At 42.3% G+C, this 108,282-nt stretch overlaps 3 protein-coding genes and 1 long non-coding RNA gene across 10 annotated transcripts; 1 reads left to right on the top strand and 3 right to left on the bottom strand.

The window, feature by feature from the left end:
* Positions 1-20,427: 20,427 nt before the first annotated feature.
* Positions 20,428-24,742, bottom strand: LOC114801210 (uncharacterized). The gene is made up of 5 exons (XR_003751468.1): positions 24,564-24,742; positions 23,873-24,129; positions 22,820-23,155; positions 22,573-22,746; positions 20,428-20,537 (listed from the first exon to the last, which is right to left on the bottom strand). It is a non-coding gene; the product is annotated as an uncharacterized LOC114801210 (long non-coding RNA).
* A 15,973-nt stretch (positions 24,743-40,715) lies between these two features.
* Positions 40,716-57,578, bottom strand: mst1ra (macrophage stimulating 1 receptor a). 4 transcript variants are annotated; one of them, XM_028997535.1, is made up of 21 exons: positions 57,365-57,578; positions 55,371-56,650; positions 52,845-53,021; positions 50,580-50,702; positions 50,162-50,332; positions 49,917-50,071; positions 49,604-49,739; positions 48,995-49,131; positions 48,735-48,908; positions 48,501-48,594; positions 47,796-48,005; positions 47,243-47,389; positions 46,940-47,111; positions 46,040-46,126; positions 45,728-45,916; positions 45,557-45,637; positions 44,881-45,062; positions 44,092-44,201; positions 43,721-43,886; positions 42,632-42,768; positions 40,716-42,148 (listed from the first exon to the last, which is right to left on the bottom strand). In XM_028997535.1, exons 2-21 carry the CDS (start codon positions 56,556-56,558, stop codon positions 41,941-41,943), a joined length of 4,044 nt encoding a protein of 1,347 aa, XP_028853368.1. In that variant the 5' UTR covers positions 56,559-56,650; positions 57,365-57,578; the 3' UTR covers positions 40,716-41,940. The 4 variants fall into 4 exon arrangements, with proteins under 4 accessions (XP_028853368.1, XP_028853365.1, XP_028853366.1 ...); XM_028997532.1 differs by having other exon boundaries at positions 45,728-45,940; positions 57,365-57,577; XM_028997533.1 differs by having other exon boundaries at positions 45,728-45,940; positions 55,371-56,606; positions 57,365-57,577.
* On the top strand, positions 57,339-103,337 carry uba7 (ubiquitin-like modifier activating enzyme 7). 4 transcript variants are annotated; one of them, XM_028997536.1, is made up of 26 exons: positions 57,339-57,544; positions 63,028-63,140; positions 63,215-63,383; positions 65,204-65,338; positions 65,506-65,612; positions 65,781-65,871; positions 66,505-66,631; positions 66,706-66,803; positions 67,231-67,392; positions 67,550-67,714; positions 67,860-67,970; positions 68,243-68,323; positions 68,528-68,683; positions 69,729-69,894; positions 70,238-70,434; positions 70,820-70,884; positions 71,495-71,690; positions 73,714-73,788; positions 75,033-75,225; positions 75,979-76,064; positions 79,264-79,356; positions 80,557-80,748; positions 99,936-100,037; positions 100,916-101,007; positions 102,457-102,583; positions 102,782-103,337. In XM_028997536.1, the coding sequence occupies exons 2-26, from the start codon at positions 63,103-63,105 to the stop codon at positions 102,788-102,790; spliced, it is 3,033 nt and encodes a 1,010-aa protein (XP_028853369.1). In that variant the 5' UTR covers positions 57,339-57,544; positions 63,028-63,102; the 3' UTR covers positions 102,791-103,337. The 4 variants fall into 4 exon arrangements, with proteins under 4 accessions (XP_028853369.1, XP_028853371.1, XP_028853370.1 ...); XM_028997538.1 differs by lacking the exons at positions 65,204-65,338; positions 65,506-65,612; positions 65,781-65,871; XM_028997537.1 differs by lacking the exons at positions 99,936-100,037; positions 100,916-101,007; positions 102,782-103,337 and having other exon boundaries at positions 102,457-102,534.
* Positions 103,338-103,995: 658 nt separating this feature from the next.
* On the bottom strand, positions 103,996-105,703 carry inka1b (inka box actin regulator 1b). Its single transcript, XM_028999019.1, has 3 exons — positions 105,652-105,703; positions 105,504-105,546; positions 103,996-104,958 (listed from the first exon to the last, which is right to left on the bottom strand). The coding sequence occupies exons 2-3, from the start codon at positions 105,504-105,506 to the stop codon at positions 104,089-104,091; spliced, it is 873 nt and encodes a 290-aa protein (XP_028854852.1). The 5' UTR covers positions 105,507-105,546; positions 105,652-105,703; the 3' UTR covers positions 103,996-104,088.
* Between the last annotated feature and the right edge of the window lie 2,579 nt (positions 105,704-108,282).

Raw genomic sequence — 108,282 nt, 5'->3', positions numbered from 1 at the left:
AAAGTATTGAGAGTATCACACCCATTACTAATTGAATTCTGACTTGTAATTAATTGAACAATTTTGCAAAGACATACAAATTATACCAAGCAGTCAACACCTTCCCAATGGATATAATAAAATCACTTATTGTAAATGAATGTCATATAATTTATTTTCTATATGAATACATCTGAAATATAAAACGCTACCTATTGGGAGAAAAATTGTCTTTTGTAACATTAACAAAAATGTCAATTTATCATTATTCAGACAAAATTGAATTTCTATGTATAAATCTATAGAACTAATGTTAGTGGACAAGACAGTGGTATCAGAGGGTGACTATAACGAACAATGCATGATAATATTATAATCAAACGATTAAAAAAAACTAAAATATATGCATAATTTCATTGTTATGGAGGTGGAACAAACAATAGTTTGGTTTATTTTTATGCGGGTGGCTAGTGCAGGAACTTGGCAGATCTGCATGTCGGAATACACGCATTTTCTGGTGACAGCAGATGTGAAGAGGATCCCTGATGCACCCTGAGCACCATCTCTCAATGTCCATGACAGCAGCCCTATTGCATGCCTGGTAGCTTTAGTCACACAGGTAACTTTAGAACACAACACAGGTATGAGCACATTATAAAAAGATTTTTTTATACATAAAAAGACTTTTGCAAATACAATTTAATGAACTGTCAACATTTGGATTCATAATTTTTTGTGTTGATTTTAACATGAACTGTCTTGCCATGGTTGAAGTACATTGAAATTTGTTGGATTGTCATTGAAACAGTAGCCTCACTGAGTACTCATTTGTACTCCTTTTAAAGACCCATTTAAAAAGATACACATTTATAACACATTTTTTATTTAATGTACTTTTATTTAATTAAACATGTTTAAAGGTATGTTTAAAAATAGCTGGAGACCAAAGCATGTATGTTTCTTTTTCTTCTTGGTAATTTTTTGTTGCACATAGCTACATATACAGTCCCTGACAAAAATCTTGTCACTTGTGTAGAAATTGACCTCAAGTGCTGCTGAAATATATTTTGTAATCAAGTTTAAATATAGTTCTAATCAAGAAATGGCTCATTTTATTCCCAACAGCTTTTGTAATAATGTTTCAGTGCAAAATGAAACTGTCAATAAGTATTCAAAGCTTGGTAAAGCCCATTGAGTCATTTTTGCAAACGCAAAATAGATAAGCGACAAGACTTTTGTCATCGACTGTATGTGTCACTTTAGGCCTATTTATAGGTTCTGTGAAGTGCAAAATTTTGCACTAGTGAGTTTGTTGAGCTGTTATGGAAAGAAGCAAACTGCTACTGAAAGGTGACAGACCAATAGCGAACTGAATATGTTCCCCCACAGTATGTTTGGTTAAAATAATTTTACTTCAACATTATATTCTGATATTCACATTGGTATTCAATGGGACATTGTTTGCTGAATCAGATGAGCAATAGCAAATCACCTTTGCAGATTAGGAGTGCTTTTTGTATTTTTTCCAGTTAGATTTAATCAGATTAACTACATATATTTTTATTTGCTTATTTTTGTGAATGTATTGCATGTTACTTGAGCTTTTGTTAGCAGACTAAAAGTGGGATCTCTTCTATCATCTCACACCTATGCCCCATTCATTTCTCCCAATGTTGTAGAAGTAACGGCTTGACGGCGCGATCAACCTTTGAATAGCTGAAAATAATTGAAGATAACTGTTAAAAACCCACTATAATACCATAAAATCAATTTGAATAAGGGATTAGACTTATTTATATAAAGAAATGCATCAGCGTGTTAACATTTCTTTTACACGGACAGCACATCCTGTTCTTCTGCGCTGCTTTTTGTACTTGTAAACTGCCTGGATCATTTTTAAGATTTCACAGGACATCTGCAGGTGAGCCAGCTGCTTGGTACAGCCTGGGGAAGATGGGCCACGTCTCGCATGATCCACAGCATGCAGTGTTATTCCAATGTCAATAAACGAGTTGTGCTGCTGAATACGGAAAGTACGAGGTCAGTTGAGGATCAATCACTTTGTGTACCTTCTATTTTCATAGTGTTCATATCCAATGTCTGGAAGATAAGTATATTCTATATGAATACCAAGTACAATTGCACCTCTTGGTTTGTGGCAACATTTGAGGCGACTGTGGACAGGTTTCTAGCCCAAGAGTGTGAAAGCACACATAAGGAGCAGTCTCGCTCTAAGCCATTACGCAACAGTGCAGCAAATGAAAATAAACCACACATTATAGACATATGAATGTGTACTAAAATTGACTGATCATTAATCTCAGTATGATTTTTCTGATTCACCGTGAGGATTTAGCAGGATTCAGAAGACAAACATGAGGAAGTGTTCATTTTAAATCTTTTTGACGTGCTTAATTTTCATTGATCCTATTTTTTTCATTTTGTTACTGGCAGGTTACCAGTAACCGTGGGACAATAGGTGTACAGGGGTACAACTTTTCTTTTTTTTCAGCTTGTCCTCTTTTCCTTTTTGGAAAAAGGTCTGAAAGGAGCATCTGGGTTGATAAGGACCCTTTAAATGTCGGAGAGTGTTTCACTGCCCTATCAAGCTTTGACTGGTGTCTAATCTAGGTGTACGTTCATTTATTTTCATGATATTTAGTGCCTGTGCCTCCCTCGCTTCCTGACATGACATCGGGAAAGAAGATGACACTGCGTGGGCGGACTCTAGCCATTTACCCCTCCGTGGGGTGCAAGGAGGTCAACCAGAGGTCAACACAGCATACTGCTCTGCTGCGTCGAAAGGACTTTGTAGTAGCAGCGTTTTGGGAGGAGGAGCCAAACGATGACAACAGCGACCGGTGGGCTGTCCAGCAGAGATCCTCATGGCCGTCAAGTGTGACGCCAGAGAGGGCCAAGAAAGATCCTTTTGTGATCAAAGATGTGGGGAGGTTTCAAAAGCAGGGCCTGGCCAAGCCTATTGGGACAAATAAGGAAGAAGCTACAAAAGAAGTAGATGTTGGCAAAAAAACGTGCTTTATGGTTTCTCTCAATAAAATTTTTTTGTGTTATTATTTTAGGAACATTATATTTGTCAGTACCCTTTACTTAGATCAGGCTCAGATCTCATTTTACGACAAATTAATGCAGAAAACCTACGTTTTCTCATACATACTTCTTTATAGATATAGAAGTTCTTTATTCTTTATATGGTTTGATCACCTAGAACTGTGATAAAATGTGATATGCTTGTGTATTTTAATGCACACTACTGAACTGAACAGAACCGCGAGTGAGTCATCTGCTGGGTAAAGCCAGGCCCGTGTTCAGTGTGGGCAACCACCAACAGGCACCAAACTACAGAATAATCCTGGCATATGCGCCACGTCAAAACTGCACCAGGCACATATTGTTTTATATACACCTTTAAACATGTAAAATATATAAAGTTATTCACATTTACAATGTTCTGTTTACAAAATAATGATTCATGGATGCTGCACCGCTCTCTCGCGCTTGTTAATTAGGCCATAGCTTTAATTCAATCAGCACGCTTGTCATTTAGTTTGTGCATAGCGGCCAGGCACAGAGGGGGCGTCAGCTGAAGGAAAAGAAGCATGTAATGTCAGCAGCTTTTCCCCTCGTTTTACCGACATTACTTCACAGCCACAGAACCACAGCTTTTGCCTCGTAACACTTTGCAGTGACCAGTTCTTGTGCAGACACACGTCTTGTCGTGGACAATTCAAATTAAGTAAAAGTGAACAAACACGATGCCAGCAATGGCTTCTCTCAATGTCATTTACTCTGAGCCAGCAGACATTTTTTTATTTTATAGGTGAAAATGTGTATTTTTTGGTTATGTTTTGCCTTAAAAGTGGTTCATTGGCTGATTACATTGAATAATTTCCTGCACTTCCTCTTTTTGGAAGACATAGTCATCTCCCTGACACACAGTGACACGTTTTGTTCATCACCATGCGTCAGAGGCAGTGCTTACAGGATAACTGAATAACCAAACCAATCTCATCCCTGTGTGAGGTTACCCGCCCTGCCCTTCCATCTCTGTTTATCCTTTGCACAAAATTAATTTGCAAAATGCCTAGGCTGGTGACAGAGTGTACTTCCTGGTTTCTCGCCTATGTTGGGTATTAACAGGTTTTGCGTTTCTTCTTCCCTCCCTCCCCTTCTCTCTCTCTCTCTCTCTCTCTCTCGCTTTCGATGCTGGTACAAAGCTTAGGGAAAACAAGCCAACTCGGTTGTCATGGCAACCACCACTCATCTACAATAGCCATAATGAAAATACCTTTCAGAACATGTAGTGAATGGAATTAAATGCTTCAGGAGGGGCTTGTGGAGATTTTTTTTAAAGACTATTGGTAAGTTTAGATTCTTAAGAGGTCCTAAGAATCATCATCCAGTGGGACATTCTGCCACTTTTGCTGTCTGAACATGGATAATACAGCCTGGATTAAACAGGAGATCTTGGAAATGGTGCATTTTTTTGTAACCATGCAAAAATTTCAGTAACCATAAATTGGTCTTGGTTTGTGCAACCTGAATTGTGGATCCCCATGTTATACATTAGGAAGCATGCAATCGAATGGGTCCATCAGCTCCTTAACATGTAAACATGTACATTCATGGCATTTATCAGAGTGATTTACAATCAATAGTTGCAGGGACAGTCCCCCTGGAGACATGGAGACTTCTGGTTCAGCTGAGCGTGTTGCCCAGTAACATGCATGTTATCAGTCCTGCCAACTGAACTCCAATCATCACCTGCACGTGTCTGTCCTGTTCAGCTCCCTGCTGTACCTCGCACCACCACAACTATACAAGGACATGCCTGTGAACACCCCTCCGCCAACTCTTACCTGCCTACGCCGTGGTGTGCTTGCTTTGCATCACATTCCTGGATCCTGCTAAAACATTTAGGTATATCTTCAATGTTTATCTGCCCCAGTCCCATTCCTGCCTGCCCACTTCTTCGACAGTTCATGAGTTTTGTTAGTTCCATTTTGGGACCCTTTTGTATTTTCATTGTTTTGTGTCAATAAAACTCCTGTTGCGTCTGGGTCCTCCATCCCGGCTGTGACGCTTACAAAGTAGGTAAAAGTACACGAATAACAAAACTAGAACAAATCATAAGAGTAATGAAAGCATTAAGGAAGCAAAATGGACGAAGACTTAAATCATTAGCAGCCGGTTCATGGATGTCACTGAAGTAAAATATTTAATATATATGAAGGGTAGGATAATGTGTAAGGGTTGGGTCTGGCAATGGTAAGAACCGGAGCAGCTGAATTCTGGACATACTACAGGCAGAAGAAGCTTCAGGGAAAGCTGCATTGCAGCAGTCACTTCTCTATGCATTAAATACCAAACCCGAGAGGGACCTGACCTGGCTGTATGCTTTTCCTTCTAGCGGAAAGTATTGTTCAGTCACCACCATGGCACGGTGTCATCCATCGGGGAGGGAGGGGGGGTTGGCACATATCACCTCCTCTGTGTGTGAAGTCAGTTGAGTTCTACTCCACACATGTCCCCAAAGGCTCCCCATAAGTAATCATTATTCAGTATGTTCCCAAATACACACCCAAACATAGAAGATTAAAGTATATTCATTTTACATGTTTATGTACATTGATAGATTTTGCCGGACTGGAATGAAAACACCACACTCAGCTGTGGTGATGGGTTATGGTCACTGAGGCTGACCAGGCCACCAAGGATGTCACAGCAAATGTTGAGCACTCAGCGTTATTAAACCCAGTGCTGATGTTTCCTATGCTTTCCTGTAATTCCATCTGAACAGTTGGCGCCTGCGATTACAAACTCAAGTGTTGCCATGGTTACCACAACCCAGCTGCCCCAGTTCTGTCCGATGCCATAAGTGGTGGCATGTCACAAGTCGCACAAGAGAGAGAAAGCACTTTAAATGAACGCCGCTTTCTACTTTAACAGTTCTAAGAGCTTGTGTGTGGTTCATGACCACACATAGTCTCTGTCATTATCATCTTCCTCTCATCACCATCGTCTTCCTCTCAGTCTTGTCAATGGGTCCCTTACAACATTCCAATTTGTTCTATTTTGCCAAGACTCATGATCTGATTTAATTATGCCATACTGAAATCACAGAAATGATAGGATGAGCCACTGTTCAATAGCAAGATAAATGAGTGTAGGTTGTAGAATTCAGCGGAATCAGATTGTGTTTTTATATATCGGTGCACCAAGAAAACCGCATTTTCTGAAACAAAGTTCACCCTCAATTGTGGAGCCTATCAGTCAGCAGTCCTTATAACTGCACCATGGCTCCTTTTGGGCCTTGGGTTTATTGCAACTCTATGACCCTCTGCTCTGATGTAACAGATTCATGACACATTCATCTCAGGCCTGATGCCTCCCAGCAAAACTCACTGGTGCTAGAGAGAGCCAGCTGGGTTGCATGTCTATTATCCAGCCTGAAAAAACTAATTTCTTCCTCATCTCTCCCCATTCTGGGCTCCAAATTGCATTCCCTTCCATATCAGGAGTATACTTTTTTAATAAGCTTCGTTTAAAACAAACAAACAAAACAGACACACCGTAGCGGCAGACCGTTCCTTTGAGTGCTGGGCTAATCTTTTTTAAACAAGCATTTTGTGTTGTCTGCCAATTTTTATAAGCGATGCTTATTCTGCCTTCCTACATGTGCCACGTCAAACTGCTGTTGCCATGGAAACAGGCTTGCAAGCCACAACAGCATTCCTGGAAGACAAAAACAAAATCTGCCTGTAGGGTTGCAGAAGAAGGCCAGGAGTGTTGGTAATACATTTATGAGTGTGCCCTGCACTCTTCATCCTGCTCTCCAGGTTGGAAATCTGAAAGGTAGAGCAATTTCAGTTGTCAGAAATAAGTGAAGTTACATTCCTTTAGTTTGGGCTGGCAACACAACATTTAACAGCGATATATATATATATTTTCAGATGCCCGTGTCTTTGCAATTGTAATACCTAGTCACCTAGAAAGTCAAAAGTCCTCTGTGTCATGTGCATGTATGTAGACACGTTAATTTAGTTTAAGGTGTGTACCCAACAGAGGTAAAGTGACTCTGTTTTTGCCCTGGCGCTGGGCGCAAGCACATTTCGAATCACAGAATACAAACTAGGTATAGTCCTTTAATGTTGGAATAAATTAGCTTGTGAGGGGGGAGTGGACATTTAAATGAAGTTGGTGCAAGGCTTAAAAAATTATTTCACAAAAAGTATAAACATGTCAGCGACATTGACCAATTACCAATTAGAGCCTTGCACCAACATCATTTAAATGTGCAAAGTCCGTATATTAATAGTGTACAAGGTGGGTGGTGAGTCCAAATGATTTCAAGCATCACCCCCCTTTACAAGCATCCAGTCTATTCTAACTATCAGCATGACAACACTCGAGAATCACGGAAATGATCTAAGCAGGTCTTTTGTGGTAGGGCAAATGGTGATGTGTGCTGTGTGCCTCTCCCCAGGGTTCTCGCTCACCCAGCACCAATTCAGGGATGGTGTTCTTGCAGGTGCTCTCTGTGTGAAGACGGGGAAAAATCAAAAGAGCATGTAAGACAAACACACAGTTCAGTTTGTGGTGGTTGGTCGCTGGCATAAACGGAAAAAAAAAAAAGTTTCTTTGGAACCAGGTGCTACATAAACTGCAAAAATAATAAAGAACATCAAAAATAAACCAATAATATATATAACGATTTGCACTGGCTATTGTCATTAATAACTAAAAAGAAACAATGGTTAAAAACAAAAGTGAGGAGAATAAAAAGAGTAATTCTAAAGAAATGTCCATATTGATGTTTAAAATTGATGTCAAGAAAAAAGATGTTAAAGAACTTCAAGATGAGATGTCCCAGCAGCAGATGAAACAAAAATCACTGAAAGAAATTATAAAACAGCTTAGAGAAGAATACAGGTCTCATGTTGTTGATTTCACAGACAAGTAGAAGGTGCAGAAGGAGATGATAGAGCAGACAAAGAGGCATCACATAACTGAGCTAAAAGAGACTCAACAAAACAATTTGGAGTCCATTAGCAATAAGGACAAAATGTTGGTAGATTTTCAAGCAGAAGTGAGCAGGCTAAAGGAGCAGGTCTAGACCTTAACAGCTAAAAAGCAGCAATTGTTGTGCTATCAGGACAAAGGAGCCAAAAATGATGAGCAGCTGATCCAGTAACTTAAGGCTGAACTTGCCAGAGAAAAAGAAAATTTTCTGGAATAGTCAAAAATTATTAGAAAAAATTACATAGATAAGCCAATGGCTATGATTGATGAGGAAACACAGGAGAAGAATGAAAAACATAAATATTTTGCCATGTCAAATAAAATCAATAAGCTTGATCCGATCAGTCTTAGTGAGCACACAAAGAATCTACGTCTAAAAAGAGATGTTGCATTTTTGACGGAAAAGGTTTCCTATTTGACAAGTTGCTGATGTGTGAATTGGCTGATCTGATAGGTAGGTCTGTGGCACAGTGGTTGCTGACCTACCCCTGTCTGCCTGGTTGCAGACATCCAAATTAGTAATTGTAAATGGTAAAGACCAAATTTCACAGTCTGTGCTGTGCTGTGGTGTCAAATGTGACAATTACTCACTTTCACATTTAAACTTAAAATGGTAATAATACTCTGCCATGACTGTCGACTTGGTCCTTCAGCATGACGTTAAAACAGGGGAGACATAAACTAAAAAGGGGTGTGGCGTAATTCATCCGTGTGAGCGCGAGCAACGTGGAAACGAGGTGACGATCCTCGTCCTGCTTTTTCAAGTAAGACTGAACAATGACTTTTTGTTCCTCGTCTGACTGTTCATCTGACTTCTTGTCCTGCTCTTTCCTTGTCCTGTTTTTTTTAACGCGAACATCAACATCCGTGGATGTTGCGACTCACGCCGGTTTCACGTTCGTAGATCAAAGTGGTGGAAATTTGCCTAACTCCTTGTGCCTCTCTGCATTGGAGTTATCATTCCTATATACATGCGCTCATTACCCTGTTCTGCCTTATTGTCATGACACACTCTGCCCTCACAAGTCGACATGAGAGACCAGCAGCACAAGAGCCTTATCACCTATAAAGTATCACCCCGTCAGACAGAAAACACATGGTGAATCATGCATAGTATATTAGCATTGACTGTTCATATCATAAGTCTTCCTCCATGGTACCTGTGAAGCCAAACTGCATTATAACATCATAGCCTTCCCCTTAAGTTGTACCTGATTATCTGAGGTAAAATCTGGCACCTTAACATTTATCAAGCTGTATGAATGAGTGTGAATGAAACGTACCCTCACTGTCCTCTTTAATGCTTGTAATAGTTTTTGATCTTGTATACAATAAACTTCCCTAAAGGCATTTCTCCTGAGTATGTTTAATATCTGCATTAAAATCTAGGGTTCCAACACTGATAATGAATAAACCTGCTCTAACATAAATTTTCTTATAATAATCATGGAAGACCTCTGGAGATGCCCTTCTGTCCACGCCTTGTTACATTCTTATTCAAATTACCACAACACTTCCTCAGCGGATGAGTAGTCAAACTAGTGGAATTATTAATAATTTTCTAAAAACCATGAGCTTATGAATCAATTTACAAATATATTCATAACCAAACATTTCAGCTCAATTTATGCTACCATATCAAATTCTTTAACTAACATATTGAAGGGAATAAAGTCTTTTCTTTTGAATATGTGTTCCAAGTATTTAATACCTTTGCAGCTCTAATTTGAGAAGTTTATCACATTATTGTTTTGTAGTATGTCTGGGTTGTTCCAGATGGGTGTACGTTTGCATGATTTGAAAAGTGCTGGTCCAGTCATTTTTACAAATCCACCATGCAGTCAGAGATGAGCTGAATTGAGCTTTTGAACGGTAGTTCTGAAATCTCTATATTATTGCAGCCAAGGCTCATCTAGGTGGATAGGTTTAATTGGGCATACTATGTAGGGCTTCCTGGAGTTCAACTGGTGTACTTGGGGGTCGTATCCCGGTCCTGGTGTGTCTCGCCGCAGAACTCCCCGATCCCACGGATGATCCTCCAGCGCTCCCCGCTGGCGCCCGTACTCACCACGAATGGCTGAGTTCTTCCTTGTCGTTCTCCTCTGCCTTTTCGCTCTGCACAGTGACGGGACATACTGGAAACAATGATTTATTAACAACACAAATCAAACTGAGGGTCAAAAACATGGGAGACAAAAGGGGAGAACATAAATTAAAAAGGCGTGTGGCGATTGACAGAACTGAAAACAACACTACACATGGATTGCACAGTCCACATAAAAAGTCACAGACCCGACCGGCTGCTCCGAAGTTCCTTATAACCAGGCTCCAGCCATTTCTCTAATTACTCACAACTGTTCCATGGCTGGAGCCCTGATGTCAATCAGATTGGCACCCAATCGTGCACCCAATCGTGACACCTTTTGGCAATTCGATCAATCTTCTCTCTTCCTTCCTCTCACCCTTAACTCATCTCATTGAAATATTCAAAACATAATGTGAAGTAATGTAGAAAAATTTATCAAATGCATTGTAATACATCGATAATCAATGTGTTGATAACTGTATTCAAATTGTGAGGTTATGGGGAACTAAAGACTCTCTGGATTTGCACTGACTTTAATAAGTCTTGATCAGCGAACAGTGGCTGGATAATAAATCAAATATAATAAATAAACAAACTTTTCTACCAATAAAACCCACAGGACAGCCGATGGGCTGGAAGACTTTTAACTAATATCCTTAATCACCTGTGAACAGATGCTTTTGATATGTAATCAAGGCGGGGCCATGCTGAGCCACTTCAAGGATACTTGCGTTTCACTTTGATATCTTAGGGAGAAATGAACACACATGGGTTTTTTTCCTTTGTTGAAGATATTGATTGATAAAAACAGTACAAAATAAAATAAACAACAAACCAATCATTTGTACAAATATTTACAAATAATAATAAAAAGTGAGTCAGTACATTCAAGCAATCACTCACAATCTTGGCACTGCCATGGCATCTCCCGTCTGCATGGCATCTCCCGTCTGGCACGTGGCTCTTTTTCCAGAGCTAGGTATGGAGGGTTGTGTCAATCATATTATAGAACACGGCAACTGGCCAGCGCCGTGTTCCTCTGCAGACAGTGTACTCCCGCACCATCTGGTCCATCACATCCACGCCACACTTTGTGGTGTTGTAAAGGGTGACAGTGTTTGGCTTCCTTTTGGTGGTATTATCAGTCTGAACCACGCTGTGGATCTTTAACACCCAAATCCACATCTCTTCATCTTCTTTATACATTTTTTCATCTCATATTTCTTTGAAGTTGTCCCAACTGTACATTTAACTATTCAAGACTATCATTACTATTTATGATTAGTAAATGAAAGGGCAAGTAATGTTAACTGCATAATCGCATACATATGTATCTTACTGAATAATTAGCATTGCTTTACCAGATTGCCAAAAGCAAAATTCTCCAAAAGAGAACAGCAAACAGCAAAGGTGGTCCATATGCCCCATAATATGAACCCAAGAACCCAGATGGAGCAAGAGTCGCCCTGAAATTTGGTGGCCTTTGGGACATGTCAACTTCTTAGTTGGAAGTGTCAGGATTGGCTCCAGGTGATCTTGCCAGCTGTAGCCAATCCGGACTGCTGTTAAAAGCCTGTGACTCCGCCCCTCTGCAGCGACGGCATTTTAGTGAACTTGTTGTGTGAATTTGACCTGCCAACGTCTTATGTGTATAGTTTAAGTTCTGGCAATCACCACATACATGCCTACGAGCTAGTTTTTGTTCATCATGATATTATTGATTATGTACTGCACTGCATCGATGCAAAATCGTCCACGTCTGCATCTCGATGCATCGATTATAAGATTAATTTTAACACTCCTACGATGCAATATCGGCCACATCTGCATCGCGATGCATCGATTACACGATTAATTTCAAAACCCTTACCGTTGCTTATTTATTATTTGTAATAAAATCTCTTTCCCAGAATGTCCTGCCTCTGCGCTTCCTTCCCCCGTCAGCTCGCCGACGTGACAAGAATTATACAAGTTTCTTTATTAGGGGAAAAACAAAATTCATTTAAGATTTAATCTTACCTAATGTTGTAGACTTAGAATGAATAATCTTAATAAAAGTACTTTATATGAGACCGAAGTTAACTACCCCTCCCAAAAAAAATCCAAGAACGGGAGGTTCAAGCGCTGGAGGACAAAAATGAAGCCCATATTTTCTAAATCGTGGTCCGCATTTGTTTTAATTTTAATTGTATGCAACATTATAATGCCAATATTCTTCCTCATTTGATTCCCTTTCACTATAATTTCAGTACCTCCTCTCATATTGTGTGCCACCATTCAGCAGCTCTGGAGTGATGTTGGTCACATGTGTCCCCATGACGAACCTCCAACTCTTCACGACTATCATTACTATTTATGATGAATAAAAAAAGGGCAAGATAATGTTAACTGCATAATCGCATTTTCTTCACTACGGATACATATATGTCTTACTGAATAAATAGCATTGGTTTACCAATAAACTGCACATTTCACATTTTAACAGTCGATTTTAGTTTAATTTTTAAGTTTATATAACACTGTACTGTGTTTATATGGTCACATCCATTTAAATATATTACTTCCAGTCTATAAAACTTTCTGTCAGGAAGTCCAGGACCAAGTTGCAAAGAGTGGTGTTCAGACCAAGCCCACATGTTTAAAAATGTCAATGTTAGCATGGTAATGCTAACATGCTAACGTCAAAAATGCTAACAGGGCGTGGCCACGATGTGTCATGTGAAATATTCTTCATCTCATATTTCTTTGAAGTTCTTGATCTCTTGGTGTTCTTTAATGTTACAGTTTAAACATTTCCAGTACCCAGAAATACCCGGCCATTGTTCCATATGTTGAAGAACCATGCAAGTTGCTTCATTATAACAAAAAAAAAACTTTAAGTTGCGAGTTTCCCAATGTTATAGACTAAAAATGAAGAACCCTATTGAAAATATTACTTTAAATGATACTGACGTTAACCGTCAGTAGAACAGGCGTTTCAAGCGATGGAAGAAAGCGAAATCAGAGAACAGGCGTTTCAAGCGATGGAAGAAAAATATCAAGCACAAATTTACTAAAGCGCATTCATTATTTGCTGTGTTTTTACAAGCCATAAGTGAGCGTCCTGACTTAGTGCTGCATTTGTATAGAAAACACAACAGAATTCTTAATTTCCTGCCAGTTTTCTTCCTCTTTTAGTACACTTTCACTTTTATGTCATCCTGTTCAAGCGTCACTACCTTTTCTCATATTGCGTTACACCACTCAGCACCTCCGGAGGGACGATGGCCATGTCCCCATGTCAACTAGTTCCTGCAAACATATAAAAAGATTATGCTGCAAATAAAACCATTGATGACAGCCAAGACTGACAACATATTTGTTATATTTGGTATAGTCTATACAGAATAAGTGGAGGCAATCAGGACAGGCATCTTTACTTCTGAACCTCAGGTTAGTCCTCCCTGACAAGCTTAACCAGGACTGATGCGACCAGTAATTTTTCACTGAACTGGCCAACAACATGGCGACTGCTCGCTCAACCTCCGACTCTTCGTGACTATCATTACTATTTATGGTTAAGAAATTAAAATGGCAAGATAATTTAACTGCATAATCGAATGGTATTACAGATGTTGAAAGATCTGAGCCTCTCAGAAAGTACAGCCTGCTCTGTCCTTTCTTTTAGAGGGCCATTGTGTTAACTGACCAGTCCAGTTTATTATCTAAATGCTCTCCTAGGTATTTGTACTCATGGGGTTTGTTCCTTATGCTGAAGAACCATGCAAGTTTCTTATGTATTTGTGACAATAGAATTCATCTAAATATGAACTTTTCCCAATTTTGAATAGTTGGAAAATGGAAAAACTTTACAAATAACATTAAATCAGATGTTGAAGTCAACTGCCTCCCCAATATAAAACAAGGTTTTAGAGTTTCCAGGTAACAAGTCCCCTATGGGTGGGACCACCAGGTACCAGACAGGTGTTCCATATCAGCCTCATCTTAATATGAACCCAAGAACCCAGATGAACAACAATCACCCTGATTTACCCGCCATCATGAAAAATCCTCAGACCAACATGGACCTCGCTGGCTTTTATGTTTAAGAGGTCAATCTAGATTATTAGTTATATTGTGTCACGTTCGTGCACCCCCTCCCCCCAACACACTCAGCTTCCCCCATAGTATTAGACTGTGTGTCCGTGTCTGCGTGTTATGTCGTGTAGCCCTGTGTGCCCTGGTAAGTCCAAATTCCCTAGTGTGCACTGGACGTGTCTCTTATCACAGTACTGGGTCATGGTTTCCTCAACACGTTCCCTCCCCAGGCTCCTTCGGCACGATAGTGATCCTCATGGGATAACAAGCGTCAGGTGCGGCTGGTTACGTCTAATCCGCCTCGTTATAAAAGACCCGCTTAATCCAGAGTCTACAGAGCGATTCTCCAATGCGACATACAGAGTCTTATCCCCTTTTTCTGGCTGTGGAGTGAGGTTTGTTTATTTATTTATTTATTTGTTTGTTTGTTTGTTTGTTAAATGTCTAAGACCTCGGTGGAGTCTCACGACCCTGCCTGACGTCTCACACAGAAGCGATCGTGAGGGAGGACTTGCCAAATCGAGTGGGACTCCGCCCCTTCCCTCTGTTCAGCGCACAGCGTGGTGGCTTGGTTTATTTTTATTTTTTTTTTAAACATTTCCCTGACTTTTTGTTTCGTTGTAAATAAACTGTACTTCCCCTGACACCTTGCCGTCCATCATCCTTCCCCAGCATGACAGAAGAATCGCTCTCATTAAAAAGATGGATGGCTCGTCAGTGCCATTGCCATTGATCACTCCCCCACCACCCTGGAGGAAGTGGTGGCAGCACATCACCAACAGTTGGGTCTGCTGACCAACTCCTTGGCAGAAGTGGTGGCACAGAGGGACCAGATCACTGCACTCACCACAGCAGTCCAGGAGCTGGTGGGTACTTTCAGGCCCCGGGTTGGAGCGACGGGAGGCGACAGACGGTCACCATCCCTGGTGGCGATGCAAGTCGCTTCATCCAGTGTGGAGTGGGAGGAGAGGAGGCGGCGTCTCCACACAGGGGCTTGTCTTCGCTATGGGAGTCGAGATCATTGGAGGGACAGCTGCCAACGCCGCCCCCGGTCGGATGGGTCAAGAGAGGAAGGTTCTCTGCCCTACTAACTGTGGACAGTTCCTTATTCAGGTGTCTGTGCGTGTTGCTGACCATCCTTGTGTTTCTCTCCCTGCTCTTGTAGACTCTGGATCCGCGGGTAATTTCATCACACGGTCTATTGTGTCTACCTGTCATATCCCTCTGCACCCATCCTCTGCAGTCCCCGATCTCTGTACAAGCCCTGGATGGGCGACCGTTGGGAGACGAACCTTTATCAGTAGTAACCGACCCCCTTTTTGTTTCTATCCCCCCTTTTCATTCAGAGAAGATATAATTTATGGTTTTACCCCAGCCCCCCACCAACTAATATTAGGTCTGGTCCCGTATTTATTCATTGTCCGAACCGGAGCAGCGGGCAATGGAGGACTACGTGGCCAAGGCCCTGCGTCAGGATTATATTAGGCTTTCATGCTCTCCCACCTCCGCCAGTTTCTTTTTCGTGAAGAAGGACGGGGGTCTGCGGCCATGCATTAACTACTGGGGGCTCAATGAGATCACAAGGATGTATACATACCCTCTTCCACTGATTCCCGTTACCATCGAGCGGCTCCGGGGGGGGCAAAGCTTGACCTCCAGAGTGCCTACAATCTGGTGCGCATTCGAGCGGGAGATGAATGGGAAAACTGCGTTTAGCACCGCGTCGGGGCATTACAAGTATAGGGTGATGCCCTGTGGGCTTTGGGGTGGTGTATATAGATGACATCTTGGTGTTCTCCAAAACCCAGACGGAACACCTCCAGCGTGTGAGGGCGGTCCTCTCCTGCTTGCTTGCGCATCAGTTGTATGTGAAGGCTGAGAAGTGCTCGTTCTTCATGAAGGAGGTGGCATTTCTTGATTATCACATAAGCTCAGCGGGAATCGCTATGGAGGAACCCAAGGTAATCGCGGGGAGTGGCGCCACTTGCTGGAAGGAGTGCAACATCCCTTTGAGGTCATTACTGAATCTCGAATACATCCGGAGGCGAAACATCTGAACTCTCATCAGGCGCGGTGGACTTTGTTCTCCCGTTTCTCGTTCAAAATTACCTACCAGACGCACTCTCCCGACAGTATTCTGCAGGCGAGGTCGTAAAAGAACCTGCTCCCATTCTGCCCCCTTCCATGATTGTTGCCCCGGTCATGTTGGACCTCGACGAGGAGATTGTTCAGGAGACCCGGAACCACCCGGCCCCTCCTGGATGTCCTCCGGATAAAACCTATGTACCGGAGCACTTTCGTGGGAGGGTGATAGAATGGGCCCACACGACACCAGCTACTGGGCATCCGGGCATTCGCAGAGTGGTGGCCAGGAAGTATTGGTGGCCTTCTTTGCAGAAGGATGTGCAGACCAGCGTCTCCTCCTGTGCTGTTTGTGTCCACGTAGCCTATCCGCCTGGAAATTAATGCCTCTTCCCGTACCAGTAAAGACCGTGGTCTCACATAGCAGTGGATTTCGTGACTGATCTGCTACACTACGGTTCTTGGTGGTCGTGGATTGATTGTCGAAGGGGTGTAAATTTGTACCGTTTCGGTCCCTCCCTTCTGCCCTCCAGGTGGCTGAGGCCCTATTCCAACACCTCTTTTGGTTCTATGGCATCCGAGAGGACATCCTCTCTGACCGTGGCCCCCAATTTACCTCCCGGGTGTGGAAGGCATTCTTTAAGAGGCTAGGAGTTGCTGTTGCTGTATCACCAACAGGCAAACGGGCAGGCAGAGAGGATGGTGCAGGAGCTAAGCAGGTTTTTAAGGGCGTACTGCCGGTACAATCAACACTATTGGGCAGAGAACCTCGTGTGGGCAGAACTTACGCCCAGAACTTCCTGCGTCACTCCGCCACATGCCTGACTCCTTTCCAGTGCCTGCTTGGGCACCAGCCTCCTCTGTGTCCCTGGGATGGGGAGCTGTCTGGCGTTGCTCGTGTGGACGAGTGGTTCCGGCAGGCTGACCAGGTCTGGGAAGGGCCACATATGCCGGGTAAATCGGGGGCGACAAATTCAACCACATTTAAACTCTCATTCCATTCATCCTCCTCTCCTCCACTCCTCTTTTCATCCTTCAATTCTCCAATTCACCCCCATGCATTTCAAAGATCAACAATGGTCACACTTTCAGCCTTCAAACCACAGCACGTTTCACCCATTTAAAGCACTCTGTTCAAGGTCAAACATAGTTTTACAGAAACAAAGCTGAAAACACATTCAATTTCAATTGGATACTGTTAGAAATTATGTTCTTACGCATTTCACAGTGTTAGACAGATTTTGATGGGAAAGAAGAGAAAGTGTGTTTTTCAAGGTCAAACATAGTTTTACAGAAACAAAGCTGAAAACATATGAAATTTCTAATTTTCTTTAAGGATACTGTTATACTGTTACTTGTCTGAACCAAGTCCACATAGCATAAACTAGCAAAATAAACTCTTTTGGGCAATTTTGCTTTTGGCAATCTGGTAAAGCAATGCTATTTATTCAGTAAGATATATATGTATCCTTAGTGAAGAAAATGCGATTATGCAGTTAACATTATCTTGCCCTTTCATTTACTAATTATAAATAGTAATGATAGTCGTGAAGAGTTGGAGGTTCGTCACAAACAAATTTTTTCCACATTTTAGAAAATATGGGCTCCATGTGTTCCACGAATGTAAATGGAACACATTGAATGAGAAGGTGTGTCCAGACTTTTGGCCAGTACTGTACATAAAGCAAAAGGTGATTAAAATAGTAAAACAAAAGATACTTATTAAGTGGACTTGTGAAATTGAGTGATAACCTACTATCAGTATCTCAATAATGTAACTAATAAACAAGCTTGAATGAACAACCACTTAAAACAGAAAAGCCAGTGAGGTCCATGGAGGTCCGGATGTTTTTCACGACGCCGGGTAAATCGGAGGCGACTTTTGCACAAATTCAACCACATTTAAACTCTCATTCCATTCATCCCCCTCTCCTACACTCCTCTTTTCATCCTTCAATTCTCCAATTCACCCCCATGCATTTCAAAGATCAACAATGGTCACACTTTCAGCCTTCAAACCACAGCACGTTTCACCCATTTAAAGCACTCTGTTCAAGGTCAAACATAGTTTTACAGAAACAAAGCTGAAAACTCATGAAATTTCAGATTTTCTTTAATGATACTGTTAGTTTATGATGTTCATAAGTATTTCAAAGTGTTAGATGTTTAACATGTTGATGGGAAAGTGTTTTTTCAAAAGAATATGTGGGCTTGGTCTGAACCAATTCCACATAGCATAAATTAGCAAAATAAACTCTTTTGGGCAATTTTGCTTTTGGCAATCTGGTAAAGCAATGCGATTTATTCAGTAAGACATATATGTATCCGTAGTGAAGAAAATGCGATTATGCAGTTATATCTTGCCCTTTTTTTTATTAATCATAAATAGTAATGATAGTCGTGAAGAGTTGGAGGTTCGTCATGGGGACACATGTGTCCAACATCCCTCCAGAGCTGCTGAATGGTGGCACACAATATGAGAGGAGGTACCAACATTATAGTGAAAGGAAATCAAAGGAAGAATATTGCCATTATAATGTTGCATACAATTAAAATGAAAACAAATGTTTTCCACATTTTAGAAAATATGGGCTTCATTTTTTTCCTCCAGCGCTTGAACTTCCCATTCTTGGAATTTTTTGGGGAGGGGTAGCTAACTTCGGTCTCATATAAAGTAGTAGTTGTATTAAGATTATCCATTCTTAATCTACAACATTAGGTAAAATTGAATCTTAAATGCATTTTATTTGTCGTAATGAAGAAACTCGCATGATTCTTCAAAATATGGAACAATGCTCAGCCAACGGGGAGGCAGGTGACGATGTAATTCTTGGTTCTGGAAATCTTTAAAGACTAAACTCTAACGTTAAAGAACATCAAGAGATCAGGAACTTCAAAGAAATATGAGATGAAGAATTTTATAAAGAAGATGAAGAGATCTGGATTTGGTGTTAAAGATAATGAAATGTCTTAACATACAGTACAGGTCAAAAGTTTGGACGACACCTTCTCATTCAGTGTGTTTTCTTTATTTTCATGACCATTTACGTTGGTAGATTTTCACTGAAGGCATCAAAACTATGAATGAACACATGTGGAGTTATGTACTTAACAAAACGTGGAGACCTGAACCCAATCGAGATGGTTTGGGGTGAGCTGGACCGCAGAGTGAAGGCAAAGGGACCAACAAGTGCTAAACACCTCTGGGAACTCCTTCAAGACTGTTGGAAAAGCATTTCAGGTGACGACCTCTTGAAGCTCACAGAGAGAATGCCAAGAGTGTACAAAGCAGTAATCAGAGCAAAGTTACACTGTAAAATTTTTCGTTGTGAATTTACAGTAAATAATTGGATAAATTTTGCATGACTTTCACAGTAAGGATTACAGCAATATACTGTGAAATATATTCACAGCAATTTACTGTAATTTTATATCTGTGATATTACAATGCATTGTTGTAAAAGCACAACTGTATATTGTAACTCCACAGCTTCAATGACAAAGCAATTACTGTGATATTACTGTACATTACTGGGGAATTACAACCTTTTGCTGTACATCATTACAACAAGGCCCTGTACTTTTACAGTGTGTACTGTGAAAGTAATGTACAAGTTGACAATAATTTACTGTGAATTTACAATGTACACTGTGGAAGTCATGCTAAAATTGTCCAGTAACTTACTGTAAAAGTAATGCAGATGAAGCTTCCATTTACTGTGAATTTACAATCATTGTACAATTAACCCCCTCCCCCCAACAAACAACTCTGAGGTAAAGTCAATGTTAGCCCAATGGCATATTTATTAAAAAATAAATATTTTTCAATGTACAGGTACATTACAGTACACATACACAAAATGCAGACAAATTGTGCAAACTTGCAATTCAACTACCTGTCTCACAACTATTCACATAGCTGTGTCACAATAACAATAATGGACAGCCTTAATGGCAAGATAAGAGAGCAAGGGAGAGAGCGATGAAGGAATGTCGTAAACGGGTCAGGCGCTCCTCTCAATCTCAAACATAATGAGTCCACACACAACTGCATTGTGTAAAAATCTTGTAGTGCAAAGTTGTCTTGAAAAATTACAAAAAGAACAAGGCTACTCAAAACTGAGCTTGACAACTACCGCTGCAAAAAAAAAAAAAAAAACTATGATGCCCACTTAAAGTCAATAAGTTTCCTCAAAAGAGTGCTCACATGAGGGTTCATTGTTGTCCGCTTCTTGGTCTTTGAGCCTCTTTCAGGGTGATGCCCAGGAAGCACCTGTTAATAAGCAAAGATTTCAGTTTTAAATAGACTTACAGTATATATTGCAGACAGCATTAGTGCTTTTTCCCCCCCACATCAAACCTTAATAGATTTATAATCCAAACTTGTTAGATCTTACTCTCACCATACTTTTTCGTTAGCCATTTTTAGCCAAGGTGTCTCAGGTGAGGTTTGCCTCATAATAATAACAATAATAATAATAATAACTAGAAGCCAAAATTCCAGGGGAAATTTTGATGGGTCTGTCCGGGCATTGGTCACAGCTGCGGGCATGGGATTTTTAAAATGGGGCTTCTTTACTGTGGTACTGCAGTATCACTTCAAAGAAGTTTTATTTACAAATCCGTTGTTTCGCGCATTTACACTTTTTTGTTTTCCCAAATTTGTGCATGATCCGTAAGTCAGACGGCGATGATCTACGATACGTCAAATCGTCGGCCTTGGCGAGATCTACGAGACGACATCAATATCTTCTTTGTATGTCAAACCGTCTAGACACAAACTCCAAAAAAGTCCAATTTTGGGCTAGAATAATAAACGCGTTCCGAAAACGCTTTTTCGCTAATTGCGCGCGGACCGTAAATCCGGCCGAGCCGAGCCATACGTCAAACCGTGCGTAACGACAAGCCGCACGATTTGATATGAGATTCGTGTGTGTGCTGTGAAGCGTTTCATCGCAAATTCTTGGAAACCAGATTTTTTCACACTTTTAATGTTTTGGACGTGATTTGTGGCCCTCCTGTAATCCCCAAAGAAGCAACCAATACGTCATTGTGTGTGGAGAGGTCTGACCACTCCGTTGTTTCTTTACGTTTGACGGTCTTCGCGTGGCGGTCTTTAACGTGAGACATGTTCTTTTTTGCCATTCATAGCACAATAATAAATGGTCTGTCTTCCTGACAGACCCAACTAGAAGCCAAAATTCCAGGGGAAATTTTGATGGGTCTGTCCGGGCATTGGTCACAGCTGCGGGCCTGGAATTTGTAAAATGGGGCTTCTTTACTGTGGTACTGCAGTATCACTTCAAAGAAGTTTTATTTTACAAATCCGTTGTTTCTTTACGTTTGACGGTCTTCGCGTGGCGGTCTTTAACGTTCTTTAATGTTCTTTTTTGCCATTCTCAGCACAATAATAAATGGTCTGTCTTCCTGACAGACCCAATAACAATAATAATTTAGCATAATATTAAAAAAATTATTTATGATCATTTATTTCTGCATCTTGGTGCATCCCTAATTTTAAGTTGATTTTAATTGTGTTCACATTAAAAGAAAAAATAATTATCATGTCACATATTGCACCTTAATTTGTTTTTATATAAAATGAGTCTTGAGTTGAATGCTTTTTAACGGGCAAAAAATACTTAAATAACTAAATGGAGAGTTAAATTTGTCTTGTCTTTTTTCTTTTTTTGCCAATCCGGACATTGATCCGATCCGTGACTTAAAACCATGATCCGATCCGTGACTTAAAACCACGATCCGATCCGAACCATTATTATTTATTTTTTTTTATCCGTTGCACCACTAGTAACAATACTATTGGGGACAGTTATAACTCAGAAGTTGGAGCAAGTCGTCTCATGACTGAAGGGTCAGCAGTTTGATTCCCTGTTGTGACTGTTTAAATAGTCCTATCCCACAGAAGTTATGTTACAGTGTAAAAGTGTAGTAAACATAGGTGTATTTTATCAAACTAATTAAGGTCAAGGTATTTAGTGTACCACAACCATACATGCCAGAGAGCCAATATGCACAATATCAGCACCCTGGCTCAGCTAAATCCTAAATGGAATATAAAAAGGCCATAATCACAGTTAATTACACCTGTGTTTACTACACTATTAACATCGCAACATGCTTGCTGTGAAAAGGGTCCATGTCAAAGTGTCAATAAAGTAGTCAAGAGAAAAGTATGTTTTGTCCTGTTTCAGGGTTATTCATGGTCATATACAATGCTTTTAAACAAACATTGACGGACTTTGCATGTATATTGTCACATACCCGTATTGGTCAACAGGGCCTCTTACCAGTCTGGCCTCTCCTGCCATTCCCGTACACGGTCTTCTTTCTCTGCGGTGTTCAGCAAGAGTGTTATTCCTGTTTTTGTACTACACTCTTGTTTTTACTTCCGTAAGTTTTGACATCCGTCTCCAGCAATATCACAGTGCTTGCCAATGTCGCCAAATGATTTTGGATGGCTCCTGAAAATGTGGGTGGGATAATTAGAAAACATGTCAGGATTGTGGCACTTACGACAAAAACAATGTTTCTCACCACACTGTGGCACATGGCTCTGGTTGTGTTGCGGTCAAGCTGCATTATTTGGTCCACGAGCACGATCACGAAGGCCTTTCTCTCGTCTGGCAATGGTCTTTCTTCTTTTTCCACTCTAAGTCGAATGGCTGATGACACCTGGTCCCAGTTGAGACGAAAGTCAACATGCCATGGTACGCCAGGCGGTGAAGTGCTTGACGTGTTTGGGGCAGTGCATGGAGGGCTGGGCAACAGTTGATTTGGAGACTGGAATGTTATGTTTGGAGAACTTGGAGTTGAGGAACTTGGAGCACTTGGATCAGGAGCAGAGACCAACTCCGTATTAAGTAACAAGTCCTAGAAGGCACAAAAACAATTTATTAAATAGGATAGGGCAAGATGTAGGGCTATGGGTCAATAGGCTGTGTGCTTAACTGTAGTCCTGCTCCAGTACTTCCTGGAGGAAGCACACACATTGGTTTCCTGTCAGCACTATTGGATGAAGCAATTTGAATTCATTCACGGAAGTGCCATTTGTTCGAATGTGACATAATGGGTGGGGAGAACGCAGAAGTGTCCATTGACTCATTGCTCTGATAATGCCACTTAAAAAACAATAGTTAAAATAACAGGCCAATACACTATTGGAATTACAAACTCATCATAACAGGGTCTGATTGTATTTCACTGCTATTGTTATTAAGTTTGGAAATGCATGCAAGTAATAAGCATCAGCTGCATTCACATCTATGTATTTCCAGATGTGAAAACAGCAGCAGTGAAAAACAGCCCAGTTTTGAGGAGTTTGTAATTCCAATTATTATTTTTTTATGCCTATTATACATTCCCCCAACCCATTACAACACACTGAACAAATGCCACACACATGAATAAAGTCTATAAGCTGTGCCGCACACCTGAGATTAATCACTTCATCCAATAGTATCTGACAGGTAATAAACAGTTATACTGTAGTCCCAAGTCCTGGTGTCTACCAGTTGTGCCAATGTTCTAAGGCCCTAGTTCAGTGACATGAAAGAGTGAAAAGTGTAATGGGTGAACAGATGAATTTACCGTCCTTGATGCCCTTCATTAACTTCCGACTTTGGATAGGTTTGAGGTATTTCACCAGATCCCTCTCCTCCACCATGGTCAGATCTTCAATAGACTCGACCTCAAGCTCATCCAGCATGGTGGTAAGAAGGTCATCAGGGAGACCAGGCATTTGTGGTTCATTATGTTCCTCGGCAGCCTCTGAATATGACTGACTGGGTCCTGGCAACGGCTATGTAAAGTCATCTAAAACTGAATTCTCTGCACACCTATGTTTTCTGGAAATATGTGAAGCAAAAGTAATCACGTGTGTGAACTTGCAATCACAACCTCTAAATGGACATCTAGTTTCCATTCCTCCCCTTATGTGCATCTTCAAATGCTTAATAAGAGAGGCCAAAGTGTAACACTTAAATGCATAAGCCTCAAGCAGACATTTCAAGGGTGTGTCAGGTGGTATAGCTGATGTGCCAGGCAGTATAGGCCCAGCAGCCTGCAGGTAGGACCTATGCTGCCTATACATATGAATTTGCAGTCCTGTGTGTTTTCTGTACCTCCGTGAGCAGATAGGCACCCCACACTGGTAGTGATAATTGGGGCCATTGCTGTGCAGTTTTGTGTGCTGAACATAGTCACACACATTCTCAGACACATGCTCACAGCCAACGAATTTACAGTTGAACATTGTGGTGCATGTTAACTAGTCACATACCTAATCTATTTCTCCTTACTCTTAGCCTGGCACTGAACAGGAGGGTAGCCTCACCGTCTGATGACCTGGAAAGAAAAGAATAGAAAAAGGAGAAATTACACAAAGGCAACCAACAATAAGAATTTCAGTTTGAATTTCATGTCAAACAAACGGTAGTAGATAACGTGATTACCGGTAATCTCAATAAAAGAAACACTGCAAATAAATAGATACAAAGGAAGTAAATTACCGGTGTAACACTCCCACTAAACTTGTTTTTACAATGACCAGAATTTAGAGAGCCCACCACCAGATTCACCTATGTATCATACAAGGGATGAGTTTAAGTGTAAGTTACAAAGCACATTTAATTTTGTCTAGGGTTATGATCTCGCACAGTGTCGAAGAGGCTCAGGCTAGCATGTTGCAATGCGCTACTGCTGTATGCAATTAACCTCCCTTGCACTAATTTATAATTCACTTCCCATGTAACCTTATATCTTTGGTCCCAGCTCCTATACCATAATTTAGAAGTGAAACTCACAGAAAACCACAACACATGAAATCACAGGTACAATGGAACTATATATCACGACTGAACATTTATTTCCATACCCCACAATTATACCAGGGAAAAACCCACACCACATAAACATTAAAACAATAACCCAAATAAAATAAAATACCCGGGTATTAAATGATCACAGTCTTGGTACCTTTCACGTTGGAACGCTTGGTGAAGCTCAAACTGGTGGACAATATGTGTGTTGAGTCTACTCACAACTTCCTCCAGTACTGTACCCACGATCCGCTGCACTTCTGCCGGCTGCAGAATAAACCCTTCGTCGGTGCAGTTCTTAATGTACCCGTGACGCTCCTCGCGTGGTCCATGGTCTCCGCAGAACCGGGACGTCCCGCGTCCCGCTGGTTTCCCGGTCTCTGCCACGTGCACAGTTGCAACACAAGTCCGTGCACTTCTGACCTGTATAGCAATTGCTATTTTTCCAAAAAGTCGGAAAACCTCCGCCGTGCACAATGCACCCTCATGCATGAAAATATTTTAACTCTCGAATGAATAAAACATATATACATGTGCATGCACTTGCTCTCTTAACTCAAAACGTGTAAATTCGCTAACTAAATTGCGGGTAAAAACTAAGAAAAAAACTGGCGCCACCACGTTGTCTCCTGTCTCTTCTCTCCGACTCTTCCTGTCACATGCTCTCTATCCCACTCTATGATAAGACAGCACAAAATAAACTCTGCATACCATTGTACAGTTTAAACAAGAAATAACATATTATATTGAACATATAATGAAACGAAAATACACTTGCTGTACACCACATCCCTGTTATCTTTCTTCTCAAATCACTTACATCGAACTGAGGGCACTACATATGCAGCAAAACACTTACATGTACCGCCGCAGGCTCTCACTCTAGAGCAGACTAGACCCCGAGAACGAACACGAATACAACAGGTAGTACTGAGTCCGGAACGAGCACACAACTGACCAGCATCCTCCAGTTCAGCTTCAAATCCAACATGGGCTACATGGCCTAACCATGAAACAGATGGAAAAATACACGTTGCGACAATAAACACTGGCTCAGTCATGTTGTAACTAGGATATCCGCTGGATTTTTTTAATGGACCGTTTGAATTGAAGTTATGTAATAACCGTTAACGGTTAGCCCTGCTAATCCATGATAACCTTGACTAATTACAGAAATGTGCACACATAAATAGTAATGTTTGGCCCATCATTGGTTTTATAAACTTAACAAACACCAGGTATGTCTAAACGGTGATAGTGACATGAAAAATTATTAGCGAAACTGTCGTCATTACGAACTACTATTAGCAAATGCTGTGAGAGAACTTTCAACAATTCCGGGCACTTGCTAACAAAATGTGAACTGTGTCATGCGATAAACGTTCATTTGAAAGTAAATATTGTTATCATATTAAAATAGCATGGATGCTGCAAACATGTATGCTGCTCACCTTCTCCATTCAGCCCGGAAGAGAAGAGGGACACGATGGCGCCTTCAGTTTAAAACAGTTCGGTTATGTCATGTGACTTCCCAAGGCATATTTCAATACAATATTTCACTGTAATAATACTGTTTAATGCTGTGAAATCCTTATTTTTTTTCACTGTGTTGCTGTGATATTACAGACCTTGTTGTGATATAACAGCAGGTTTTAGATTGCAAGATTTTACTGTAAAATAAGAGTTAAATGCTGTAAAATCCACGGATACTGTAGTTTTTACATGTATTCATTGGGATATTACAGGGAAACTTAATTACAAGAAGTTACTGTAAAATAATACTGTTAATTATTGTGAAATGCTGGTAATTTCTAACAGTGTATGTACTTTGTTAAGTACATAACTCCACATGCGTTCATTCATAGTTTTTATGCCTTCAGTGAGAATCCACGAATGTAAATGGTCATGAAAATAAAGAAAACACATTGAATGAGAAGGTGTGTCCAAACTTTTGGCCTGTACTGTACATAAAGCAAAAGGTGACTAAAATAGTAAAACAAAAGATACCAATTAAGTGGAATTGTGAAATTGAGTGAAACTTCGGTCTCATATAAAGTAGTAGTTGTATTAAGATTATCCATTCTTGTCATGATCCGGACCGGCAGGGGTTACTCCGGATCCGGAGTCCGGACCGGAGTTTCACGTTCGTCTCGTGTAATGTTCCCTGATCGTGTTCACCTGGTGTATATTTATATAATTGTATAAAACTATCCTGTTCAAGTCTGTTCGCCGTCGGGTCACTGTGCGTGTAGATGTTCCCCTGTCTTGTGAAGTCTGTATTAAACCCCTGTCCTGTGATCGTGCGAATGCGTCCTCCTTCATGCCATGTCCAGCCCACCCGTCACAATTCTTAATCTACAACATTAGGTAAAATTGAATATTAAATGCATTTTATTTGTCATAATGAAGAAACTCGCATGATTCTTCAAAATATGGAACAATGCTCAGCCAACGGGGAGGCAGGTGACGATGTAATTCTTGGTTCTGGAAATCTTTAAAGACTAAACTCTAACGTTAAAGAACATCAAGAGGTCAGGAACTTAAAAGAAATATGAGATGAAGAATTTTATAAAGAAGATGAAGAGCTGTGGATTTGGATGAAATGTCTTAACATACAGTACAGGTCAAAAGTTTGGACACACCATCTCATTCAATGTGTTTTCTTTATTTTCATGACCATTTACATTGGTAGATGTACATAAATCCACATGTGTTCATTCATAGTTTTATGCCTTCAGTGAGAATCTACCAATGTAAATGGCCATGAAAATAAAGAAAACACATTGAATGAGATGGTGTGTCCAAACTTTTGGCCTGTACTATATGTACTTAACAAAAACTCACCCCAAACCATCTCAATTGGGTTCAGGTCCTGTGACTGTGGAGGCCAGGTCTCCATTACATTTACATTTACATATACAGCATTTATCAAACGCCCTTATCCAGAGCGACTTACAATCAGTAGTTACAGGGACAGTCTCCCTGGAGCAACTTAGGGTTAAGTGTCTTGCTCAGGGACACAATGGCAGTAAGTGGGATTCGAACCCGGGTCTTCTGGTTCATAGGCGAGTGTGTTACCCACTAGGCTACTACCACCCTCTCCACTTTTTGTTAAGCACATAAATGGTCATGAAAATAAAGAAAACACATTGAATGAGAAGGGGTGTCCAAACTTTTGGCCTGTACTGTACATACTCACACATATGGACAATCCAGAGTTGCCAATCAACCTAGTGTACATGCTTATGGGTGGTGGGATCCAGAGAAGCCGGATAAAAGACCAGGGGACCATGCAAACTCCACTCATAATGTCTGAGTTGGGATTTAGCCTTACAACGTTGGAGGCCATATGCAACACTAATCACAACTGGATCTTTAATTGAACACCACTAGTTCAAACTAAATAAATGACAAATTTATCAGCATTCATGTCTAACACTTTATTTGACATCTGCATGTAGATTTTCGAACCAAAAGCAACTTTTTTACATATTTAAAACCCAATAACCCTTAAAACATATAGCCACTTGTATCTTTAAAAATGAAATAGTTTACCACTGAGAAAACATTTTCACATGTTCACCACCACTTTACCGCAGACCTGCCTCTGAGTAGCGCAGTGACTCAACACTTTACTGATATAGCTGAAAACTGATATGCAAATCAGGATCACAGGTGGTTTGTTAGAATAATGGGATGGAAAACATTTTTAGATTCTCAGGGGAGAATATATACATGTGCCTGTTGCAAATTGGCACTTTATAAATTAATACAATGAAAAACCTGGACTTTTGTCAGACACCAGCAAGACAAGTTATGTAGGCAAAAATCAATAATCAGGTCAGATAATTAGTGTGATTACTAGACCAATTTTATCCAACTGGATGGTCTGACAGCATCACCATGTCTGTGATCATGACTAACACAAACCATCGGCTGTTTCCAGCACAGTCAGCTGAACTAGTAGTGAAGATTGACATTTTTTGTTTGTTTGTTTCTTACGTGTCCAGTTTTCAGCATCACTGTGTCCCTCAAATCTTCCCAAGACTTGTCTTCTCTGCCGCTGTACTCTGAATACTAATTTGAGAGCTTAGTGATTTGAACTGTATTAGCGGGCTGCATTGAAAGAAAGCGTGTTCTCTTTGCCCATTACCACAGGTAGGTTACTATGGTTACCTCAGGCGAGTTAACACATCACACTCTGTCATTTTCTTCAGAACACTCATGTGCGCGGGAACACTCTGCTGCTCTCAGCAGTGCCAAAACAAATCTGGAATATGTTACCTTAGTTTATTGGCTTCCTCGGAGAACAGAGAACATGCGTTAGTCTGTACCTTGTAAAGTGGAAAATTGTACCTTAAATTCCAATAACAAGCTCACTTTCGTCAGTTGAGGACAACTAAAGTTAAGTGATTGTCATTGTGATACACAGCAGCACAGCACACGGTGCACACAGTGAAATGTGTCCTCTGCATTTAACCATCACCCTTAGTGAGCAGTGGGCAGCCATGACAGGCATCCGGGGAGCAGTGAAGCAACAAATCATGTTTTCTATAGGGGACAATAGTGTTCATCTCATAATGCATAGCTGAAAAAATATCTATGAAAAATCTATAAATCTATAAAAGCAACGAGAATAATCTTTAAAACTAGAAACAAAAATTCCAGAAGAAATTTTGATGGGCCTGTCCGGGCGTTTTTCGTAGGAGCGCGGGCATAACCTCCTGACCTGGTCTCAGCTGTGAAATCAGGCGTGTTATTAAAGTATCGGATAAAGCAGGCAGTGATGTGAAATTTGTTGACGTTTAGAACATGTTGAAAAGACGTGGCCAAGGTGCTTCAGATTAAATTTGGTGTTGTTTGGAGCATGTTTAAAAATTAGCATGTTAGCATGCTAATGCTAGCATGCTAACATAAAAAACGCTAACAGGGTGTGGCCAAGATGCGTCACTGTAAATTTGGTGACTTTTGGACAATGTCGAAAAAATGTGCATGTTAGCTCAAGGTGTAACATGTTAGTGCCCGAAGGACAGGGCGTCCCTAATGAAATGGCCGAAGGACCGGGCATCCCTAATAAAGTAGCCGAAGGACAGAGCGTCCCTAATAAAGTGGCCGAAGGACAGGGCGTCCCTAATGAAGTGGCAGAAGGACAAGGCGTCCCTAATAAAGCGGCCAAAGTACCGGGCGTCCCTAATTAAGGACAGGGCGTCCATAATAAAGCGGCCGAAGGACTGGTCGTCCCTAACAAAGTGGCTGAAGGACAGGGCGTCCCTAATGAAGTGGCCGAAGGACAGGTCGTCCCTAATGAAGTGCCCGAAGGACAGGGCGTCCCTAATAAAGCAGGCAAAGAACCGGGCGGTCTTAATAATGTGGCTGATTGGCATCCTAAAGAAGCTTCTGGTTTAAGATTCCATTGAATTACAGTGCTGTCAATGCTGCTGTACCAGTACCCCTTGTAGGGCCCCCTTTGCTGGCAATGACACAGTAGCAGTACCACTTAAAAGGGGCCCCATTTTACAGATGCTACCAATGCTAAAATTAGCATTCAATGCATTCTAATGGGCAAATGACCCTGTTTGAGCGTTAATAGCCCGGCCACGCCCAGTCCGATCGCTTATAAAAGTAAAACTCACACAATAGTACTAATTTTTGATATGTAGCACGCCGGTGTGCGTGCTTCGGTACGACCCACATTAAGTGCCGAAAAAAAGTCTGAAATAAAAAAAATGAAAAAACTAGAAACCAAAATTCCAAGAGAAATTTTGACGGGCCTGTCCGGGCGTAGGAGAGCGGGCATAACCTCCTGAGCTGGTCTCAGCTGTGAAATCAAGTGTTATTAAAATATCCGATAGAGCAGGCAGTGATTTGTTGACGTTTAGAACATGTTGAAAAGATAGCATGTTAGCATGTTAATTCTAGCATGCTAACATAAAAAATGTTAACAGGGCGTGGCCAAGGTGCATCACATTAAATTTGGTGTTGTTTGGAGCATGTTTAAAAAGTAACATGTTAGCATGCTAATGCTAGCACGCTAACATAAAAAACGCTAACAGGGCATGGCCAAGATGCATCATCTTAAATTTGGTGACGTTTGGAGCATGTTTAAAAATAATCATGTTAGCATGCTAATGTTAGCATGCAAACCTTAAAAAAAAAGCAAACAGGGCGTGTCCAAGATGCATCACGTTAAATTTGGTGACATTTAGAGCATTTTTAAAAATTAGCATGTTAGCATGCTAATACTAGCATGTTAACATAAAAAAACACTAACAGGGTGTGGCCAAGATGCGTCACTGTAAATTTGGTGACGTTTGGAGCAAGTTTAAAAATGAACATGTTAGCATGCTAATGCTAATATGCTAACATCAAAATCACTAAGAGGGCATGTCTTTGATGCGTCAAGTTAAATTTGGTGACGTTTAGAGCATGTTTAAAAATTAGCATGTTAATGTTAGCATGCTAACATAAAAAATGCTAACAGGGCGTGGCCAAGATGCGTCATGTTAAATTTGGTGACGTTTGGACCATGTCAAAAAAAATTGCATGTTAGCATGCTAATACTAGCATGTTAACATAAAAAACACTAACAGGGTGTGGCCAAGATGCGTCACTGTAAATTTGGTGACGTTTGGAGCAAGTTTAAAAATGAACATGTTAGCATGCTAATGCTAGCATGCTAACATCAAAAACACTAAGAGGGCATGTCTTAGATGCGTCACGTTAAATTTGGTGACGTTTAGAGCATGTTTAATAATTAGCATGTTAATGCTAGCATGCTAACATCAAAAATGCTAACAGGGCGTGGCCAAGATGCGTCATGTTAAAAAAATTTGCATGTTAGATCAAGGCGTAGCATTTTAGTGGCCGAAAGACAGGGTGTCCCTAATAAAGTGGCCGAAGGACAATGCGTCCCTAATGAAGTGGCCGAAGGACAGGGCGATCCTAATAAAGTGGACAAAGGACAGGGCGTCCCTAATAAAGTGGCCGAAAGAAAGGTCGTCCCTAATAAAGCGGACCAGGCTGTCTTAATAATGTGTTTGATTGGCATACTAATGAAGCTGTTGGTTTGAGATTCCATTGAATTACAGTGCTGGCGCTGCTGCTGTATCAGTACCCCTTGTAGGACCCCCTTTGCTGGCAATGACACAGTAGCAGTACCACTTAAAAGGGGCCCCATTTTACCAATGATACCAGTGCTTAAATTAGCATTCAAAACATTTCAATGGGAAATGACCCTGTTTGAGCGTTAATAGCTCGGCCACGCCCAGTCCGATTGCTTATAAAAGTAATATCACACCTCACACAATAAAGTACAAATTTTTGATATGTAGCACGCCGCTGTGCATGCTTCGGTACGACCCGCTTAAAAGCGCCCCCATTTTACAAATGCTACCAATGCTAAAACTAGCATTCAATACATTTCAATAGGAAATGACCCTGTTTGAGCGTTAATTGCTCGGCCACGCCCAGTCCGAATCGCTTATAAAAGTAATAGCACACCTCACACAATAAAGTACACATTTTTTATATAGAGCACCCTGGTGTGCGTGATTCAGTACGACCCGCATTAAGTGCCGAAAAAAGGCTGAAGTAATAAATAATAAATACTTTTTTTTTTTTTACCCATTGACACTTTTTTGTTTTTTAAAATTTGTGCATGATTCGTAAATCAGACAGAGACAAACCATATGTCAAAACATCGGTCTTGGTGAGCTCTACGAGACAACGTGAAAAACTTTTTTGTATGAAAAACCATCTGGACACAAAGTCCAAAAAAGTCCAATTTTGGACTAGGATAATAAACGCGTTCCAAAAACACTTTTTGGGGAATTGCGCGCAGACCGTAAATCCGACCGAGCCAAGCCATATGTCAAACCGTAGAAAAATCTTGAGAATGCTGTGAACCGTGTCATCGAAAATTCTAAGAAACCAGATTTTTTCACACTTTTAATGGTTTGGTCATGATTTGTGGCCCTCCTGTAGTCCCCAATGAAGCAACCATATGTCATTTTGTGCGTTTCAAGGTCTTAGTGTGGCAGCCACAAATGTACGGCATGGCTTTTTTGCTTTTTTCCTTATTTTCCAGGTTTTCTTGACCCCTGTTGGGTGTGGCAACACATCCAATAAATCAGATTGTATGACTCGGCGAGGCCTTTGGCAGCCTTCAATGTAACACATGTCCTATTTTGCCTTTTTTCCCAGTTTTCCATGTTTTTCCGGGTTTTCCAAACCCCCGTCGTCCCATATGTCAGAACGTAGGACTCGGTGAGGCCTTTGGCCTCGCCTCGATTTTCGGGTCGCTAGCTTCAGCGGTTAGCCTCAGGGAGCCAAAAACGTGTTCCCAGCACAATAGTAAATGGTCTGTCATTCTGACAGGCCCAAATAAAAGGTCTGTCATATTGAGTGTCACATAAGGAAGTGCCATTAGAGCGGCCTGCTTGGAGTGGAATGTTAAAGACAGTCATATATTGTGATCCTTCCTTAGGTGGAATCAAACACAAAAGACAGGATATTAACTGTACTACACTGGGGAATATTTTTAAATTACTTATTTAATTACAAATTAATTAGATCCACCACCGATCCCAACGCCTGCCAGTCGCATCTCCTGGCTCCCTGGAGCTCATTTCCTCTCCAGTGTGCTGCTCGCCCTTTTCACTTCTACTGGTGGCCTAACAGTTAAGGAAGCGCCCCCGTAATCAGAAGGTTGCCGGTTCAAATCCCGATCCACCAAGGTTCCACTGAGGTGCCACTGAGCAAAGTACCGTCCCCACACACTGCTCCCCGGGCGCCTGTCATGGCTGCCCACTGCTCACTCAGGGTGATGGGTTAAATGCAGAGGACACATTTCACTGTGTGCTGTGTATGACAAGTGACAATCACTTCACTTTATCTTTTTTACTTTTTCTTTTGACTACGCTTCACGCAGACTCTTTTGGATTTGCCCATTTGCCTGCCATTTGGACACCAGCCCAGTCCTTCTGTTCCTCTGACCTTCTCTTTGTGATTCCACCATGTGGTCCCTCGGGCCAACACCCGCTGCTGAGCTCCTACAGTCCGGCTCTCCCCAACCTCAAGCCAGACTAAGCGCCCCTGTTCCTTATATCCAGCCCACCTCTTCTAACAAGTCTGCTAATGCCCCTCCAACCCTTCCTGTAACACTAGTTGTCACGGTGGCCGGACATGGCGAGGAAGGAGGACTCATACGCACAACGTCATGAGAAAGATGTATCCTTGACAAGGCAAGCCGTTTTCTAGAATGAGGACAAGAATACAAATATTTTCTGACATCAGGGGTCTAATCAGATTGCTCCAATCTTTTCATAAACTTAAAATCTTAATAATTCACATGCATTTCTGCATATGTGATATGCGTGATTATGCAGTAATGGCCTCATGTGTCAGTAAGATGCAGTCCTCCCAAGGGCATTTTATTAAAAAAACACTTTAATTAGAATGCTCTTGACGGAATAATTTCAATTGTTTCATGACGACTATGAAGATTTAATGGCTTGGCAGGGGTTATTCTGAATAAATCACAAGAGCGAGAGCCACTATCCACATGCAAGTCAAATGCATACTGTATTTCATATGATGCATGTGGTTATGGCAGCAAATGTACCAAAATGCATTTCCAGATATGGGGTTGGGAAAACCTTTGCTGTGTCATGGAAAGAGTGTCCGAATATTCTGGAAGAAAATCTACAAATTATTTGAGTCTGTGTGAGCCTACATAGCAAAAAAAAAAAGATTCTAATGAAAACCTATATAAAAACCTAAGGGAGGAAAAGAGGAAAATATTATATTCAGTTTTGGACAGACCTATTGAAGTTCCACATGAATAGCGTGAAAATGTATAAAGCATGAAAGGGAACTATTTAGTATACAATGTGCATGGGTCTGACCACTCATGTGACTTGTGAATAATTTTCATGATCCGATCCGGCAGGGGTTACTCCGGGTCCGGAGTTCGGACCGGAGTTTCATGTTGGTCCTGTGTAATGTTCCCTGATTGTTATCACCTGTGTATCATTGTATAAAACTATCCTGTTCGTGTCTGTTCGCCGTTACGTCATTGTTTGGTGATGTTCCCCAGTCCTGTTTATTACGTATTAAATCCCTGTCCTGTGATGTTGTGTGTACGTGTCCTCCTTCCTCGCCATGTCCAGCCAATAATGTGACATAACGTGACAATAATGTTTTTGCTCTTCTGACGAGAAATGGATGCAAATGCCGTATTTCATTGTGCACACATAATATCCAATACAATTTTAATAATAATAATGTGTCCTGGGTTCCTCCCACCATCCAAGGGCTTGCACTCTGCCAAGGGTTCCTGACCCATCTGTTCATGGATGAGATCTGGTACCCTTGTCCCTGATGTGAATTAATAGGATATGGATACTGAGTGAGAGAGTGAGTGAATAATAATAATAGTAAAGTGACTGTCATGGTGAAACACTGCAGCACACACCACGGTGACACAACAAAATGTGTCCTCTACTTTTAACCATCACCCTTGGTGAGCAGTGGGCAGCCATGACAGGCACCCAGGGAGCAGAGTGTGGGGACGGTGCTTTGCTCAGTGGCACCTTGGCAGGCCACCACTGCCCCAGACAGAGGTAATAATAATGATCTCAAAAGTCCAATTAGATTTCTGAATTTGCTTTCAGTCCAGTCAGTGGCATACATTTATCATATTATTGTTTGATTAATTTTTGCATTTTGTTAGTGTATTTGACACCTGATCCCGATATATGTCATAGTTCTGAATCTTTTATTAGAGAAACCATTGCCAATTTTTTTGGCTAGAAAGAGTTCAAAGCCAGATCCATCCTCAGATCCACCATGAAGTGCACACTGAATGATCACACTGAATGATCATTCGTGACATCATTCGTTATACAGTTATGGCGGAGTTTTTTTTTTAAATACATATTATCCCTTCAGGATGGACAGTATTTCTTGACAGGTGGCATGACAGCAGAACACAAGAAATTATTCATTTAGAGAGGGTTAGGGTTAGAGTTAGTTACCCATCTATGTAAAAAATACAATTAACATTTAACAGATATTTAACTTGAATAAAAAAAATAGAAGATTGGAGTTCCATCATACACTTGCAATCTTCTAAAATGCGTATTTTCTAGCATGTCTCCAATGATTATGAAACATGTCTTCCATCTTTTCCAATCACAAAGAATAAAACCACATAGAGCGTGCGAACTTCATCCAACCTGTCTTGATTATGTAAGGGTGCCGTGTCCTTTTGTTGCAGAGGAACATTCTGGCACAGGTGATGACGATGATGGTGAGCCACGCGGGCCTTCATCTCAACAATGGCACAATTGCCTTGCATAGCCTTGAGTTTCCCCTTCTAAAGCTTGTGCAGGGCAGTGAAATTTTTCAATTTGCCACTGTCTGTAAGCACATTCACTCGGCTGCTCGGAAAGTCAATAAATGCTCCATCTGCCCATGACCTTGCAGGCTCCTCAGTGCCCTTCAGGATACCGAGAGCTGGAGCACAGACAAGGAGGAAGAGAGAGGCGAAGAAAAAAAACTCTTCTATTTCGCACTTATACAGAGACTCAAGGCTGAGCAAAACAAGGCGAGAGAGGAGAATCGTGACTGGTGATATGCTGTCTACCAGTGTGTTCAGAGAACATGCACGTGACGTGCCACCCAAAACCCATTTTGGGATGGGTGAAGCAAAAATGGAACTGAGTTTAATAGCACTGTTAGCTTTTGCTGTTGTTGTTGGATTGTATGGTTCACTTTAACTTCAAAATGGTGAAAACAAGTAAATAAATGGCAGTTACAGTGTTAGAAAATGTCATAACTTCTGGTTTGTTAACAGAACTGCAATTCCAGCAGAATTGAAATTTGCACTTTGATCTTATCTTTTTCTTAAAGTGGAGAGACAGATGGAAAAAGTATATAACATAATGAGTCAATTTATTTTATGCTATTTTCTCATGTGTGGAGAAAGTAATCACATGCATTGTCCATGTGTGATTTTTGGCCAGTTTTTTTTCCACACAAACTGCCTTTAATTTTTGAATGTTCCATGGGCCTCTTTTGTGAACTCTAATCTTCAGATTTTTCCATAGATATTTAGTTGGATTCTAGTCAGGTGACTGATTGGGCCATTCTAGCAGCTTAATTTTCATTCTCTGAAACCAATTTTGAGTTATATATGGGATCATTGTCTTGTTTAAATGTCTGCCCTGTCATTTTCAATTCAAATTCAAATTTTATTTGTCACATACACAGTCATACACAGTATGATGTGCAGTGAAATGCTTTTTGCAACTGCTACAGACCACAGTATTGCAAATGTTGCAAGTAAACAATGAACCAATATGCAAATATTGCAAACATAACAAAATATTACACTTTTACGTCTTTAACATAAAATATGTGTAACTGGTGGGGTGAAGGTGTGCAAATGAGTTACAGTTTTTTTTTTTTTTTTTTTTTTTACAATGTTTAAAGAAAGGAGAAAAGGGCCATAAACAAAAAAAAAAAAAAGAGCAGTAAGGTAAAAAGCGCAGTCATTTTGTGCAAAGTGATTTTGTGCAAAAGAGTCCGGAGTGATTGGGGGTGAAAGTGCATGAGTTCTGTGTACTGTTGTTGAGAGCTTGGACAGCCTGCGGGAAGAAGCTCCTCCTCATTCTCTCTGTGTTGGACTTCAGGGAGTGAAAGCGCTTCCCTGATCGCAGCAGAGAGAAGAGTCCATTGTCCATCTTGGTAGATCATTGAGCATTTCTCTCTCAATTCCTCTACCCATCCTTTCTTCAGTTTCATGAAGTGGGCCAATTCCATAGGTTCAAAAACAGCCCCACAACATGATATTCACACTTTCAAGTTTGTGCAGCAAACTTTAAATGAACTTCAACATGCCTTCCACCAATAGTGGTCGAGTGCATAACTTATTGTATCTGCTACCTCTGGTTCTTTTTGAAACTCAGAGATTTACATTGGACAGCTCTCTGATTATTTTTGCGACGAGTTTTTGATTGTGTGCAGTTTGTTGTGAAATGATGTCCTTTTTACTTACAGATTATGGACCAAATGCAGCTCCCTGGAAAATTCGGGAGTTTTGAAATATGTCTGCAACCAGTCCCATCTGTGATGCCTCTGTGTCTTGCTCAGGGACACAATGGTAGTAAGTGGGTCTGCTGATTCAATGGAGAGTGTTACCCACTAAGCTACTACCACCCTACACCTGATATGCCATTGTTCCAAGTTCAGCATGATCTACAATATAGTTGCGAAAATCTTGAGAGAGATCTTATATTTTCTTGCCAATGGCAAACCATTTTAAGGGCCGTCATAAAAAGGTTGCTGGCATCTTGGTTTTCCATACCCTTTTGCACCTTCTTTTCTTCATGTGTTTAGTACTAATTTCCTGTGTTGTTTCACATTATTACACGTGATAGTATTATAGTATTATTACTACTATTATCACTAGGCTTCTGGACTACAGGTTTCTTGCTGTGATAGCCTTTGTGTATATCTGTTGTTTTGTTAGACTCAGTTGACTACATTGTCACTAAACTCACATTTACACTTACATCTCATTTTTATATGTATTTTGTTTTTGCTTCATATCTGACCTCTATGTATCTATTTTTAAGGTTCAAAGGTATTGCTAATGTTTTACTGAAATGTTTGCACTGAAATGTCTTGGTTTAGTTTAGTTTCAGTGAATACTGAAATTCTTTTAATTACCAGGGATCATTGATAATGAAATAAACTTTTCAGCTTCCATTAAAACGTCACACTCCCCAAGTTTATAAAAGAATAAGTACCTTGCCGTGAGGAGAATATGACAGTGACGTCCATTCTGATTTCCTTGCAATTAACCAGACTGATGTCTCTACTGCAGCATGATCCAGATGCTCTTCCTCCTGCTAAGCCTCATCTCGTTGGCGCTGACTGGATGAGAAGAGGTGTAAATTATGGATCTGGTGGATGAAAGATGCAACATGGAGATGCATCTGAAGGGCCCTACCTGGTGAAGAACAGACAGGCCAGGTAGCAGTGTGGTGTATCTGTCTCTCTCTAGTCTCTTTTTTGAAGTCTTACCTGCTGTGCAGTCTTCCCACTGCCTGTATGTCCTGTTATAGACTTTCTCTGCTCTTCTTTTTATTTATTGAACTGCAGGTATTATTTTTCCACAGCTTCTGCTGCCGTTCCTCTGCAGATTCAAAAGAAACCGATTTAATTCATTTTGTTTGTCAATTAATGTAATCTGATTTTTTTTTAACATTTTGTGTATGATGCATAAAAAACACATGTAAAATATTAGCATTTTATGCACAGCTTCAGTATTATTTGGGGTATAACTGTATTTTCAGTATTATTTTGGATATAACACTTACTAGACCAGAGGACAATGGCAATTACTTGCTTAAAAATATGATAGTTAACCATATGTATTGGTTGTTGGCATTATTTTACCTGCTAATGTTGAAGGAATAACATAAAAAGTGGACACATTGTGTCAGGACACCAAGGAAGGGGAGAGACCAGGTGCAGTTGTTTTGTTCAAAAAACAGTTTAATAATAATAATAAAGTGTGATACACTGCAGCACGGCACACAGTGACGTAACAAAATGTGTCCTCTGCTTTTAACCATCACCCTTGGTGAGGAGGTCCGTTGACCTCGGCTAATTTTGGGGGCCCGAGCACTCACCTCTGTTGTTTAAATCAGTTGTGTCTGAAAAAAAACAAAACATATATTGAGCTGGTATCACACTGACCTCTGCAGGGGGATACTTTAAACGCAATTATCCAACCAATTAATGTACAGCCCGATCAATCTGGAAATATAAATAAAAAATGAATAAAAAAGTTGTTTAGAAAGGGATTGTCCAGTGTTCTCTGTTATTCTTAATATTATATATAAGCGATGAACAGCGTTTACTTGTTGCTCTGGACTGAAGTCTTAAAGTCACGTCCAGGCGCCTGTTGCCCACCACATGGCGCCACATCCTGGTCCGTCTCCGTCGGGGTCCTGCTGACTTCCATGTGTCTAGTCGCCCCGTTTATTAACGTTCCTGAGGGTCTCCAGTCCATGTCGTGCTGTGTTCACTTTATGTTCTCTTTATGGTTCAATTTAATAAAAACCTGTAAGTCGTGCTCTCCTTCATTCGTGACACTTGAGGACAGATCTGTAGAGAATGTTCTTATGACATTGACAAGTAAATTTGATTAACATAAACTAAAAGACTGTGCTCTTCTTTAGGACTATGCAAATCAAAAGAGTAGGAACCGTTTGAACATTTCAGCATTTATTGGTGTAAACAGCCTTTGATACCAGCATTGGCTGTCGGTGAGATGCTGTCCTGATTGTATTTAATCAGAGATCTTAGTAAGGCACCAGGCTTTCATCTGTATTATTAAATAGAGTAGTCATGCAGTAACACAGTCTTACTGTGGTCATTCATTTAATATTTAATGGGAAATTTCATGGCTCACGATCTGAGTGAATAATATACTGTGGCCTACATGGCATCATCTGTTGTCTGCATTTCTGCTTTGTAAACCGGTGATCAAGATCATCAGGAACAGTCCGTGACAAACCAGTTAATGAATTCAAAGAATCTAAATGTTTTCACACTTTATTCAGCTCGAGCACGCCTTTGCATCAGCTCACAACGTCTGCACCTTTATAGCAGGGGAGCACTTCAGGCCTCCAGAGAAGCCTGGATTTTTATTACCACTACATTCTGTGTTTGCGCCTTCCGGACATCTCCATGGTTTCAGTCATTCTTGTCTTTTTTTCAAAAAGCATACAAATGGTTTCAAAGATGAACTCATTTACATTTACAACATTCATCAGACGCTATCCAGAGCAACTTAAAATCAGTAGTTAGAGACAGTCCCCCCTGGAGACACTCAGGGTTAAGTGTTTTGCTCAGGGACACAATGGTAGTCAGTGGGATTTGAACCCGGGTCTTCTGGTTCATAGGCGAGTGTGTTACCCGCTAGGCTACTCCCACTCTGAACTCAATAGTCAGTCAGACGTTCCTGATACGTTCCTGATAAGTAAATACAGCTTATCGGGAATGTCTTTATACTGTAAATTGTTGAGCCTTGGCACACATCTTCACATGGACTTTGGTTTGATGTATTAAGAAGTTATTAGCAGATGTGACTGCCAATCCACGTTTAAAAAATGTCTTACGGTGAATGGGTTTAAATATTTACACCAATTATTCAAAATTACATTTTTTCTTTGAGAATCTATAGGACTTTATGTACAGACAGATTGTATTTATAGAAACATTACAGAGAACTTTTTTGCAGCTGGGAATAGTTGCAGACCTTTAGGACATGTAATGTAACCACAAGATAAGACCAGACAAAAAAGCTTTCCTGAGAACAATAAAACTGTCACAAACACACACCCATAGCATCAGTCAGATAAACAAAAGCTTGTGTGCATGTAAAAAAATACAATTTGTAAACTTGACACTGTACACAGTAAAAAGTGAGGCAATTTATAGTAAACCTAGATAGAGTAGTAAACCAACTCTAACAGTAAGCGTAAAGTTCTGCAGACACACAGTGAAGATTCAACTCTACACAGTGCAGATTAGTACCAGCATGCACGTGACAATAAATTCAGTAGTTTTAACTCTGAAGTCAACACTGGCCATAGAGTAAATTTTACTCTAATGCTATCTTTTTTTACTGCGTACTGGCTCTTACAAGCATTGTCACATCCAACTCAAGCACTCATACACACAATCAGTTCTGTAAATAATCCAGTGTCAGTCAGTGTCAGTGTCCACTGCCTCTGACCCCAGTCCAGCAGGTTTTGGGGGTCAGGTGAGGTCATCTGCCAAGGTGTCGACAGAGCTGGTCAGTGCAGGGTACGGACGTGGTGGCTCCACATTGACATAGGTGACGTTGAGGCTGATGTAGTGCTCTCCCTCCAGGTCGAAGAGGATGTCCTGCACTACCTGCACCAGAAAGTGAAAGTCGGGCCTCATCTCAGGCTCTGGGGCCCAGCACTTCAGCATCACTGAGTACCTGCACGACACACAGAAAAAAGTTTGGCGCTGTGGAATAACATGTGAGAGTTTTTGATATAATTGCAAAATGTCGCATATTTTAATCAATTTTGTAGTGTTGATTAATATTGTAAAATTTTTGTAGTATGATGGTAAAAATACTGTGAAACTGTAAAATGGCAGGAAAACTGACAATGCTTCATCTTTGTAAGAAAATGTATCAATTTTAAAATTAAGTTTAAACCAGTTTCACCATTTCACCTTAAAACGAAAAAGAAACCAAATTATCATGGACAATACCACATTCTGCAAAGTAATTACTCGTCCTTATGATGTTTGTTCCCTTAATATCCATACCCATATCCAGAGAGTATGACACCGCGGGGTGCAGAAAATTCCAGTAATCTTGACCCTTGTTTCAAATGTTCCCATGAACAGAGGACTGTGTGCCTCACATCAGCGCTTAAAGAAAATGATGGTATAAGATAAAAACGCCTCTTACAGAGAGTCAGGGCAGTACTGAGGCTGGAGTAGTCGACGACCCTTCAGCAGGTAGCGAGTGACATCATAGGGGTCCATACTGGGATAGGGAGTAGCTCCTCTGGTCAGCAACTCCCACAACAGCACACCGAAGGACCACTGGCAGATGGACAATATGGCAACAAATCAGCACTGCATGGGTGTTTGTGTTTACCTACTCATTTATGGATCTTTTTTATAATTTGTAGAACAAAACTGAAAACTCAATACATGCCAGATTATGTAGTAAAAAAATCAATTTGCTTCATATTCATATTTTATGCTCTTCAGAGTCGTTAACGTTTGCTGTGATGACTGCATTCAAAACTCATGGCTTTTTTACTTCAATCTTGCTAAAGATTATGATGCTTATGAAGATGGTACCCATCCCCACCACCTTCTATAGAGGAACCATTGAGAGCATTCTGACCAGCTGCATCACTGTCTGGTTTGGGAACTGCACCATATCGGACCGTAAGACCATATTGAGGATAGTGAGTAGAGCTGAGAAGATCAGCTGAGGTCTCTCTTCCCTCCATAACGGACATTTACAACACATGCTGCATCAGGAAAGCCACCAGCCCTCATTGCCAGACTCCGCAAGAGCTTCATCCCACAGGACACCAGACACCTGAACACTCAGGGTCTTTCCACACCCTGACACACCCACACACACTACCTCTGTTATACTGAATAATGTTATCTATTAATGCACCATTCCAATTTGCACAATAATATTTACATATTTATTTATCATTTCACCTGCCTGTGTCCCCTGTTTGCACTCTATGTAGCCCAGATTGTCTGTGTAGCACACATTAATTAAATGTTACATGTAACACCAGGTTCCAGAGAAATGTTGTTTCGTTTCACTATGTACTGTCTAACATGCATGAAGCTGAAATGACAACAAAGCTCAACTTCAACGATGACACTAAAGAACAGAACAATTATGAACATAAGGAGAATGGATTGAAAAAAAACATTTATTCTTCTATTAAAAATATATATTTCCTTTAATAAGTAAAATTCCCTCATTCACCATATCCTAGGTATATGTATGTTAATTTACCACATCGGATTTAGTAGAGAACTTCTGTGTCTGCAGGCTCTCCAGTGCCATCCACTTGATTGGCAGTTTGGCCTTTTTATGGTCCTGGATGCTGTAATATTCCTTCTCAAAGATGTCTCGTGCCATTCCAAAATCCGCCACCTTCACAGTAAACAACTCATCCAGCCTACCAAACAAAAGGTGCTTTAGTACATTTCTGAAAACTAATACATTTAGCAGTATATTTCATGTTCTACATGGCTGACAATATCATAATTATTGCTTTGTGTAATTAACAATTTTATTGTAAAATTATACATATAAAATACACATTTTAATTGTAAAATAATATAAATATCTAAAATTCCCAAAAGGTTCATTCCTGGCCTCACATGCAGTTACGAGCTGCCAAGTCTCTGTGCACAAATTTCTTCTGTGCCAGATACTCCATCCCTTTAGCAACCTGTAGCCCAAAGCCAACAAGGTCCTTTACTGTTGGATTCTAAAGGGACAGAAAATGAAAAATATCTTAATTTACATCTAGGAAAATCATCATGACATAGAAATATAGCACCAAATAAGCAGAAAGTCTAGTAGGTGCCCCAACACTATACTGCTTTTCTCTTGATATGTAAATCCTCACATATCACTCCTTCCCTAAACACAACCTTTCCGTTAGTGTAAAATATATAAACTCCAGAATATATTGCAGAGCTTCTATACACCACACAATTACCTCAGGGCAATGGTGGCTAAGGAAGCAGACTCGTAACTGAAAGGTTGCAGGTTCAATTCCCGAACCGCCAAGGTGGTTCTAGGTACTGTCCCCACAGACAGCTGCCCAGGTGCCTTTCATAGCTGCCCACTGCTCACTAAGGGTGATGGGTTAAATGCAGAAGACACGTGTGCACCGTGTCACTGGTGTTTATTAATATGACAATAACTTACATAAGACGTGTATTTAACAGGAAATAACCGATTGATAATTAACTGTATAATCTAGAAGACAAACTAACAACATTTTTGTTCTCAGTCACTTTCTATAACGGCTTAGTCCTACTGCCAGAGCCCATCTTGGGACACTGGGCACAGGGCTGTGACTAACCCTTTTCTATATCTTGAATGCAATGCTCCTGTTGTGCTGAAATGTGAGCAGTCCCTGCATGATCGGGTCCACTTACCCTCTCTTCGCTGCGGACGAAGTGGCGCAGGTCTCCGTGCTTCATGTAGGGTAGCACCACCATGGGAAGGGCTTCCGATGGCAGCAGGATGCCCAGCAGAGACAGCACATGTGGGTGATGGAAGCCCTTCATGATAATACCTTCACGGAGAAACTGCTCCACCTCCTCTATGTCTGTGATTCCTGTTAAACACACATTCCAACAATCAGCTTATACCTCATTTAATGGATAATAAAAGCTCATATCAAAGGCTCATTTCACATAAGTGAATGACCGATTAATGTGTTTCAAAAGAAAGCCATACAAGTCAATCGTTTTTATGAATTATATTACCAGGTAAACATAGTAATTGCGATATTACCCAGCTTTCTTTCTCACATGGCTATATTCCACAGAAAGAGTGAAAAAGTTAAAGTGGTTTTTTTTTGTCATTGTAATACACAGCATAGCATATCTCACTGTGCACACAACGAAATGTGTCCTCTGCATTTAACCATCACACTTAGTGAGCAGTGGGCAGCCATGAAGGGTGCCCGGGGAGCAGAGTGTGGGGACGGTACCTTGATCCTGGAGACCACAGTGGCACCTTGGCAGTTCGGAATTTGAACAAGTTCACTTCCTTACCCGTTAAGCCACCACTGCCCTGCATGATTAACATGTTAATTCTTATTCTTACTTGTTAGTGATTTCACTGCACAGTGGATCTCTTGGTCGTTTCCATCCTTCAGATATCCATGATACACAGTTCCAAAATGGCCTGAATGGGAAAAGGTTGTTTAACTTTATATATTCTTCTGGAAAATAGAAACTAGCAGGAAAGTTTAAGGAAATGAGTGGTGGATTATACCTTTCCCGATGACCTGGTTGTATTGCACTGTGAGCCTCTCAGCAGGGATCAGCACATCATTCATCTCCTCCATAAGTTCAGGTCTCAGGTTCTCAGTAGAAACTGCCAAGGAAGTCAACAGTGGCACGGTTGCGTGGCCATAGGCCCCAGCATAAGTCAGACTGGGGAGTGTGGCTTGACCAGAGGAGCCTGTTGTGGAAATGAATGACAGGTCTGGCAAAAAAAAGTACACATGTAATTAAACGACCTCATCTTATTTTTTCGGTTTCCTTCGACAGCTTAAGAAGAAGAAAAAAAAACAGATCATCTCACTTCTTCTGTAGTCACCCATTGGGATGCTCTCAGCACCTGCTCCACCCGACCGCGTGGAATGTCGAGATAAGCGGTGCTCAACGGCCACTGCAATTAAGACAGTTTCAATTAATCCATGCTCCCATAACTGGACATGGATGTCTAATGTCTTTACAAACTGTTTTCAAAAGGTTAATAACATGAAATGTGTCACTAATGAATAAGAACAAGTTCAAGTATAGTTTGCATGCAATGTCACTTCTGGGGGTGTGTATTGGCAAGGATCTCCAGAATCTCTCTGGGTCACGATACGTACACATCACAATATATTGTGATACTGTACATATTGTCATATTCACTGAAAATGCTAAGATCGGTTGTGTTTTTGAGATTTCACGCTGAGTAATTACAAGTGCCCAGCTGTACAGCGCCATCAATAGGAGTCGAGGTTGTAGTCACACGCTGATTCTCATCTAAAGTGAAGTGATTGTCATTGTGATACACAGCACACGGTGCACACAGTGAAATTAACCATCACCCTTAGTGAGCAGTGGGCAGCCATAACAGGCGCCCGGGGAGCAGTGTGTGGGGACAGTGCTTTGCTCAGTGGCACTCGAGTGCCACCCGAGTGGCACCTCGGCGAATCTGGATTCGGACCGGCAACCTTCTGATTACGAGCCCCTTCCTTTACCACCAGGCCACCACTGCCCCATCTCTCCTGACCTCACTGACCTCAGAAAATGGCAGAACACTGTAGACTAAATTTCTATACAAAAATATTTGATGTCCCTGTATTTAAACAATATCACCACAGAAAATATTGCGTTATATTACTGTATCGATATGTTCTAACACCCCTAGTCATTTCCTACTTTTCTACCCATGTTTTTAGTAGAGCTTTAATGCAACTCAAGTTCTTACAGACGTCACGAATTTCCTTCTTCTTCTTCTTCCTCAGTACGTGCATGATGAGAAAAGCCAGAATGGCGCCACAGAGCAGAGCAATGACACTCCCCACTGCTACAAATCCTGCAGAGCTGTTGTTAATGACAGCTGCTCTGCCTATATCATGGACCCGACCATTCACAATGACCTGAAGCAAACATGAAAAAGGAATCAAAATCTCTTTTGACTTTTCAAAAATCTTTCCATTTTTTCAGGCCTTTATGTGTTTCATTTGTCTTGTATTATGGTTGGAATTACAGGTATTAGCACACAACTTACACTGACTGGCAGTCCCTCCTTTGGGATAGCCACACCTTTGGGGATCCTACAGGTGATCTCATTCTCCAGAATCTGGGCATTACAGCTGACATCTCCCAGCATCATGGTGATCTCCATACAAGAGCGCACAAGGCCCAGCCTCTCATGCTGCGAATGACAGCAGATCAGTCAACTTCAATCCTGACAGGAATGTACTTAATGATATTAAAGTGAGAATGTACGTCTTTTTTGTTATATAGCTGATTAAAATACCCTATTTTTTCAGACTGAAGTCAATCTCTCATGTGCATAGAGCGTGCTCCTACATGCCCTCACCTATTTCAGCCAACATTGACAAATTTAGCCTCAGAAATGTACAACATTCACTGCTTTATACTTAGTAAAACAAGCATTGCTTTGATCACTGACCAAATTGCATAAAAACATATTCCACAAATTGAAAATGAATTCGTAGTTTTGTTCATCTAACAGGTAAAACCTTGGATTATGACAAAACACTGCTCAGTATGACACAAGGTATTTGTTGACTGGGCCTGGTTGCTAAGTCACATACATGCAGGGAAACTTCGTCTTGGCCAGGGTGGAGCCACAGCACCCGGTCATCGTTCTCAAATGGGATGGGCTTGGCGTTGGGGTAGCAGCTGAAAGACAGCTTAAAGACACCCAACGCTCCATCCATGTTCACAGACAAGACTCCCGTTGACTCCTCACAGACCGGGGACAGACACTTCATGTATGTTCCGTTGGCAGAGTGAAAACACTCCTGTGGACAGAAGAAAGAAGCCTAAAGACCTAAAATGAAATTAAGTGTCTGGATTGTCAATGTAAAGCACACTCTGTGTTTAACCCATCACAGTGGCAGACATGAAAGGGAGCAGAGTGTGGGGACGGTGCTTTGCTCAGTGGCACCTCAGTGGCATCTTGGCTACATAACAGTAGCCAAGCCACAAACAGTGTCAAAGGGTTTATGCCCACCCTCATATTTTTACCCAAAAGTGCTGCTTTTTCAAAATGATATTATAAGGATGCAGTAGGAATACTTAAACTGCTTGAATAGCTGACGAGGTTTCGGACTCAAGTTATTGCTGTAATGGATGCAGTGAACCTATGAATCTGCAATGGTGGCATTCTGAAACCTTTACATAAACATTCATGTCTATTAAATTACACTCACAGTGTATGTTGTCAGAAGGTAGGCCCAAATGTCTGGCCTTTGGTCAGTGTGTGTTTGCATATTTGTCGGCGTTCAGTGACTTACAGAGGATGAGGCTGGTTTCACTGAGTTGTTATATGTGATGATTGCTCTGTTTACAGAGTCCAGGTTCTGGCCGACAATGGTAATGTTGGAGCCACTGCATGAAAAGCAATAGATGTTATTTTGCACTTTTCATTTAATTAAACATTTTAAAAAGGACATGCCATTCTTGGCCTTGATTAATAATACGGTGAGGTAAGATATGTTCCTATCCTGAGGGATGTTTCCATGTATTACCTATTAAAACCACAGGCAGGATACACCTGCGTCACCACAGGATCCTCCTTGTAGCTGAACACGGCAGTGTTAGCCACACGTGATTTGTCAATAAATGCCTCCAGGGTCACGTCTCCCACCTGTCTGGCTGGTTTTGAGGAGCAGATGATCGAAGATATGGACTCAGAAGAAACTCTGTTCAGCACAACAATTAGGGAAAAAAATGTTTCATAAAAAAAAGAAATAATAATAGGATGAGTGTATTGTGATCAAAAACCTACCTTTGGACAGTACACTCCTCTCCACCCAGCATAATTTTTCTAGTTTTTCCAGCATCCATATTGGGTCCTGAAATTGTGACCAGTGTGCCCCCAATCAGTGGTCCATAGCTGGGTGAGATGGTTGTGATTTCTGGCGTCTGTAATGTGTATTGTGTAAAACAATTTGCCTCTGAAATAAAGTTTTCTGATTCTGAGGTCAATTAAAATGTCCAATATATCCATGACCATACATCTGCACAGCACATACACTTCTCCCATGCAAACTATAGAGCTCTGTGGGACCTGGGCTCCACCTACTGGTACTGACCGGGAGACTTGAAATTATTAATATTCACAGCTGTGGTGTAATTATTATAATTATTAACGTCGGGTTAATATCATCATTTGTTCTGTGAATTGGCTGATAGTGGATGACAGTTAATAATAAATACAATTTATATTAGGAATAAAATTGCCTCCTGTGTAAACAATCTAAATATGCCAATTCTACTGCATTTTAATCTGGTTATAATGGCACCATAATGGCATAAATAAGTGTTTCTTGTTACAATTAAAGATATTGTACATTCAGTGAATTAATCTGAGATTTAAATAAATAAATCATATTACCACAAAACTGAAGCTTTCTGTTTGAGCATTTCCACTTATGGTAAAACGCCCCTCCACCCTGGCTTCATTTACTTGCAAACTGATGGGAACAGTCTCAAGCAACCCAGACACCTCCACCCCTATCCTGCACACTAGGCTAAAAATGCAGGGAAAAAGGGAAAAGTCATTTTAAACCAAGCAAGGATTCTGTTCAAGTACATGTAAGAATGTGAAGACATGCTAAAATATGTAGATAAATAAATAATAAAAACTTATGCAGGTCCAAACAATGCTTGTTTTTTTCTTCCTTAATAAAAGTACTTCAGGTAAAGACCTGGTGCTATTGCCTCTCAGCACAGTGCAGCTGGTGTTCCCCACGTTGACTAGGTGAGTCTCTGGACTCACTGCTGCTTTTGGGGAGGTCTGGAACTCCCAGCCACACAGGGTCAGCTCGCTCTCGCCATCAGGGGGTGCCGTCTTGGGGAAAAACTGCACAAGTACAAGCAAGTCCACATGTGTTGTGATGTGGCACGACAAAAAAGAAAACAATTCTGATTCAAAATGAAACTGAAATGGTACCTCTGTGATGACCGGGGGGCAGGTCTGGCTGCTCCACTGCTTTCCACACTGGCTCTTCAGGGAGCAGACACCTTCACACCAGCCACAGCCCATGAAGGCCGGTGCCTCCAGGCAGACTGGGCAGTTCAGGAAATGGGTGCAGCCAGGACCAGTGGGGGACACGCTCAGAAGCTGCCAGCCAGAAAACAAGACAGCAACGAGATATAAACATAGAATCAGAATCAGAAAAGCTTTATTTGTCCTAGAGGAAACGCGTGCGTAACTGTCGCATCACAAAGACACAGGTAGAATTAGATAATTACAAAAAGTGTGTCTCTATATAGCATAATATAAGCTAGTATATATAATATATAGTATATAGTTAAATACAGTAGATGACAGGTTCTTTAATAACACACAAAAAATGATCAAGAAGTACCTTTTTTCCAACCACGAAGAGCAGTGATGCGTTAGAGTGCTCAGCTGCTGTGCGAGATACACTTGTGTCCTCCCCTAGAGAGTAGTTGGCAAACAGTGTTGCGCCCGAGCTCTTTAGGACAAACTGGGGGGGACACACATGTACAGGCTAGTTTGCAACAGACTACGTACATTAGCAGGATTTACAGAGAAAAAAGACAACAGATTAGCTCCCCATCTATCTCTTTCTTAGGTAAACTTTTGACTCAAGAGGAACCAAATATCTCCCTTGTGTTGCTTTCACATTAAGATGAACATTTTGATTAGGCTATGTGCTGCATGATGAAAAAATAATGGGTCTGCATGTATGGAGTATGGTTCTGGTCCTGTGACAGTTTGACTGAAGCTGAGCAGAAATAAATTCCACAGGAGCCTGTCAAGTTTGGCTTCTGGCCTGTTCTTGGAAAATGTGCTTTATAGTTTCTGTGAAGCTCAACATTCAGAGGGAAAGTGACCTGCAAGATCTTGTACCAGGGTACCAGTACATTTTCACAGGGATAATGCATAAAGAAACACCACACTTGTGAGGTCTACAGTATTGAATACATTATTGTATTCAATTCTGAATACATTGAGTACATATATTGAATACATTGGGTCAAATTAGGTGTTGATATACTGCACTCACATACAAAAGAAAAAATAGGAAGAAATGCACAGGTACAGTGCAGATACTCAGTCAAGTTAAATCACACATGAATTACCTGTCTTTAGGCATACAATGTCTTCAGATCTCCATGAAATTGAGACTGTATATCATTCCTGTCCACCCATATTCTAAGAAACAAGGTAGAACAGAGTCCCTTCCACTGACTCCTAATAAAATTCTCAGTCCATTCTCAAAATAAAGAGCTATCACAAAAACCTAGTGCACAACCCTGTAAGCATGCGGGAACTAACTGTCAACTTTTGAGGTGCACAGTGCAATAACCAAACCAGGGTGGGACACTGCTAGCAAATGAGCATGAACTTCAGTTAATTTCCCTGCAACACTACACACAGACATCATTTTGAAACAAAGTGCACTATTTTCAAACTGGCACTAAGCAAAGTGCCACATTCTATGCATAGTGTAAGGTCACATCATCAGGATTTACATAAATTGATAAAACAGCTGTCAGTCATCAGGTTCCTTCCATTTTTTCTTCCATTTAATCCTTTTAATAAAAACCTCATCATATATTATAAAATGAATGAAGATTTGCAAAAAACAATAAAGTTAATCAGTTTGAACATGTCGCTCTTCAAGAAGGTGATGCCTAGGTGCCAGGTGGCACCCATTCAGTGTAGGGCCCAGATCACTCACAAATGCTGTCATTTGGCTCAAGTGATCAGAACCCTACAATAACGCATGAGCAAGACTCAGACGTTGTACATTCCTGTATGCTACCTGCTGTTATGAGATATATTTCTGCCTTTTCTTTAAATACATTATTCATCAAATCCATAATTCATCAATATTTTCTTATCCATCAACAAGGCTCGGAATTCAGGGCCCCGTAAAAAAAAATATTGCTCTTGACCAGTTATGGACAATTAAACAACAAAAACCCTGCCAACATCATTGCATCAAAGTTTCCTATGCTTTACTCCAAAGCAGATGTTGAATCATGGTAAACATGCCTCGACAGTTTCTCAGACCTGAGATGCCCATCCCACGCAGCTCTTCTTTTATTTCACTTTGGCACATCCTGCTGTCCTACGTCAGGCCTTCAGATTGTCAGTACCATCATAAAATGCTAGGTGTGTGTGCCACATGTGCAGAGGAAAGGCGTACATGCATTTCTGTTCTGAATCTGAGCAAAGATTTCAGTCTGGCTGAAATGTGGGCCAAGGGCTGTTTAATGTCCTTCATTTATCAAGAAGATCTTCCTGTCAACAAATATATGATTCACGTAGCACGCAGGCCGGTTCCAAGAACATTCCACTTCATGAAATGAAGGGGAGCTGCTGATAAGGAAACACATAATTCTTTGAGTTATCAGAGCCATATGAAACCTAATTGCCTTTTTTCTTACATTTCTATTAATTCATGTAAATTTTTTACATTTCTGCCATTTATCAGATGCCCTTATCCAGAGTGACAATCAGTAGTGACAGGGACAGTCCCCCTGGAGACACTCAGGGTAAAGTGTCTTAGTAAGTGTTGTTTGAACCTGTGACTTCTGGTTAACCACTAGACTACAACCACTCTACAATCATGAATACATTTTTAGTTTTTTCTCACCTGCAGCAGTCTCCCCTGGTCAGTGCCTATATGGGCAACTGTGTCCTTTCCGATGACAGTAACAAGCAGAGAGGTCAGAAGAATGTCCTTCATCTGCCCATCAAACAGGTCTACTCTAAAAAAGGGACTGGACACCATTGTTGGATGGTTCATACACACGTCCTTGTTCATGGCATTCTGAAATGTGAACAGAGTTGAAGTTAAAGAGTTAAACATGGATCAAGATAAAGACGGATTGTTGTTATACAGCAAAAATAAACCGCAACAAAATGCCAAAAAAATGACATTACATCAGAATTCAGTGGTGAACTTAAAACCAGCCCAAACTGTAATAACAAGTATATTTGTACAGTTATTTCAGTACAGTAATTAGATACATATACCACAATATAATGGGGAAGTGATGGCCTAGCGGCCATCGAATCCCGAGCCACGAAGGTGCCACTGAGGTGCCACTGAGCAAAGTACCGTCCCCATACACTGCTCCCCGGGCGCCTGTCATGGCTGCCCACTGCTCACCAAGGGTGATGGTTAAAAGCAGAGGACGCATTTTGTTGTGTGCACCGTGTGGTGTGCTTCTTGCACTTTAGAATGACAATCACTTCACTTTCATTTATAAGACAAGATATTAATACGATAGGTTATGCATAACAACTCTTGCAATAGGCGGTCCAGATGAACTGACCCACACTTCACTCCCGTAGGTAAGGTAAGCACGGGAGTCGTGATGTGGCGAGGGATTGTTATTGCTGACAAATAGTCTCTCCAAATCAGATGCAGACATTGTGGAATCTCATAAAGCTCTGTTTTGACTCGCCTTACCACCGCTATCAGGACTGAGCTTCCACGCCACCGACAGACATCACACGTAAATACCAGCGCGCACACTCCCTTTACTTCCACTTCACCCTTTAAACTCATTCCACAGAGGCAGAGCTCCGTCTGACTCAGATCATAAGCAGGAACCCAGCACAAAGAAAACCAAAGACATTCCCAGAGTTACACTTAAATGCCGATCTAAGGGTAGGACGTGGTTACAAATCAAAACGGATCTAATAAAGTGCCTTGCCTTTAAGCAAACAATGATAAAACAATCATTTCCTGTTATTATGTCATCTGTCCACCATTTTACCATCCAGGCAAAGAATCCACAGAATGTTATATCTTAATAATATGTTAATGATACGAACAAACTACACTTTCATCATGAAGTGGACAGTCAAAAACTGTTCTAAAGGGAGGATCAAAAGGCAACTAATCAAAAGTATGAAATAAATACAATAATAGTAGAATAATAGTACATAGCTCCATGGTCACACCACAAGGAAACTGAAAATAAGTACATTTTCTGTCCAGTCGATAAGGAACCACCTTTACTGCAATTCCATTATAATATATTATAAAACTTGCTCTGGTTTGGATCATTCCATACAAGTGAAAGCACAGCACATGGTGACACAACGGAATGTGTCCTCTGCTTTTGACCATCACCCTTGGGCAACAGTGGGCAGCCGTGACAGGCGCCCGGGGCGCAGAGTGTGGGGACTGGGGTTGCAGAGGTTATCACAATTATCAGGATTATCTTGATTATTATACATGAAATTATTTCACAACTATATTAACATATATAGACCAGACACACATTCTATTATATGTAAACGTAAGAAGCCATTTATTGCAGCTTTTCAGACAGTTAGAAAAATTAAATGTGAAACTAAAATTCAAGTAACCAAAAATCCTTAACTTAAACGCAGAGACAGTAAAACAAGAAAATGGTGTTAAACCGGACTACATTAGAGCTTTAACCGTGCACAAATCAGTTCAAGCTGAAGTGCAAAATGTTGAAAAGCCCATTCACGTTTTCTGAGCTCGGCCTTGAACGACGAGGTGGGAGAACATTGCCACTGCTGAACACTCTGCACGTTCCTCTTACAATGTTATTAGTGTAAAAATACGTATTTTACGCCACTGTTTTATGAAAAGCGGGAGATTTTGAGCAGCTTTAAGATGCTTTCAGATAGAACGCGGGGTGTGCAGCGCTCTCTGCGATGTTGTGCTCAACTCGCCAGCACAAAAAAGGGTGGTAGTAGCCTAGCGGGTAACACACTCGCCTGTGAACCAGAAGACCCAGGTTCAAATCCCACTTACTACCATTGTGTCCCTGAGCAAGACACTTAACCCTGAGTGTCTCCAGGGGGGGGACTGTCCCTGTAACTACTGGTTGTAAGTCACTCTGGATAAGGGCGTCTGGTAAATGTTGTAAATGTAAAAAAAAAAAAACGTGTGCTTTTCTACACTCCCAGTAAGACGACGTGGGAACCGATTCTGTTGGTCGCGTGACCAAGCGGGGATGGTACCTTGATCGAGGGGACATCAGTTGCACCTTCAGAAGTTTAAACAACCTACAACCCTTCGGCTACGGGGTCCGCTTTCCTAGCCGCCAGGCCACCACGGCCCCGACGAGTGTACTCCCACCCTGTTCATATTCCAAAAATTCCCCCGAATGTCCCTCGCCCTCGTGCTCACCTCGTGGGGGCAGCTCTCACAGTTCTGAAACTGGCACAGGCCCCGGGACATCTGAACCGGACTCTTCTGGCAGCAGGCGGCCGCGCCGCGGTCGATGTGCTGATCGACGAGCGTCAGGGGGAAGGCGCAGAGGGCCGACCTGCGGACCGGCCGCCCGCCGTCGTCCACCACGCTGAACACCGCGTACAGGATGCTGTCCTCGGACTTGACGCCGAGCCGGTCCGCCATTTCGGAGCCGACCCGGCTGAAGTGAGCGGCCTGCAGGGCGCTGTACACCACGTAGCTGGACTCGCCACTCCTCCTCCTCCTTTTGGGCTTGAAGCGGCACTCCAGCACCACCTCCCGGTACTGGGACGTCTGGATGTCCGTGTACGGCAGGCGGCTCAGCCTGGTCTGGAACCTGGAGCCGGGCAGGCTGGGATTCTCCCTTTGCACGGACAGGAAGTAGATGAACTGACCCACGCTGAAGGTGTAGACGTAATCGATGGGGTACGAGTCCCGCAGAGCCGGCAGCACCGTCAGACCCTCCTCGATCCACTCAAAGCCGTAGTTGGACGAGAGCGGCCGTCGCACCGACACGGAGCGCCTGCCGTACTTTGCGGCCACGCTGCTGTTGACTGTGGCAGCGACGAAAAAGTAAACCGTGTGCCCATCTTCCGCAATAAGGACCTTGGTGCCGAGGGGACTGGCGAGGCAGGACGGGCAGTCGTCCTCTGAGTCCTGGCCTCGGTTAAAGAGGCACTTGGACGCCGGCGGCTGACCGTCACCGCTGAGCTCGTGGTAGTGACAGACCCCATACTGAGTACTCCCACACGTGTACAGGGCCAGGTCGTCCATGACCAGGACCTGGTTGTCCGTGTCCGAAGGCCCCTGTGGGTCCGTCCCAATCCCGCAGTCGCACGTCTCGCAGTCGGAGCTGCCATAGGGGCCCGTGCGCACCTCCCACCGCTTCGCGAGGCTGTAGTCCACGGCTTCCACCACATTCTGGGAGGCCACGTAGAGCTCCGGGTTCTGCAGATTCACCAGGATGTTCTGGATAGGCGCTCGGCTCGTGAAGGAGTATCGGGGTAAATAGCCGGTGGAGAAATCCACACCCCGTCGAGCAGAGGTGGGGCAAGCGTCCAGGCCAAAGGTCACGTGAATCTGGTTCCAGAGGCATGTCGCCAGCACCGATGCCCACAGTGTCATCTCCACTTTTGAGGGATCTGTTACCAGAAGTCAGTTTTCTTCAGACTTCTTGGTTCATTCCAGAAAAAAAAAACCAGAAAAAAACGGGATATCTGTATGAGACGAAACAGGAAGGGACTTTTTACTGTTTGCATTCCCTGCTGTAAACAGCTCAAGATGGTTAAGCTCACTGAACATCACAACATTTTCTTTCTTTTTTTTTTTTTTTTATCCGGCCTTACTATAAACGTATAAATACTATAAACCACTATAAGGCGCAGGGTTATGAATGATTTATTACCAGTGATGGGTGGCGAGTTCAGGTAGGGCAGGCTGAACAAAGTTGGTGTTCTTGCCACATGAACCAGGTATAATGTGTCCGTGAGTGTGTTTTTTAATAACGTTGCTGGTACAATGTCGCGTTTTGTCACATGCACGGCACATTTGCGATATCCGTGGTGAATACTCCATGAAATGCATCTTTGGTGCCCAGACGTCACGCGTTTTGTCGTGAGAAGTAAAAATTGATCTTGGTTGCACGGTGGGCAGGTGCGGACACGTTTACGCGCCTCGTCGCCCTTAAGCGTTTGTGTACAACGTGCCAAAAAAAGCCAATTCCTAAACTTAACACGTCTTATGAGACGAAATAAAAAGGTATAAAAACGAGCGCATGTTTGAAAGTTCCCCCGTCGCGCGTCAGTACGTCACAATTTCTTTTTCCCGACGTAATTCGAATATGAATTATAGAAATGAATCCACGAGAATAACTTTTTTTGCGTAATAAAATTCCAGCCTCGTGGGAGGCAGCGGTTCGGCGCGCCGCGTACCTGGAACGCGTCGAACTTTTCCCGGCGGCGCGGCGCGTCTCCTCCGGCCTGTCGGGCGTCTTGGTTTGAAGGTGTCCGGCTGAGAGCGCCGCCGTGCGGGGTCCCGGCACCAGTCCGCCCAGTCCGCCCGGTCTGCGGTTGAGGAAGTGGCCTGGTTGCGCAACCCGCCGTGCGGCTGAGGTGGGTGTCTGGTTTACGCGCTTTTTGTGCTTCACTCTCCACGCAGGGCTTGTGTGTCACGCACTTCTGTTTTTTTTTTCTCTATATTTTTTTCCCACGGTGGGCCAAAGACTCTTTCTTTTCTCGCCTCGTATCTGCTTATTTGTATTTATTAATTACGTGACTTGCGCATGCGCAGTGGACGCGAAGGGGAAAGTCGTCCACGAAATCCCCCAGGGCCAGAATTAACAGATATTACAGAAAGAACGTAAACCTAACACAACTTGCTTTTTATTCTCAGACTATTAAGGAGCAGTAAGGACGCACATTTCATCTGTCTGGTCCAGGTTGTGCGGAGAGTGACTGATGATTAACACAGATGCTCATAAACACCTCCAGCACATCACCTTTGTCCTCGGACAAGGACACCAATTTGTACATGCACACACCATCGACAAACTATTAAAATGATGATCGTGGGATGTTTCGGCACTAAGGAAGCTACATCAGGGCTAGGATGTCAGGCACAAGATCCACAACAACTAAATTCAATTTCAAATTCACATTTTATTTGTCACGTACACAGTCATAGACGGTATGAAATGCAGTGAAAGGCTTTTGCGACTGCTAATGACCTCAATATTGCAAATATTGCACGTATTCAAGTGGAACCAATATGCAAATATTGCAAACATAACCAAATATTACAAATTGATGTTTTAAACATAAAATATGTGCAACAGGTAGGGTGAGTCCGGGATTGAGCCCAGAAGTGATTAAAAGTGCAGGAGTGTATTGGAGTTCTATGTACTGTTGTTGAGAGCTCGTATAGCCTGTGGGAAGAAGCTCCTCCTCATTCTCTCTGTGTTGGACTTCAGGGAGCGAAAGTGCTTCCTTTATTGCATCAGAGAGAAGAGTCCATTGTTGGGGTGGCTGAGGTCCTTCACTATCTTCCTGGGCCTGGTCCAGCACCGCTTGCTGTAGGTTGATTGAAGGTCAGGGAGCTTGGTACATATGATGCGTTCAGATGATCGAACCACCCTCTATAGGGCTCGCCTCTCCTGCATGGTGCTGTTCCCGAACCAGGTTGAGATGTTTCCCGTCAGGATGCTCTCTGTGGTGCAGTTCCTGAGCACCTTGGAGGGCAGTCTAAAGTCTCTCAGGCATCTGAGGTGGTAGAGATGCTGCCTTTTTCCCCATTATGTTGATGTGACAGGACCATGACAGGTCCTGTGCGATGTAGACACCGATGTGACTCTCTCCACTGGGCTCCTGTTGATGACAGGGGTCTGGTAGGTCCTCTCCTGCTTGGTACTGAAGTCCACTTTGTCTTGCTGACGTTCAGGTGGAGATTGTTCCTCTGGCACAAGTTCTCCAGATTTCCAACCTCCTCCAGGTCGCCTTTCCAACCTCCTCCAGGCCGCCTTGTCATTGTCGGAGATCAGGCCTACCACGACGGTGTCGTTAGCAAACCTAATGATGGTGGTGGTACAACAGGGGGCTCAAAACCAAGCCCTGGGGGGCTCCAGTGCTGAGAGTGATGGTGGCTGAGACATGTCCGCCCATCTTTACTGCCTGTGGTCTCCCGGTTAGGAAGTTGGAGATCCACTGACAGAGAGATGAGCTGAGTCCCAGGTGCTCCAGCTTGGTGGTGAGTGTGGAAGGGATTATCGTGTTAAATGCTGAACTGTAGTCAATGAAAAGCATTTTAACATAATTTCCCTTCTGAGTGTCCAGGTGGGTGAGTGCTGTGTGGATGAGATGAGAGATGGCTTCGTCTGTGCATCGATTGGGATGGTAGGCAAACTGTAGTGGGCCGAGTGTGTCCAGTAGTGAACAAATGATGAAGTCTCTGACCAGCCGTTCGAAGCACTTCATCACCACTGAGGTGAGGGCTACAGGGCGGTAGGGATGGGGTTTCTTCTTTGGGACCGGAACAATGATGTACTCCTTGAAGCATGTAGGGATCACCGACTGAGATAAAGAGAGGTTGAACATCTCTGTGAACACAGGTGCTAGCTGGGAGGAAGGTGTTTTAAAGTCGCCTTTAGCCAGAGGCAGTAAATAACATAATGTTCCAAGGAACATTAGGGCAACTTCTTAAGTGGGAACACCAACATAACCCACCGCCAGTTCGTTAGAAACCTCTAAACATTATCTTGGCATGCATTGAATTTGACCACAGTTAATCATTTCAAAACTTTTCCAACCTTTAATAGCTCTTATAACTTTTATTACAAATCTGTGGAGAAAAAAAGGAATAAACTGGTTTCATAGAAGTCTGCACACCCAAAAAGCACATTTGCTTTTTCTAATTATATTGTGTGTTTATGATAATCTAATATTATTATTATTATTATTATTATTATTGAAATGCAGTAAGCTGCAGCAGAATGGATCATTAGAGCAGAACCTTGGCCATTAAGTGTCCATCGAGTGGTGGAAAGTGGGGATCAGTCTGGGACTCTGGTTATACCACAGAGCCCCCTGGAGGTGTCATGGGCTTAAAACATCGACGAAGCGGAGGGGGTGCTACTGGCTCAAAGGTGGCACAGGTTGTACAGCGCCTGTAAAGTTGAGCCAGGTGTAATGACCATCTTTCCTATTTTGCATAAATATTGCTATTAAATATCTCAGGCAGTAGTACATAAATTACTTTGGACCAGTTTGATTCTTGTCACACCCTCAAAACGATTCTTTTAAAATCTAATAATATCTGATGTCAACATCAATTTTAACAGTCTAGTGTTGATTGGTCCTCTTGGTGTAAGTTTTGTGCTTGCTTATATACAGTGGGTACGGATATACAGTGGGTTTTTCACTCTTCGTTAAACAGCGGCTATTTGCTAAAATCGTTTAAGTAAATTTGTTCCTCATTAATGTACACACAGCACCCCATACTGAAAAACAGCACTCCAAAACACAGAATTGACCATTTTTTCAGATTTATTAACAAAGAAAAACTGAAATATCACATGATCCTAAGTATTCAGAACCTTTCCTGTGACACTCTTATAGACACCCCTGTCTATATAAGACCTTACAGCTCACAATGCATGTCAGAGCAAATGAGAATCATGAGGTCAAAGAAATTTGTCAGAGACAGAATTGTGGCAATGCACAGATCTGGCCAAGGTTACAAAAAAAGGTTCCCAAGAGCACAGTAACCTCCATAATCCTTAAATGGAAGACATTTGGATGACCAGAACCCTTCCTAGACCTAGCCGTCTGGAAGAAGAGCCTTGGTGATAGAAGTAAAGAAGAACCCAAAGATCACTGTGGCTGAGCTCCAGAGGTGCAGTCGGGAGATGGGAGAAAGTTGTAGAATGTCAACCATCACTGCAGCCCTCCAGCAGTCTGGGCTTTATGGCAGAGTGGACCAACTGGAGCCTCTTCTCAGTGCAAAATACATGAAAGGCCACATGGAGTTTGCTAAAAAAATAAATAAAGACTCCAGGATGGTGAGAAATAAGATTCTCTGGTCTGATGAGACCGAGATAGAACTTTTTGGCCGTACTTCAGTGAAGCATGGTGGTGGCAGCATCATGCTGTTGGGGTGCTTTGCAGCTGCAGGAACATGATGACTGGTTGCAAAGGGAAAGATGCCTTTAACCAATCATTTGATGAGCAGTGGGCAGCCATGACAGGCGCCCGGGGAGCAGTGTGTGGGGACTGTGCTTTGCTCAGTGGCACCTTGGTTGATCAGGATTCGAACCGGCAACCTTCTGATTACGGGGTTGCTTCCTTATCCGCTAGGCCACCACTGTGTACAGCGATATCCTTTATGAAAAACAAGACAATGACCCTATCCATACAGCTAAAATAACAAAGGAGTGATTGAGCACTCTGGAGAGACCTAGAAATAGCTGTCCACCAACGTTTACCATCCAACCTGCCAGAAGTAGAGAGGATCTGCAAGGAGGAATGGCAGAGGATCCCCCAAATCCAGGTGTGAAAAACTTGTTTACATTTACATTTTACATTTATGGCATTTGGCAGACGCCCTTATCCAGAGCGACTTACAACGTGCTTTCAAGTTACCATCGATGAAGAGATCATTTCCGGTTCACTAGGACCCCAACTATGAATACATCTATTTAATTCACTCTGTTGTAGATTCTGTACACAAAGTTCGACAATAAGAAAATTACAAGTTAATCTAAATATTCTTTAAAGAGGAAGGTCTTGAGCTGTCGTTTGAAGGTGCTCAGTGACTGAGCTGTTCTGACCTCGAGGGGAAGTTCATTCCACCACCGAGGGGCCAAGACGGAGAAGAGTCTAGATGAATGTTTTCCTTTTACCTTCAGAGATGGAGGGACCAGGCGAGCAGTACTGGAGGCTCGGAGTATACGAGGTGCAGTGTGAGGTGTAATAAGGGCTGTGAGGTAGGATGGTGCTACTCCATGTTTGGCTTTGTAGGCCAGCATCAGTATTTTGAACCTGATGCGTGCAGCTACTGGGAGCCAGTGGAGGGAACGTAGCAGAGGGGTGGTGTGGGAGAATTTGGGAAGGTTGAAGATCAGTCGTGCTGCTGCATTTTGTTGTTGTTGTTGCATCTCATGGTTGTATTCGATCAAATAGGCACTTCTACTAAATACTGTGCAATGGTCTGAAGAATTCTGTGTTTTTCTGTCAATATGGTGTGCTTTTCGTACAGTCCTACAGTCCTAGTTTTATCTACTTTGTGGAAACACCTGCTATTAAGATGACGTTTAATTAATCAATTGGTGTTAGAAATAGCTCATATGAAAATTTAAATCCCTACCAAATGATGTTTAATTCATTGAAATGAATTAGTTTCACTGAAAAAAGATTTATCATTTAATGAAGACAGACAGGTCAAATTTTGGAAAGACAAAACTTTTGTCACCTGTACAGAAATTGTACAAATTTACTGCAAATACAAAAATATGTCAGCATGCTGTGAGATCCAAATTTAATATCTTGTATGACTTCCATGAGATTGAAGGACTGCATACATGCTCTTTGGCAAGGATTCATGCAATTTATTGATGAAGTCATCAGGAATAGCAAAGAAAGCAGTCTTGAGTTCATCAATATTCTTTGGTTTCATCTTCCATGTTCCTTTTTCATCCTCATGCTCAATGACGTTCATGTCTGGTGACTGGGCTGGCCAATCCTGGAGCATCTTGATCTTCACCAAGAGTGATGGTTAAATACAGAGGACACGTTTTACATCCAGACCAAAAAACTGATTCATTTTGACCCCCTTGTGGTATCTAATGAAATCTCACCCACATTTATAATTAGACCCTGCAACATTAGTGCTGCTTTATGAAAGCTGTTGGTGTTATGGTTATGATTATGGTTGTGATAGCAGCATGAAAAGAACTTGTCATTAGAGTTGGGTGGCGGATTATTCTGATGGTGATACACAGATGTCCTGCGATTATCTGCTGATTCGACATTTTTCCTTTGGGCCGAAACGAAAGTGAAACTTTTCTTTTTGTCTTCTTTTTTTCTCTCGTGCTTCTCTCTTGCAGTAAACTGTTGTGACGTGACAGGACTTGGAAATACGTGAAGTGACGAGGCCTTTCGGACAGTTCGCTGACGGCGACATGGATGAACTGGACGAAGGGTTTTATTCTCGGCAGCTGTACGTGGTGTTTGTTGCAATAAGACGCCGTGTGAGCCAAGTTTTGACCCCGCCGGTGTCGTTGTCGCCGACAGGTACGTGCTTGGCCACGACGCCATGCGGCGGATGAAGGAGGCGAACGTTCTCGTCGCGGGAATGCGGGGTCTGGGTGTGGAAATCGCCAAAAACGTCATCCTGGCCGGAGTTCGGTCTGTTACGGTGCAGGATGAAGGGGTGACGGAATGGTGCGATTTGGCGTCTCAGGTGATTCTTTTATTTCGTTTTAATGACAGCAGCGGCACAGTATATGTCGTTCTCTTCGGGAAATGAACGCGTGCCGGTTTCTTCTGAGCGGCACCGTTCTGTAAACGATGTTGCCAGATCTTGCCAAGGAAACAATCCAAATCTAAAAAGGAATCATATGAGAGGACAGAGAAAATGTCTAGCTTTTAAAAAATATATTTATTATAGTCTTGTTTATCTACATATTTGCATTTACAAGAAAGTCACACATTTTCACCAATAAAGCGTTACAGACTTTGTGCACATTGAAAATGTGGCCATCTGTGGAACAAAAGTCACCTGGAGGTGAAGTGAAAGTGAAGTAATTGTCACATGTGATACGGTGCACACAGTGAAATTTGTCCTCTGCATTTAACGCATCACCCTGAGTGAGCACTCATGACTGGCGCCGGGGAGCAGTGTGTGGGGACGGTGCTTTGCTCAGTGGCACCTCAGTGGCACCTTGGCAGATCAGGATTGGAACCGCCCCCACTGCCCCCACTGACTTGGCACCTGGAGGGGAAATATTTATGCATAAAAAACTATGCAATTTGATAATATTAATCTGATTTTATTTATGACACTAAGTATTTCCATTAAGAGAAGGGAACACACACTCACAATGACATGTTTTTCTTTACCATTTCAATCATGCCTCGTTTATTATGTATTTAATAAACCATAACTTACATTATATCGAATATAGACCATCATAATTATTCTGACAGTACCTCTTGATAATAGTGTTTTCCTTCTACCAAGGATGATTGGAATGCAGTAGTGGCCTAGCGGTTAAGGAAGCGGCTCCGTACGCAAAAGTTCAAATCCCGGTCCGCTAAGGTGCCACTGAGATGCCAAAGCACCGTCCCCACACACTGCTCCCGAGGCGCCTGTCATGGCTGCCCATTGCTCACTAAGTGTGATGGTTAAAAGCAGAGGACACATTTCGTTGAGTGCACCGAAATTACAAGTTCAGTCATCTGGAAAGCATTCACAGTGCATCACTTTTTCCACATTTTGTTACGGTACAGCCTTATTCTAAAATTGATTAAATTAATTTTTTACACGCAATACCCCATAATGACAACGTAAAACAAGTTTACTTGAGGTTTTGTCAAATTTATTAAAAATAAAAAACTGAGAAATCACTTGTACTTCAGTTCAGGACAATTCTGTGAATGTCCTTGAGTTGCCCTGTATGTACAATTGTGACACTGTATGTACAATTTCTTACCTTTATTCAGTGGTATGATAGAATAATAGAATGATGTGACCGACACACAGGGTTCACAGTTGCAAAGATTGGGAGTTGCGACAAGCAGGTTACAATAAATCAAATTTTATTTGTACAGAGCTTTTTGCATGTACATTGTCACAAAGTGGCAAACAACTGAAAAGTGCTCACAGACCCCAGTGGTCAAGCCAGAGGCAACAGTGACAAGGAAAAATTCGCAGAAAAGGGAAACCTTGAGAGGAACCAAGGCTCAGCAAGGGGAACCTGTCCTCCTCTGGTTGCCGTTGTTATATAATAATAAATGATGGGAAAATAAATCAGCAGCATGATGGCTGCAGGTCTGTTAAATAATGAAGACCAGGACCGGTTGCTGTTGCGGTGGTACTCTCATGTCCTTCTGTGGCATGTCACTGTACCTTCGGCCCCTGTCGTCATCAACCTTGAATTTTACTCCAGACCACTGACTACGTATCATCATAATATTGTTGTGAACTATATAACCAGAATATAACCAAAACAAAGTGGCGTGTAGTGGTTATAGAATGATTTCTTTTTCCCTAATCCCTAGTTTTACCTAAGAGAATCTCACCTTGGCCAGAACCGAAGTGTTTGCTGCTGTCCTCAGCTGTCACAGCTCAACAGTTACGTGAGGGTGCACAGCCACTGTGGACCACTTGAGGAGAACTTTCTCTTCGGGTTTCAGGTAGCCCAGAATTCCCATGTGCATTGTGTAGACATTGGCATGCACTACATTCCAATCAAAGTAGATCAAGAATTGCAGCGTAAATTGGCAACCCAATTTCCAACCAATTCTCAGGCATTTGTATGGAAATAACAGCAATAAGATTTTATAATTTTTTACATTGAAAGGTGGTGGTGCTTACAAACTCTACACTGCTGGAGCAGCAACGTGTTGGGACTTTCTGTCACTCACATAATATCAAGTTCATTGTGGCAGACACAAAAGGACTCTGTGGGTTTGTACAGTCACAATATTACTAAAATTGTGATACTGGCATGCCAGAAGTGCAGTTTTCCGTCTGTTTCATGGCTTTGTTGTGTTAAAGAATGCACATTACGATAAAAAAAATCAATTTTGTAGACTAAGTCTGAATGCAAGACCATGTGTTCCTCTTTGACTGCAGGCAGTTGTTTTGTGATTTTGGAGAAGACTTTACAGTTACAGACTGTAATGGGGAACCACCTATCACCGCTATGATTGACAAAATCACCAAGGTGATGCACGGCTTCAAGATATACAGCTATTGTAGTACTTACAGTGTACCCTAATTGTAATGCATCCCAATAAAGTTAAGCCATATGCACAAAAACGTATGGGGCAGTGGTGGCCTAGCGGGTAAGGAAGCGAACCTGTAATCAGAAGGTTGCCGGTTCGAATTCCGAACTGCCAAGGTGCCACTGAGGTACCACTGCTCCCTCAGGGGATGGGTTAAATTAAAACCACATTTTTTATGTGTGCATTGGTTGCCATGCTGTGTTGTGTCACATGTGACAACTAATTACTTTAAAAAAGTGGAGTGGTTAAGGAATTTGACTCATAATTGGAAGGTTTTGGGTTTGAATCCCAGTCCGCCAAGGTGCCAGTGAGGTCCCCTTGATCAAAGTACCATCCCCACAGACTGATCCCTGGGCCACCCACTGGTTATGTGTTCAATGCAGAGGACACATTTCAACCAGATTGACAAAGTTCTGTGGATGCAGAATGAAACGTCTCTACCTTAAAGAAAGAAAGTCCAGTTGCCATGACTCAACTTTCAGACATTTCGTTGTGTGCACCTTGTGCTGTGTTTCACAATGACAATATCTTCAATTTCTTTCATGAAGTAATTGTTGTTTACCTGCTTCCAGGAGAATCCTGGCATTGTCACATGTGTAGAGGAGCACAATCTGAGGGGCGTCTCCTCCGTCACCTTTTCCGGGGTCTTTGGGATGGTGGAACTGAACAGCAATGGGCCTGTTGCGATTCAAGTGCTGAGTAAGTAGGCAGTAGAGGATAAGCCAATATCCACAACAAAAAAATTAATATCCTGCTTTTCGTTTTTTCCCCAGATGGTTTTTCGTTCAGCATCTGTGACACTTCTGGTTTTCATGAGTATGAGAGGGGAGGAGTAGTGACTGAAGTTAAAGATTCAGCAACATTTGCATTTGTGCGTGGATCTTTTTTTTTTACTTTACTCCCCTGGTGAAACATTGTAATGACATTTGTTGCCATATACAGTATTGATCCAAAGTTTAGGGTCATGTCTGTGCTTCCCATAATACATTAAATATGCTTGAATTCTACAAAATATTAATAAGAAAGTAATGACAAAGTTTGAAATAATGAAGACATATGCTAATGCACTCAACTAATCCAGATTTGCCAGATCTTTAATCAGTGCAACTGTCTCCTTTTGTCGTAAGACCACTGATCAATAACTGATTATAATCAATGATCAGTGAACCAGACGTGTATTGATAATTATGTATTCACACACCTTTAGAGGTTATTTATCTCACATTTCATCTTCACTTTATTTTGTATTTTCACTCAAACTGCATCCAAATGTAATGTAATGATGCAATGTGTCACAGAAACCTCTTGATGTGGCCATAAAAGAAGCTCTGGTGAATGGTGATATGTTTGTGATGAAAGACAATGCTAAAATGCAGGAGCACCAGACCTTGCATCTGGCTTTCCAAGCCCTGCATGAGTTTGTAAAGGACACAAGGCGATTACCAGCTGCCGGTTCAAAGGTCGGTGATGGGTCAACATAGTTTTGTTTTCTGTTCATCCATTTAATACAAATGCATTAAATAAATGCATGTGAACACAAAACCAATGACTTGTGAGACTGGATACATTAATGGAGTCTGTGGATTAACCCTCAGTTTCCATTTGACTGCTATACAGGTAGACGCTGACAAGCTGGTCACCTTGGCCACCAGACTCAAGGTTGCATCAGGACTGGATGAGATGGATGAGAACATGGTTAGAAAGTTGGCCATGGTTGCTCGAGGAGACCTGGCCCCAGTCAATGCTTTCATTGGAGGTTTGGCAGCTCAAGAGGTTATAAAGGTATAAACAAGTTCAATTTACGAAGTAAACCTTGGACAACCCTCAGAATCATCTAGTTTGCTAAAATAAGTCCCAGGTTTGTGTAAAATGATTCAACCGTGCCAACACGGATCCATTTTCCTCACCATTCTGTCGACTTCTCCAGGCATGCAGTGGGAAGTTCACTCCCCTGCACCAGTGGATGTACTTTCATGCACTCGAGTGCCTTCCTGAGGCTGCGAAGGTGGAGGAACAACTCCTGGCCATGCGTGCATCGGTGAGGTTTTATAACCCCCGAGACCCTCTCGGTTTATGTCTACGCAAACAGTGCTCTTCCCAAATGGAATTTGTCCTCAAGCCAACATTCCTGCACATCCACAGTGTCTGTTTTGTTTGGATAAGTTTTTGTTTGGTTACTCAGACCTTAGAAAAACCAAAGCAAGTTGCAAACAAATGATGAGAAAGCAGGAAAAAACAAAAAGTTTACAATGATTCATGCATGTTGCATGTTCATTACTTTAGTGTTCATAGAGATCCTCGCTGTTTCAGAGAGGCTGTCGCTACGATGGACAGATTGCTGTGTTTGGATCAGATTTCCAGGAGAAGCTTGGCAAGCAGAGATATTTTTTGGTAGGTTGTCCTCTTAATTTCTCACCACCAGGGGGTGATATTGCTCCTTGCTCCTGACACCCACAACCTGCTGCTGCTGGCTGGGCTCTGAGCAGGAAATACCTAAGATTCAGATGGCATTTCCTGTTCAAGTGTGTGTGTGTGTGTGTGTGTGTGTGTGTGTATAATGTTTAATGTTGATGAACGTTTTTTTTATGCCGACAGGTTGGAGCTGGGGCCATTGGCTGCGAGCTGTTGAAGAATTTCGCTCTGATTGGCTTGGGAGCTGGGGAAGGTGGCCACATCACTGTAACAGATATGGATTCAATAGAAAAATCAAATTTGAATCGTCAGTTTCTTTTCAAACCCCAGGATATTGGGGTAAGGGAGGTGTCCATTGTAGTTCAAGACTGCACCTAAAGCACAAAAAACGTTTTTATTGTGTCTTCGCATTGTGTTTAGGCGTTCTGTTTTTTAGCACACAAGGGTCTTTACAGTTTCCTGAGTACAACTGGAGTGGGGACATTCATGCATTTATAAATTGCACTACAATGTGTCAATTCATATTGGTATTTAATGTCATTGTATGCAATTTATTGAATACCACACTTGTAATACGAGTCAATGAATTAAGATCTCAAGATCTTGTACTGTTTTTACACCAGGTTTTGTTCATGTCTGGAATTTAGGAGAATACATGTAATGTTGAAACATGTTCAGAATGAGAAAATGAAGAATCTGTGTTCAGTCCATGTTACATTTCACAAAGAAGTATTTAAAATACATGTATTTAACTTATTTAAATTAATTATTTTCTGAGTAATTTTCTGATGTAATTTTCATCACAATGTATTTGTCCAGTCCCTGGACATTAAGCATTTCAAACAGTCATGCTTTTTAAGACTTTCTGCTTTGAAAGGTCATATAAATACCTCTCATATCAGTATATTAGCATGGTTTGAGAGCTTCTTCAGAAGTCAGACCCACCCATGTCCTCATCATAAAGGTGCCACAGAAAACGTATGGGAGCCGCTCACACAGAGATTGACCTGCGCTCCCCTGGTTAAGTGGGTCTGGACACAGGTCACAGGCCACAGGCTGAGAAGAGCACAAAGGCCATTCGCGCCTCCCTCTCATGTTACCAGAGCTCAATGAAGCAGTTTTACCCTGCATGTACGTCCCAGTGGCTGCTGACCTTCTGGTCAACTCTAACGGCCGCTGGTTTTACGGATATTATGGAAAAGTTGCTCCAAAATAGAATTAGGGGGGCTGTGTTAAGGCTGCACCATAAATCATGATTTTGTATCTGTGTATTTAATATAAACATGAACATTAATAGGAGAGAAAGATTTATATTAGTCCTGTTTGATTATGGAATAGTTTATTTGCTGTTATATTTAAACAGTTGTGCTCCATCCTCTGTCAGAGGCAGAAAGCTAATGTGGCTGCCGAGGCCGCGAGGCAGATGAACCCAGACATGAACATCACAGCCCACCAGAACCGACTGGGCACAGAAAGTGAGAGTGTGTACGGACACAGCTTCTTCAGAAATCTGGACGGAGTGGCGGCTGCACTGGACAACTATGAGGCCAGTGAGTGGCAGCTGACGTGCACACACACACACACACATACATACGTACATATAAATATTAGATATGTCAATTGAATAAGGTCGATTTTCACAGCCACATTTATTGATTTTGTATGTAAACACACAGAATAACACAATACAATTTCTAATACTGTAATATTCACAACAACAATATACATAACAATCAATAATGAGTAAGGAGTATAGACTATGAGATGGTATAGTAGATGTAGCAGTAGATGTGTATCTGGATCTGCGATTAAAACGTGTAAAAGTCCTAGAAGCAGGGCAGACATTACATCCTTGTAGACTGGTGTCACATCCTCGGTGGCCATTTTGTTCAGGAGTCTACCTGGACGGTTGCTGTGTAGCATACAAGAAGCCTATGCTGGAGGGTGGAACCCTCGGGACCAAGGGCTCCACTGTGGTAGTGGTCCCACATGTCACCGAGTCCTATGGGCCGACGTCATCAGGGGGTGAGCACGCCATCCCACTGTGCACCCTGAAGAACTTCCCCCACCGTATAGAGCACACCCTGCAGGTAACCACGCTCAAAAAAGCGACAAATTACTGCTGAGTAACGGGTATTAAATCTTATAGTCACTGTATTGGTTGTCCTCATGTAAAAATCATTGGCTACTAGATTTACTGATACCTTAATTTGAACCTGAATTATGTCACTGAGACAATGACAATGACAGACACTTGGACTGGAACCGACTCTGAATAGGGTGTTCGTAAAAGCTCCAAAAAATTGCTAATTCTTTTAATGAAAAAAAATTTTTTTTTAAGAACCAATATACAGATATCATCTTGAAGTGTTGTTTATGTTGTGCATGTATCTTGCAGGGAAAGGGCGACATTTCAACACGAACATAACTGCTTCCGTAGTAATAGTTTCACATGTCCTTTCCCTTTGGTTGCAGTGGGCCAGAGACCAGTTCGAAGGACTTTTTAAGCATTCTGCTGAGAACGTCAACCAGTATTCAAGGTCTGTTGTTAGGTTTGTTTTTTTTAACCGCCGCTCTTCTGTAGTTTTCACATGTGTTTATTTACTGCACATTTCTCAGTGAAGAAAGTTCCCACATTTGTGCACTTAAATCCACGACTGAAAAGGGCTGTTGGGTATAACAAGTTCCTCATGTCCAGCCTGAAGGGTGTTTTATGTGCCAGACCCCCAAAACCGCTCCTCCACATCCTGTTTCAGGCCCTGTAGAGGCATCAGCCATGACTTCTTCACAGTTCCTTATTTATGAAGCAACGCTGGACACGCTCGGTCAGGAAGCTAGGGAGTGTGTCGCAGCCAGATACTGCCAATGCTCAGCGCCACTAGCACAGCTCAAGTACTTCCTGTTTACCATCTGCAAGATGACCCCTCTCTCGACTCAAAAGGGGGGCCTTAAATCTGTCACGGCAGTTTGGGGGTTTTCTTTTCTTAGGAGAACTCTGCTTAGTTTTCATTTTTGAGAGTTAACACAGCATCTATGCCTGCCTGCATGGAGAAGCAACCTCTTCTGAGCTTCCCGTCACTTTTTTGGCTTGCACCCTGGTTTTTATTTTTAGCGCGGGATTAATGGTGTTATTCTGGCTGACCTCCACAGCGATAGCGGCTTCCTGTCGCACACCATGGAGAGGGGGCCGGCCGAGGAGCTGGAGGTGCTGGAAAGCATCAGCAGCAGCTTGGGAGAACAGCGGCCCCGCAGCTGGCCGGACTGTGTCAGCTGGGCCCGGCGGAGGTGGGAGACCCTCTACAACAATGACATCAGGCAGCTGCTCCACTGCTTCCCCCCAGACTCGGTAACGCAACGCCTGGAAACGCGCTGATTGGTCCGCAGCCGGTCACATCCACCAGGGGGCGCTGTGGGCTGCCATGTCTATGGGCTTAGCACTGCCAGATGTGGAATATCTGCATTTAGCCCTCTCAGCAGTTTGGGAGCAAGTGGGTCTGCCAATTTGTGCCATTTTGTCTCAAGAGGGAAGGGGGTCATTCAATGGGTCCTTCAATGAAAGGATAATCTGACCGTTGTTGTACACAAAAAAGAAATGACCAATTCCCTGAATTTGTTAAAAGTTTGTTTGTATTAGGGCGAGCACTGTAAATGACTCTACAAAGACGTAGCGCACGGGTCATGTTGAAGAAGAGATCTTTCAGCGATCCCGGTTTCTGTCCTGACGTTGGCCCTTTTGTTTTGAGGCCTCAGCCGCAGGTCACGTAATTCCTCTGCAAATGCCAAGTGGCTCTTGTCAAAACATGTCCTGGCAGTTTTTGGTCTTCACCAGGAGCCTGCCTGTCAGAACGATTCCAAGGAGCCGCGGTGATTCATTTCAGGAAAAGAGTCCGTCGTGTGGATTTTGGCACTCTAACAGTATATATATATTTCAAAGTCGATGTCGTGAGGACTGCATCGTCCTGTGAGACTGAACATACATGTGTAAATATGTTAAACTTAAAGGCTATAAATAATCAAGTGTCTACGTACTAGAAAATGAGTCTTCTCTTTCGTTCTTTTATTGGCAGAAAACATTGGAAATACGTTGTTAATGTAACAACATGTACGTGTAATTTAGAACCCCCCTTGCTTTTATCATTGCAGATTCACTGCATCCTGCAACTAAAGTTATTTTAAAACTTTTAAACAACTTGTGTCTAAACCATCCTTTATATCTATATATCTGTCTGTGTGTTGATTTATCACAACTGCGATAATGAGTGCTAATGAGGATGTGGTGCAGCCTATAAAGCTGTGTTTTTGCTGCTTAAAAGTGACTCATTGCCACTGGTCCCTAGCAAGATGGCTCCAGCTGCTGGTCTCCTGCTGTTGTGCGGTCGCCATTTGGAGTGCTGAATTTATAGATCCGTGTTGATAGGTAATTCTCTGGTTCAGAGGTCAGGGAGTGTAAGCCGAGACCCTAAGCCTTCGTCACTATCCACTGCAAGCCAGACGATCTGGCTGAGACCGACCAAAACAGATCACGTAAGGTGTTACGAGACAGAGTGTTGAAACTCATCTCGGTTGCCTGGCTGGTGAGCATGCACACACCCAGCAGATTACGCAACAGAAACTGCATTCAACCAGAAACCATCAGGATTTTGCCATACAGTTAATTGCTGTAGTACGCTGTGCTTCTCCAGACTGTACGGTGTAGGGACGGCATAAACTGTAGAAATAAAGAATGTTGGTATGGATATATGGAGTGCAGATCTAACAGACAATGTTTGCTGTAGAGATAAGGGCTACCGAGATAGATGATCAGAGGTCGTACAGAGAGATGATGTTAAGATAAGCGATACTTGGCTGAATGGCATTTCCCTCTCTGGCGACTGGAGATCCCGCGGCAGCGAGTGGAAACCCTCACACCACCAGGCCGTCGGCTGGATCAAAGCCCAGCTGGCGCGTCTGCCGACAGTCAGGGACCCCCTCCGCCCTTTTATCAGGGGACAAATTGTGGCAGGCGCACACCTGATAACCACATTACCCCAAGGGACCGAAAAAAAGAGTCGAGCACACAGATATGTACTGGCAGACCACTGTCTGTTAACGCCGGCTGAGCACCACGTGTAAAACAGCTACTATACGACCGGTTCTACCTACTATTGGGGTGTTTCTCACATACAGTGCTCTGACACGGCTTTTAAGTAGATGTTCAGTCTAGAATAAAGTCAAATTTTATCTATTATTTATTTCAAATATGTGTTGAAAAATGCAGATTACAGCTGTAGCTACACACTTCAAAAAAGATACTCTAAAAAGTCTTAAGAATATTATATAACTCTCAGAAATCTAGGAATATATTTGGGGTTTTTTTCTGTCTCTATCAGGTGACCAGTTCTGGTTTACCTTTCTGGATGGATATGAAGAGATGTCCTCATCCTCTCACCTTTGACCCCAACAATGTAAGTTTTATCTCCGCTGCTGAGCTCATGGCTCAGTCTGGTGCAGAGAACCGTCCCCTGAAGGCAGTAAGGCGGGTGTAGCGGTGCCTGTGCTGTCCCTATCTCAGCTGATCACGACGCGCATTCTTCAAGCACGTGTATTTGCCGCTTATCTGTGGCAGATAAGACAAGGTGGGAACTTCAGGTCCAACTCATCCAGAGACCCGCACCCGCATGCTCAATACAGACATATATTATGCCCAAAAAAAAATCTTTCTAATAAAGTACTAACTATACAAATGAAGACATTTTTGAATTATGAAACCCATTTGGTAGATTGTCGGTAATATTCTAATAATTTAAGATATTTGTATTTCTGAGCTATCAGCCGTAATGCAACTGTAATGCTGAAAGTCATGATTTTCCATTATTACTATGAAATATTAATCCATTGTTATGATATATATTTTGTTTTCCTAACTATATAAAAAATAAACTCATACAGCCTTACAAGAAGTGTAATAAGTGTTTAGTAGCTTAGAAAATCCACTTTTTCAACCCACCATTTGACACATTCACGCAGCATGTTAATGGTCAAATTAAATTGTAGTTCTGCTGACGTCTGTAATATCATCATGACGTCAGTTATATCAGTGCTTCACCCTAACCTGATAAAAAAGTGTATGGTTTTCTTCCTCCATTCCCTCTCTTGTCCTCTCCTCACACCCTTTTCTCATTCTCACTCCACAGCTTTCACACACAATAGGTGAAGATTAAAGACTCCAGACTTCTCCAGTGTGATTCATTCACTTAAAGACGCTCTTCTCTCCACACAATGGGCCTTTGTTTCCCTGTGTCCCAGCAGTTAATGAAAGCGATCAGTTGATGAGGCACTTAGTTAATTTCTCTGAGGCCGTCTGTCCCGTCTGCTACATTTGGGAGCAAATTTTACTACGTTTTGTTTTTCTTCACATTTGTTCCCTTTCCATGACCCCTTCTTCCTGTTGATGGTGCCCATGTTTCACACAGCCTGTTTTGGATGGCTATCATCACATGATTTGGAAAACTGACCTTCCACACCCAACCCCCCATCAGGAAGTCCACTCTTAACATATGGCCTCATGTGCCTGCTTTTGTTGCGCGTGTTTTACTTCTCCCCTCGTGTAAGCTAATTATTTACGTTATCCATGCTCTGGCATGGACTGTTAGGCGATGTGCAGAGGCTGTGTTATGTACCGACCGCGCAATGCCGCTGTGTCTCCTAGACCACCCATATGGACTACGTGGTGGCCGCCGCCAACCTGTACGGGCAGATCTATGGGATCGAAGGCACACGAGACTGCGCCGCTATCAGGGCAGCGCTGGAGGAGGTCCACGTGCCGGAGTTCACCCCCAAGTCCTCTGTGAAGATTCACGTCACTGACGAGGAGATGAAAGGGGAAGAGGCGAAGGACGTTGGTAAGCAGAGAAATGTGCTCCAGGCGTGTTGCTGTGGCTCCGCCTCTCTGTAAATCGGGACATGGGTCTCTGTGTGACTGTGGTGCCGGCCTGTCTCCTCAGCTGACAACCCTCATATTTACAGCAGCAGGCCTGTCTTTCTGTCTGGTGTAAACGTTTATGCCTGTGTCTCTGTATCCAAACACCGTTCATCTCAAATTGTTTTATGGCTGAAGAACTTTACAGTTCAATCTACACAGCCGATCGGTGATGGGAGTTACACACTACAAGGTCTTCAACCCAACCCAATGGTTCATTGGGTCTCTAAAACAGTTTCACATGAGAAGTGACACAAGGTATAATGCAAGTTCTTTGCAGAATTACTAGTTCTGAAAAAACACACAGAAAGATCAATTTAAAAATGGGTCAAGTGATGGACTGGTTCATGCATACGGTGTGGTCTTTCATTCCATGTCATCCTGTGATCTCATTGGCAGTTTTCAGGGTCTGGACCAGATATTTAACATGGTAGATATCTGGTCGCACTTTATGATGAGTCACAGATGAACCACTGATTTGCCTTCGATTGTAGGTTTTGGGTGGGCAGCCGTTGGGAACCTCACAACCTCATAATCAGGATTAAAGTCACGTAGCCTGAACAAGGCTTTAGGTCTCTTGTAATGAAAGGAATCTATTGGGTACTGCTGAATGGCCTCTACATGACATCTTCTTGTGACCAGAACTTGTTCTTATTCTTCCATGTCCTTCCACCAGCCCGGTTGAACGAGCTGAGAGAGAAGCTGGCCTCTGGTCCTGTGAGGGGTCACGCCCCGAGGATGCAGCCTCTGGAGTTTGAGAAGGTAGCCAGCCCGCCGTGTCCACCACACCCTCAGTAACACAGACGTTTGGAGGACAGCAGGCCACAGACACGTTGACGACTGGATTCCGATGGGGCTTCCTGGCCACTTTCTCTGCTTCAGTGACCTCTTGGTGTCAAGGGGAACAGTGAAGTCCTGTGCTCAGCCAGGCCCCATTTGAAGGCAGAAATTCAGCTCTAGACTGTCCCTGTTGAGAGGGTAGACTTGAGGAGCCCCGTATTTTGTGAGAGGTCTTTGTGAGTCTTGGCCACTGTGTCTGGATGCCCTCCAGTCACATGACGCAATGATGCTTTGATGTGGCATGCCTTCCCTCACACACACGGACACACATGACCCAGGGAAGAGTGTCTGAACTGTTTATCTCTGTCTTTGCTCTGTTTGCAAATCTTTATGACTCCGTCCCATTGGTCCCCAGGCTACATAACCTTTCTGATTCATACAGTCATTACATCTTCATTAGCAGTCACGGTGTCTGCAGCGTGGAAATAAGGACTGAAAGCAATCTTTTAAAATGTTGTAATAGCCATCAGCAAAATGGACAAATGTACACACATCCTTCACCCAAATAGAAGTGACGTAAAATGTACTTTATAAATTATTTTGTAATTTATGGCTATATTGTTTCTATAATTTATGTGCACATGAAGTGGATATTGCTTCATACATCCTAGTTTGCATTGTTATTTAGTGAGAAAAAGGCCCTGAATGTCAATGTCCAATTGTGCGCCTTTTTATTACCAGTACACATTGACAAAGGTCTTACATTTTTGCTCCAATTTGCTCAGCCGTAGCTCCTTTTTAAGTTCTTCCTTGAATGACCATATTGCAGCTTGCATATTGCTTGCAAATGCCATATCCTTTACTTTACTTTACTTTACTTTACTTTGCAGACGCTTTTATCCAAAGCGACTTACAAGAGGAAGACACCAGCAATTCTCGTTCAATTTCTATAGATTTTGGGTTTAAATCATAGCCCTGATAAGACCTAACCTGTCAGAAAAAGTGCTAGACGCGGAATTTTTTTTAATTTGTGCAGTGTGTGTCCATGTGTAAGTGTTAGATTAGTCTGAAATACTTTTTGAATAAGTGGGTTCATCCATTTTATCCAATGTGTGTAAGCGTGGGCTTTTAATCGGAAGAGCTACCATTCCTTTACTTGTCTGGCTTGCATTACTCACTGCGTTTATGTCAGTGTGGGCGCACAAAAAAAGTGTTTTTTGGACATTCCTTCGGCATCAAGTTGCCACATTACGCTACCTCATGTCCCCTCCAGCCTCGCTGTGCTCTGCAGGACTCCGCAGCCTTTGTGAAGCCACTGTGCCTTAAGCTCTGATCGGGTTGCCATTGTTGAATACCCCTCTGGCCCCTGCCGTCCGCAACTCTGTCTTGTTACAACAAACTACCTCAAACTGCAGCCTCTTTAGATGTGAAAAGTTTAAAATGTTTAGGAGTCTGTTTTTTTTTTGTTACTAATCAGCATCACTATAGGATGCCAGTAAAGTCCCTGTCTATACTGGTGTAGGTTTCATGAGTGGAGCATGCCATCTGTAGAGGCACAATATCTGTTGGATTTTCGGAAAGGGCTAACAAAACCATGAAGTCACCCCAGCTTTTGTGCACCCGGCATAGTTACAGCATGACTTCATATGCGGTCACATCAGAAGAGAAATTAACAAGATTTTTCTCACAATATTGGTGCAATGAGTAGGAAAGAATGGTTATGAAAGGCCATATTGTGGTGTAGAGTCCCTTATCAAATACATGGCCTTGCTTTGTTCATTGGTCCAAGCACAAGAACTCGGTTCCAGTTCTAAAATTTGAAATCTGTGGTGAAATACTGAGTAACCTCAAGTCTGCAACTCCACACCACTTGAATTATCTGTTAATGCACTAAATGCTGGGCAACTGTTAAATTTAGAGCTACATTATTTGCTCTTTAATGATTTTATTGAACTCTCATTAATAAATTACTTTTTTTATTGTATTTATTGATTTATTTAATTGGCATTAAAAGCAATGAAATGCAGTAATTGCATTTAATAGGCAGCCCTGGGTCCCACCCATTCACATGTGCTGGGTCCTAATCACCCTCAGGTTCTGCCTTTTAGGTAGAGGTGATTTGGACCATTTAAATAATATTAGTCTGTTTTACACCCCTGTGTTATGAATTATTGGTTATGCTCTCACATTATGTTGAGTTCTTGTTTTCTTTTTGTTTGTGGGTTTTTGGCCATTGTGCCTGTTTCTTTTCATATATTAATGATCACATACTCCACTATGTTGTGCTCCTGTGCCTCATCACTCCACCCTCTTGGCATGACAGATAAACCACTGTGGGCACAGTTTTAAAAGTGCCACTACGAGCATGGGGCTTGTTCGCTCGTATTGGGTCAAAGGTGTCCTCAGGATTTACACAGATAACTAGATGGTTCTCTATTAAATTTTTTTTATATGCATCTTGAAGAAGACAAAACACAATATTTAATTATGCTTTTATAAATTAAAATTTAAACACAGTTTAAAATGGGAGGGGTCCATTGCAATGATTGACAAATGCTACTTCCTCATTCTGGACAACTTAAACTGTATTAAATGTGTCAAAATGCTAGTCCGTTTGGGTAGTCTTAGGGTAGCATTGTCTTACTGTGAATTGCTATGCCTTTTTTTTAAGGTGATATAGAAAAACATGCAAATATGTACAGGTGAAAAAAACAGTATGTTATAAAAATAAATAAAACATGAAAATTACGAAAAATTACAGATAACAAAGTAACATGAAACACTGATCCTGCAGCCAACCCAACCTGGTCCTGCACCAGTACAGAGCAGCGATAAGTTTTTGTCTCTCGTCTCCTTCCAGGCTCAGCTGCCCTGGTTCAATGACTTCTCGGGTCTAATACTCAGGCTTCATGGGCTATGGCTTTATTAAAATTCATAATACATAGATGTATTATGAATGTTGGATTTGGTTATGTCACAAATATGTCACAATTAGAAATATATGTAGAATCAACAGTAAATCCTTTTCTTTTTTTATAGCATCCTCAATTACTTTGCAAAAGGGATGTTTATTTCTGAGCCATCTAAACAATTGCTTCATGCAGATAACAATGTGTTTTAGTTTGCCTGAAATCATTTTTGGCTTGCATGGAATCCTAAACAGCGTTTTGTTTTTGTGCAGGATGACGACAGTAATTTCCACATGGACTACATTGTTGCTGCGTCCAACCTGCGAGCAGAGAACTACGACATTCCCACCACTGACAAACACAAGGTATGCGTGAAAGTGCACAATTTTCATACTTAATATCACCATCAACAACATCAGGACAACCCACGTAATGAGCCACTACCATGAGCGGAACTTTTCTGCTTGTTTAGCGTAATGATTGCAGGGACCCCCAGTTACCTCTTTGTATCCAGGATAAATCAGACGTCTGCAGGTCAGCACATTTGTGGCCTTTGCAAGCAAGATAATATTTGTATTTTGATAATAAGGAAATGTGAATTTTGCTCACAGGGAACGCTAAATCAGGTGTAGACCCTATCCTGGTAAGTAATATTCAGTGGTTCTGGCCTCCTGACTGTTAAAAGCACTGCGGTAAAAGCCTCAAATCTGCTAAAGCACATATTTGCAGAATAGCTGCATGATCGCACCAAACATGAGCAGCGAGTGAGTGCGGCGTCAACATTTCAGGCAATTTGTTCACCCTTTTTCCATAATGTGGCCCCTGATTTAGCTGAGTAAGTGTTTGACTTCAGCACATACACATGCACACACACTTTTATCCTCCGTTGTTTTTTTGTGCCTGCAAACACCTGCCCTTGAGGAGTGAAATGAGCCACCGCCTCACCCCACAAACACACCCACACACCTTTTGCCTGCGCACACACCTTTTTACCATGCCCTCCGAAGCAGAACTAATCACAGCATTTATTCAAACCTTTTCATTCACAGCTGCCGAGACCCATATGCACACACACAGTTTTACATTAGTACAATTTAAATGTAATATTACTATTACTACCATATATAACGATATAAACCCACAGACCTTTAGTGGAACATTTTGTGTTTTTGTTCTTTCCTTTCTTTTTGTGTGTGTTACTGTTCTCTTTACCCTGTATGTGAAAAAAGACATTGGGCCTTATGAATTAAACTTATTATTATTAAAATAGCTAGCAAGAAGTCCCAAATGTTTTGTCATGCATTCCTGAATATTGGGGCGAAACCATGTTTGCACAATGCATGTTACACTGTGCATAATTGTGTGTGTGTGTGTGTGTGTGTGTGTGTGTATGTATGTATGTGTGTGTGTGTGTGTGTGTGTGTGTGTGTGTATATATATAGACACACACACACACCAATATATATTGGCACCAATATTCCAATAAAACTGGGTAATGCATAAACTGTATAGAGTGCTGTGTGGAGTGGGTGTGGCCTTGCGATGAAATTCTCTCCTCCTTCCAGAGCAAGCTCATCGCAGGCCGCATCATGCCCGCCATCGCCACAACTACGGCTGCCATCGCAGGCCTGATGTGTTTGGAGCTGTACAAGCTGGTACAGGGCCATCGCAGGATCGAGTCGTACCGCTCATCGTTCCTCAACCTGGCCATTCAGACATACTCTCTGTTTATTCCCAGCAAGCCCCGTCTCTTTACAGTGAGTTATTACCCACAATGTCCTATAAAAAGACCATATTACACTTAAAAAGCAACAGGTCTAGTGTGCTAAATGCATTTATGTGAGCTGAATAAATAAATAAATGTAAATCGAGTGTGGCACAGGTCTATACAAAAACATGAAAAAAGCAAGGTCTCAGAATAGTGGCGGTTTTCCATTACAGTCATCGTTCTGACATTCCTGTGAGTGTATATTTGGATCAGCATAATTGTACACACGATGAATTGATTACTGGTTGGCTGCTCGTGATCTGGGATGCCTTGGAGCAAGGCTCTCATTAAGTGCTTACATGCAGCGAGGGAGCATCCAGCCCATTGTGTTGCCGCATCTATTTAGGAATTTACCATATATTTTCCACAGCCACAAGAGGCCAAAAATATTAGATACGGGGTAGTGAGAGGAGGGCAAGCCCAGAATACAGGTATATTTTAGCTGACAGGGGCTGTGGCTACAGGTTGGGCGTTCTGTTCTTGAACCGCTTAACATTTTACAGACTATACTGCATCCTGATTATTTACTTACCTTTTTAGATACCCTTTAACTTTGGTATATATCTTATAATTTAAGGCACATTAAAAGCAAATTGTAAAAGGCATCAAGTTTATTTGAAAGCCTTATAACATGTGTAAAAAGCGCTTTGTTGTGTAGTGTACATTTAAGTAAGTACAGTAATTCCACACCAGTCCACTCACACGCCCCTCCTTTGTCTACTCCAAAACCACGCGTTCTCTTCATCCATGCAGAAAGACATGTTCCTTGTCTGTTTGAAGAGGAAGAGGAGATTTCAGAAGCTTTTTTTGCTCTTTGGAAATAGAAGCCTTTCAGTTTCCCAGAGTCTAGAACCAAGCTTATGACCTTATTCCACTTTGTGGCCATTGCTTACAAATGGTTATGATAAAAAGAATCCAAGGACTTCCAACCAACAGCTGAGCTCAGGGGATCTTTGTTGTGGGATGGCAGAAGGGAGTTTATGCCCAATGAGGGAATTTGATCTCTCGTGCTAAAGGGTGTTTTTTGGGGGAGGGAGAGTTGACACCCTGCCCCCCTCCCCATCAACAGGGTCACAGAATGGGATGGAGGGCAGTGATGGGGGCCTTTGAAACAGATGAGATCAGGTTAACATAGCAATGGTACAGGCCATGCTTCGATGTGATCAAGTGTGCCTAAGAGCAGAATTCCAGGGCAGTGTAATATCACCACCTCACCAAGCTGGTATTTTAAATAGACTTACTTACCACTGTTTAATGACTCTACTACAGATATCACATTTAGCATGTAACAGAAGTACACACATCCATCACTTCGGTAGATACTTATGTTAAAAAAGACTGGTAGGGAGTATTGGCTTTTCTAATGAAGTGTTGTATCTTATGTATGTCACACCTACCCTTGGCCAGTTTTGCCCATTGGTCTGGTGATGAGCGGTGCCTTATTTCCTCCAAACATGACGCATGGCATTCATACCAAAGAGTTCAATCTCTCATCAAACCAGAGAATTTGGTTTCTCATGGTCTGAGAGTCCTTCAGGTGCCTTTTGGTAAACTCCAGGTGGGCTGCCATGTGGGGTTTGCGTTGTGCCTTAAATGGCTCAGTTGCAAATTTAGAATTGGGGTTAGCCATTTTAAAGTTATCAAATGCTGATAATATTTAGCTAAAATATTTTAATGAGAAATGATTGTTACTGAGAAATCCCCTTTCAAATTGAAAGTGTGGATAAAACATTTTGATAGATTTGGATATACTCTTTTCTGTAGCCTCCTCTCATACCCTTAAACCTGAACATGCCAGAATGTTCCTATACCCATGTTGCCAGTCTCCCAGTGAAGAGCTCCTGCCGGTGAGCTTTGTTCTGGACTGATTTAGTCTCTTGGCCTACATCCAGATTCTTCTCTTCTTGGAAAAAACTTTATCCGTCCCAAGTTAACTCCCATTTGTTTATACAGTCTTTCTCTTTCTCTCTCTGGGCTACATGTGCCAGCAGCATCCACACATGCTGCTCATACATCTGCTGGCTCCCTGCGTTTGTGGCAGTCCACTCTGAATGCTGAATGCTCACGGTCCAAAGCCACTAGTGTTAGGTGAACTGGCAACTGTAAATTGGTCCTTGTGCGAGCATGTGTATGGGTGTACTGTATGCGTGTGTCCACCCCATGATGTTCTGGGGCCCACACTGGTGTTGTTACTGCCTGGCCAGATTCCTCACAGCCCGTACTAGGATAAGGGGTGTATTGGCTGAATAGAGGAATTGATTAAGACATGAATATAAAAATATATTCTAAATATAATAATTAGGGCTGTCAATTAAATACTAAATTATGAATAAATTACAATAAAATGTAAGACTTTAAAGCACTGTGAAGCACATTTGTGTTTACATATTTTTATCTGGTCTCATCAGATTTTCACTGTCTGCTTGAGCACCCGTGTGTCTGTAATTGGCAATAATGTAAATGCACATCCAAAAAAAGATGCATCATCTGATCAGCCCTAAAACTGCTTCACTGTCCATCTTTATGTCGCAATTGTCTCTGGCTAGGATGAATTTTGCATCCACAAAGGAAGTAAACAAAATGCAGTTTTGTTCATTGCTTTAATTTATTTTAACAGATCGTGTTCATTTTGACAGCTGTAACAATTAAAGCTAATAAAATAAAATACATTGTATAATTTGAAAAACATGAAAAAGAGTTATGCTCAAAGTCATGATCATCCAAGAATACTCAACACACCAGACTCAAGTGTTCAACTTCACAGGAATCTGTTATGGTGAGCATAACAAATATATACACCACCACATCACATGTTGCAGGGCCTGTTCCAGACAGCAGCTGCACGTTCCTGAATAAAACAAATGAATCAAAGTTCCTCTTTTTTTTTAAGGCAAAACAAAGCATTGACACCTAATGTGCTCAAAACATCCCTCTTTCAGTTCAGATAGTCTATTTATAAGGAACCAAAATACAGACCAAGCATGACAACTTGATGGCACAAGGAAAATGGTGCCTCGGCTGGAGCCATCTTTTTGAACTGGAGCCAGGGCCCTTCAGGGATGATGGAGGTTGCGCTGTAGCCAGGCCTGCAAAGCAACCATACCTAAAATAGCAACAGTGATTTATCAAACTGTCTTTGGCTTAACTGCTGGTCTCCATCTGCACTCCTTGCCCCTGCCAGTAAGATTTTGGTTTATTTAACTGCTAAGGCTCTGCTTACTAATTGAAATTGTTCTGACAAGATTTTCACTGGCAACTGGAAGACATCGAATTATACATAGTTGTCAAGAACAGATATCAGAAGTGTCCGGTGTAGATCTAGTGCACAACTTACACCTACAAATTATTCGGATTTTATCAGTTTAAAAATGAGCCATTTAAATATTTACACTGGTCATCCATTACATTTTGACCACTGACAGGTGAAGTGAATAACATGCATTATAATGTCACAGTAGCACCCGACACTGGGTGGGGTATATTAGGCAGAAAGTGAACATGACAAGACAGGTAAACTACTACTTTTGTACGATACTCATGGTTTGCAGGGGTCAGGACCTACCAAAAGTGGCCCGGTGAAACAATGACAGGGTCATGGGCATCTGAGCACATACTGACCCGTGTGTTCTGACCAGATAGAAGAGCTACTGGAGATTAGCTTCAATAGAAAGTTGATAGATTAAATTTGATAGAAATGTGTCACAAAACACAATGCATCCCAGACAACTGACAGAACTGAAACTGTTGGTAGCAGAAACCACAGCATATCTTCTGTGTTTTGGTGGCAATCTTAGGGACCTGCTCAAAATGAGATGTGTGGCTTATAGATGTGCTGACCAACTTTAAGTCTGGCTAACGGTTCATCTTGCAACTGTTTAAATCATTAGAGAGTCTTTACATGAAAGCGGTGGAACACTGCTGGACAACAAAGTGACTGGAGAAGCTTCTACTGAGGATGTGTGTCCTGTTGTACCTTAATGGGATCCAGACAGCATTATCTCCTCAGGCCCCTCTCTGGAGACAGACATGTCCCCTGTGATTCCCACAGTCCAGAAATCCCTGAGGGACTTAGCATATTTAATCAGGTCAGATATGACCACACACCACATCCTCAGTGATAACACATACACGCAAAAGTATGCGAAAACCAAAAACATTCGTGGGTGATAGATCACCAGCATGACCTCTGTGGAGGTTACGGGGTCTGAGGAGAATCAGATATAGAATCCCATGTGTGGCACACTGAAATGAAGACATAGGAATTGGCATGAAACATATTTCTCCTAATTGGAAGTATGTATTGTTGCTTTGGTCCAGAAATTGTCCTCAGCCACTGTTGTCTGATCCTGTTCATCACGTGCAAGAAATGCAGCAAATAAGAAGTACATCGTCAAGCAGGTACAAAATAGACCCATCAAAAATATAAGCAATCAAAGTATGCATTATTAATTCAGTGTGTATGAAACAGTGGCTTCCATTTAGAATATGATGAGTGTGTTTGAATTCAGAATATGGACACTGGAAAACGCTTTTAAAATACATCTAATCCTGGACGACAGAAAAGCTGGAGAACCTATAACTATAAATTATTGTAGGCTAAACCTGTAGACTGCTGTAGCCTTCAAAAATGCATCTCCTGAAGGATCTGGTGCCAGAGTGAGATGTTCTAATGCAAACGTACAATTTATAGAGCACTAGCCATTCCACTAACTTGCCGCTGGGTCAAGAGTGACGGTCACTACAACTGTGTCCTCAATCATTCCTCATCTACACACATGCAACTGTGGTTCGTCTTTTCTTTTTAAAGAACCTGGTTGGCTGCGGTTTTTACATGGTACGCCACTCAACGAAGAGACTAGGTAATAAAGTCTTGACGAGTGTAGCATGTTAAAATGTACAGTTTTAGACTGCTTAAGCTTGTCTGGGCCATTATTGCGGAGTCCTGCAGTTATTCCCGTTATTCCCAGACCAGACTGAATTTCCTCACGGATCTACTGCTACTTTATTAGCCGGCGTTTTGAAGTTGAATGCAGGTGGGCAGCTGCTGCATTTCAGTTCTGAAAGGCCTGCCCCAGGTGTGACCTCACATGGGATCTCTCAGTGTCTCCGCTCCTCTCTATTTCTGGGCTATTTTCTTTCTTTTTGTGTGTGTGTGTGTGTCCTCACCAATAACCGGTGAGCTGTTTAAATTGTGTTCGCTGCTCTGCATTTCTATGCATGGCCTGTGGCCTACATTAAACATGACCTGCTGCTCGTCTGAACATGCCACATAACGTTTGATCCATTTTTCTGTGGCCACTTTCCCTGTAGCTGCCATATAAATCAGCGCCTGGGGAGTCTATAATTGTAGCTGTGGGATTGTTCTGGGCTTCAGACGCACAGCTGCAGCGTTCTTTGTTGATGCAGTCATATTTTGTTTGTCGTATTTCATATAATCCAGGCTGGAGTTTGGTTCTTTCATTTGACTTTTGTGGGGTCCCAGTGTCTGCTGATCCTCTGTGTGGTATTGTAGAGATGTTATTTAAGCTGTAACGCATGTAATGTGTTCAAATTCGGTATTTCACCAATCAGATGGTTGTTGCTGATAATCTCTCTGTGGTTTGGTAATGGACACAGTTCTCAGATGATTGTACCAGATTACATTTGTGAAATCGCAATGACGCTGATGACGCTATAGGGACAGAAAACTGGAGGGGGAGACAGTTAGAGCTGTCAGTCATCTTTTGGGTGACAGAACAAATTACACAAAAAGATTAGTGTGTTTCAGGTATTTATCTATATAGTCTGTTATATTGCTTTGAAAACAGGGCTAAAAGGCTGATTGGAGAGTGGAGGAGGCTTTAGTGCCCAGGCGCACCCCAGGGTACTGTTGTGTGAAAGTGGATCCTAAGGCTGAGAGGGGGGATCCCTGTTTCAGGAGGTGTGTGTGTGTGTGTGTGTGGTGGGGGGGTCTTCTTGTGTGATTTCCCTGGTGCCCAACAGCTCACTTTTCATACTGTTCGTGTTCCTGCCTGCTCCGTCCTGGATTACTTTTATTACCAACCTTCACCAGCCTGACCTGCTGTGGTGTCTCTTTACACTCACCTACACACACACACACACACACACTTTCCTTGATCACGGTCACACCTCATTCCCTTTTCTCCGCCCCACTTATTTTTGCTGACCCCCCTGTCCCTTTCGTTACCTCTCTTTTTTTCCTCCTCCGTCATCTCTCCTCCCGTCTTTTCTTTCCTCTAATTGAATGACTAGTGGGATGCTGGCTCTATGGCCACGCCCACCGGCACTGGGTTGGACAATGGGCTGCAGGATTGACGGCTATTTCCTGCCATCACAGGAAGCGGCAGGATTGGAAGCAGACTTTCTCAGAGAGCAGCTCTGTGATGTGGCACATTTAACCCCCTAATCACTCACAGGCTCGGCTCAGCAATGGCACACACACACACACACACACACACAAATGCTGGCCCTAAAGTCTCAAGTTTTATTTCCCTTAATAACTCACATCCTTGGCCCTGCAGTCTCAAAAAAGAGAGAAACAAACACCTTTAAGTCTTGTAAATATGACATACTTCTTTTTTAAAAACAGAACAACAGTATTTGTTCATCTGTTTCTCTTTCATGGCTTAAAAAATCCTCTACATGATTTCTGTTATTGCAAGAGTAGATTGTTAAAAGAGACACGTGGAATTAACACGGTTTACTCTCATGCCAGTGGGTTTGTTTGCATCTGGATTTTTCCAGGTGGGAAGTGTGTGACATTCCCACCACCTACAGCACTGAGGAATACAGGCTGAATGTGAGAAATGTACCGTACACACACTCTTTCATGGACGAATGATGTACGGCAAACACTTTCAACAGTGGTCCACATGGTTTGGGGCAGACTGGCGTATCACCATCATTATGAATAAAATATCAAAAATAAAAAACATGGACTGGATACAGATGCTTTTGTGTTCTGTATACACCACCAACATCACAGCACCAGATTTGTAGCTGCAATAAATTTTGCATATTTGATAAATGAACTCTTAAAATAACCTGGTTGACGTCTGTCCGCCGAAGGTTCAGCGACTGAAGCAATGAGAGAAGAGGCCAAAATTTGTTTGTAATCAGGGCCGATAGCTGTCTCTCTCTCTCTCTCTCAAGGATTAGCTCCAGATGTTTCTCTGTGGGACGTTAGGCTGGCGGAGAAAACTCCCTCTGTGCCCTCCCCTCCAGACTCCCTTACCATCTCCATGTGTTCCCCTCATGGCTGTTGCAGAAATGGCCCGGTCCCACGGCGGGTTTGGAGTTGATGGTCTGGATGAAAACGGCCACAGACGGCGGCCTCACTTCATCACCCTGGATGATGAGGAATGGAGCTGTCGAAGCGTTCAGATGCAACCAACTCCCCATACCCGCCCACCCAAGCTTTCAGTCTTCATTCAGTATTATCTCGATTCAAGATTTTCAATTATTTGTCACATACATAGTTCCCCAAACGTAAGTAAAGTAAAGACTCTGCCTTGTCTGTTTTGGACTGAGCTTGGACACCTTTGGTCCAGGCGAGAGCCTCAGTGATGTCAACTGCCGGATTGGCTCTGTTGTGTCCTCAGGGTTGCCTCATCACAGTGATTTCATCTTGCAGTTGGACATGTTCCTGGCCAGTGATTTCTCTGAAAAGTGAGAACCATAATGACCTCCCCAGCCATTTGTCAACAGTGGATACGGACCTGTGAGCTCGGCCCTGGAGATATTTGTTTTAACACTCGCTCTCGGTTGATCGCTGTGCTCTGCCAGCTCTGGTACTTGAGATGGAAAGAGGAATTTTCATAATAAAACCCAGACAGATGCTAACACTTATTTCATTAAGCATGTTTCCACAAATACGCATCCCTTTGGAATGTGACGGCAGCATTTAATTGGCTGGAGTGGTCTACCAGTGGAATCCGGTAAAATTAGCTAAACGTTTAGGTTTCCTTTGCAGATTTCATAAAGCAATTCTCAGTGCAAAGCGGCTTATTATCTTGGTGTTGAAACCTTTTCTGCTTGATGTTAATGGTATACTAATGAAAATCCTTTCCCTGATTAAAAGAATAATAGAAATGGATGCACACTCACTGTTGGGAGGCAGGTTTGTTGTTAGAGGGGTGTCCAAGTGGGAATAGTAAGCATTCCCAAGAAAAACGAACTGTAACTCTGTTTTGGTTTACATGACAGAAGTGTAGGCCAAAAGGATGTGATACCTGCAGAGTATTTCAGAATAGTTTTTCTGTACAAAAGTGAAAGAGTGAGGCCAACTTTAAAGCATCTCTGGGTCTGCGTTGTGGTTAAACACAGTGTAACTGTGCTGGGCTGTAAGGAACAGTTTGAGACCTGACAGATTGCCCTGATAGAAAGAAAGTCATGCAAAGCAGTTGTCAAGATCTTTCCACAGTAGTACCCAAAAGAATAGTAGTACTCTCTCATCGCTGAGCAGGATTTGGAACTGAGGAAGCTCCTTATGAACTGTCCTATTCTGAGGTTCTTAATCCTTCTCCTGGAGACCCAGAACCAGAACTGGTCAGTGAGGCTTGTATCAATAACCTGATGCTGATTTAAGACCTAGTTCATAATGGAACCGAAAACATCATGTCAGATGGTGCTGAGAATCACTTACATGTATTCGGCCTTTCGGGCCAAAACAATAAAATAGGCATTCATTCATTCTTCAGTGTTTATGTTTCAATATGATATTCATAAGATCAAATACATTATTCTAGACCTGGGTTCATCTGTGTGTTTTAATGTTTTCTTGGCTGCCGCACTTATTGAATCAACTTTAACTTAATTATATTATATTGAATAAATTTATATTAATAGTAATAAAAAGCTGATATAAATCATGACAAGTCCTCAGATGCATTAATTCGTTAAAAAAATCAATGTGAACATGTATACCCACTGTAGCCTGTTATGGGGAAAATGGAATAGGAAAATTGCTGCTGTCATTACGTAAGTAAGGACAGGTGTATTATGAAAAGAGGAAACATCTCAGTTATTTGCCACTCTGTACACAGTGGCCTTCAGGCTCTTGTCACAAACAGGAACTCAAAGCAGGGAGAGGAAGAGGTGCCACGGCAGAAAAGCACATGACTGGCATTGCAGGTCTAACCTTTACTGAGGTGCACCTGTCTGTGCGAGATGACAGGCGAAGTGGCGGAAAGGTCAGCTTCTGAACGTGAGTGTGGCACACGTGGGATTATTAGCTCTGAAAATTACTTTAAGTATCAAAGTATGAAAGACCAGATGTCATGCCATAGTAATACAAATGACAAGGCATTTGCAACATTTAATAGCCTATTAATAGCAGTAGACATGGTGATGCATCCCACAAAAACAGTTGGTGATTTCACCTGTAGTCTCCTCCTGCATCGTATGGAAAGACGAATTGTCTTTTACATTTACATTTATGCCATTTATCAGACACCCTTATCCAGAGCGACTTACAATCAGTAGTTACAGGGACAGTCCCCCCCTGGAGACACGCAGGGTTAAGTGTCTTGCTCAGGGACACGATGTTAGTATGTGCGACTCGGCTACTCTGCACCGAAACCCTAATTCTGTTTCCAGCTTGCCGGTTCCCAGAGATGGAAAGGAACAAAGTAAGACTACTTTCTTACTGCACTTTACTGCCAGTAGACTCTAGTTTCTATTCTCACTGCTCTGGGCAGGGGCGTGTTGGATGTATGTGTGTGTTTGGCTTTTCATGCTCTTTGCCACGTGGTATTTGTCAGGGTCGACAGCAGTCTGCACAGCTGTTCCCACGCTGGCTCTGTCTGCATGTAATGTGTGTGTGTGTGTGTGTGTGTGTGTGTGTGTGTGTGTGTGTGTACGTTTGTTTGTAAGTGTAACTGACCCAGGGTGACTAGAGGGAAAGCAGACGCCAGCCCATACCGAGATTCAACCCAGCTCACTTCCTGCGCCCTGTTCCAGCTGTCAGCCTGACCCAAACCCAGGCCACCACTACATCACATCCTGTCCACATATGTTCACACTGTCAGGCATCTAGAAATGATCGAAACATTTCTGTTCAGGTAAATATCAATCAATCATCCTGATTCCAGCCATTTTTCAGGACTGTTACCTCTCATTCAAAGCACCACAAAGGCTCATCCGTGACTTCTTTACTACAGAGATAAGAGTTTCATTTACTTTTCATGTTCAGTGCCTTAAAAATAAAAAATGAATATCACTATAAATATAAATACTTTTGCGTACACATACTCAATAATTGGGAAGCTGTTCGCTGGTGAAAGTGCATCATGTGTCCTGTAGGTGTTGATTAGATCATCCTCGGACCCCCAGTGATTATATCATCACCAGGCTGTTAATAGTATTATATGGAAATTACATCACTGAGAGCTGGCTATCGGTTTCAGGCCCGAAATAGAAATACATCTAGTGATCAATGCAACAAGCTGGCATGACATCGATGAGTACTTTCTCCAACAAGATCGACTCTTAAAGCACAGACAGGAACGTTGACGCCAGATTCATCCACACAATGAAATAAACGATCGTCCCACTTTTAACCTAGACAAACGGCATGACATGCTACAACTAGAGCGGTTTTATGGTTGCGAGGCATTGACAGACCCTCGGGGCCTTTTAGCTCCTGCGCCCTGTCAGGAGCAGCACGTGCCATTTGTTAAAATGTAGAGATGCGAGAGGAGGAGGAGGAGGAGGTGGTGGGCTTTTATTGACTCCGTCCTTCTGCCACATGTCTCCACTCGGGTGCCAGGTCTCTGGCAGCTCGTTGGGAAGACAGTCACTGAGGCCCCTGTTTGCTCTTTTACACGTCAATGGGCGCCTGTGAAAGGAAAGGGGTGTTTTAGGGTCCGGGTGTCGCAGCCCCTGGAGAAATAGCTCTCCATTGTCTCTGATCCCTGTTGGACTGACGAATAAGCATGAAAAGGGCTGTAGAGGTGAAAGGGCAAATTAGTGACAGTCTGTAGTGTGGGCGTCATATTCTTGTAGTGTGTGTGTGTGTGTGTGTGTGTGTGTGTGTGACAGATGAGGTTGTGTCACACAGGCTGTCTCACTTTGAATCCTTTGCAGGTCCTTTACTTTAGCAGAAGGTGTTTGAGCTTTGAACCATCTGCCGCAGAAATCAAGAAAATCAATAGTCATTTTGACAGTGATGTTTATTGCACTTTCTACTTAAAGCACATTTACTTTCATTAGTGTGAACAGTTTCAGCAGCAGACGCGCGAAAGTGCCCTCACACCAACTCCTGCTTTCAGATACCTCGAGAGGCGGCACTATAATTCCAAACTTCTTTGAGCACCCGTATGATTTCCTTCAAGGAAAACCCGCCGATGAAAACTTTATTGGATAGGATCTTGACGATTAGAGAGCTGAGTGGAGACATCGTTTTACAGTCAATTTTCTAGAAAATGTTTTGGGGAAATTAGATTTCTGTGCTGAAGCCTCAGATACATAGTGGGGACAATGGGGATGGTTTTTATTTGATATAAATATGTATTTTATTCTTCAAAATTGTGTCTGCTTGTGAATATTGATTTTGAAAACTGTTTAGGTAAGTTAAGAAAAATGAACATGGATTGGGGTGTGTGTGGTTCAATAACAAGATATTTAAAGAATGCTGGGTTATTAAAGACCTTTTGGCTTTTTTTCAGTGTTGCCCTTTTGCTCTGTAATTTTATGGAGAAACATGTGCCACAGTGTCGTCAGCTGCCCCGACCCATCCGTTTTCATTCTAGTCTAGTTGTAGGAATGTTATGTTGCCTGACGTTTCTCACAGTCCCGACCAAGCACAGCACAGACAGAGAAAGCATTCGGTGTTAAATATTAAAATGATAACAAATGAAGCCACTGGGACTGTTTGGAGGGGGAATTGTCGGGGCAGATGAGGTAGAAGGTGGAGGCAGCACATATCTTAACACAGAGTGAAGGACACATACTCTTGCTAAGATGTTCAGAGAAAGCACCCGTAAGGTATCCATAAAATGTGGCTGGTGAACAAATGAATGTGATTATCTTAATGTACAACGTGATCAGCGATCCTAAAGGGGGAGGGGGTCGCCAGGGATTCCACATAGCTGACTGGCCGGGGCGTTATTGATTTGTCGAAATGTCAGTTACGTCAGAAAAGGCCCGCTACATCACGCATGTGATCTGACTCGGGCGGTAGGTACGTCAGCTGAGGCTTTTTCAAATACGCCAGCATGACCATCAGACTAACAGAAGAGGAAATGGATTGTTTGCTTTTTTCAGTGCCTGAAGGGATGTATTTCCTGAATCAAAGTCTTTGTGTTTTTTCCATGAAGTGCAATGATCTTTTTTTCCATTAACATCAGTTCCATTGAGTTAAAAAAGGTCCGAAATGATTTATACTTCGTGATCAGAATCAGTGATCATAAATCCCATTATTATACACTTGTTCTAAATAGACCGAAATCAGTTCAGGTATATTATATATTATTATATCTCGTTACAGGTTTTTATTCCTTCACTTTCGTCTTTTATTGTTTTACAGTTATGGAAGTGGCTAAATTCAGGGTGGAACTTATGAAAAGGAAGCATGGCTTTATAATTATGCATGCATGTTGAAAGAAAGTTTGCACACAATTTTGCATAGTGGTTTTATAACCAGTTTTTATAGTCACGTATCTGTCTGCCTCATCTGACGAACCCAGGAAGTTCATTTCTCGAGTTGAACCGCTTTGGGACAGAACATGTAAAAACAATTCCATCTGTTTTGGAGTTATGAAGAAAAGAAACCGCCATTGTTGGCCCCATCCTGCACCGTCTGCTGTATCTGAGGTCTCTGATGAGGCTTCGGGGCGAAGCCGCCATGTTTCTGCAGGAAGAGGCACTTATCACGCCTCAACCTCTGACCGTCACATCCTGCCTTGAGAATAGGCCATTGTGCTAAAGGCCACAGTTCTGGGTGTACAGTGGGTCCACTGTCCACTCCTCCATGCAGACCCCTGCGGGTCGGCCTATTAATCACATCATCTCCACCAGAGGCTGCGTAAACCCCCTTCTGTTCCTGTTCCCTTATCAGCTCTAGGGTTGGGCTTTATAATTCCTATTCAGATAAAACATGTGAATGCATGCATATACTCCAGGCATTACACCGAAACTCCACAAGTTTAAATAAAAAAGGTATGATCTTGTACGTTCAAATTTATGGTCGTTCAGATTTCCATGGATGATGCTGTGTGCTCTGATCATGAGACTTTGTTCGCTCTCCAGAATGTATATTCTCTTTATTGAACGATTGGCCGCCCTCTTGCATTGGTGGTATAATGGTGAGCATATCTTATTTACAAGCATTTGACCCGGGTTCGTTTCCTGACCAATGCAGTCGAACCTTTTGGCCAGTGGTGGTCTAGTGGGTAAGGAAGCGGCCCCGTAATTGGAAGGTTGCCTGCCAAGGCGCCACTGGGGTCCCACTGAGCAAAGCACCGTCCCCACACACTGCTCCCCCGGCACCTGTCATGGCTGCCCACTGCTCACCAAGGGTGATGGTTAAAAGCAGAGGACACGTTTCGTTGTGTGCACTGGGTGGTGTAATGTGGTGTGTAACGTGACAACAAATCACTTTCTTTTCCTGTGTTGAAATCTGTATTGTGTGTGAAGTTTAACTGAGGCCAAAGTTTCATATTTCTCACTTGTGGAGTAAAAGACATAATATTAATAATAAGAGTTATTAGTTATGTTTTAAATGTAGTTGCATTTGCGGCGATGCATGTGAATGTCATCTCCCCATAACTTCCGGGAAGGTTGAAAGAAAGGAACATTGCAACGCTGTGGACAGTTTAAACTTTGGGATTTTATGGCATCCTTGTGAAGTTGGGTGTGTGCGTGCATATTTGACCGATTTTGTCTTCCTGTCTTAAATGGCAAGGGGCGCCACAGTTCACTTGCAGCACAGCATTAGAATGTGAGGAAGCAGCTTGCATTTCTCGAACCAGCAGGAGAAACGAGAGCATAGGCTGTAATTAAAGGCATCACGGCCGTAGAGGAGAACAATGTCCCTGCCTGGGAATTTTTGGCTCTGCAGGCGGACATTCGTTACTCATCCAATCAGGAAATGGGTTGAATGAGTTGATCTGCGCTCTGCAGTGTTGAGTGGGATCTCGGTCTGTGACATTAGTGATATTATTTGGCTGAGCTGCATGACTTTGATAGCTATGAGTGCAAGAAACAACAATAATCTTAAAGAGGGATTCAAAATATATAGCTCTGTAAATGTAGGAAGCATTTATTTGCAATTAAATAGCAAGCAAAATAGCATAGACTTTATTGCTGTGTGGAATTGTATTGATATTTAAAGATATGCAAGAAAAATGCAGCCTTAGTTCCACACATTTAAACACAATTAGAACTTCCCATAATCAGAATGCTCTTGAAGAAACATTATTGGTGCTGATCATATCAGAGAACAGCATATAGATAGAAAAACAAAAGTAGGCTGAAATTTTAAGAAAGAAGTTCCCTTTTCAGATAAATAAGCCAGTTATGTCCACTTAGAATATTCATATGTTGTTTTCTGGATGACAGTGTGCGGCTGAATGGTGGTTAGCAACATGGTGTCACACATTCAAAGTTGTTAGTTTGAATCCAGGCTTGGACCTTAGTTTGCACATTCTGCCTGTGTCGGTGAGGGTTTCTGCCGGGCTCTCCGGTTTCCTCTTGCATGCAAAGGAATTGTCCATAGTTGTGTGTATGTATGTATGTATGTATGTGTGTGTGTGTGTGTGTGTGTGAGTGTGTGTGTGCCCTGGGATGGGTGAGTTCCCCGCCTTGTGCCCAGAATCCCAGAATGGCCTTCGGCAGCTGTGACCTAGAATAGGACTAAGCGGTTATGGAAAGGGAGTGAATTTACTACCCAGAAACATTTTACACATTTGTTTCAATAATGTAATTTATATGTATTCTAAAACTATTCTGAATACTCTTTATGTATTGTAACCAAATATATTGTACGTATTCAGTATTCAATGTATTCAGTTGTCAGAATTTTTCTAACCCAGGAAAAAAATGCAATGCATGAATTAGAACTGAACAGAAAAGAATGAGAATGTTCATTTGTAATTCTATTCCAAATTAAAGCTAAAATAATGAAGTACAGCTCAGATTTGTAGAATTTCCTGGTAATGCAGCCTAAACATAGACAGCAGATACAGTACAACCAGTTGCTGGTTTGAACTATAAACACTTGTGTCTTTAGTCACATTTGTGGCGAGGTCAGTAGGGACATATGCTTAAGGAAGGGAAAATCCCCGTCCACAATACCGCTCTGATGCAGGCTGTGGATATAACAGATGAGAATTTTGGCCGTCTTCCATGGCCAAGAAGGTTGACTGCGGAACTTTTGGCCAAGGCCTCTTCTGCATTCCAGTTTCCGTGGAACCACAAGCTCTCCTCCAGCACAACACAGTACAGACTGGCTTCTACTTGGAGGAAAAAAAACACAAGGTTTATCCAACGTATCCCTGTTGTTTATAGGGCCCTGTCATGGCGTTCGTCATGTTTCACTTCAGCCTTTAAAAGGTTTATACTTTCAGAGTCTTCCACTGTAAAGTCGACTGTGTGTCCCCTGGGGACATCATTTAGAGCCAATAGGTAACAACAGCCTGGAAAAATAACATAAACCTTTGAGCCCAGACGTTCGGGTTGAGGGGGGCTGATGTATGGCTGGGCCACGCCATATCTGATGTTCCTCTGGAATCCTGCATGACTTTCCTTAGGAAAACACTTTGTGCTGTTAGACCCAAAGAAAACCAAGGTCCTACGTCCCTGGCTGCCATTAGCGGAGTACGCCTTCATGTGTTATCGTCATGACGCTCACTCTTAAGCAGAATCCAACAGTGAAGATTTTTGGGGAACTAAAACGGAAAGAAAGGCTTTTGTTTAATTGTTTGCAGAAACTGGCCTGGTTCCACCATTCTTGCTTATTTTTAAATTGCGTTGTCCTGGTTTGGGTATGACGTCACCCTGAGCAACATAGCACAGACCTCAACTCAATCTCAAATTCAGTCAAATCCATTCTTAACGACACTTTTGACCATAAACCTCGGAAATTTAGAATAGTTTCTATATGATTAATGAGTTCAAAAAACCCAGACAACCTTGAATAGCAATTCCTGGAATTAAGGGTATAGATATACCAGCCTTTACATTATGTAAACTGTACACCATGAACCTCGATGACAAACATGTCCCACAGGAAAACCTCAGGACGTTTTAATAAGCGGGTGAAGAAGACAGAGTCCAGACATGCAGAACAACTCCCATCCACACAAACCTCTACCTATGACCTTTTCTCGTATGCATTTATGCATGCATTACATTTATGGAAGGGGATGTGCATCTGATAGAACAATACCAGAATCTATAGAGATTTAGGTGAGCATGTGAGACAAGTTATTGCAGAGAGATCAGGATCTGCAGATATTTTTTTTTCCTGTGGCAGAACAATGTGGATTTTTAAAGTTCTTTTATAATTTAAAACACATGTCTGCATACGTGCAGCTTTAAGGACTGTCAGCGGGAACTGAGCCCAGATTTTAGACTCAGCAACAGGATATTTAAAATGACCATTTCTGAATTGAATTGCTGTTGCCCGGAGATTATCCAGTGGCTCTCGGGTGGCTTTTTGGGTGTGTCAATCATTCACCGAATGAACAGCCTGTAGAAACAGCCCAACCAACCAATCTTATTGATTTCTGTCCTTTGGTGCTGACTTTAACAAGGTTTCCTTTGTCCCGTTGCGTCTGATAGCTTCTCTGCATTAATATGCTGAACTCAACTTGAACAATGATGATCATTGATCTCCAGAGGGTTCACATACTGTGTATCTTGTGAATAATTGTGAGCAATGGAGGTTAGTCAACGAGCACTGTGTTTATGAAATAAATAATCATGGGAATTATAAGGACACAGTAGTGGCAGTACAGTAGCGGGTAAGCAAATACCCCCGTAATCAGAAGGTAGCCGGTTCAAATCCCGAGCCGCCAAGGTGGCACTGAGCAAAGCACCGTCCCCACACACTGCTCCCCGGGCGCCTGTCATGGCTGCCCACTGCTCACTCAGGGCGATGGTTAAAAGCAGAGGACACATTTCGTTGTGGCACCGTGTGCTGTGCTGCAGTGTTTCACAATGACAATCACTTCACTTTTAAGTAGGTCTGAAGAAGCCCGCATGAGAATAAGAGCAGCCAAGAGATCTCCTGGAAATGACTAAACTGTTGGCATAATGGTCATGATAACATGAGACGGGGGTATCAGAGGTCACATGTCATTCATTTAAACATTCATTTCCACTGCTTTAGAAATTCACAAAATTATAACACAATAACACAAGCTGTTATTTGATGCTACATATAAACTGATATTTGTAATATGAACATTTGTATTCTGGTTTGAAATTCAGATGTGCAGTTTTATCCCGGACTTGATCTAAATGCTCAGGGGACCCTCTCTCACCTGAAGGCAGCAGTGTGTAGCAGATTACAGTGTTTATGGTAAATCTGTGTCATGTGACACCCCTTACCAGTCTAACTCTGTGGCAAAAGAATTTGGAATGTTGATTGTTGGGGGTTTAGTCATGTTTTAGGGGCTGAGGGGATTCAGCGAACATCTGTGTATCTGTGGATTTTACCAGTGTGACACAATATAACCCCGGTACTACCAATGTCTCTATTTGTAGGCGAGACCTTCTGTGAGCCACGTTTTTGTGTCAAATCTAAGCAGGTCACGTCCCTAGTATTGTAGAACCCATTTCCCAGCCACTCCCCAGCTTTATCATGTGTGTCTAACTCAAGTGAAAGCTCAGACACAAGGTCAGCCAGGATGGGCTTTGTTCCAGACTGATGTTCACCAAATAGGTTGGAGATCAAAGCGCCCCACTGGACCCTCTTGTAGGTGTGTTTTCGGGATGTCTGGAAAACTTGACTCCTAGACTCATCTAGTAAAAGAGACCAGATGCTAATCAGTAAAACCGATCCTGCCCTTTTCTTTTAGCCTTTTAAATGTTCACAAGTTTTTTAATATGGTTCAGTAAAGGGTTTTAAATTTCTCCTCGTAGCTGGAGGTGTGCATGACCAGAATTCATCACATTCAGAGTCCTTGTTTTCCACTTCGTTGTGTTTCCATACATCCAGGCCATCGTATTCCAGACCGCTAGTGAGTTAATGAGCTTCCCGTATTCCCAGCGTCAGGGCCAGCGGGTCCACCGACGGATCTCAGCACGGACCTGTTCAGCTCCGTTTATTCTGGACCTGCTCGCTCATTTATAATGCTCTCGCCGTTTTTTTTTCTTCCAGATGAGTTTCCATCCTGGTTTTAAATCACTGTCACACTGTGAACAACTCATCTTCGTAACTGCGGCAGCCGGCAAAACAGCCCGGGCTCCTCTGGAAACTCTACTGCTAAACTCTGAAGTGAAGGTTTTAGGAGTTGACAGTAGATACTGTGCCCCACACAACCGTAGAAACTGGCTCACACAACTGTTTCTGAGACGCTTGGCAAAGCCCTGCTGAATATTTTCTTGGAATAATTTCCCTCGAGTGTCAATTATGACTGCAGGTTTTTATACGTTCCTACTCCGACTGTGAAAGAGAAAGTTACCCGCTCACATAAAGACTGAAGTTGAACTGAGGAATATGATTATAAATGCATGTATGATTATACACACACTCCCGCACACACATGTGATTATTTTTTCCGTGACCTTGAGGTTTCTGACCGACAACTTGTGTATTTTCTCAGGCTCATCATTCTTGTAAAGACAAAACAACTTTCTATCGTCCCTTGAACTCATATTTTAGCTACCATAGGAAGTGACCTTTAACCCCTTAGTAGGCTGTGTTTGGGTTGCGCTCTGTGGCTGTAGTTTCTCAGGGAGAATCGCTATAAACTATTCAAATGTGCCAGAGGGTCTTTTGGAAGGAGGCGGATGGCGACCAGCAGGTACCAGACACCTCCGTCACTAGAACCGCGTTACGTCTCAGTGTGTTGTCGCTCAGATGGTGCATTGTGCTGCAGAGCACAACAGATGAAGGTAAAAAGGCACAAGCATTTGTGGTGAAGTGTGCAACACCAATTTTGTCACGGCTGCATTGTTACAGAGTATATCGTTGTTCTAAACTCATGAGTGTGTTGTGTCTGTCGGCAGCTCGCAGGGAAGGAGTACTCCCTTTGGGACGACTTCCTGGTTCAAGGCAAGCGGGGCGACGGGGAGGAAATGACCTTGGGGGAGCTGCTGAAGCACATTAAGGTTTGTGCAGCTGCCTGCACACTGCTCAAGATCTCGTTCACCTTCCCTCATCAGCCGGGCATTGGCAGCGCATCCGATCGTGGGCAAACGTTCACAGGGACCGAGCTCAGAATGTACATGACACATCGGCGGGTGTCCATTACCCAGCATAACAGAAGGGTGGTTATTCTACATTTACAGCATTTATCAGACGCCCTTATCCAGAGCGACTTACAATCAGTATTACAGGGACAGTCTCCCTGGAGCAATTTAGGGTTAAGTGTCTTGCTCAGGGACACAATGGTAGTAAGTGGGATCACTAATATTTTCTTATGGTACAATTTTGAAGCATGGAAGCGTGGAACCAAACATCTGGCCAATCGCGTCTTTCCACAATATCATGAATCCTTTTGAATGAATGTCATAGTAAAGTTCCCAGTGGCATCTGGCTTGCACATACAATGGATAACTTCTCATCATCCTTTGTGTGTCAGCTCAAAACCATGAAGATATGTCCCATCTTCATTTACAACAAAATTAAGATAATTAGTCTTGATTTCCAATGGAATGTTGTGTTTGTTAACCACAGTGTGCCACTTTAAAAGCTTCATTGATTATTCGAAAACCTTTGTCAACGACCGTAGTAGAGCTAAAAACAGTTGCACTTAATAAAATAAAAATTCACACCGGCACAGTATCTGCTCATCAACAGATATGGGTTCAACTACGTAATTATTTCAAACTTTGTCGTTGATATATTATTCATATTTTGCATCCACTGTTTAAAACGTCCACACACTGTACAAGGGAATCCCAATGCCACCTACATATTACTCCTGCTACAAAATGCATGTTATTAATGTTTATCTTCTGGGACAAATGCATGTTCCTTGTTTTAGGAAACATACAATTTGGAGATAACGGGGTTGTTCTATGGACCAGCTTTGCTGTACAGCGCTGGACCCTGCCACAGTAACAGACTGCAGCAGAAGTATGACATTCCTTCATCCTTATCTGTTGTGTTTAGATGCTGGACTTCCACTGAGGGACGTGGAGATTATGACATAATTATGTAAACAAATGCAACCTCATTCTGGCTCATATTTTACTTCTTGTCCCCGTCACAACAGGATTTTATCATAGACAGAGTGTTGTTTTTTAGCTGGTTTATGTAAGAGTCAGTGAGTGATGTGAGGGGATTTTTGGGTTATTTATGGCACTTCTGGCTTAATTAACCCTTTGCTGCTTTGCCACTAGTTCCCTGGTGACCATGTCTGGTATATGCCAATACGAATATATGCAGTTAAAATGACCAGGGTGGTATGATGCACAGGACAACAATGTCACTGGTCTAAAAGCTACACGAGTTAAGTTTAACATATGAGAGCCAGTACTAAAAGAATATTTTAATTAAGCCTGATGCACTATTCAATATAACATATAAGCTATTCTTGGGTTGCCTGGGTTATGATGATAATTTGCTTTGAATTTCATTGAAATTAGTCAAAATTTTACATTGCAAGGGGTAACCGTGTTTTCCAGCCCTATAGAGTTATATGTAGACCTTTGCCCAACTGTTGCCACGTGCATGAGATCATCTAGTCCTTCATCTTTTGTCAGATTCTGGCCTCAAGACAGCTGCTGTCTGGATATTTATGAGTTTTGGACCTATTATGTGACTTTTATAGACAATTTTTAATTGGCGCAAAACTATGAAGTAATACATGTTATGCAGTGCACAAAAATGGTAAACAAATAACGATTTTCATTATCTGAGGACCTTCAACGTTTCGCTATAGTGACAGCTTTTCCCACTCTTGGCTTTTCTCATCATAAGTGAGACTATGGAGATGGTTTTCCGACAGTCTGGAAAGAGTTGTTGATCATTGGTTGAGGCGTTCCCTTCTCTCATATTCATGATCATCTCATGAAACTGCTAATGATGATGACGACACTGTGCAGTGCAGTCGTGAAGGTAAAGAGAAGGGACACTTTGAAAAAACGTTAATGTGTCAAAAAGTATTAAATGTCCTGTATTATAGCTTCTGTTACAGTCTAGCACGGATGATAGTGTGGCTGGTGTGAGAACATTGATCATGAGCAGGGAAATGACTGATCTCGGACTGGTTTTGTTAACCAGTCAGGTCCACTGTGGTCATCTTGTTTGTTTACTTACATTCCAGTGCGGGGTGGAACAGCCAATGTTGCACTGCTGCACCGCGACCCCCTCGCACCTACTGAGTCATTACCTCCCCGAGCTGTTAGTCACGTCCCTTTCCTGTCCTCCATTACCAGCATGGCGCTAAAACCGCCATTAAAAGCAGTCCTAGAGTCAGCTTGCAGCGTAGCAGAAGAGACAGCGGCAGAGCCAGGCCCCAGTCTGTCCCGAGGAGGGTGTCCGCGGCCTGACAGGATGGTGTCTGTCTGTCTGTCTGTCTAGGGTTTCTGATGTGGTCTGCAGCGTCACTAAGATGAAGAGCCCAGAACATCAGGACGTGCTGCAGCTCACACCCTCTTTTGCTGAGGAGGATGAACACCATGAAGATGTTCCCTTCATCAGATACTTGGTATAATTTATAACAAGGAACACGTGCCTGTTCAAATTAAGAAAACTATTCTCAGTTTATTTCTTCTCCAAAATGTTTGTCACAGTTGCTAAATATGTTGTCATGGTGAAAAAATAATTATTATTTCATTGATTGCTTTATTCTTTGTTTATCATTGTTGATTATTGATGGATTTGATGTTTTATGCCTCCATTTTAGTGGAAGTAGTGATTCTTCGTCCACCACCTGGACCCAAATGTCTAATCCAGTGGCCTTTAGCTGACCTTGAGAAAGAGGAAGAACTGGATCATAAGCCCCTGGGTGGAGGCTTCAGATGAGGTGCTGACATGGCCTTCCCCTTCACCCTGTGATGTCAACGTCTCTTCCTTCGTCCCTCTCCTCCTCTGGGACCAGTGAAGAAGCGGTTGGGGGATGAAGCCCGAGTTTAAACAAACACAAAGTGAAATCCCATTAAATCCTTTAACTCAGTCATCTTAAAGCTGCTTTTAGGATGTTCCTTGCTGAATAATTAGCCATTTCTGCAATCATCTGGAAGTGATACACTGCCATGGGACTGGGGTTTAAATAAGTAAATACTCATGCTTCAACTGGTTAATTACTGCAGTGATGAAGATGTTTCAGATTGGAAACATGCTTTCTTACACAGACATGGCAGAAGAACATCACCATCACTGCACTGCATTTTAAAAGTTTTGAGGTATTGTCCATCAAAGGTCTAAAGGGCCATGAAATCAATAAAGTTCCGTTTAAAACCGTTTGATGTGTTATTAAGACCTGGACGGATAGTGGGAAACCTTGATCTCACCGGAAAGCATTTTTGGATGAGCATGATCAGAGAGCGTTTGATGTTGTGTGGTAGAAAACGGTCAGTTGATCTCACAGCTCTGGAAGTATCGTGCAAGTAAAAGCATTTCCACACACTATGCAACCACAACATCACAACATGGTGCTACGAAGCACCAACACTGAAGTCTGGATCAATGGTCCGTTGAGTCCTGATCCAGAGCAATGGGCGCATCCACAACGAATGCTGTACTCCGAGCTAACCATGACCGCCTGGCTTGGCAGCGAGAGCGAGGGTGTAACTAACATCGAGGGGCGTTTAGGATTTATCGTTACCATTTTAGCATTTATGGACCATAAAGCTTTATAATCTCAGTTCACTTTTTTTTTTTTAAATCGACATCTGCTTTTGGTAAACGTGGATAAATAAGCTCAGCTGATCGTCTGAATTACTGCTTCACATTGTACGTGATAAAGGGAAGTCCTTTGTGATGCACCAGGGAGGTTCCTGTTTTGCCATAAACTGGCCCAAATCAGCTCATCCCAGAAAAAAAAAAAGAACAGCAGAATGAAGACAAAACATCTAACATAGAAGATGTTCTGCATGAACGTTCAGAGTCATTTCTACGTTTGTGGGAAAAAAACACAGCTTTTATTGGATCAGATTAACATTATAGACACTGCATCGTATAAAAATAAGAGTCCCTCTGCATTTATGCAAATTAGATGTATCCAATAATGTCATTGCATATGATGGGCTGGCGACTGCCCGTCTTCATCAGGGCACTGAACTGGTAAAAGTCCGTCCCCAGGTGGTGAAGTCCTGTGTGTGACTGGTGGAAGAAGGGCTTCTGTGTTTGCAGGCCCACTGGGCACGACAGCCGCTTGGAACACGCCTCTGACGATTTCCCCCTCGACATCCCTGCCAATTTCCGCCGCATGTTCACCAGGAAGTCCTTCGCCAGTCTGCGACCTGGGTTGGGTTTGAGTTCTGCCGACTCGGGACACTCCGGTAAGTCCATCCAGTTTTTGATGAGGTCCGCGAAGCTGTTGTCGCCCAGCACCAAGGGCTGGCGGTTCCTGCCCCGGGTCAGAAGAGACGTGGTCCAGTCCTCGGGGTCGCTGGCCTCGAAGGAGGTCCAGCGCTCCAGACAGGCGTCCGATGTGGATTTGGGCCGAATCCGGTTGGTACGGACGCAAGCAGACGAAGAGACGCGAACGTTCCTTGTCCTTCGGAGCACAACCCCCTCGTCCTGCCACGAGGCCTCGGAGTACCCGGAATCGAACTCCAAACTCTTCTCGCTGCTGGGGGACCCCTGCCTGGGGTGACCGCCGCCGCCTCCTCCCCCTTCCTCCTCCTCCTCCTCCTCCAGGGGGCTGGCGAGGCAACAAGCCGAGTCGTAGGTGCTGGCGTCGCTTGCTTCCGAGATGCGGAGGCGGGTCAGCCGCTCCCGGTGCAGCGCCCGCTTCTGGCCGGCTCGTGTCACCGCGAGGGGCTCGCATGGATCCCTCATCTGCTTCAGGTCCTGCAGGGACCTCATCATGTGCCGCATCTGGTCCCGAAAGCAGTCCCCAGAATCCTGCAGGCACAGCTGGAGAACAGCAGACCGGTCAGGTTTTCACACACTTAACAATTTTTCTAATTTGGGGAACTTGCTTAAAGCTTCCGAACGTATTCCTGGACTCCTTTACTTCTGAAGTTCTGCACTGATACTGTAGTGCTGGTAACGTGGGAACAGGATACTGAGAGGATTTCCTTCAAACACGGACATGACGACCCTCGTGGCCGAAGGTCCGAGGGGACGGGGTCTCGATCTGAGATCGTCTGGTGTTGTCACAGCTGGGAAAACGCTTCGGTTTCCAGTTAACGGTGTTTAAATAGAGGAACGCGAACTGGGCGTCTTAAAATAAATGAACGTGTGGAAAGTGCAGGAAGCGGGATGGGGAGTGCGGATCAGTTCACATACGACTTGAATTATCAGAAAGCGCTGAGCGGGGGGATTTTACCCCGAATTCCGTCTCGAAAAAGAATAAGGATAACAATTTCGGGTTCGGAGCTCATACTCCACTAAATCTGAGTGTAAATACATCCAAACTTCATAAGAGAGGAGAGAGGAGTAAAATCTCGATAACTTACCATATTTCCCCTGTGGTCCAGATAGACCAGTCAGATAATTTTCCTAAAAGAAAGAACGGAGGACAGTTTTATTTTTATTTCAGAACGCCAACAGATATGTGAACAGTGTCGCGCAGAATACGAGCTGGTGTTGGTCTGCAGTACGTACCGGTTAAAGTTGGGTAAATCCGGGGTGAACGCGTGAAAAGCTCAGCTGCGCCCCAGACTGACGGCTGCAGCGGAGTTCGCGACGCTTTGTGTGCGCCGTGACGTCCTGTCAATAGAACCGCAGCCAATCAGAGAACTGCATCGCAGCGCCAGCCAATCAGGAGTCGCGTGAAACGCGATACGGCCCCGCCCCTCGAATTGATGCTTGCGTTATTTGTTTTGGTCCATATCAAAAGAGAAATTAATTTTTAAAAGAGCAATTATTAATTGTATACAACTTTTTAAATAAACGTCATTTTGCACCTTTTGTAGACTACGTATGATCTACAATACATACGCACAACAGTGAATTTAGTAAGTGGTGAGTAATTCTGAATTCATCGTCGTATTGGGAAAGGAGGACAAATCCTCCATTTCACAATATGGTTTACATCAGTTTTTACGTTGGTGGTATTTCCTTACTTGTAGTTCGAGAATAGTTGCTTTTGTCACTATTATTCCTGTCACTGATGCATCCAGTCACAGCTCTCCTGTGCAAAGCTCTAGTGATGCGAGGGAGACCTGCTGACTGACAGGCCTGCTTTCCATCAACATGCTTCATGCAAAAATAAACACATTCAGAAATGACTCCAAAAATATACAGTACAGGTCAAAAGTTTGGACACACCTTCTCATTCAATGTGTTTTATTTATTTCCATGACCATTTACATTGGTAGATTATCACATCAAAACTATGAATGAACACATGTGGAGTTATGTAATTAACAAAAAGTGGAGACCTGGTCTCCACTGTCACAAGACCTGAACCCAATCCAGATGGTTTGGGGTGAGCTGGACCGCAGAGTGAAGGCAAAGGGGCAAACGGCAAAGTGAAGGTAAAAGGTACTAAACACCTCTGGGAACTCCTTCAAGACTGTTGGAGAACCATTTCAGGTGACGACCTCTTGAAGCTCATCGAGAGAATGCCAAGAGTGTACAAAGCAGTAATCAGAGCAAAGGGTGGCTATTTTGAAGAAACTAAAATATAAAATATGTTTTTAGTTATTTCACAATTTTTCTTAAGTACATAATTCCACATGTGTTCATTCATAGTTTTGATGCCTTCAGTGAGAATCTACCAATGTAAATGGTCATGAAAATAAAGAAATTCCATTGAATGAGAAGGTGTGTCCAAACTTTGGCCTGTACTGTATGTTACTGAAGAAAATGTCTGTCAGAAACTTTATTCTCAGCTTTTACAGCTTGGCACGGACAGTAGACCGAATGGAGACTCGTGTCGCCTCCTGGTGGCCGCTGTGTGTAAATACCCTTTAGTGGTGTGGCTGTTCATGGTTCAAGGTGTGAAGAACCCATTGTTGGGTGAAGTATTTGCAGACAGTCTTATTATAATGAGTGTTTTCAATGCTAATGATGGGCTTTATGTGCTTTCATAGAGCAGAAGCTCAAGGCCATTTTAATGTGAAGTGATTGTCATGGTGAAGCCCAGCACACGGTGACACAATGCTAGGGTGATCTGCTGATTAATAGAACTGTTTTCCAGTCATATGCATCATGCAAAAATAAACCTAGAAATCCCTAAATTAGTTTAAGAAAAAAAAAAACTTAGTGAGCAGCCATGAAAGGCACCCGGGGAGCAGTGTGTGGGGATGGCAGATTGGCAGCTCAGGGTTCGAACCAGGTCTGCTTCCTTCCGCTAGGCCTCCATGACAGGGTACCGACCCCATGCTGCTTTGTGTGTGAAATGGTACGAGTATAGTTGTTCAGCATAAGATCCATTTCCATCTTCAATTTAGCATGTACATTATTTTAAAAAATATGGAAAACCTCTGACATCATTGTGCTTTTAGGCTGATGTACAATACAGAACAAAGTACTTTGTCTTTTTTTTTTTCTTTAAATTCACAGATTACATGAGGTTCAGGTGATGTCCCAGTTATCAAGAGATCTGTCCACCATTTCCAAGCCATTCACTGCATCACACAGCTCTAAAGACAGCCATCTTAAAACCATTAGACAATCAAAGCTTCATTTCCCTAACAAATCAAAGGAATTCACTTCTGTTCATATAAACATGATCAGCATAAAAGGTCAAATCTGTGAATTTAGGGTGCAAACTGCCATCCTGTAAATGGACACATTCCACAACCCCCGCAAATTTACTCCTGTAGATGAGTGTAAACGGGTGAAGGACAAACTAATCAAATGATGAATATTAAGAATTATGTTTATCTGCTGGATGCTGAGACATATTTGAATTTGAACATGTGGCCAATGACCAACGACCCATCTTACTCATTTAATATGTATATCATTATGAACATTTCAATTACATTTACAGGATTTACCAGATGCCAGATGTGACAGGGACAGTTCCACTGGAGACACTCAGGGTTAAGTGTCTTGCTCAGGGACACAATGGTCCTAAGTGGGGTTTGAACCTGTGACTTTGTGGTCAAATGTCTTACCCACTTGGCTACTACACCGGTACAAGTCGAATAATAATATTTTTTTAATGTCAAATAGTATTTATGTATTTTCTATAATATAAATAATCACTGACAAAATGTCACATTTTGTTTGTGTGTGTAAATGCAAGTTGCTGCACATGTTGCACTTAAAATGCTCAAACTG

Source organism: Denticeps clupeoides, chromosome 12, assembly GCF_900700375.1.
Source record: "Denticeps clupeoides chromosome 12, fDenClu1.1, whole genome shotgun sequence".
Taxonomy (NCBI): domain Eukaryota; kingdom Metazoa; phylum Chordata; class Actinopteri; order Clupeiformes; family Denticipitidae; genus Denticeps; species Denticeps clupeoides.
This window is presented reverse-complemented; position numbering and strand designations above follow the sequence as displayed.

Excerpts from the sequence above, each read along its gene's own strand:
- mst1ra (XM_028997532.1), bottom strand. The coding sequence starts at position 56,558 with ATGACACTGTGGGCATCGGTGCTGGCGACATGCCTCTGGAACCAGATT. Across the intron at positions 48,909-48,994 it reads GAGGAGTGTACTGTCCAAAG|AGTTTCTTCTGAGTCCATAT; the intron begins GTAGGTTTTTGA and ends TGTGCTGAACAG. Across the intron at positions 45,638-45,727 it reads CAACCAGGTCATCGGGAAAG|GCCATTTTGGAACTGTGTAT; the intron begins GTATAATCCACC and ends TTTCCCATTCAG.
- uba7 (XM_028997536.1), top strand. The coding sequence starts at position 63,103 with ATGGATGAACTGGACGAAGGGTTTTATTCTCGGCAGCT. Across the intron at positions 63,141-63,214 it reads GGGTTTTATTCTCGGCAGCT|GTACGTGCTTGGCCACGACG; the intron begins GTACGTGGTGTT and ends TGTCGCCGACAG. Across the intron at positions 70,435-70,819 it reads GTATAGAGCACACCCTGCAG|TGGGCCAGAGACCAGTTCGA; the intron begins GTAACCACGCTC and ends CTTTGGTTGCAG.